Source organism: Lacerta agilis, chromosome 5 (genome assembly GCF_009819535.1).
Source record: "Lacerta agilis isolate rLacAgi1 chromosome 5, rLacAgi1.pri, whole genome shotgun sequence".
Classification (NCBI taxonomy): domain Eukaryota; kingdom Metazoa; phylum Chordata; class Lepidosauria; order Squamata; family Lacertidae; genus Lacerta; species Lacerta agilis.
In genome coordinates this window covers 90,292,769-90,404,450 of record NC_046316.1, presented here as the reverse complement: position 1 = coordinate 90,404,450, position 111,682 = coordinate 90,292,769, and the positions used below count along the sequence as shown (strand labels likewise).

At 44.3% G+C, this 111,682-nt stretch overlaps 3 protein-coding genes and 1 non-coding gene across 4 annotated transcripts; 1 reads left to right on the top strand and 3 right to left on the bottom strand.

The window, feature by feature from the left end:
• Positions 1–6,553: 6,553 nt before the first annotated feature.
• LOC117047674 lies at positions 6,554–6,672 on the bottom strand. The gene has a single exon (XR_004426739.1). It is a non-coding gene; the product is annotated as a 5S ribosomal RNA (ribosomal RNA).
• A 15,934-nt stretch (positions 6,673–22,606) lies between these two features.
• On the top strand, positions 22,607–60,436 carry LOC117047552 (cytochrome P450 2J2-like). The gene is made up of 16 exons (XM_033150828.1): positions 22,607–22,804; positions 24,233–24,393; positions 25,525–25,701; positions 27,511–27,652; positions 28,041–28,228; positions 29,924–30,065; positions 31,221–31,377; positions 39,496–39,598; positions 48,531–48,693; positions 51,900–52,049; positions 52,218–52,378; positions 53,248–53,424; positions 55,287–55,428; positions 57,969–58,156; positions 59,417–59,558; positions 60,175–60,436. The coding sequence occupies exons 1-16, from the start codon at positions 22,645–22,647 to the stop codon at positions 60,360–60,362; spliced, it is 2,541 nt and encodes an 846-aa protein (XP_033006719.1). The 5' UTR covers positions 22,607–22,644; the 3' UTR covers positions 60,363–60,436.
• Positions 60,437–65,909: 5,473 nt separating this feature from the next.
• LOC117047555 (cytochrome P450 2C39-like) lies at positions 65,910–82,686 on the bottom strand. The gene is made up of 9 exons (XM_033150831.1): positions 82,489–82,686; positions 79,404–79,566; positions 77,403–77,552; positions 76,770–76,930; positions 74,071–74,247; positions 70,537–70,678; positions 68,649–68,836; positions 67,560–67,701; positions 65,910–66,606 (listed from the first exon to the last, which is right to left on the bottom strand). Exons 1-9 carry the CDS (start codon positions 82,654–82,656, stop codon positions 66,416–66,418), a joined length of 1,482 nt encoding a protein of 493 aa, XP_033006722.1. The 5' UTR covers positions 82,657–82,686; the 3' UTR covers positions 65,910–66,415.
• Positions 82,687–89,299: 6,613 nt separating this feature from the next.
• On the bottom strand, positions 89,300–90,863 carry LOC117047543 (zinc finger protein 470-like; the record flags this gene model as incomplete). Its single annotated transcript, XM_033150819.1, has 1 exon — positions 89,300–90,863. A coding segment is annotated over one exon (1,383 nt), but the record flags the coding sequence as incomplete, so codon positions are not given.
• Positions 90,864–111,682: the final 20,819 nt, after the last annotated feature.

The following is a 111,682-nucleotide window of genomic DNA, read 5'->3' as shown; positions in this document are numbered from 1 at the left end:
CACACCTGTATTGCTTGAGGACAATTGTTGTTTACCTCCAGTCCTTGAGAAACAGGCAGCTCAGGTCCCCATTTGCATAGGAATTTATACCCTTTGGGAAGTTTCTCAGTTCCTAGAGAAATTACACTGGCTTTTTCAGCTGGCAGATGAAGACTTACGGTATTTGTTCTTACAGGATCTGGGAACTGACTGTTTCTTAAAGGAATGGGCTGATGTGGTGATGTTTTTATTGTAATGTTTTAATAAAGCACATACACACACTTCTATTAACGTTCAACTGTTTTTTAATGATCGATTTCCCCCTGTGTTTTAGCTGTTTCTAGTTTATCAGCAAGCTTCATTGAATCCGTATGGGGGAGGGGAAATGGGGTATGAATAAATATAATGATAATAATCTCAACATTTTCTAGTAGGTCGGAGGGAATTTCCCACCCACATTTTATCTTCTTTTTTAAATTTTAAAATATTTCCTCCCATTATTTATTTTTTAAAAAAATATTTCAGCATACAACACTATAAAGATAAATAGTGATGTTATCCCACTCAATAAACGAACTCATCTGATAGTGTGTGAGGTATAAATATGAAAATATATTCTTCTTTCTATAAGGATTTGCCTCATGTTGTTGGTTGACTAATGTTTCCTAGAGATCGTTCACGGCGCAACACCTGACAGATTAAATTGCTTCAAGGTATGATGAAGTTATATTGAATACAATAGTTACCGGAATGCCAAACATAGCAGCCTTTGTGCGATGCAATTGTAATCTGAAGCAAACAGAAACTTCTCAAGTAATCCCCATGCTAAAAAGAGCTCAGTGCCCAAAGTACAGTATATTCTGGCGTATAAGACTACTTTTTAATCAAGGAAAATCTTCTCAAAAGTCGGGGGTCGTCTTATACGCCGGGTGGAAAATCTGTGGTCAAGTATATCTCAAACTCTATATTTTAACTGGAAAAGTTGGGGGTCGTCTTATACGCCCAGTCGTCTTATACGCCAGAATATACGGTATCTAGCTTGCTTCCAACAATTGCTCGGCATCCTGTGCTAGTTTTTTAAGTCTCTTTAGACTATAGTAATTTATTTTTACTTTGTTATTAATTTTATTATGAAACAATAAGTACCACAAACTAACAGGTAAGATAAACATATAACAAATACCGGAAAGCACATTTTGCAAAGAATTTGGGGGAAATGACAACTTTGCAAATAATATTCATTTTTGGTGGATATTTTGCTCTTCTAACATTCCCAACCAGGTATGTGGTTCTGCATGTTCCTACGTTTTGCTGTTGTTGGCGTCCATCTGTCTTGGGAGACAATGGAGGGGTGAAGTCAAACTGTTGGAGAGTTACAGCACCTGCTGTGGCTGCAGAGACTGATACGGGACAGACATGTTTTGTTGCAGCTGGGGCAGAGGACGGTGTCTGGTTGTGCTGATGCAGGTGCACGGTGCCATTTCTTCTCTCTGCGATTCCTCCCAGCGGTCATTCCTCCTCTGGTCACTGCTGTGGATACACTACCTAACTGATTGTCTTCAGTGTGGTGTAGTGGTTAAGAGCGGTAGACTCATAATCTGGTGAACCGGGTTCACGTCTCCTCTCCTCCGCATGCAGCTGCTGGGTGACCTTGGGCTAGTCACACTTCTTGAAGTCTCTCAGCCTCAATCACCTCGCAGAGTGTTTGTTGTGGGGGAGGAAGGGAAAGGAGATTGTTAGCTGCTTTGAGACTCCTTTGGGTAGTGATAAAGCGGGATATCAAAAAACTCCTCCTCCTCCTCCTCCTCCTCCTCCTCCTCCTCCTCCTCCTCCTCTTCTTCTTCTTCTTCTTCTTCTTCTTCTTCTTCTTCTTCTTCTTCTTCTTCTTCTTCTTCTTCTTCTTCATTTGCAGGGGATTGCCACACAGTGGGGTTAATGTTGCCAACCTTTATGTCATGTTTGCAGACATCTCTGTAACACAAAATTGGTCTGCCAGTGGGCCTTGCGCCTGAAGCCAGTTCCCCGCAGAGCCCGTCCTTGGGGATCTTCCGTTCTGTGGCCATGACCAAGCCAGCGTAGACATTGCTGAGACAGGAGTGCAAACATCCTGGGAATGTGGGCTTGGGAGAGCGCATCTTCGTTTGAGACTCTGTCCTAATGCAGTAAAAATAAAATATACAAAGCAATCTACAAAACAAAATGCAAAGTGTGGGTCAATACAATACAAATGAAATCAAGGCAATAAATCGATCAGAACTCAAACACAAGAGAAGAGATAAATCTCAAAACAGTATACAGCAAAAACAACCCCCTAATACAGTACAAAAGAGTAATGATCAAATAAATACTTTTAAAAATAGCATGCTATTAAATCTGTAGCACTTGAAGAACATACTAATAAATTTGCAACACTTGAATATCCTAACCAATCACTTTGTAAAACAAAAGATTGTTGAGCAGATTACTACAATTCCAAGACTGTGTGAGTAGTTACAATAAACCTATGACATATTCAACCCCTTCAAAAATGATATATTGTATTGCATTGTATAAATTGTTTAGTGAGTTTATTATTATTTATATGCAACTGTGTTTTGGACATAATTATAGCGATTGTAATGTTTGTTAATGCTGTTCTTCTTGTGAGCTGCTTTGAGTTCCAACACTGTCGCTGGAAAAGTGAAATACAAATATTCAAGTAAATCTCAGTCGAATCTGATCACATCAAATTCCCCTCTCATGCTTGGGACAGCTCTGTGCCAATAAGACTCAGTCTGAACGACAACGAGCAACATTATTATTAAGTAGTGGGTGGACATAGCAGACGACACAGTGATTCTCCAAGCAGCTCTCTTTATTCTCAGGCTGGAATAGAACTGGACTGAAGGGTTCAGGCCGCCCAGAGTGGCTGGGGAGACCCGGCCAGATGGGCGGGGTATAAATAATAAATTATTATTATTATTATTATATAGTACTCAGTAAATCAAATAGAAAGGTTGCAAGGACTCAGGCCAGGACGAAAATAAACAATGGTTTCCTCTATTTTTGTTGTTTAAAGTATGAAACAAATTCCAGTTGCAATGATTTTTAACTCCGGGACAAGGCCCTGTTTCATTTATCCTTCACCAGCTGTCATTTCTTAGTTTTATGGTCATAGAAGACATTCAGACGTGCATTGTCCACAGGTGGAATGAAAGTGGAGCGAAAGTGTAATTGTTTTTATATGAGCTGGGGTATTGCCAAAAAAGCATCGCAGTTTGATGAGTCAAATTAGTTTGAAGAGGTCCACACTAGTCTGGAATGAATTATATTTTGGAGTTGGAACAAAATTGAGGCCTCAATTTAATACTCTTTCTTCTTCGATGCTCAGTAATCGATTGGATAAATTTACGACTAGGGACATTTCCGGAATCGAGGATGCGAAGGAAAATCCTGAGGTTGGGACCGCGTAGAAGTACCTGTGTTTCTCCTAAAATAAGACACCGTCTTATATTTTTTCCCTCAACAAAACACAGCATGGCTTATTTTCAGGGGATGTCTTATTTTAACCGTGTCACATCGGTACGCTGCATAGCCACACCTCTCCAGGCTGTTTTAATGGGAGGTGCCGCATCACTATGGCTTATTTTCGGGGAATGGCTTATATTTCGCAAATGCATAGAAATCCTGCTATGGCTTATTTTATGGCTATGCCTTATTTTAGGAGAAACACGGTATATGATCTTAAGGAGTATTGTCGGGGTTGTGGCCACATTGCAGAAGTAGTCTGTGAATCACTATAATCAGAGAAATCAGTACTACTGGATGATGTTTCACGGGGAGGTTTGGTGCGGCGTATAAATGTTTTGGAAGAACTAGTCCATGGATATACCGCATTTTTCGGACCATAAGTCGCACCGGACCATAAGACGCACCTATTTTTTAAAGGGGAGAAAATATTCTTTCTGGTTTTCCTTCTCTAAAAGGCTGGGAGGGGGCGCTGAAGGGGGAGCGGAGGGGGCAGGCTACCGGGCTTCCCCTGCCTCCCCCACCCTGCCAACACCGGCAAAAGTGGGGCGGAGAAAGGGGAAGCCCGGTAGTGCCGCACGCCCCTTCAGAGCGGCTCATCCTTTCTTGCTTTAAAGGGACCTGGGGATGAGGGGAGAATGCTCCGTTTCTCCCCTCCTCCCCAGCCCCCTTTAAAGCAAGCGGGGGTGAGCAGCTAGCACTGCACACAGCGTCTCCGCCACCGCCTCTCGCCGCGTTCAGCGGGGGTCAGCGGCGGGCAGCAGAGATGCTGCTCCTTCCTCCCCACCGCTTCCTGCTCGCAAAAGCCTGCTTTTGGGAGCGGGGCGGCAGGGAGGAACGAAGAGCAGGCTTTTGGGATCTGCGGGCGGTCCGGAGGATCCAGCAACATCTCCGCTGCCACCTCCCGCCTCTGGACCTCTTTCGGAAGAGGCACATGAAGAAGAGTCTCAGGTGATGGTCGCAGGTCCTGGGTTGGTTCATATGGGGAGGGCGGTCCTTGAGGTATTGTGGTCCTGACTTCCATCTCATTGTGTGGACATGTGCGCCATCTCCCTTCCCTTCTGCATAGGTTCTTCAGATGCTTTGGTTGCGCACCATGTGCAAATGTATACCATGCACTCTTAATTATGGAGAATGAGTGGTGCAGGTATGTGATACTTATTACCTCCTGTTTATTACTTCTGCAGGAAGCCGTGCATGCTTGGGGAAGCACACGGCACAGGTGGAACTCTTTGTTTTGTTTACCAGCCTCATGAGAGCATTTACTTTCCGGCTGCCAGAGGCAGTGAAGGAAGTGAACACTGAACCTGTAATAGCTGCTGTGGTGCATCCCTGCCAATTTAAGCTCTGTGCTGTTCCTCATTAGGCTGCAGCCCACAGAAGACCAAGGCTAGAGAATTTAGAGTGGCTTATTGCTAACTGGGGCGGTTTTCAGCTCCTACTGCAAAGCTTTATCCTTTACTTCTCCATAGCCTGGTTGCTCTGCTCATTTCTAGAGCAAGAGATTCTTAATCTCAAGGCCGTGGGTTTGAGCCCCATGTTGGACAAAAAGATTCATTCATTGCAGGGAGTTGGACGAGACGACCCTCGTGGTCCCTCCCAACTCTATAATCCTGTGATTCTGTAATACATGCATTGTTTCGGGAGAGAATTCAGGTAGAAATAAATGCCAGAACTGGATGAAAGGACCTGAGGACAGTGGCAATGAGTGATCTTAACAGATGCCATCTTCCTAACACCCACATTCAGATTAGCCTGTTGAGTAGTAAAAGCACTGAGAAAAATGAAATCAATTTGCACCTGAGTGCAAACGGTCGCATGCTGAACCCGGAAGTACCGGAATGGGTTACTTCCAGATTTCGGTGCTCGCGCATGCGCAGATGTGCTAAAATCATGACCCGCACATGCACAGACATGGCGCTGCAGGTTGCGGTCGCTACGGGTTGTGAACGCGCCTCCTGCACGGATTGCGTTCGCAACCCAAGCGTCCACTGTACTCTGGTTCATGATACCCAGGGAAAAATGCACGCGCTTCTCATCAAATGTGAAAAATTGCACATGTTTAAAATTTAGCACGTGGCCCTGTAAAATAAAGTGTCTTTTTACAAAAGCATTTAGTTGTGGCTACATTGGTACATGCTCCCCGTCTTTTCATTCACCCATCCATTCCAATTTGTCCTCAGATTTTTGCATGATAAATTAGACCGGGGCTGATGTTGGAGTAGCGGCCCTGCGCTGCCTTGATCACCTTTGGCGTGGCGGGAGAAGCATGTGAGATAGGTTGAGTGGCGTGGGGTGTGGCTCTGCAGCTTGGTGAGCCGGTGATTCTGGTGCAGGCTGGTTGCATTGGGGAGAACGTTGCAAGGAGCAGGCAGGTGCAAGTGTGTGCTTGTGACGAAAGAGAGAGAAGGGCTAACAGCCGTGGATACGACTAGTTGTGGCCATCGCTGGAAGATTTGTTTTGCAGGAGGAGGAGGAGGGGGACACCTGATCTCTTCTGATCTTGGAAGCTAAGCAGGGTAAGGCCTGGTTAGTACCTGGATGGGAGACCTCCTGAGAATACCAGGTGCCGTAGGTTTTGCCAGTCAGCGGCTCCACTTGGAATTCTTCCCCTCCACTTGCCGCCCATTTCATGCCAGGCGCTGCTGCCTGCTCTTTCCATCTTTCTTCCAATTTGCTTTTTAAAGGTTAGAAAGGAAAGGCAGGTTTCCACATGCAGCCTTCACGTTGCGTAGCTCCTGTCCCTTCGTGGCTGCCTTTGTACTTTATACTGAACGGCTTGCGGGTGCTTTCCACTTGGAGCTCTCATGTGGTGCATTTCATGCCCAGCAGTTGGCGCTCCCGAGCGATGCAAGCACATTTGTCGGCGGCCAGCCTTTGGCCTAGCAATTCTTGGCGTAGCTCCGAAGGGGCCCTGGATGCTTTGCACATGCAAGCAGCTTCGAAAGGTGCGAGTCAGAAAGAACGCAAATGAAAAGAAAGATGGAAGGAGCAGGCAGCTGCGCCTGACCTGAAATGGGCGGCAAGTGCAGGGGCAGAGTTCAAAAGGGGGCCGCTGACCGGCAAAAGCCTACAGCACCCGGTATTCCCAGGCGGTCTCCCATCCAAGTACTAACCAGGCCTGACCCTGCTTAGCTTCCGAGATCAGACGAGATCGGGCGTGTTCAGGGTAGTATGGCCGTAGACGATGAACCGCTCTCCCAACCCAGCCTTTAAGCAAGCGCGCAGGGAAAGTTCCCCCCCCCTGCTCTGCAGAACAAATCCTCAGGCAACGCCCACAACTTGTCGCATCCAATGGCATCACAAGCACCCAGTGCCTTAGCAGTGTTTTTCAACCACTGTTCCGCGGCACACTAGTGTGCCGCGAGATGTTGCCTGGTGTGCCGTGGGAAAAATTGAAAAATTCAAGATAATTACTTTATATATAGTCAATATAGGCACAGAGTTAATTTTTTAAACATTTTCTAATGGTGGTGTGCCTCGTGATTTTTTTCATGAAACAAGTGTGCCTTTGCCCAAAAAAGGTTGAAAAACACTGCCTTAAAGCAGGAGCCTAGAGCTCAAGCACCCATCCCCCTGGACCACAAACTCTGAAGAGGCATACCCGTCCCATTGCTACCCAGCCAGATGGGCAGGATATTAATAATAATAATAATAATAATAATAATAATAATAATAATAATAATAATTTATTACATCCTACGTGGGGCCTCCTTTCTGTTTCTTCAAGAGCAGGGGTCTTTGTCTCCCAGACCCTCAGTGTACTCTCACGAAGATGCCCAAGCCTCATGCAGAGGCAGCTGGTGTCCTCGAGCACCCAAGACACATCTAAAGTGACCCCCCCCCTTCCAGCCCTGAGGGGGAGGAGGTGGGGGCCGCAGCGTTTGGGGGTGGCTTGGAAAGGAAGGCATTGTGAAACTATGTTTGAACCTTCACTAATTGGATTGGGATAACGTGGCCACTTTGTGGTCCTTTTTGTAAACTTGAGACTAGATTACTGCAATGTGCTTTCTGTGGGGCTGCCCTTGGCCTTGGGGCAGAAACTCCAGCTGGCACAGGATGCACCAGCAAGACGGCTGATGGGTCAGATGGCCAACAGCATGTGGCAGCCTTGCTAAAACATCTGCAGTGGCTGCCTTTATGCTACCAGGACAGGTCCAATGCTATTTAAAATATAAACAAAGCCCTAAACCATCTGAGATACCTGAAGGACCACATGAGGCCTTATAGTCCAGTGCGATTGCTGAGATCATCTGGAAGAGCGCTGTTGGTGTTACAGATCCAGCAGAGATTTGGCAGGCATCCTCACTTGGGACTTTCAGGCATTTCTTGATCACCTTCTGTGCAGCTGTACAGTGGTGTTGGGGGGGGGGCAGGTGACAGGGGCAGTTGTCCCCAGTGCAAAATTGTTAGAGGGCACAAAATGTCAACACCTGGCACTGCTTCAATACAGTTGCGCACTTCCATCACTGGGCTCTGTGGAAACGGCTTCTCCATGAGAACCAGGAAGTGACCTCCTGGACAACAGAATGACCCATCTTTTCTTATCTCTGCGGCTATGATCTCCTGGGTGACATGGATGCTGTTAGGCAGCTGAATGTACATGCGTACTCTGTCTGTTTCCCTCCCACCCACCACCTGCCTCCGCGTGGCCCCAGGCACTGGCAACCCACGCTATGCCACTGCAGCTGTATGAAGCTTGCTTGCTTGGCTAGTCATTTTAGCGGTTTGTACTGTTTTTAATGGTGTGTCTTTTCTGCTTCACTCTGATATCGCAGTATATAAATGGCAGTGCATTTTATAGATTAAAAAAAACCCATGCATACATAATGTGAAAAATCAATGGTGCAGGCTGTCTCAGAAAGATGTGCTGAATACATCAAAAACAATGTTTTACTTCATTCCTCTGGGTGGCGTTTGCAGCCTCTATGGGGCAGGCTGCTGAGAAACAGAACTATGGAGGCCTTTTCCTAGCCCCTATTTTATTTGTATATTGCTTATCTGTCAATAAAACCTCTAAGCAGTTCACAAAACCTGAGCTGAACACAAGACCTGAGACTTTTTGTCCTGCAGAATAAACTTTGGCCGGGCTGTGAGGTGGAGGTTTGGAGTGTGCAAGAGCTACAGTCAGCCCTGGGCTGGGGAGGAGTAAGTGGCCAGTTGGAATAATGGACCTAGATTTGAGAGACGGCGGATTATTTTAATTTATGAATTAGCCTTATGGGCAGTTTTGTCTCCTGGTGCAGTTGCTACGCCCAGCTCAGGGTGCCAGTGAGAGAAGAAATAGAAAGGAGGTCTGTAGTGTGTGGATAATATAATTATATAGTTTAGCCACAAGGTGGCACTGGACTTAGTTATAACTGGGTGACGTTTCCTGTTGCTCTTCTGTTCTTGTGTGAGACATACAACGAACATTTCTGTCTGCCATTTCTACTGCTGTGTCCTGCGAGCCTTTTGTGACACAGTACGCAGTACAGAATGTGGCCGTAGGTTAGGGAAGAGTGTGTGGAGGGGTAGAATAGTGTAGATATGGGTGGAGGTGGCTTAGTGTAGAGCCAGTGTGGTGTAGTGGTTAAGAGTGGTAGACTTGTAATCTGGGGAACCGGGTTCGCGTCTCCGCTCCTCCACATGCAGCTGCTGGTTGACCTTGGGCTAGTCACATTTCTCTGAAGTCTCTCAGCCCCACTCACCTCACAGAGTGTTTGTTGTGCGGGAGGAAGGGAAAGGAGAATGTTAGCTGCTTTGAGACTCCTTAGAGTAGTGATAAAGCGGGATATCAAATCCAAACTCCTCCTCCTCCTCCTCCTCTTCTTCTTCTTCTTCTTCTTCTTCTTCTTCTTCTTCTTCTTCTTCTTCTAATTTACAGGCCAACCCTAGAGGGCAGTTTCCTTGCCCATTCATTTCTCAGTAGGGCAGCTGGCCCAACCCAGCTGGCGTTGGTTTATAGGAAGAAGGGCTGTGTGTGTGCGAAGGAGAGGAGGTGCTGGCTTTGTTGCAAATTGTGTTGGACAGGACGTTTGGTGAGATTTCTGAGACCAAAAAGACTTTCCCCAGTAGCCTTAGTTGTTCAGTGCAACATTTGCACCAACTATCTGGGATAAAGTCTTTTTGGGCTCAAAAATCTAAAGTGGTAGTATGTGAAAGACATACAGGGGAGGGGGAGAGCATAGCTAGCAAAGACGATGATAGTTTTTGTTTTTGTCTCAGGCAGATCATCACTAGCTTGTGTTAGGGGTGAGCCAGAAGGAAACCACACCAAACAAGTTGGAGTTAACTCTTTATTACTAAAAACAGGCTCTGCACAGCAGAGTAGACAACTATTCTCCAGCAGGCCATACCCCCAGGAAGGGAGACTGAAGTTCCCCAACTTCCCCCAGGTGCCTAATTTGCACCTGTCCTCTCCAGGGTTTCCCCCAAGCAATCTGAGACTGCACCTGCACGAAGCTAACTTCTCCACCCTCTTCATGTCTCCCCTGCTTCTGGGAGAAAAGGGTGGGGGAGCTTGTCACAGCAGGAGAGGGAGACAGCTGTGCCTCTTTACCAGCTAGACCCATCTCTGTCTCTTAGCCTCCCTCCACTTCTGCTTCAGCTTCTGCCTCTGAGTCTGGACTGTTCTCTGCCACAAACTGCCCCCTGTTCTCTAAGCCCTGTTACCTCTTCAGCTTCTGAAACATCCTACTCGCAGTTTTCTCCTTCTTTTCCAACTGACCTCTCATTGGTGTCCCACCACCAATCCCCTGCCTCTGAACCTTCTCAGTTCCCCAGCTGGCTCCTCGGGCCATTCCTCTGCGTCCAACCAGTCTGTTAGTCTGTTTGTTAGTCTGTTGTTGTTGTTGTTCAGTCGTTCAGTCGTGTCTGACTCTTCGTGACCCCTCAGTATCTTCTATAGTGAGTGGCAGCTGCTCTCAAAAGTTTCAGGCAGGGGTCTCTTCCAACCCTAACTAGAGATGCCAGGGATTGGACCTAAATTTCATAGAATCATAGAATCATAGAGTTGGAAGAGACCACAAGGGCCATCCAGTCCAACCCCCTGCCAAGCAGGAAACACCATCAAAGCATTCCTGACAGATGGCTGTCAAGCCTCCGCTTAAAGACCTCCAAAGAAGGAGACTCCACCACACTCCTTGGCAGCAAATTCCACTTAATTAATTAATTCCACTTAATTGAATTAAGTTGAGCCCAAAGCTTCACATAATTGTGCCAAGTTATGCCAAAGTTGGTTATGCTTATGAAATACACTTTTCAGTTTGCTTTGTGTTAATCTAACCTAGAAACAGGTAGGTAGCCGTGCTGGTCTGCCATAGTCAAAACAAAACAAATAATAATAATAATAATAAAAATCCTTCCAGTAGCACCTTATAGACCAACTAAGTTTGTTCTTGGTATGAGTTTTCGTGCTTCCAGTATCACCTTAGAGACCAACTAAGTTAGTTCTTGGTATGAGCTTTCGTGCTCATACCAAGAACAAACTTAGTTGGTCTCTAAGGTGCTACTGGAAGGAATTTTTTATTTTTTATTTTGTTCTAACCTAGAAGTTACTCAGAGCAAACTGTCTACACAGCGAAGGAGCCTTCTTCTAAGGAGCTACCTGTTGTTGCACAAAGGTCTATGAAATTGTGCCTCAAGTCTCTTTTACTAAAACATTCTCTTTTTATGTTTGGATGAATAATTGGAGAGTGAGCTGGAATCTCCCCGATATTTATCAATACTGTACATATGTTAAAATGTCAGCATGCAATGGAGGCATTGTCCTTTTGCCTGCTCATCTGTGATTGCTGTACAGCTCAAATGATTTTCTTACGGATTCCTTGTGCAATGGGCCTGGAAAAGTGGAGCACCTCCTGCAGAAGATCTTGCACATTGATTACAATGCTTGAAAAGGAAGTATGCCATTCCTTTATGTTATGCCAGTGTCTCTGGATTCGATGCTAATTGTACCTAATTGTTATGCAGCAGAACACCCAAGTAGTTTTATGATGTTAAGGATGACTCTAAGAACATGACATCTTCCAGGAGGAATCTAAAACTGACTCAAGGGGCCTCAGAATCTGCTTTGTCACTACCCAGGGACCTAGTCATATGCTAATTGCTAGCTTCAGAAAGGACTGCTGGCTTAATTTGCAAATGTGTAGGCTTGCAACAATTGTTTACAGAGACTACCTGGATGTAATGGGAACCTATACACTGCCAAGCAATTTATTCTTAAATGGAAAAATGTGGATGTTGCACGGCACATCTTTGCATATTGCTTTAAAAGTGTATTTTTCTACATATGAGCTGTGGACTTGACCTTGCTGTGTAAGAGAATGTTGGTGCATTTTGAAATACACCTCCACATAAGCCCGCATTTCCATTTGACATTTGAAGTAGGCTAAAAGGGGGCAGGTGGCGCTGTGGATTAAACCACAGAGCCTAGGGCTTGCCGATCAGAAGGTTGGCGGTTCGAATCCCCGCGACGGGGTGAGCTCCCGTTGTTCAGAAGGTCAGTGGTTCAAATCCCCGCGATGGGGTGAGCTCCCATTGCTCGGTTCCTGCTCCTGCCAACCTAGCAGTTCGAAACCATGAAGTGCAAGTAGATAAATAGGTACCGCTCCGGCAGGAAGGTAAACGCCGTTTCTGTGGTTTCTGCTCTGGTTCGCCAGAAGCGGCTTAGTCATGCTGGCCACATGACCCGGAAGCTGTACGCTGGCTCCCTCGGCCAGTAAAGCGAGATGAGCGCCACAACCCCAGAGTCATCCGCAACGCACCTAATGGTCAGGGGTCCCTTTACCTTTACCTTTTAGTAGGCTAAAAAACTTGTCCAGAAATCTGATGCAAGTAGAGTTGCCCACCTTTGGTTGGGCAAAATACAGGAGAAGTTCAGCCCATGGATCTAAGTTAGCAATGCACATTAATTGCAATGACTCACATCCTCCCCACCTGATGAATTTCTGCCTATCAGGAGAATGGTAAATGTAGAAATCCGGACAAAGAAAGAAAGAGCTGGAGATAGCAACAAATTATGTTTCTCTCCCTAACAGAGCTTTGCCTCCAATATCCCTTTCCATATAGCTGCTAATGCTAATTCATTCACACACACACACGCATCATAGTCAGACAAGTTCATCCAACTAGGGTTACATCTTTTCTTGTCACAGATTTGAGGCGTTGTTGTTTTTAAAAAATCATTTGTTATCTATAGCATTCATAGAATCACATAATTATAGAGCTGGAAAGGACCCTGGGGGGGGGTCATCTAGTTCAACCCCCTGCAATGCAGGAATCTTAACTAAAGCATCATTTAAAGCACTTTTCGCTCCATAGGACGCTCTGGACCATAGGGCGCACCTCGTTTTTAGAGGAGGAAACCAGGAAAAAATATTTTTCTGGTTTTCCTCCTCTAAAACCCATGGTTGTTTTTTTTTTTTGAGAATCAGCTCAAAGTTTTGCAGCTTTCTTTTGCAAAGGGAAAAGCCCTGCTTTTTGAGGATCAGTTCAGATTTGTGCAGCTTTTGTAAAGGGGGAAAAGCATTGCTTACAAACCAGTAAGCACCAGTACAAACCAGTACAGACCAGTAAGCACCAGCAGGTAATAGGAAGCAAGAGGAAAGCAAACCAGTACAAACCAGTAAGCACCAGTACAGACCAGCAAGCACCAGTACAAACCAGTACGCACCAGCAAGTAATAGGAAGCAAGAGGAAAGCAAACCAGTACAAACCAGTAAGCACCAGTACAAACCAGTACAGACCAGTAAGCACCAGTACAGACCAGTAAGCACCAGCAGGTAATAGGAAGCAAGAGGAAAGCGAACCAGTACAAACCAGTAAGCACCAGTACAAACCAGTACAGACCAGTAAGCACCAGTACAAACCAGTACGCACCAGCAAGTAATAGGAAGCAAGAGGAAAGCGAACCAGTACAAACCAGTAAGCACCAGTACAAACCAGTACGCACCAGTATGCACCAGTACAGACCAGTAAGCACCAGCAGGTAATAGGAAGCAAGAGGAAAGCAAACCAGTACAAACCAGTAAGCACCAGTACAAGCCAGTACAGACCAGTAAGCACCAGCAGGTAAATATTTTTCTGGTTTTCCTCCTCTAAAACCCATGGTTGTTTTTTTTTTTTTGAGAATCAGCTCAAAGTTTTGCAGCTTTCTTTTGCAAAGGGAAAAGCCCTGCTTTTTGAGGATCAGTTCAGATTTGTGCAGCTTTTGTAAAGGGGGAAAAGCATTGCTTACAAACCAGTAAGCACCAGTACAAACCAGTACAGACCAGTAAGCACCAGCAGGTAATAGGAAGCAAGAGGAAAGCAAACCAGTACAAACCAGTAAGCACCAGTACAGACCAGCAAGCACCAGTACAAACCAGTACGCACCAGCAAGTAATAGGAAGCAAGAGGAAAGCAAACCAGTACAAACCAGTAAGCACCAGTACAAACCAGTACAGACCAGTAAGCACCGGTACAGACCAGTAAGCACCAGCAGGTAATAGGAAGCAAGAGGAAAGCGAACCAGTACAAACCAGTAAGCACCAGTACAAACCAGTACAGACCAGTAAGCACCAGTACAAACCAGTACGCACCAGCAAGTAATAGGAAGCAAGAGGAAAGCGAACCAGTACAAACCAGTAAGCACCAGTACAAACCAGTACGCACCAGTATGCACCAGTACAGACCAGTAAGCACCAGCAGGTAATAGGAAGCAAGAGGAAAGCAAACCAGTACAAACCAGTAAGCACCAGTACAAGCCAGTACAGACCAGTAAGCACCAGCAGGTAATAGGAAGCAAGAGGAAAGCAAACCAGTACAAACCAGTACAGACCAGTAAGCACCAGTAGAAACCAGTGCGCACCAGCAAGTAATAGGAAACTAGAGGAAAGCAAACCAGTACAAACCACTACGCACCAGTACGCACCAGTACAGACCAGTAAGCACCAGCAGGTAATAGGAAGCAAGAGGAAAGCAAACCAGTACAAACCAGTAAGCACCAGTACAAGCCAGTACGCACCAGTACAGACCAGTAAGCACCAGCAGGTAATAGGAAGCAAGAGGAAAGCAAACCAGTACAAACCAGTAAGCACCAGTACAAACCAGTACAGACCAGTAAGCACCAGTACAAACCAGTACGCACCAGCAAGTAATAGGAAGCAAGAGGAAAGTGAACCAGTACAAACCAGTAAGCACCAGTACAAACCAGTACAGACCAGTAAGCACCAGTACAAACCAGTACGCACCAGCAAGTAATAGGAAGCAAGAGGAAAGTGAACCAGTACAAACCAGTAAGCACCAGTACAAACCAGTACAGACCAGTAAGCACCAGCAAGTAATAGGAAGCAAGAGGAAAGCGAACCAGTACAAACCAGTAAGCACCAGTACAAACCATTACAGACCAGTAAGCACCAGCAAGTAATAGGAAGCAAAAGGAAAGCAAACCAGTAAGCACCAGTAGGTAATAGGAAGCAAGAAGAAAGCAAACCAGTAAGCACCAGCAAGTAATAGAAAGCAAGAGGAAAAGTAACAGAAAGCCCCAAATGGCTGAAAAACTCAATTTCCCAGGATCCTCAATTTCCCAGGATCCTACTGTGCAAGGGGCCTGGGCGGGGCAGGAAGGGAGCTAGCTCTCTTATCTCCCTCCCCATCTCCTGCAATTAGCTGTTGAGCGGGTTCCTTTCAACACTCTCTTTCCCTCTTGTTAGCCTTTAGCTCTTTCTAAAACAGGAAAAGCAGGATCTGCCTTTCCCCCCTGGGCAATTTGGCTCCAGGGACCATGCATTCGCTCCATAAGACGCACAGACATTTCTCCTTGCTTTTTAGGAGGAAAAAAGTGCGTCTTATGGAGCAAAAAATACGGTATATCACTGCGGACAACAGTCATGGAGTCCCCCAAAGAATCCAAGTTTGTTTGGAGACCCCCTAGTCTTCTCCTAGAGATAGAATCCCCAGATTCTTGGGCCAAGCCAGTCCTGCCTCTTTAAACAGACTAGAATGACTTCCCAGAGCATGTCACCATTTGCAGTTTCAGCATTTGCCTAGAAGAAAGTCACTAAGTCCTAGCGATTCTGCCAGTCTCTGCTTCCTCCCCCTGCATTTGTAATATAAGAGGTAACAAGGTTGGTCTGCAATAAGAATAAGAACTGCTGGAAAAAATACTGACTTTTTAAAATAAAAAACACAAACAGTTCTAACAACTGTAGGTGGCATGTGCCATCATAAAATATGCATTTAGTTCTGTGTGTGACAAGGGTTGGGGGGGAGGGGGATTAATAGAGGCAGGATTAATAGAGGATACCTGATCAGTGATCCACTTGCCTTCAAAGGCACCAGAGCTGCTGCTTCTGGGACAAAATATAAGTTCGCCTGGTGCCTTCATTATACACCTTTAGGTGCCAAGCAAAAATGTTCCTTTTTAACCAGGCCTTTGGTTGATTTGATTGACATCCTATGTCCTTTTAAAATGGGGTTTTCTTTTTGGGGGCGGGCGGGGTTATTGGGTTGTTTTTTTTAATTTTGATTATATATTTTGTAGTCTTTGACTTTGTTCTATGAACTGCCTTTAGACCTCCGGGTATAGGGTGGTATATAAATTAATTAATTAAGTAAGTAAGTAAGTAAGTAAAAAAATAAAAGGAAAACAAAACAAAGAAAGCCCCCTTCCCCAAAGAAGAAGAAGAAGAAGAAGAGTTTGGATTTGATATCCCGCTTTTCACTACCCGAAGGAGTCTCAAAGCGGCTCACATTCTCCTCTCCCTTCCTCCCCCATAACAAACACTCTGTGAGGTAAGTGGGGCTGAGAGACTTCAGAGAAGTGTGACTAGTCCAAGGTCACCCAGCAGCTGCATGTGGAGGAGCGGAGACGCGAACCCGGTTCCCCAGATTACGAGTCTACCGCTCTTAACCACTACACCACATGTGTTTCATCTTACAAACAAAACAAAACAAAACAAAACAAAACAAAACAAAACAAAACAAAACAAAACAAAACAAAACAAAACAAAACAAAACAAAACAAAACAAAACAAAACAAAACAAAACAAAACAAAACCACTCATTACTCAAACTCAGTGGTGGGACCCTGCTCTTTCTCTCTCTGCCCTTTGAAAAGGCTGCTGCTCCACTATTGGCTATCCTGGAGCGTCAATCTGCCGGCTATGGAGGGGAGGGTGGTCTCAACTTCCTAAGTACCTACCATGTTTAACTGTGCACGAGGCAAGCAAGTTGGCGTGAGCGCCCAAATGCCCACTTGGCCAACCCCTAGGTACGGTCCTGCCAGCAGGGCTCTTATGGCCCCATTAAAAAGTTTTGGAAATAGGAAGGTAGCAGGCAAAATGAAATAACAACACAGCACTTAAAGGATCATGACATGCTGCTGAACCCCTGTTTCATATTGCTCAGCAGTGGATGGAAACAGGTGCGACAGTTTAGCTATAAAGATAATATCATTAGTCTGTTACTTGCAGCCAAACTGTAGGTGGCTCAGAGGTGGAAGAAAACTCAGGCAAATACTTGAGTCGTAACTCAGTGGCTGAGTAAAGTGTCTGGATATATACCAGCAATTCCAAAATGAGCAAATGCTGCATGTGACCCCAGGCACTTCCAAAACAGGAAATTCGTAGGGCTCCTTTCCTTGGTTAATCAAATGGCAAAACTGGATACATGTTAAACAATATATATGTTGCAATAAGGGATGAGGACGTTTCAGAAAGATGCATATGCTGGGGTGAAGCAGGCATAAGCATGCATATATCTGTCAAAGTAACATACAGCGTGGGAAAAACTGCATGTAAAAAATATGCATATTAGGCAAAATTTTTCAAAGATGTGGTATATTGGGAGAAATTTGCAGGAAAGTGCTGGCGAATTTTCACGAGGATTTAATTTATTTCAAGAAAGAACAGAGGCAGAAATTTGGGGGACTGAACTGAAGAATGGAAAAATGAGAAAATGAAATGGATAATTTGCCCATCTTTGTGACGGCATGTTTATGCCGGGATAAACTTTCCTGAGCCATAGAAGTATTGGAGACAGGGAAGTGGACAGGAGGAGAAAACCCCCAGGAATTGTTTTGGTTCTTTATTTTGAAGTTAATCTAATAAAGTATGTCACAACAACAACAACAACAAAATGCGAGACCTAGGTTTAATATGGGCCAAGCAGCTCACCCTACTTAAAGGTTAGTTAAATACAACCCTGATATCCCAGTTTTCTGTTTACAAGAAAAGAAGCAAAAAACAAAATTCATATAAAATGAACAAATACCTGTACTATAAAAATAACTATTGCCGCAACAGAATCCGTAACAGAACAGTAGAGGAAAGGAGGCTAGCAAGAATCATTACAAAACAAACCCAGGACCCAAAGGCTGTCGCAGGACAGAAACATTTTGATTCACTGCAATGGAAACCCAGACTATAGTATAATGGGGATAAAACAATTAGCCATCTTGATAACAGTTACAGTCATGAGGGTGTGCTATAAATAGATAATTATGATAAATGCTAGTTAGTTAGAGAGTCAGATGAGTCCACTTTGTCTTTAAAAAGTAGAGTACATAAATAGGTGCTAGCCGGGAAAACGAGAGAGGTGGCGATGTCTCTGATGAACGCAAAATGCCTTCGGAGAAAGGGCATTCCTCTCACCCGGCTCTGCCTGGAAGAAAAGAAGACCGGACCATGGTGCGAGCATCGGCATCTCTGATTACTCTGGTTCCGCGTAAGATTCTGCGCTTGATGAAACTGCCCTGGTCCCGCAAGCGCTACCCTCCTGGGCCCTTTCGACTTCCCATCATTGGAGGCATGTGGCGTTTTGGGGTCGCGCTCTCCCTGGATACTTTAATGAAGGTACTTCTTTCAAAATACTCCGTCAGCTGAGAAACAGGAAGAGCAAAAAGGCATTGCAAATTATTTCCTTTATTTTGAGAACTGTGGATAATGATTCACCTGCAGTGAAATCCAGGGCTTGAGCGTCTTGGCAGATTTTTCTGCCTGCTGTGGCAATTGCAATGCGCTGTGTTAGATGTTGCATTGTTTAAACTGTCCCCCCCCCCCCCCGGTTGCTTCTTCTATTTCTTACCTATTGAATTTTAATGTATTACAATTTTAATTCCGTAAGATTAAAACCGTAACGCAATAAAATGCCCATTGTAAGAAATGAAAGAAGGAATACAAATACGATAAGAAATCAAAATGAATATTCAAATCCACAGACATGCTGTGGAGCACATCAATGCAGCTTGTGGACTCATGGTGGTCCATGGACCATATCTGGGAACGCTTGATCTATGGGTCTTTTAAGAATTTATGTGCAGAAGAAATCCTTGAAACAATATATTTTTGGTCATCTCTCCAACAAAACTACTGATCATATTTAAGTTTAGTGTATGCCCTATCAGAAATTTAGTTACGTGGTTCCCAATCCAATTCGTTTTTCAGGGTTTTTTCCCCAGTAATTCCAGCCAATTAGCCAAGAATTCTTTTATGCTTGGTTACATTGCCAACGAAAATTACCTGAAATAGAAGTCAGTGTATCTGAAGAAGTGTGCATGCACACGAAAGCTCATACCAAGAACAAACTTAGTTGGTCTCTAAGGTGCTACTGGAAGGAATTTTTTATTTTTTATTTTGTTTTCACTATGGCAGACCAACACGGCTACCCACCTGTAACTGAAAATTATCTGTCATATATATATATATATATATATATATATATATATATATATATATATATATACCAATTGTGAAATAACTGTTTGCGTGAATGGCCATATCCATTATTTCACATAAAAGTTTCTGATATTCTACATATTGATGGATGTGGAAACTGTAAATAAAGAGACCTCAGTGGAACAAATACCAGATCACCAGCCTTTTGCCTTTGAGAGAGAGACCTGGCTCTTTGGGAGTAGGTGAGATACTTGTGGTTGAAGGGAAGCCTGTCTGAGCAGGTGCAAAAAAGTTATTTAAGGCCATGTGCTAACTGCAGAAATACCTTTTATCATCTTAATTTGATATGTCACTTTCTTAGAAAGCTACTGTCTCAAGGCAGAGATCTATAGTGTTCTGTCCTCAAGGAGTGACAAACACAATGTGTTTTACGTTCAACTGCCCCTGTGCTTTCTCCACTGCTTTTCTTTCTATACACAAATGACTGTACCTCAACTGATCCATCGGTTAAGATCTTGAAATTTGCCGATGACACAACAGTTATTGGGCTTATCTGGGAGGACGATGATTCTGTGTATAGGCGAGAAGTAGACCATCTTGTTTTGTGGTGCACCAGAAATAATTTGGTGCTAAATTCCCAAAAGACAGTGGAAATGGTAATTGATTTTAGAAGGCACTCTTCCGTCCTCCGCCACTTTCCATCCTTGGCAACATGGTTGTAGTAGTAGAGTCCTTTAAGTTCCTGGGCTCTATAATTTCTCAAAACTTAAATTGGTCAGGCAACATCAATAGTATTATTAAAAAGGTCCACTAGAGGTTTCTTTTCCTGCATCAACTAAGGAAATTTAAATTGTCCCAGGAAGTGTCGATCCAATTTTACAGAGGCATCATTGAAACTGTTCTCTGTAATTCTATTACTGCTTGGTACGGCACAGCCTCCAAGATGGACAAGGAAAGGCTCCAACGAGCAGTAAGAATTGCAGAAAGGGTAATTGGTGCTAGCTTGCCTTCAATAGAGACACTCTATGCTACCCGAGTTAGGAAGAGAGCAGAGGGAATTGTCGCAGATCCTTTGCATCCCGGTCATCATCTGTTTGATTTACTTCCATCTGGACGTCACTACAGGACTTTATACACAAAAACGGCCAGGCACAGGAACAGTTTTCCCCCCTTGTGCCATTAAATTGTTAAATTTGTAGTTGTGTAGCGGAAGAGGAGGCCAGTTATGGGTGGGGTTTCTTTGCTGTGTCATTGTATTGTGAGTGGAACAGTGTTTGTATAAGGTATGCTTACATTGCAATGTAGCCGAAGCAAAATTCCAAGTATGTTGGAAAATGTACTTGGCCAATAAATTATTCCTATTCCTATTCCTACTCCTAACTGCCCTTGAAAATGCTTCAAAAGCTTCAGCTAACACTGCAGCACATTTCCCCCAAGTAACACTGCAGCACATTTCTTATATATCCAAAAATGGCACCACCCGTGAACCAGACATTAGTTCTGCAGGCTCAAGAAAATCCTAGGGTTTGCAGAAGTGCACAAAAAACCCTTTAGAAAATTCATTAGGCTGTGTGGGGGACACCCCCCCCCCAAATATCACATTGAGGGCTGAGAAGTTTTTTTGCGGGGGCAGCCTGCTGGTGGGAGGAGGTGGAAAACCAGTTAGGGAATGTTATGAAGCACCCCGATAGTGGCCCTGGCTGACTGGCTAGAGCCCTGAATTGCGAGTGACACTTGTCCAGACAGCTTACACTGCAAAACGGAAACCACAAAAGATTCAAAAGAAACACAACCTGCAGCCGGCATAATAGATAATGTTCTATCCATTCCCAGTAACATCCAGCTGGGTGGCCTTACACTGTAAGTTCATTAAGACTTCCCTGGGCTGCAGCATTCATCTCTCTCACACATTTTACTGCTCCGGCATTTCCTCAAGGATGATTCAAATCAAAATGCACAGGGCCCCTACGAGCCTGTACTTGAAGCTTCAAAAATAACCTGAATATAACTAATCTCTTTTCTCTCTTTTATTTTTAATCTGAATGGCAGTTGGCAAAGCAATATGGGAACATTTGCACTGTATGGATTGGGCCTATACCTGCAGTCATACTGTCCGGCTACAATGCAGTCAAGGAAGGCCTAATCAACCAATCAGATGATTTTGCTGACCGCCCAGAAACTCCGTTCCTTAAAAGTGCGGCGAAAAATAGGGGTAAGTTCTTGGTTTGAGTAGGAGGTTTTACGAGCCTTTTCTCCAGTGAGAGAAACAAAGGACCCTTCCATATGGGACTTCCTTTCTCCCCACGGGTGTCTTATTCTGCAACATGTCATTGATGCAAGAACAGTGGTGCATTTATACTGGATCATCCACACCACTTTCTTAGTTGTTCTGCTTTCCCAATGTTACTGTATTATTCAACCAAAGCTGGACAACCATCCACCCGGGACATTTGTGGAATGGAAAGTTACAGGATTTCAGCAGGAAGTAACAGGACATGCACTAATAGGAAGGGGAGCAGCATGGGCCCCTCTAAACATCATTTCTTTGTGCATTCATGATGGTTTGCGCTCTTGATGCTTTGCAGGGTGGCCACAAAGAAGCTCTTCTTTCAGTGTTGTTTGTACCTGCAAAATTTTGGGGCAGTGACTCACTCCCAGTCTGTGTGTATCGATTAAAGAGCTACAGTTCCATAATGAAACTGGTAAAGGTAAAGGGACCCCTGACCATTAGGTCCAGTCGTGGATGACTCTGGGGTTGCGGCGCTCATCTCGCTTTACTGGCCGAGGGAGCCGGTGTACAGCTTCCGGGTTATGTTGCCAGCATGACAAAGCCGCTTCTGGCGAACCAGAGCAGCGCATGGAAACGCCGTTTACCTTCCCGCCGGAGCGGTACCTATTTATCTACTTGCACTTTGACGTGCTTTTGAACTGCTAGGTGAGCAGGAGCTGGGACCGAACAATGGGAGCTGACCCTGTTGCGGGGATTTGAACCGCCCACCTTCTGATCGGCAAGCCCTAGGCCACAGAAACTGGTAGTGTAAAAAAAGAAGAAGCTAGAAATGCAGTAAAACTTATGCACTAAAGCAACAAACCCCACTTCTGAATGCAGCCTTAGTATTTCCTATGTAAAGAATTCCTTTAACAGTAGTTTTCGCATGCGCTAAATTTCTCTGATTCTTGATGGCCCCAGGTATTCTGCAAACCTTAGGACCCCACTGAGCATGCTGATACCTCCCTGCTGTTGGCCTCATTTTGGCTCCAATCCTGTTGGCACTCACCACTTGAGTCTGGTAATGGAGTGATGATGAAAGTCTTGTTTCTCATATGCATTTTCTGAAACATTCACTGGTGTCCCACATCAGAGATATAACACTCTACAAGGAAAAAATTGATTCTGTACCAGTCTTCCTGTTCTTGGGTTATTTAATGCATAGGCATGAACCGTACTAGTGTTTTCTAGGCTGCTGATGTAGTAGCTTTTATACGAATTTTGTAAGCAATAATTTCTCACTGGTCTGTGATGGTTTTAGGTATTGTACTTTCAAATGGTCACACCTGGAAGCAGCAGAGACGGTTCAGCGTGGTTACTATGCGGAAGCTGGGGCTGGGGAAGAAAGGCATGGAGCACCAAATAGAAGAGGAGGCCATTGAGCTTGTGGAGATCTTTGCACGTGCAAAGGGTATGTGATAGTAGAAAATGAGGCTAACTCAGGTTGGTTTGTTATCCACCTCTGCCTGAGACAATCTGTGGGTTGGGGCAACTTCCTGGGACTCACAGCAGAAGAGTGGTTCAGTTTTGGAAGCTGAGATATAAGAGTCCGCTGGCATCCTGTAAACTGGGTAGGGATTGCTTGGGAATACAAATATTTAGCAGCCGCAGTGCAAAGAGTCAGTGCCTAGTTTGCATGCTACTGGTGTAAAAGGACTTGCTGTTGTTTGAGACCATTACATTGTCTGTGAATCGTGCAATTGTCTCACCCTGATTTTATTAAGCAGGCAAAGTGTGTTAAACTGTTTTTTAAACTAAGGAACTTTCTTAATGGTTTATAATGACAATGGCCAGGGAAGGCTGCAATTAGCACAGTAAATTCAAAATGTTTAATTGAGTGTTAATTTAGTTTACAATGAAAGGAAGCTGAAATTAATTAACAGGGTTGGGCTTGGGTCACTATGCAATATATTCTCAGGCTCTGGCAATAATTTGCAGTTGACAGCAACTAATTAGAGTGATGCATACAGTGAACTTTTGGCTGGATCCGATGGTATGAGCAGAAAGGCGCTTGTACTTGAGCTTGGTGCTTGATTCTCCCTGCTGCTGCAACCTGGCCATGCTCCATCACTCACCATTAAGTAGAGTTCCCTGATTGTTGAGAAAGCAAGAAATGCACTGGTGTGTGTGTGTGTGTGTGTGTGTGTGTGTGTGTGTGGAGTGAACTGGCAGTAAACCACACAGTGCAAGTTGGAGTTAGCTCTTTATTAGCAAAAACATGATCTGCATGGACTTGACGGAGTGTTAGGTTTAATGAGCACAGCCACCCACCCCCGACAGGTCTTGTCCCCATGGAGCAGTTCCTGAGACTGAAGGTCCCTGCATCCCCACAGCTGCCTAAGTCCCCTCCTGTCCAGGGTTCCCCCCCCCAACCAATTGGAGACTGTGCCTACATGCAGTCAATCTCTCCTCTGCCCTTTTCATGCCTCTTCTGGTTCTGGGAGAGCAGGGGGGAGGGGCAGACACCAGTGACTCTTCACCAGCCAGACTCATCTCTGCCTCTTGGCCTCTTTCTTCCCACCCTCCTGCTTCAGCTTCTGCCTCTGATTCTGGACTTCTCTGTGCCACAGACCCTACCAGCTCACTAAGCCCAGTTATCTCCTCATTCTTCTGCCCCATTCTTCTGTAAAATGGATGCCTATTCCAGTTTGGAAACGAATGAACAAACAAACAAACAAATGAAAAAGAACACACATTGGAATAACAATGGAGATAAGGAGCAAGAAAGACTGATTTTGAAAAGCTGTTAACCAATCACAATTTCTCCTTTTGCACAGCAAAAGAATAAGTGTTTGTGTGTGTGTATGAGCATTGGATCTCATTAGGATTTCATCTTCAGGGCAGCCATTTGACCCGTCCTTACACATCATCAATTCAGTCTGCAACGTGATATGCGCCGTGTCCTTTGGATACCGATTTTCTGTTGAAGATAAAGAATTCCTGAGGCTGATGGAAGCCATTCGGATTAGCTTACAGTTCGGAGGCAGCTTCTTTCATGGCGTGAGTAGGTTGAAACTTAGGCTTGGTGGTGGGCGAGTGGAAGAGGGCATGAGATGGGAGGCCCATGAATTGTGGTTGCCTACAGTAGGCATCAGTTCAAACTGGGATAGCCAGCAATGTCAACTCCAGATGCTGTGGACTACCACTCCCATCAGCCCCAGCCAGTATGGCCAATGAGAGCTGTAGGCCAAATCATCTGGACAACACCACAGGGGTCTGCAGCAAGGGATATGTCAGTATATACTCTCTCTCTCTTTCTCTCTCTTAAAAAAGATGTGTTTGCTGAGTTTTCAAAAACAAGACAAACAGTGTGGGAGCAAAGGACAAGAACTGTGTGGAGCACATTATTGCAGTCAGAATAAAATAAATAGGAGGCTCAGTAGACTCTTGCAAATGCCACAATAAAGTGTAGATTCCATGAAGGGACATTTTGGAAGAAAGTGGCACATACTGATAAGGAAGCCTCACCATACAGACACGGTCAGAGGCAGTAAATGCTTCTGAAGACCAGTTGCTAGAAGCCACAAGAGGGGAGGGTGCTCTTGTGCTCAAATTGGTTGGCCACTGTGAGAACAGGATGCTGGACTAGATGCGACCTGATCATGGAATCTTAGAACTGTAGAGCTGGAAGGGATCGTGGTGGTCATCTAGTCCAACCTCCTGAAACGCAGGAATCTTTTGCCCAATGTGGGGCTCGAATCCCGTGACCCTGAGATTGAGAGTGTCATGCTCTACCAACTGAGCTATCCCAAAGGCAGCAGGTTCTTCTTCTGTTCCAATATACACATCTTTGCAAAGCAAATGTTACACTAATATATACACTTATTATGTGTCTTTTACCCTAGTATATGAATTTTTACACATTGCTTGCCTGGAGAACTGCACTATAAAGATAAGAGGAGTGTGGATTTCCAAGTGTGGCTCTGTTCCTGTTCCTGTATTGTTCCGGAAAGTTCAGGCCAGGGAGGTTCACCTTATAAATGTGAACAATACTGAATTTCTCCTCCATCTCACCTTCCAGACACTCAGGGTGAAATTTCTAGCCCTCAAGAACAAGCCGAGGCACGAGGTTGGAGCTGACTCATGGGTTGTGTGTTGCTGATAGGGTGTGTGCCTTTTCTTTCCTCGTAGCTCTATGAAATTCTCCCGTTTGTCATGAAATTTCTCCCGGGGCCTCACAAGACCGCATTGTCCTCCATGGAGATGGTCTTTGCATTTGCGAAGAACGAGATAGAGAAGCACAAGGAAGACCAGACCGTGCATGAGCCACAAGACTTCATTGATTTCTATCTATCTCAGATGGAGAGGGTAAGGAAGTGCTTTGTGGGCAAATGCTTCTTTTTCAGTGGATTGTTGCATTCTCTGTTACGACCGAACAATAACATCTGCAGGACGGCTGGGAATTCCCCCTCCCCCCCCTTATTAGTCAGCCGCCGTGATGTGAAATGGTTGGGGAAAGTAGATCTTTTCATATCCTTGACAGTATAGGAACATAATTAGAGCTGCTGGATCAGACCAATGGCCCGTCTAGTCCAACATCCTCTTCTCACAGCGGCCAACCGGATGCCTGTGGGGAACTAGCAAGCAGGATCCAAGCACAAGAGAAACTCTCCCCTCCTGCGGTTTCCAGCAAATGGGATTCAGAAGCATTGCTGCCTTCAACCGTGGAGGCAAAGCATGGACATCCTGGCTGGTAGCTGTTCATAGCGCTCTCCTCCCTGAATTTGTCTAACCCTCTTTTAAAGCCATCTAGGCTGGTGGGCAATTCCTGCCTCCCGTGAGTGGGAGTTCCATAGCTTACCTACAGGTATGTGCAGAGGTTGGAAGGCCACCTGCCATGCATGATCTAGTTGAGATTCCTGCACTGCAGGAGGTTGGACTACTCATCCTACTCACTGCAGGGGGTTCCTCTACTCATCCTTGGTCTTCCTTGTGGACTAGATCAGGTGTCCCGAAACTCGGCCCTTCAGCTGTTTTGGGACAACAATTCCCATCATCCCTGACCACTGGTCCTGTTAGCTAGGGATGGTGGGAGTTGTAGTCCCAAAACAGCTGGAGGGCCGAGTTTGGGGATGCCTGGACTGTCGTTTAGTCGTTTAGTCGTGTCTGACTCTTCGTGACCCCATGGACCAGAGCACGCCAGGCACTCCTGTCTTCCACTGCCTCCCGCAGTTTGGCCAAACTCATGCCAGTCGCTTCGATAACACTGTCCAACCATCTCGTCCTCTGTCGTCCCCTTCTCCTTGTGCCCTCAGTCTTTCCCAACAGCAGGGTCTTTTCCAGGGAGTCTTCTCTTCTCACGAGGTGGCCAAAGTTTTGGAGCCTCAGCTTCAGGATCTGCCTGGATTAGATTCTCACAATAAGAATGGGGTTTTCCTTCCAGACTGTCATTGTTGTTGTTTTTTGGATGGGATTCAATCGCATACAAGCAAATTTAGGGTGCACGATTATAGAAGATTGTTGGAGGTTTTGAACAATGATCTATACTTCCCCCCCAAAGATACGGAAAGTGACAGGGAATTGCACTTGGAAGTGCGGGGTAACAATCGCTTGGATGCAACAGCATCTAACCTCCTCACAAACAAATCAGGATGAATACTCAAGGAGCAATTCATCTGAAAACACCCTCACATTCAGGTCTAGTATCAAGAAGAGAAATAATATGGTGTTCCGATAGTGGCAGGATTACTCAGGTGGCAATTCCTCTACTCATCCTTGGTCTTCCTTGTGGCAGTCACTGTTTGACCTCTGCTCACTAGGCAGCTGGAACTTCCTCAGTTCCTGATGGAGGTAAGTCTTAGTTGATTAACTGTATGCACTATGTTGATTAATCAATAAAATGTACGTACATAATGTAAAAAACAATAGTTTTGAAGCAAAAAGTATACTTTTCTGATTTAGCACATCTGTGTCACAGCAGGTATAATCTCAGGAAAGGCACCCCCTCATTTAAAGAGGCACTTCACTGCCTGCAATTTTTATTAATACTTGTATATTGTATGGAATGCCCATTTCCCAGGGCTTACACCGGTGTAAGATCCGCTGGTCTTAGCTTAGCCGGCTGGGGCCTGTGAGTCACTGTGAACTGAACCTAACCTCCGCTATGGCTTACAACAGAGCAAGGATGACCCCTACTCTACCTACAATGAAGACAACCTGGCTCAGTGTATTTTTGACCTCTTTATTGCTGGAACAGAGACAACTGCTACTTCTCTGCAATGGGCGCTGCTTCTCATGGCGACACATCCAGATATCCAAGGTGAGAGGGAACTGTGCAATGGCAGCAAGAGGCCATTTTGACCTCTTGATCTTGGACCTGAATTCCTCTCAGATTGGCCCCCATCCAGCCCATTATTACTTCCGAGCAAACACATTCAAAGCCTCTCTTGATTCAGATGGAATGGAATGACAGAGCTGTGTGTCACCAGCATACTGATGGCACCATGCTCCAGATCCCTGGAAGATCCTTGCAGATCTTGCTGCAAGAGGCTACCCCTCTGAAAATCATTATTCAGGTCCGTCCGTCCCCCAGCAGGTCCAGGTGGAATACTTTCCTGTGGAACAAATACCCCTTAATCATTGCTCAACTTGTTTAACTTGAGATGCTTCATCCGAAACAAAACTTAATTCTCCACCATTTTCCTCAGAGAAAGTCTACCAGGAGATGGAAGAAGTTTTCGGTTCGTCTCACTCAATCCGCTATCAAGATCGGAAGAAGCTGCCCTACACCAATGCTGTGATTCACGAGATCCAGCGTGCAAGATATATCTTATTATTTGGGGTTCCAAGGCAAACCGTGAAGGACGTGAACTTGCATGGTTTTCACATTCCAAAGGTATAGACGATTGTAAGAGTTGCATTTCTATAACCCAGGGGGGAGGTGGAACATTTCAGACGCAGATTCCCATGTAGTGCAAACTCTGAAGAAAGAAACTAGAGCTCTTTCCATTTCCAAAAAAAAGCAGGGGAGTTCATGCAGGGGTATCTTGCGCTGTGTCCTCCAGATGTGGTGGACCACAACTCACATTATCCGTGACCCCTGCCATTGATCTATGTTGGCAGGGGCTGTTGGGAGTCGTAATCCTCAGCAGGAGCGGTTGGTGAGGAGAGGTGCAGTTGCACACCTAGCCTCCCAGCAGCAGAGTTGCTTCTGTTTCCTGGGAGGAAGAGGGATGAGATGACAAGGGAGATAGCATCTGTGCAGGCACATTGGTGGGAATGCCAGACTGGCTCCATTGATGCGCCCACTCAGCACCCACCTCCGCTCCTCCTCTCGGTAAGCGATAGCAACCCCACTGCCAGGAGGTCAGGTGTACAGCACCTCTCCTCCTCATGTTGCCCACTCCTGGTTCAATGTATCACCCCAGCTTGTGGCTTGCACCATCTATATTGCATGCCTTCAGGTGTTTGCATGTATTGAATTGGCAACAAATAGCACCTTCAGGTGTGCGCACGGGGGACTTTGGTGGGACTGTGAGAGGAAGGGTTAAGTTCCCTTTCCCAGCCTTCAGTGCTGCCCAGGTTGTGACTACAATTCAATTCATTTTAAATGCATGTTAATTGCACCCACCCAGTTAGGTCTACTTTGGTGCTCAGTCTACCCTGGCCAAGATAAAGGCCCTGTCTGAACATTACCTTTAAAGCAGCATTTAAGTTTAAACTGTCATGGCTCCCCTGAATGAATTAGGGAGACTGAGAGAATTCCAGCTGCTGAGAGTTAGGAAGCCCCTATTCCCACCATGGAGCTACAATTCTCGGAGTTCCTTGGGATGAAGGATTGATTGCTAAATCTCTCTATGTATCGCAGCTCTGAGGGGACCAGGAATTTCCTACCAACTTTCAGCACCCTTAACAAACTACAGCTCCCAGGATCCTTTGCAGGGAGCCATGGTTGCTGGTATCATACTGATATCGTGCAGATGGGACCTAACTGCCCCAGAAATGCACAGGGTCGCTTCTGCGGAGCTTCTTCACAATTTGCCTACTTCCATCAGCACTCAAGACTTTTAAATTCATGAAGGTGCAAATCTGAAAATTCATCATTTATTAAAGAAAGAAAATGCGATTCTTCAGTTCCAGGAGAATGAAGCTTGTATGTAAAGATTAGTAGATGTGATAATAATAATAATAATAATAATAATAATAATAATAATAATAATAATAATAATAATTTATAACCTGCCCATCTGGCTGGGTTTCCCCAGCCACTTTGGGTGGCTCCCAACAGATTAAAAACAGAACAAAACTTTGAACATTAAAAACTTCCCTAAACAGGGTTGTCTTCTAAATGTCAGATAGTTGTTTATTTCCTTGACATCTGATGGGAGGGCGTTCCACAGGGCGGGTGCCACCACCGAGAATGCCCTCTGCCTGGTTCCCTGTAACCTCACTTCTTGCAGTGAGGGAACCACCAGAAGGCCCTCGGAGGTGGACCTCAGTGAGCGATGGGGATGGAAAACGGAGGAACTGAAGGACAAAAGTGCAATGTTCTGTTTAGATGCATCCTGAGACAAGTCTTCCTTCCCTGCAGGGGGCTGTGATTGCACCAGATCTTCGCTCTGTTCTTCTTGATCCTAAGGAATGGGCAACACCTAAAAAGTTCAACCCAAATCATTTTTTGGACGAGGACGGGCAGTTTGTGGACAGAGAAGCATTTCTGCCATTTGGTGCAGGTATGTGCAAGAAGCCCCAGCTGCCGCATTCAGACAACACTTTATTCCATTTTCCTGACGTTTTCTTACCAGGTGATTTTCACATTCTGTGTGATCTACCACACAGCATACCGGTAAATGCCACTTCTGGAGATGTAGCAGAATCTAGTGGAAGTTTAGTGCTCGTTTCAATTTGTTTCCAGAAAACAACCTGTTCTCAGCTCTGTTAGCATGGTAATCCTGAGAGTTTTAGGTTACTAATATTGTAAGAATGCATAAATATATAATATGAAAATCAATAAAAACAATTGCAAAAAGGAAAGAAAAGAAAAGAAAATAGAGCCACAAAATTTGGGGTGCCAATTCCAACATACAGTTCTCTCCCACAATTTTCATTGGTGCATCATGGCAGAACAGAAGCGCACATGCGCACTAAGGGCTAGCATTGGATACAACCCAATAAAAATAGTTATAATAAGTATTATTATTAATAATAACTAGTATCATTCGTAAAAACAATGGTAAGTGTTAAATACTACAATTAGTACTACTAGCTAGTGACAGAGATTTTAGCATACAGCTTTAACATGTAATTTTAGTACATATAATTCTTTTTAAATTACTGGTTTGATTCTTTATATTGCCTTCATTATGAACCTTGTTTTCCCTGTTTGCTTTTACTGGTATTTTTTAATGAACACTTTAGATTGTCTTCTGTAAGCCGCTTAGAGGTCTTTAGTTTGAGGAAGCAACTAAAGCAACTTTTACTAGGCTCAGGAATTTGGGGAGATCTGGCCTCCCGCAAACCCGTAACAATGCTTGAAAGGGATAATTTAAATAAACAAATTACTGAAATAAAATAAGTAACCAGTCCTGATCTCATGCTGAGCCAGATCTCTTGGCGGCCCCTGGAATAAAGCCCACTCTCTCAGTGACATCCCCCCACCCCAAAGTTAAAAGGGAGGCATGCGGGGTGGGGTGGGGGGTCAGGAGTCGTAGAAAGAGGTGTTGCTGCAGGATGCATTCATAGGTGGAATGAGGCCTTGTCCCAGAGACCCAGATTCTTTTCTCAGAGTCAAAGCAAATTGGTGACCCGGGTAAATACTCTGGAGTATAGGTGGAATAGCAAATAATTCAGTTCCTGCTTTCCTCTTTTTTATTTTTTTTCCCCTGCAGGTGCTCGGGTGTGTCCAGGGGAGCAACTGGCAAAGATTGAGCTCTTCATCTTTTTCACCAGCCTGCTGAGAGCATTCAGGTTCCAGCTGCCAAAAGGAGTGAGAGGAGTCCATAGGAACCCTATAATAGGGCTGACGGTCCGCCCTCGCCCCTTCAAACTCTGCGCTGTTCCCCGCTGCAGCCACATAAACAATTAGGGGGGCTGATCAACTACTGCAATCTCCTCCTTAGATCATTTCCCACCCTCCTCACATTCTTTCTTGGCTTGCTCAATTGAACTTCTCCAATCTGTGATGCCACTGGTTGATTAATGAGTTACCACCAGCCTAGCAAATATTCATTGTTCCTCGTTCATTGCTTGTGCACAAGTATCCAGGACTGATTTCTTGCAGTTCTCCTGTGTGTTTCAGAGACGGCAAGGGGTTAGCTGAATAAACTATTTGGTCAGATCTATGTTCTGAGCTGGGAGTGTATTATTTGATAAAGGACGAACTGTTGCATGCCACCCCCAATCTCTGTGAGCGCCACGAGATTCCAAGGGTTGCAGGCACACTTATCAGAGTCTGTGCTCCCTTTCGGGACAACGAGGCACAATAGAAACTGTGGTGTCTTTATGATAGATGGCTTATTTTCACGTATGTACAACCTGAGCCAACGGTGGATAGGTTCCCAGCATTACACACTCCAAGAGGACATCTTGCTTCTCTAATAGGTGGTGCAACAGCCAATCTGTTGCTTCCCTATTGGCTGGCAGGTTGGATCCAAAGTTGGTAGCACCCATTGGTAGCTTTGGCCCTCACCCTCTGGCTTGCCAAACTGTTTGCAACAGGCAACTATTGTCATTCAGTTTATATCTCTGCCCACTGCCCACTGGGGACTTCCCCTTCCCTTGCTTGTAGCCGCAAACAGACTCAGAGGGGTTTTCTTCTTGCAAACATCAGGCCAACACCATTCCTGAAACTTAACTCTGCTAACCACCCCCTGAGTAACCTTGGAATCTCTCACCACCCAGAGACTCCAATGACCTTCTTCCAAAGGGAACTAAACTTGGGTAAGTGCTGTGCCCTTGGATCTGGTAGTATTGCGATAATCACCCCATTTCTCAAAGGACCAGATCCATTTTCTGATTCACTTCATGTTCTTCTCTGGAAGATCTCCAGAACTCATCTCTATTGGGGCCACCTAGCAGCCTGATGTGCAATTAGAGCTACACCACCTGTTCTAATCATTTATGTCCCTATATAACTGTAGGAGGAGCAAACTCATAGCCACTGTGGTTTTAAACTCGTTCATTTCCTGTTTATGGAAAAGCTGTTGATGTTACGGATAACCTGACCTGCTCCTATGGATCAGATAAATAACCGATCAAGCTGGCCGTAATGAGGTCACCACAGCTGTCCTGTACTAGCCTACACATAAAATCTTCTTCACAGTTTTCTATTTCCTTCTGGAAATAGTACTTTTGAAAATAGCAGGAGTAGCAAGAAGGAGCAAATAATTTACTCGATGGATATTGAAAAAGGCAAGCTGCCACCTGATGTATACAAAGTACAAAACTGGGTTTACTAACCACAAAAATGGGTTCAGTTACAGGTGGGTAGCCGTGTTGGTCTGCCATAGTCGAAACAAAATAGAAAATTCTTTCCAGTAGCACCTTAGAGACCAGCTGAGTTTGTTCTTGGTATGAGCTTTCGTGTGCATGCACACTATCTAAAGAAGTGTGCATGCACATGAAAGCTCATACCAAGAACAAACTCAGTTGGTCTCTAAGGTGCTACTGGAAAGAATTTTCTATTTTGTTTCACAAAAATGGGTTGTTCCACTGCCCTCAGAAGCTTGGGGTGGTGGCAGCCCAGGAAAGACATTATTTGTAGTGGCCTCTAAGTTGTAGAACTCCCTCCCACCTCCTTACCCTGGCTTTTGACATGTGAGATGCATATATATAGATCAAGGGAAGTAATAGTACCACTCTATTCCGCTCTGGTCAGACCTCACCTGGAATACTGTGCCCAGTTCTGGGCACTACAGTTCAAGAAGGATACTGACAAGCTGGAACATGTCCAGAGGAGGGCAACCAAAATGGTCAAAGGCCTGGAAACAATGCCTTATGAGGAATGGCTTAGGGAGCTGGGTATGTTTAGCCTGGAGAAGAGAAGCTTAAGGGGTGATATGATAGCCATGTTCAAATATATAAAAGGATGTCATCTAGAGGAGGGAGAAAGGTTGTTTTCTGCTGCTCCGGAGAAGTGGACACGGAGCAATGGATTCAAACTACAAGAAAGAAGATTCCACCTAAACATTAGGAAGAACTTCCTGACAGTGAGAGCTGTTGGACAGTGGAATTTGCTGCCAAGGAGTGTGGTGGAGTCTCCTTCTTTGGAGGTCTTTAAGCGGAGGCTTGACAGCCATCTGTCAGGAATGCTTTGATGGTGTTTCCTACTTGGCAGGGGGTTGGACTGGATGGCCCTTGTGGTCTCTTCCAACTCTAGGATTCTATGATTCTATTTTTAGAACCCACTTTATTTTTATAACGTAAAGTTGTTTTTCTGGGGAAACCCAGCCAGATGGGTGAGGTATAAATAATAATAATAATAAACATTGTGTAATATTGCATTTTAACATTAATATTGAGTTTTAATTGTTGTAACCCAACCTTGGAATTCAGGGTGAAGGGCAGGTAAAAGATTGTAATAAATAACAGCGACAACTTGAATGCTGCAATTCAGAACTTTCCTCCGCACAGAACTCTCATCTAGTTGTATGCTATAGCACTTGGACTCACATGCATCAACCTCTGCTGCCCCCCCTTTACTGAAGAACATAATTACAGTGGTACCTTGGTTCTCGAACTTAATCTGTTCCGAGAGTCTGTTCCACTCCCAAAACCAAGGCGCGGCTTCCGATTGGCTGCAGGAGATTCTTGCAGTCAAGCGGAAGTTGTGTTGGACGTTTGGCTTCCAAAAAATGTTCACAAACCAGAACACTTACTTCCGTGTTTGCGGCGTTCAGGAGCCAAAACATACGAGTACCAAGGCGTTTGAGAACCAAGGTACGACTGTAAAATTGTCTCACAGGGGATTTGTTCAGGTGGAATAAATTATCTCCAGTTTAATTGGTGGATCTATGAGAGAATGGGTTGCTATCAACTTCTGCCTGCTGACAAGTTTCAACAGAGTGTGTGTCTCCTTTTGTTTCTTCAGGGTGAAACATTACATTGTATTTTGTTTTTCAATCACATAATGACAAGTATGATGGAGGTCTGTCAGTGATTGCTTACCACCCACATGGATGGAGGCTGGGCTTCTGCCTCAGTGGAGTCCATGTCAAGGCCAGCAAAGAGGGGCAGTGCTGCATCTCTTACACACACACACACACACACACACACACACACACACACACCCCACCCCACCCCATGCCCCATTATTAACATGAGTAGCAATGGGGAAAACTGTCCATCTTGGACAGGACCAGTGCTAGGGTTTTTTGTGCCCTAGGCAGATCACCTTCTGCCCCCTCCCGGCCAATCATATTTCAAACACAGATGACTCTCAAGAAGCCCATGCTCAGTTTGCTCTGCTGGGAAGGGCAGGGGGGTGAAGGGGGTGTGTGCCCTGCAGGGGAGGGGAGGCTGCGTGGCAGGCAGAAAGGCAACTGGTTGAGCTGGCCAGCGCCCCCTCCATTTTGGCGCCCTAGGCAATTGCCTTAATGGACGCGGCGGCCCTGATCTTGCATTATGGTTAGGGTGGTGCTGTTAGTTACTATATGCTCTTTAACCACCTGCAAACTGTTTTAAAGGGAATTCTACAGGCTAGGTTGCTTCTGCCATCTAGGGTTGAAACTCGGTTACTTAACTGAGCCCCAGTGCTAAACACAATTCCTAACAGGGTGAAGGTTTAATACCATGTAAACTCACTTGGAGACCAGCCGCATTAAGGATGCGCTTCTAATTTGTAATTGCCATCCTCACCACCCTCATACGTGCTTATGTGCCACCACTGCATAAGGTTATGTGGGCACATAAGCACTGCATGTTCTTACACATGTCTACTTATAATCATAGTATTGTAGCATTGGACGGGCCCCAATAAGTAGGTTCACTTCCTGATAAGTCTAGATACAGGTAGGTAGCTATGTTGGTCAGTCGTAGTCGTAAAAAAGTACAAAAAAATCCTTCCAGTAGCACCTTAAAGGGTAAAGGGAGGGACCCCTGACCATTAGGTCCAGTCGTGGACGACTCTGGGGTTGCAGCGCTCATCTCGCTTTACTGGCCAAGGGAGCCGGCGTACAGCTTCCGGGTCATGTGGCCAGCATGACAAAGCCGCTTCTGGCAAACCAGAGCAGTGCATGGAAACGCCGTGTACCTTCCCCCTGGTTGTTGTTGTTCAGTCGTTCAGTCGTGTCCGACTCTTCGTGACCCCATGGACCAGAGCACGCCAGGCACGCCTATCCTTCACTGCCTCTCGCAGTTTGGCCAAACTCATGTTAGTAGCTTCGAGAACACTGTCCAACCATCTCATCCTCTGTCGTCCCCTTCTCCTTGTGCCCTCCATCTTTCCCAACATCAGGGTCTTTTCTAGGGAGTCTTCTCTTCTCATGAGGTGGCCAAAGTACTGGAGCCTCAACTTCAGGAACTGTCCTTCTAGTGAGCACTCAGGTCTGATTTCTTTGAGAATGGATAGGTTTGATCTTCTTGCAGTCCATGGGGCCCTCAAGAGTCTCCTCCAGCACCAAAATTCAAAAGCATCAATTCTTCGGCGATCAGCCTTCTTTATGGTCCAGCTCTCACTTCCGTACATTACTACTGGGAAAACCATAGCTTTAACTATACGGACCTTTGTCGGCAAGGTGATGTCTTTGCTTTTAAGATGCTGTCTAGGTTTGTCATTGCTTTTTTCCCCCTTCCCGCTGGAGCGGTATCTATTTATCTACTTGCACTTTTTGGGGTGCTTTTGAACTGCTAGGTTGGCAGGAGCAGGGTCCGAGCAACGGGAGCTCACCCTGTCGCGAGGATTCGAACCACTGACCTTCTGATCGTCTTCTTGGTAGTGGCGCCCACCCGGTGGAATGCCCTGCCTTCAGATGTCAAGGAGATGAGTAACTATTATAACCTTTAGAAGTCCCTAAGATGGTTGGATGGCTCTGGCAACTCCTGCAGCCAAGCTGGTGCCAAATGTATGGTTCTGCTTTCCTTTGGACCACATCAGTGAGGCTGTCATCTGGGCAGCCCAGGACCCCCATACACAATGCCCAGGCTTGCGCCCCGGGGAGGTCACTTCTGTGCTGCTGCCTCAGAGTTTGCCTATAGTGAAATTTGATTTCAAATTTCTCTCAATTATTTGAGTGACACATATCAGGATTAACCATGTTGACTGATGTATAGCAATCCATGCCTGGAGGATCACATTTCTGGGCTACTTGAATAAAGTGTCAGAAGGCATCTCTAAAGATAAAATGGTGTTAGCAGGAAAACCAGCAGGTGGCAGGTGGCAGCTTCTTTGAAGAAAGCAAAACAGCATTAGGCAGAGAACATTCTGCTTACATTCAATAAATATTCTGAGGGAAAGAAAGAGAAGGCCGGAGGAATGTTGTGGAAAATGGGATCTTTGATTACTCTGATTCTGCGCTTTCAGAAATGGCGCTTTTAACATTAATTTTACCCTCCTGGGCCTCCCCAGCTTCCTATCATTGGAGGCATATGGCGGTTGGGGTGTGTGTGTGTGTCACGCTTCCAGAATATGCTTTCATGAAGGTACATCTTTTTTAAACTGTTTATCGTCTCAATAAACTGTCGTCAAAACCAATTTCTTTTACTTATTTCTAAAAAAAATATATTTATATATCATTCGTCAGTTTAAAACAAAATGAAAAACCAGAGCAGTTTACAAAGATTATATATAAAATCATTCAATAAAAAAGTTTTTAAAATGTTTAAAATAGAAATCAGGGAACTATTGTGGAAAGATGTGTTGTTAATTCTCTGCATAAGCCTTTTCAGCAGGTGTTTAAACAGTGTTGCACAGTTGATGTTCTTTACATGGCCATCTCTCCAGTCATCAATCAATCAATCAACCAATCAATCAATCAATCAATCAATTATTAATATTAATTTATAAATATTATCAATTAATTAATAAATTGTATTAATTAATTAATCAATAGTAATTAATTAATTAATAATCTTGATTCTGCTGGGTCTACTCTGGGTAAGCGTTCGTGGAACACAGCTTGAGGGTTCTGCATTTGAGCTGAGTGCACTGTGGAAACATTTTAGAGTGTCCTTTCCCAACCTGGAGCCCTTGGTGCCCCCTGAACTAAGGAGGCTGTACAAAAGCCAACTCAGGATGCCTGAAGAGCAAAAGGCTTACAAAGAATTTCTGTAAAAATACGTAGAATCCCATTTCTAAATGAACTAAAATGAGCCCTCAGAGACACACAAATGCATTCGTATTTCGTAAACCTGCTAGTTCCAGAAGTCAAGTCCCTTGTGATTTCTTGAGGAAACTGTACTTTCCACGTACAAATCGTAACGGAATCCTAAACTGGAAAATGAAAATGAGGCTACAATCCTAAGGGTGTTAAGCTAAATTCCACAAGATCAAGAGGAGAACATATGTTTACAGTGTTAAAATACAGCTTTTAAATCCCTTAACCCTGCCTCCAAATTGCTTTGGGCTGGGTGGCTCCCAGGGTGGCATACTGGCACAGGGTGATTCTGCCCAATTCTGGGACAACAGATCAGGGCCACAGGGTGGATTGGTTGCGTCTGTACACAGCCCTAAAAATTACTCCACCCAAGATACCATACCATACAATATGTACCAACTAAACAAATGGTAGGTGGAAGGCACCAGGTTGGCAAAAGCTTATCTAAAATCAGTAGGTGACAGGGGAAGTTGTTTGACAGCTGGAGCAATCTGGTTAAACAGGATTGTCTGGACCACCAAATAGGCCACCAGAATGCAATTGCCCATTTGCTGAACAAGCAGGTAGGACCATCAAGACTTTTGCTGGAGTGGCACCTAAATGTTTATAGTTGCAAGAGATGGAAGGCAAGCTGCTTCTCTTGGAATAGCTGTAAGGGATGTGGCAGTCAGATCTGTCCTAACCTGTAATATCATATAACAAGGTAAGAAATTACCTGTTATAGGACATTACAGGTTAGGACAGAGTGCTCCTTGGCAGATCTGACTGCCACATCCCTTGCAGAAATTACAACAACAACAATCACCACCACCATCCTCCCCTTAATGAGAATTCATAGAATCTTAGAGTTGGAAGGCTCATGTAGCCCAACCCCTAGCAATGCAGGAATCTCAACTAAAGCAACCGTAGAAACTACAGCAAAAATTGAGAGGATACCTCAAGTATGAATTTAGTTAATGGTACTTAGAACTTTAGTTTTTAAAGCAGTATTACTTCACAAATAATTCTTAAGTAAAAATTGTTGAAAGGTGCCCCCCTCTCCCCTACTAATGCTGCACTCAACAGAAAATGTGTTGTCTCCAATGTTTGTTCTACTCAGAGTAGACCCATTAAAATTCGTGGAAATGGCTGATTTAGGTCTGTTAATTTCAATGGGTCTTCTCTGAGCACAACTTAGTTGGCTACAACCTCACGTCTCTAGCAAGTGAGCCCTAGTAAAATGTAAAATGGCTAAAATGTTTTACAATGTTTTTAATGGTTCTAATTTTGGTTCCTCTGCTTTGTTTTTGTCAGGTTGGTGTTGGTTAAATTTTTAGTTGGGGCTGGTGGTTGGTTTAATTTGGGGATAACTGTAAACTGTTGATTGTTATTATTGTTGTTATTGTTGTTATTGGTTTCTATTGATTTATTGTTTTGTTGCTTGCATAGGATATTCTGGGTTTTTTTAAGTGATCATTTTGATTTCATCAGTGTATGATACGCAATTTTTTTCCAAATGCCTCTCACTCAAAATCATTATTGCAGTAGATTTTAAATGCACTTCGTCTCATTTAATTGAGTTCCGCATATAATAATGATTACAGTGTATGACTGTAGAGCATGCCTTGACAGTTGTACAATTACATAAGGTGCCAGAAAACCTGTTTGTCTTTTACAACAGTATATATAAGTAGGAAAAAGAGAGAGAGGTGCTGTTGTCTCTGAGGAAGGCAAAAAGCCTTTAGAGAGAGTTGAACCCAATCAGGCATCGTAGGAAGAAACAAGGTGAAAGAGAAGGCAAGAGAAGCATGGAGATACGGGCATTCTTGATTGCTCTGCTGGTGGTTCTTTTGATTGTGCACTACCTGAAATTGCTCTGGTCACGCAGGCATTACCCTCCAGGACCTCTCCAGCTTCTTCTTTTTGGAGGTGCATGGCGGATTGGGCTGAAGTTTCGTGAAGATACTTTCATAATGGTACTTATTTCTTACTATAACATTGTCTAATGTGAACAATTATTTCATTTATTTTCCCCAACCATTTTGATATTTAAGCTTAAACAGTAGCATCAGTTTCAGATATGTTAAAATGGTAAATGCAATGGCCACAAAAAACCCAAAAGTTTTTATTCGAACTAGAAACTGCTTCAAAGAACAACTCAAAAGACTAGAATATAACAAATTATTCTAAACAGTACTATTTTTCCAGGGGGTGGGGGTGGGAATTGTGCTGGAACTCACCATGAATGCCTCCGTTGTTCGCTTATAATGGCAAGGGTGCACACCTGAGCAGTGCCAGGACTGAGTTCTGGCAAGTTTTGACTGAAAAAAACCCACCCCTAATTCTAAATGCATCTCTGCCATCAATACCATTCTCTAGTAGGCTTGCTATATTTTAAAGAGCAAAACAGAGGAAGCACTTCTACTTTCTTGCATTGCTCTAAGTTTGGGGTGGTGCGCAATAATATAAATTCTGTACCACAGAAAATATTATGCATTCATTTCATTAAAACATATGTTTACATGTTGTTACTAAAGCAGGTTGTTAGTATGCATAACAATTACTTGATTTTATTAGCCCTATTCTTGGCTGTTTAAATCACTGATCATTCATTTTAATTGCCTTGGTTTAAACCCATCCTGAGAGATGCAGATATTTCAGTTAGATACTGCAGCAACCAATTCTGGTACGGAATGAACAGGTTCTTCTTCTTTCTTCTTTTTGGTGATCACTCGTAGCCAGTAAGATTGACTTCCATGAAACACGATCTTAACAGTGAGTCTGTAAGTGACTGTGGAGGCTAAGTCTGGATCCACATGTCCTTTCACAGTGGGAGCATAGGTTTCCGGGCAGGAGTTGATCACCGTGAGGGTTTGCCAAATGTGCCTTCCTCTTAGCTCATTTCTCATTTTCGTCCTGAGTTCGAGCGTCTTCAAAGCCCATGACACCTTTGGTAAAGGCTGTTCTCCATTTGGAGCGCTCACAGGCCAGTGTTTCCCAGTTGTCAGTGTTTATACTACTTTTTAAAGATTTGCCACGAGAGAGTCTTTAAACCTCTTTTGTTGATTGTTAGCATTACACTTTCAATTTTTAAATTGGAAATACAGTTGTTGCTTTGGAAGACGATAATCAGGCATCTACACAACATGACCAGTCCAGCGAAGTTGATGTTGAAGAATCATTGCTTTGACACTGGTGATCTTTACTTCATCCAGTACACTGGCATTAGTTTGCCTGTCTTTCCAAGTGATGTGTAAAAAATGTCAGAGACACCATTGATGGAATCTTTCAAGGAGTTGGAGAAGGCGTTTAGAAGTGGTCCATGTTTCACAAGCATACAGTAAGGTTGGTAGTGCAATAGCTTTGTAAACAAGCATTTTGGTTTCCCTGCGAATGCCCCAGTCCTCAAACACTCTGCACTTCAATCAGGAGAAAGCTGCACTCACAGAGCTCAGGCGATATTGGATTTTGGCATCAATGTCGGCTCTTGTGGAAAGGTAATGGCCCAGGTAGGAGAAGTGATCAACACTTTCCATTATCACACCATTCAGTTGGATTTGTGGCACTGCAGAGGGGTTGTTTTGTGCTTGTTGGTGCAGCACTTTGGTTTTTTTTATGTTGAACGATAGGCTAAGCTTTTCGTAAGCTTCTGCAAAGATATTTAGGATGGTTTGGAGGTCAGTACATTGTCATCAGCATACTAAAGCTCTATGATGGAAGTTATGGTAACCTTACTCTTTGCTTTCAGCCTACTCAGATTAAAGAGCTTTCCATCTGTTTGATGTATAATTTCTACTCCAGTGGGGTGCTTTCCTTTGACAAAGTATAGTATCATAGCAATGAAAATAATAAATAGAGTTGGGGCGATAACAGAACCATGCTTAATACCTGATTCCCACTGTGAATGGTTCACTTTGAGAGCCATTGTTATTTGTGATTGTTGCTGTCATATTATCATGGAGGAGCCGAAGGATGTTCATAAATTTATCTGGGCAGCCAGTTTTCAGAAGGACATTCCACAGGGCATTATGATTTACAATGTTAAAGGCCTTAGTCAGGTCAATGAACACCATATACAGGGGTTGGTTTTACTCTCTGCATTTTTCTTGAAGCTGTCGAGCGATGAAAATCATGTCCACTTTCCTCCTAGAAGGTCAAAAACCATTTTGGGATTCAGGAAGGGTAGCCTAGGATATTGTTAGAAGATGGTTTGTTAAGTTCCCTGCAATAATTTTGCTGGCCGCAGCTAATAAACAGATGCCTTGATAGTTTTCACAATGCGTTCTATCACCTTCTTTTAAAGAGACTGATAATTTTGGCATCCCTAAAGTCTGCTGTGATGTCTTCTCTCTCCCAGATTTTTTCGATGAGCTTGTGAAATTGTTGTGTAAGTTCAATTACATGCACTTTGAAGACTTTGGCAGGTATCACATCAGATCCTCTGGCTTTGTTCTTTTTAATTTGGTTAATAGCTGTACACAGCAATCCCAGATTGGGACATACTGCAAGCTCAACTCTAATTTGTTTTTACGGAATTTGTGAGTTTCTTGGCATCAGGCACCTAACTCTTTATGAAATCCTCAATGGCAATGTTAAATGTATCCTGGTGGCACTGCAATGATAACAGAATCTTCATAAAGTTTTCTTTTAGTGTGTAGCACGCTGTAAATTTTAAATTTTTGATCCATAATTGTTCCCAGGAATCCATTTGTATGGTATGCCAAAAACCTTCTCCCCATTTAATCATAACTTCTTTCACTTCTTCATCTTTTACTTCCCAATCAAGTAATAGTCTATACATTTTAGATAACACTTTGCTTCTGCTTTGTATTTTTTCCCCAGCCTCAAAATTTCTGTTGCAAACCCATTTTTCTTGTCTAATTTAAAGGTTTCATTTAATTGATAATATTGCAGGCAGTCTGTAACATAATGCATGATTTCTTCACATTTCTTCAGCTTCAGTTGATTTGCCTCCTCTTCCAACAATTATTTATAAGTTACCCAATTATTTTCCATTTTTTTTCTTTACTTAAATGGCTTTAAACGGTGATAGCCACCAGGGGGTTTTCTGTTCCAATAAAATTTTATTTATCCCATACTGTGTATAATGCTTTTTGTTATTATATGATTCAGAAAACCCCTGTGAGCTTTTACCTTTCCATAACATAAATAGGCATGCCACCCAAATCTATTGTCCCATCCTTCCCAATCCAATAATTCTGTATTTTGAAAAGTTAAGCATTCTTTTAACCAGCATAAGCAGGACGCCTCATAATAAATCTTCAAGTCTGGCAGCGCAAAACCCCCTCTTTCTTTAAGTAGCTTATGTTTTATTCTGAGCTGTTTACCCTGCCATATGTAATTTGATAAATCTCTCTTCCATTCTTTGAAGCATTCCACCCCATCTATCACTCGAATCGCCTAAAATAGAAACAACATTTTGGGAAGCACATTCATTTTAATTGTTGAAATTCTCCCCCAGAACAAGAGATTCAATCTATTCCAAATTAACAATTCTCTTTTGATGTCTTTCCATGTCCTAATGTAATTGTCATTAAATAGATTTTTGTTTTTTGCAATGATCCAAATTCATGGATATTTAACTTTTTTTGTAATTGATAAACCAGACATCACCTGCAATTGTATTTTGTCTTGCTCCTGCATATTCTTGACCAACAGTTTAGTTTTACATTCAATTTGAATCCTATTACCTGACCAAATTCATGAATTTTTTCCAGAATTTTTGGTAAACTTTGAAATGGATTTTCTGTAGTTATTACTAGATCATCTGCATAAGCTTTTAATTTAAAGGATTTCTTTCCCACCATTATTCCTTTTATCTCTGAATCTTCTCTAATTGCCATTGCCAATATTTCCAGAACCATAATAATAAATGGGGAGAGTGGGCAACCTTGCCTGGTTCCCTTCCTTATGTTGAAACTCTCAGATATTTCATTATTTATCATCAATTTTGCTTTTTGATTCTGATAAGTTGCCTCTATACTTCTGCCAAAAGTTTACCCTAAGCACATTATCTTTATGGTCTTTTTCATAAATTTCCATGCTACATTATTACTTTGGTTTTCTGGTAGTCTACGGCCAGCTGTTCTCTCCGGCAATACGCTGAGAATTCTCCTATCATTTTTTTTGCCTATTTTTGTTTGGGATAAGAGAACAGCGTCATCAGCATATAAAAGCACAGAGATTGGTTTTGCGGCCAGTTTGGGGGCATGGAACTCTGGAGATGTTAGACACTGGACCATGTCATTTATGTATAAGTTGAAGAGAGCCGGAGCTAAAATGCATCCTTGCTCGACTCCCTTTGTGGCAGAAACTTTTTTCACTTGCGACCTCCTTATCTCCTTCTCTCATGCCATTTTCTTAAAATCCCAATTGCATGCTGTTCTCTTTACATACATTCTTTATATGCCTTTCTTCTTTTTCGTTGAACAGCAAGGTTGTTTATTTTCAGTCCTAATTCCAGAGAGGTTTATCATTCATTAGCTCAGGGCTTGATTAGCTCAGGGCTTGAGGTGTTGCACAGCCGAGAAGACAATGTACCCAGTGCTGAGGTTCTCCCTTCCTCTGTCACTTTGCACAGTGCTGGAGCATTCGGGAAACCCCTTTTTGCTCCGCTTGGATCAGCTGCTTAAGTCAGCCAGTGCTTAAGACCCCCTCTTAAGCCTTTTAAGGGGTTTGCATCACTCTCGCTTGCCCCTTATTCCCTTTTCTGCGTTGGGATTTGCTCCACTGAGCGAACACGCCCTCCAGTGCTAAGCATGATAAACCGGAAGTCCATTGTGTAAGTTCAGTTCCACCCACTTTGAAGACTTTGGCAGGTATCACATCAGGTTCTCTGGCTTTGTTGTTTTTAATTTGGTTAATGGCTGTTCACAGCTCTCCCAGATTTGGAGATACTGCAAGTTCATCTCTAATTTGTTTTTGTGGTATTTGTGAGAGGACCTCAGCATGTACAGGGGAGCTGCAGTTAAGGAGATGCTGGTAATGTTCTTTCCAGTGCAGTGTGGTACTGTCTGTTCAGTGTAGGGGTCATATGCCATGATTTAGCGACTTTAAAGAAACTCTGTGCATCATGAGTGTCAGTTAAGTGCTGGATCTCTTGAGCTTTTTTTATCCATGAGGTGCACTTTAGTTATCTGGTTCTTAGCGTTGGCATAGGTTGTTTTTCTTAGTGGCACAGTTTTCTTAGTGGCACACTTTGCCACAGTTTCTATCTCTCTGAAAGGCCTTCCTTTTCTTGCCAATAATGTGTTCAATCTCACTGTCATTCTCATCAAACCAGTCTTGGTGTTCCTTGGTTTGATACCCAACAGTTTGTTCACAGGCTGCAATAATTGATGTTTTTAGCTTGGTCCAGTGTTCTTTGATGCTATTAGGGAACTCTGAATGCAGATGGTCCTTCAGAGTTGTTTGGAAGCAATCCCACTTAATAGGATCTTGAAGGGTTTGAGTATTCATCTAGCACAGTGTTTTTCAACCTTTTTTGGGCAAAGGCACACTTGTTTCATGAAAAAAATCACGAGGCACACCACCATTAGAAAATGTTAAAAAAATTAACTCTGTGCCTATATTGACTATATATAAAGTAATTTTCCCACGGCACACCAGGCAACATCTCGCGGCACACTAGTGTGCCGCGGAACAGTGGTTGAAAAACACTGATCTAGCACCTTGGTTTCCTTCCTTGAAGCCTGTGTGTTGAGGTATAATCTTTATAGCCATCGTGGAATGTATTAATCAGTGCTCTGTCAAGCAGTTGTTGGCACTCGCCATAGCTCTGGTAAGGAGCACATTACAGCAATCTTCAGCTCGGCCAATTACATAGTCTAAGAGATGCCAGTGGTTCGACTGAGGGTGCCTCCATGATGTTTTATATTTATTTTGTTGTTGAAAGAATGTGTTGGTAATAACAAGGTTGTGCACTGCACCTATAGTCAAAAGTAACATTCTGTTCTGGTTGTTGTTGCCAGTTCCTTCTTTCCCAATAGTCCCAGGCCACAGATAGAAATCTTGCCCTACTCTTGCATTAAAATTCCCCAGGAGGATAATTTTATCCTCCTTAGGCATCTCTGATAGGATGGTATCCAGCTGAGAGTAAAAATTTCTTTAATGCCATCATTGGCATCCAGTGTTGGTGCATAAGTGCTTAGAATAGTAGTCTGTTGGTTTTGGGCGAGTTTTATTTGAAGGGTTGAAAGTCATTCATTAATGCCGGTAGGGAATTCTGAAAAGAGCTTCACAATATTGTTTTTGATAACAAAGCCTACTCCATGTATTTAACATACTTGTTCAGGTAAACCTTTCCAGAAGAATCTGTAGCCTCCTTTTTCTTCCTTCAGTTGTCCCTCGTCTGCTCTTCAAGTTTCTTGAAGCGCTGCAGTATTGATGCAATGATGACAATTCTGTGTTCGGGATGCTCATTATCTGTGTTATCCAACAAAGTCTGTATATTCCATGTTCCAATGTTCAATTATCTTTTATGACCACAGTAATCCAGTCAGGGAAAAAGGGAGGTGGACTTTGTTTAGAGAACCTTTTTTTGGGGTGAGCAAATGGATCCTAAATAGGGCTGCCCAGTCATGGATACAGCTGCTGAGTTGCTCAACAGCCTCACTCCTTGAGTCAGAACGAATGAATCTGTATCCACCGCCCATGTGCCAGTTCATGACTAGGGGCTTCCAGATTTCACGGTCCTGCCTCCTTTACTGTTTGCTGATCACCATGGGATTTTTTTGGATTTGGGATGGATTTTTGGAAGATGCCTGTGCATGAATTTGTTTTATGTGTGTAGATTGGTGCACTCTGACCAACGCACAGCGAGTGAGGCAACAAACAAGTAGAAGTTGGACGGCTTGGCATTACCTGCCTAACCCAGCTTTGACAAAACAAAACAAAATAAAAAATTCCTTCCAGTAGCACCTTAGAGACCAACTAAGTTTGTTCTTGGTATGAACGTTCGTGTGCATGCACACGAAAGCTCATACCTGAAGAAGTGTGCATGCACACAAAAGCTCATACCAAGAACAAACTTAGTTGGTCTCTAAGGTGCTACTGGAAGGAATTTTTTATTTTATTTTGTTTTGACTATGGCAGACCAACACGGCTACCTACCTGTAACCAGCTTTGACAAGCACCCATCTAATACCATGTCCTCACCTTATTCTGACCTCTTCCACTGCTTTGATCTAGCAATTGCTCTCTGAAAAGAGTGATCCTTGGAACCTCCAGCTATGGATTCTGTACGCCCCCCCCCCACATGCGAAAGGCATACTACACATGCTTGGAGGCACTCTATTCCTGGTCCTAGGCAGCTTTCAGGTCACTTCAGAACCAGTTCCACAGCTGAGCTTTGCCATGCAATTCCGCTCCAGGGTGAGGAGCTGTCAGGATGCCCAGGAAAATATAAAGACAAGGAAAAGCTCTGGAATTTGTTTCCCTTCTGTTCTAGGGTATTCTGCAACATGGCTTGGAATGCTGTGCATCAATCCCCTCTCAAAGGATTTATGGACACTCAAGTTCTCTTGACAGTGAAGCAGGAGCTCTTCCTGGTTGACAGGAAAGCCAAGGGAGTTTGCAGCTTATGTGTAACTAGAGTAGACAAAAAACAAACAGAATAGGCACTTTTCCATCACAAGAAGTCACTCTGTCGTCCCATATTTATCTGTTTATTTAATATATTTACAAACAACTTTTCCAGAGAACACTAATCAAAAAGTGCAAAATTAACCAGCCATGTCATAGTAACATATAAAAAACTTTTAAAATATCCCAAATTAACAATAATCTTAAAAGCCGGAACAAAGTGTGAAACAGTTCAGTATAAAATTAAGTGCACATTTTTATAGCCCAATTCAAATCACTCATGATAAACACACACACACACACACACACACACACACACTATTTTCCTTGTTTGTTTTTCAGTTTCTAAAAATACATATAACTATCAAACCCTATATATCCTGCAAGAAACATACTATACATATATCTGAAGAAGTGTGCATGCACACGAAAGCTCTTACCAAGAACTAACTTACCGTAGTTGGTCTCTAAGGTGCTACTGGAAGGAATTTTTAATTTAATTTTGTTTTGACTATGGCAGACCAACACGGCTACCTACCTGTAACTGATACTATACATATGTAGTGCAAATAATACAAACATGAAGTTTGTAAGTAGTCTAGAACTGATTACCAGTTAAGTGTCTTCTGCTCTCTTTTCTTAACAGATTGCCCCAATATGAGCCATGGGGAGCTGGTGGTGAGCATGCAATATCATCTTTCCAGTGGACTGAATAAACATCTAAATAAAGTTTCTTCGTTATTTGTGTTCCTGAGCACCCCAAGTTGCTTTGTTAGTTTTCCATAAGGGCCATATTCCATATATTATCCCACCATACCTCTAGGGTTAAGTTAGTAGCTGTTTTCCAGGTCTGCACTATTATATTTCTATCTCTACTTTATCTCTTACCATATGTTTATATGATGGTAGTACTGAGTTCCAGTGATCTAATTTAGCATATGCTAAGCTGTTGCTACAACTGCCGCCCACCCCAAAGTGAATGACCAATGGCCAGGGATTATGGGAGCTGCAGTCCAACAACATCTGGTGGACTACGGTTTGCACATCTCTGGACTTGGGTTATGGATGGACGAGGGAAGGAAGGGTATGATATTAAGAAAATGAAGTGAAAATGAGATGAGAGTAAGCAGCAATCTGGAAAGGAAAGGAAAGATGGGGTGGGGTGGGGGGAGAAGAATGAGCAGAGAGGAGATGCACACGTGGGCAGAAACTGCAGAGGTGAGAAAGGCTGAAGTTCATGTTGAAATAATCATCTGCTTACTTTGAGCCTAATATCTCTCTCCTCCCTTATGACCCAACCGGTAGGTGGCAAAGCAATATGGAAACATTTACACCTTATGGGGAGGACCACTAGCCTTTGTAGTAATGTCTGGATACGAAGTAGTGAAAGAAGCACTCGTTGACCGCTCTGAAGAATTCTCTGAGAGACTAGAGACGGCTTTCCTTAATGATGCAGTAAAAGGAAGGGGTAAGTAGTCAAGATTTCCCCCAGGTAAAACACTTAAAGGGGGTATCTGGAAAAAGAAGAAATGATCTCTCTTAATGTTGCAGTCAACAGAAAGTGGGTTGTATCCAATGTTAGCTCTACTCACAGTAGACCCATTACACTTAATGGATACAGCTAACTTAGGTCTGTTAATTTCAATGGGTCTACTCTGAGTACAGCTTAGTAGGCTCAAGTGAGCTCTAGTAGTAACAAGTGTTGTTGTTTTTGTTTACCGTAGTTGTTTAGTCATGTCCGACTCTTCGTGATCCCATGGACCAGAGCACTGTACTTAACAGCTGGAAGGAGCAGTAGATGGACATTAACAGAAGCATCTGCAGTTGAATACTTGTTAGCATTTATTGAAAGATAGACAGACTATGTGCAAATGCAGAATCCTTTCGCTTTGTTCTTCCCACCACCTTGCTGTTCTCTTCTCACTGCCTGATTGCAAACTTGTCCTGCAGTCTGCTGGACCCCAAACGGACAGATGCCTAAAAGTCTCACATTGGAGTGAAAATTCAACTCCCTGCTTCAAATAGAGAGCAAATTGTACTTATTGTAAACCAGAACCAATGACTTTGAGACATAGACATAACAATAGGTGCATTGGCCCTACTTTAATTAGCTGTTGCTGAATGCGCAAATTACTGATGGGAACTTCCATTTGTGCTGTGCTTTGTAGGATCATGGCCACTGGTCCCATTACCTCCTGGCAAATAGAAGGGGAAGAAATGGAGGCAGTGAGAGATTTTACTTTCTTGGGTTCCATGATCACTGCAGATGGTGATAGCAGTCACGAAATTAAAAGACACCTGCTTCTTGGGAGAAAAACAATGACAAACCTAGACAGCATCTTAAAAAGCAGAGACATCACATTGCCGACAAAGGTCCATATAGTTAAAGCTATGGTTTTCCCAGTAGTGATGTATGAAAGTGAGAGCTGGACCATAAAGAAGGCTGATCGCCGAAGAATTGATGCTTTTGAATTATGATGCTGGAGGAGACCTTGAGAGTCCCATGGACTGCAAGAAGATCAAACCTATCCATTCTGAAGGAAATCAGCCCTGAATGCTCACTGGAAGGACAGATCCTGAAGCTGAGGCTCCAATACTTTGGCCACCTCATGAGAAGAGAAGACTCCCTGGAAAAGACCGTGATATTGGGAAAGATGGAGGGCACAAGGAGAAGGGGACGACAGAGGACGAGATGGTTGGACAGTGTTCTCGAAGCTACCAACATGAGTCTGACTAAACTGCGGGAGGCAGTGGAAGACAGGAGTGCCTGGTGTATTCTGGTCCATGGGGTCATGAAGAGTCGGAAATGACTAAACAAATAAACAACAACAACAAATTGTAGGCACAGTTTCATGATTTGTTGAGATGCTATTCCAGGCTATATCAACAGATGTATAATGTCTAGATCAAGGGAAATAATAGTACCACTATTCTGCCGTGGTCAGACCTCATCTAGAATACAGTGTCCAGTTCTGGGCACCACAATTTAAGAAGGATGTTGAGAAGCTGGAATGTGTGCAGAGGAGGGCAACTAGGATGATCAACGGTCTAGATACCAAGCCTTATGAGGAATGGTTGAAGGGGCTGGGTATGTTTAGCCTGGAAAAGAAGAGACTAAGAGAAGATATCTAAAGGATTGTCACTTGGAAGATGGAGCAAGTTTGTTTTCTCCTGCTCTGGAAGGTAGAATTTGAAGCAATGGCTTTAAGTTACAAGAACGGAGATTCTGACTAAACCTATGGAAAAACTTTCTGACAATAACAGCTGTTTGACTGTGGAACAGTCTGCCTCAGGGGATTTTTAAGCAGAGGTTGGATGGCCCTCTCTTGGATGCTTTAGCTGAGATTCCTGCATTGCAGGTGGTTGGACTAGATGACCCTTGGGTCCTTTCCTACTCTAAGATTATATCATTCTATGATTCTATGTTCAATCAGCAGAATTGACACTACTACAGGTGCCACATAATACTGTAATTGTTCCGTATTTGTAAGAACTCGGAGGTTTAGTGCATCAGGGCCCACACTTTGGAACTCCCTGCCTATTGAGATCAGGCAGGCCCTTTACTCTTTTTGGTGTCTAAAAACATCCTTGTTTAGACATGCCTACCCAGATGCTTAGAAAGCTGAGGCAAATTTAATCTGTTTTAGTATTTTAGCTTTTGTATACAGTGGTACCTCGACTTACGAGCGACTCGAATTCCACATTTTTCGACTTCCGAATGACCTCCGGAAGCGAAAAAGTGGCCGCCGCTTCCAAAATTTCCTAGGGTCTGAGAGGGCTTCTGCCTCACAAATAAAATAATAGAGGGGGCTGCCCCCCAAGGTGATGGGTATTGCCATTCAAATGGTGTGTGTGCACCATGTCATGTGATCGATTATGTGGGATAGGGCTTACCTGGGCCCCCACAATATTTTGTTCAAGTTGGCACTGCTGGATCAAACAAGCGACATGTTCCTTACACCTGACTATGTTGAACAAAACACAAGTGTGGTGGACCCAACAGAAATAAGTTGCAGTTTAAGTTTTGCTGCAGAAAGTATCACTGTATTAAATACCAATTCCCTACTCCCCAGCCAAAAATCATAATTTGTAGAACTGCCCAAAGATGACCCAGAAGCTGTTTGTGGACAAACGCCGGCTCCCTCGGCCAGTAAAGCGAGATGAGCGCACAACCCCCGAGTCGTCCGCGACTGGACCTAATGGTCCGGGGGTACCTTTACCTTTACCTTTACCTTTACCTTTACCTTTACGGTAAATTGCAGGAACCCCTGGAACCATCTGATTTGTGTTCTGTAGTTGAAAGAAGTTTTGATTTTGTTTTGACTATGGCAGACCAACACGGCTACCCACCTGTAACTGGAACATTTGGGCGAATCACTTGTGAGTGTCTGAGTGCTCAAACAGGTTCTCTCAGGCACTGTATTCATTTTATTTTCATTCCATAAAATTTATATACAGCTTGGCCGAAGAAAAAACCCACAAAGCGGTTGTACAAAGCATGCAGTGCCGGCCTATACTGTAGAGATGTCCATGTAATAGGCAGATGTCACTTTTCCTTCAGAGAGACAGAGTACCAGTAGCTCTTGAGTGCTAAACACTGTTTCTTCTGGTTTAGCTGTTTAATTTTCAACATCAGTTTATGTAAGTAATAATTTCTCACTGATTTTTCCATAGGTATTATATTATCAAATGGTCACACCTGGAGGCAACAGAGACGCTTTGGTGTAGTTACTATGCGGAAGCTGGGGCTGGGGAAGAAAGGCATGGAGCACCAAATAACAGAGGAGGCTTGTCAGCTCGTGGAGGTTTTTGCACGTTCAAAGGGTATGTGATGCTAGGCGATGGTGCTGAGCTGGCATATATTCCAGCCTGAAGAAATCTTTGTGTACTATCGCTGTAAATTTTGGAAAGGAATGTGGTAGTTTTGCTTAAATATGATCTCAGTATTAACAGGAGCTGCTGAACTAACATTAGTATAATTTTATTTTGCAGGACAACCACTTGACCCCACCTTGCATATCACTAATTCAGTCTCCAATGTGATATGTGCTGTGGCTTTTGGGTACCGATTTGCTCTTGAAGATGAACAGTTTCAGAAACTAATAGAAGCCATTAATTATTTCCTAAAATTTCTGGGTACCCCCACTCATATTGTGAGTAGTCATTTTCATTTCTACTGATCCAGAAAGGTCTCCCAGAGACTATAAGTCTCCCTATCAGCATTCTGGAATCCATTATGATAGAGGTTAGCGTGTTGGCCTTAGACAGCTGAGACCAGGGTTTAAAACTAGTCCCAGTCATAGGCCATTTACTAGATCGCAGCTTAATCTATTTCTCAAGATTATTGTGCAGATTAAGGTAAAATAAAATTTCTTTATTGTCATTGTACAAGTACAAGTACAACAATGTACAAGTGCAACAAAACTGAATGCCATCCCATAAAAACAAGACCAAAAAACAACAACACATTTTCAGCCACACATGCACATACATACACACCCATCACAACTCTCCAAGGTCATATTATCTGGTTACAGCATTTAAGATAGTTATAGCTCTGGGCATCTTAAAAAGCAGAGACATCACCTTGCCGACAAAGGTCCGTAGAGTTAAAGCTATGGTATTCCCAGTAGTAATGTATGGAAGTGAGAGCTGGACCATAAAGAAGACTGATCGCCGAAGAATTGATGCTTTTGAATTATGGTACTGGAGGAGACTCTTGAGAGTCCCATGGACTGCAAGAAGATCAAACCTATCCATTCTGAAGGAAATCAGCCCTGAGTGCTCACTGGAAGGACAGATCCTGAAGTTGAGGCTCCAGTACTTTGGCCACCTCATGAGAAGAGAAGACTCCCTAGAAAAGACCCTGATGTTGGGAAAGATGGAGGGCACAAGGAGAGTACAAACTAATATACTATCCGCAAGGAATAACACAGATCACTAGCCTACAGGAGTTGATTCATGAACAGTGTGACCAAGCTTCTTCATGGTAATGGCAACGTTTTTGCTATCTTTACTTTAGCTGTATGAAATATTCCCATGGATTATGAGATATCTCCCAGGGCCCCACAAGCAGGCAATTTCCAGCCTGGAGATGGTGATTTCATTTGCAAAGGATGAGATAGAGAAGCATAAGGAGAATTCGTCTCTGCATGAGCCACAGGATTTCATTGATTTCTATCTACTTCAGATGGAGAAAGTAAGTACTGAATACCAGGACTATAAAACAGGAGGGTTTCATTAATCAATGCAGTGTTCAGAGTACATGTGGGGCACACTTTATCAAAGTATATCACACCATGCACCCCATAGTTAAATGGTAATGCAATCCTGAAATTACTTACCAGTAGCCACAAATGCTGTAGGCTGAGAGTTAAATGCTCTGTGTGTTTCTGTACACATTGCTTGGCTAGATAGCATTTTCACTACTGGTATTGCTTCGAAAGGTAAACAACTCTGTATATGGTTTGCAAAAATTCCTTAACAATACATAACATGCTTATGAGAATATCCTTATAAGATTATAAGCATGTTATGTATGATTTACAGTGTCAGGGCTGGCCGTTATCCTCTTCAGATCACCACGCAGACGCTGCTTATTCTTTTATAACTTTTTATTGCGCATTAACAAACAATCTTATAAACAGTTCTTATCTTTAACTATTACTCCTCAGAGTCACTTATTTCAGATACCTTCTGAGCTCTGCTTCTCCATGACCAGCAACTCTCAAAATGGGGAACATGCCGTTCCTTTCGCTTTCCCACTCTTTTTTCTAACCTCCTAGCTAGAGCTGGCTTATATCTCCCCTCCTCCAAATCTGAGCTATAACTTAACCCTTGCATTTCCTGTGAACACCTGGGCCCTCCCTGTTGTTCCTGTTGCTCTCTTCTATTAGTTTCCCCTTGGGGAAAGTTTCCTTCCTCTGTGAAACTGGAGACTTCTAACTCTAACTCTTCCCTGACATACAGCTCCTAAACAGAGATTGAAATCCTGGGTATCCCGTTGTTGGAGTTTCATCGGGATTGCACCAGCACAATTATACACATAGAGAGTCGTTCTCATGCACTTATTTCAGGAATATTTGGACGCTTTGGCTTTGAGATACTGAGTTGCATATGTCATTATTATTTTGGCACTGTAGATATTATTTAAGATTCCATGTATTAGTAGGTTTTGAAATGTTGTACATTATTGTTAAGGAATTTTTGCAAACCATATACAGAGTTGTTTAGTTTGTGATTTATCTCTCTGTATTCATTGGGCATGGTGTTGTTTCAAAAAGTACAAATTAAGCAATAATAATTTTAATAATAACTTTATTATTTATGCCCCGCCCATCTGGCTGGGTTTTCCCAGCCACACCGCCTTTAAATGTGACCTGAATCATATCTATCCCACATTCCTAAATGGTACACAGTTGCGTTCCAAAGACAAGTAATGCACATTTTGAGAGCCTTGTGAAAATAATCTACAACAGAGCTTCTTAAACTTTTCACTTTTTAGATATGCATCATTTTACGACAGAGTAATTCAGTTTTACTAGCAAACCGGAGGTTAAACGAACCCCTTTTCAGCCCTGGAAGGAACTCAGGGAGCATTCACACAACACAACTACACACTGTAGTTGACACACTAATCAGAGCCAGTGTGGTGTAGTGGTTAAGAGCTGTGGACTCGTAATCTGGGGAACCGGGTTCGCGTCTCCGCTCCTCCACATGCAGCTGCTGGGTGACCTTGGGCCAGTCGCACTTCTCTGAAGTCTCTCAGCCCCACTCACCTCACAGAGTGTTTGTTGTGGGGGAGGAAGGGAAAGGAGAATGTTAGCCGCTTTGAGACTCCTTCGGGTAGTGAAAAGCGGGATATCAAATCCAAACTCTTCTTCTTCTTCTAATGTGTCGTGACACACAGTTTGGAAAGCGCTGATCTACTCAATGAAAGAGACTCAAATATAGTCAAATGCTCACAGGGCAAGAAGTTGGCAAAAGAAGCTAAAGTAAGTGATGGAGAACAGACTGTAACGCATATAAATGACATGTCACCTTTCTTATTTTCAACAGCAGAACAGGAATGATCCAGAGTCTACGTTTAATGAGGAGAACCTGGCCCAATGCATTTTTGACCTCTTTGCAGCAGGGACAGAAACAACTGCCACTTCTCTGAAATGGGCACTTCTCCTCCTGGCAAATCATCCAGATATCCAAGGTGAGAGAGGGAGAGGTGCGCAATGGGAGCCAAAAGACAAGAGCATATTGAAATAAGCTAAATGTTTTTGACTTACATCTCATGGAAGATCATTCTTCTTCACAAATGTTTCCTTATACAGATTCTGGAACTTATAATCAAACACAACAGGGTGGTAGAAGTAAAAAACTAAATTGCCCTGAACACCCCATGCCCACAGATAACTTCCAGTCTATGATTTCTGGGACAATAAGCAAGGAAGGGTCTCAATTTATAATTAAATTCATAGGAGAGGGTCAGGGACGAGGATGTGCCTTTGTTGTGAGACTAAAGTGAATTAATCAAAGATTTTCTGAGGGAGAGAAGAGTGGCTTTGCAAATAAAGGGAAGACAATTTAAAGACTGGGATGGTCAAAGGAAAGGAGAGAAAGAGATGAATGTTTTTGCCAGTGATGTCATGGTGAATCCAGAAGTCCAGGTGCTCTTCATGACAACCCCCAAGCCATGCCCCTTCGAAAACTCTGCAACCAAAATGTAATGTTGACTAATGCACAGATTATGACTTAATGAAGTCATGTTTTTTCTTACTCCCCGCCCTTCCGCTTTGCTTAACATCCAGCTTGGAAGAATTCTGGTATTATTATTATTATTATTATTATTATCATCATCATCATTAATACCCTGCCCATCTGGCTGGGTTTCCCCCAGCCAGTGTAGGCGGCTTCCAACAGAACATTAAAATGCAATAATGTATTAAACATTAAAAGCCTCCCTAAACAGGGCTGCCTTCAAATGTCTTCTAAAAGTCTGGTAGTTGTTTTTCTCTTTGACATCTGGTGGGAGGGCGTTCCACAGGGCGGGCGCCACTACCCTACCGAGAAGGCCTTCTGCCTGGTTCCCTGTAACTTGGCTTCTCGTAGTGAGGAAACCACCAGAAGGCCCTCGGCACTGGACCTCAGTGTCCGGGCAGAACGATGGGGTGGAGACGCTCCTTCAGGTATACTGGACCGAGGCCGTTTAGGGCTTCAAAGGTCAGCATCAACACATTGAATTGTGCTTGGAAACGTACTGGGAGCCAATGTAGGTCTTTCAAGACTGGTGTTATGTGGTCTCGGCGGCAGCTCCCAGTCATCAGTCTATCTGCCGCATTCTGGATTAGTTGCAGTTTCCGGGTCACCTTCAAAGGTAGCCCCACATATAGCGCATTGCAGTAATCCAAATGAGAGATAACTAGAGCACGCACCACTCTGACGAGACAGTCCTCAGGCAGATAGGGTCTCAGCCTGCATACCAGATGGAGCTGGTAAACAGCTGCCCTGGACACAGAACTGACCTGCACCTCCATGGACAGCTGAGAGTCAAAAATGACTCCCAGGCTGTGCACCTGGTCCTTCAGGGGCACAGTTACCCCATTCAGGACCAGGGAGTCCTCCACACCTGCCCGCCTCCTGTCCCCCCCAAACAGTACTTTGGTTTTGTCCGGATTCAACCTCAATCTGTTAGCCGTCATCCATCCTCCAATCGCCTCCAGACACTCACATAGGACCTTCACCGCTTTCACTGGTTCTGATTTGAAAGAGAGATAGAGCTGGGTATCATCCGCATACTGATGAACACCCAGCCCCAACCCCCTGATGATCTCTCCCAGCTGCTGCATGTAGATGTTGAAAAGCTTGGGGGAGAGGACAGAACCCTGAGGTACCCCACAAGTGAGAGCCGAGGGGTCTGAACACTCACCCCCTCACCACTTTCTGAACATGTCCCAGGAGGAAGGTGTGGAACCACTGTATAACAGTGCCCCCAGCTCCCAACCCCTCTAGACGGTCCAGAAGGATGTTATGGTCGATGGTGTCAAAAGCCGCTGAGAGATCCAGCAGAACTAGGAAACAGCTCTCACCTTTTCCCCTAGCCTGCCGGAGATCATTGGCCAGTGCAACCAAGGCAGTTTCAGTCCCATGATGAGGTCTGAATCCCGACTGGAAGGGTTCCAAATGGTCCGCTTCTTTCAGGCGTGGTAGACCTGCTCACTCCCTTGTGACATTTTGGTTGGCCATGATATCTTTCCAATATAAGTAGCAGCTGAGATGAGAGAATCTTTCAACTTTTCAGACCTAGGAACTCACCTTTACCTGAAAAATGTTTTTGGAGAAGCACTCCTTAAATTTTTACCAGTGCTGGTGTTGCAACCCACTTTAGGTCAGGAAAAATTCCTGGTAGTGCAACCACCTTGACCCATCAGTGGAAGTAGCAGTTAGAATGTCAAACTAGAATTGAGAAAACCCAGGTTCAAATTCTGATACAGCTATGAAACCCTCTGGGTGGCCTTAGACTAGTCCGTATTTTTCAGACTAGCCTATTCTCCCAGGTTACTAATGAAGTTTAAAATGAGCGGAAGAACCATATACATTGCATTGAAGTCCATGGAGGAAAATATGGGCTATAAATGCAATAAATTGGGATTCATTCCTATGTCTTTTTAGAATAATTTCATGGCAAATAAAATATCATGGGGAAAAATGTTCTTGTAAAAATAAACAATACATTTCCATCATTTTCTTCAGATAAAGTCCACAAGGAAATAGAAGATGTCATAGGTTCTGCTCACTCAATCTGCTATCAAGATAAGAACAAACTGCCCTACACCAATGCTGTGATTCATGAAATGCAGCGCTTTAAATATATCTTAATAGGTGGAGTTCCCAGGCAAACTACAAAGGATGTGAAGATACATGGTTTTCTTATTCCCAAGGTATCAGATGCATTCTTGTATATCAAGAGCATATAGTGCTGGATCATAAGTGGCGTAAATCTCACTTATGAGCTGCTGAAGCACATGTCCTGGCTCCTAATAGGGCCTACAATGTGGTGACAAGGGCAGTGGTTTTATCCATTACATCCTCGGGGAACCATTGAGCAGAGTTATTCTGTGTCATCCAGAGGTTGGTAACTTCTGACCGGTGGGGTGGATCTCCTGAACACATGGTGACTTGCTGTAACCGGATAGCTAAACATTTCAAGGATAAAGTTGCTTGGCTCTGCAGAAATTAAGATGCTGCTATTGAGACTGTGCCAGCTGAGGTGTCCTACAAATTGTTGGGCCCAGTATTGTTGGAATCAATTCCAATTAATAATCTCAGGGTTGTGGGTTTGAGTCCCATGTTGGGCAAAAAAATCCTGCATTGCAGGGGACTGGACTAGATGACCCTTATTGTCCCGTTCAACTCTACAACTCTATGATTATTATTCTATTACAGTGGTACCTTGGTTTAAGAACAGCTTAGTTTATGAACAACTTGGATTAAGAGTGCTGCAAACCCGGTAGTAGGTGTTTTGGTTTGTGAACTTTGCCTTGGAAACAGAACATGTTCCACTTCCTGTTGAGTGTGTTCCATTTGTAAATTGAGTCCCCCGCTGCTATGGGAAAGCATGCCTTGGTTTAAGAACGCTTTGGTTTAAGAACGGACTTCTGGAATGGATTAAGTTCGTAAACCAAGGTACCACTGTATTATTATTATGTTTAATGCATCCTGAGGATGTGGACATGACACTTGAAGTGATGTGCCCAACCACCTGCTCATTCTATCCATAGCCATCCTGCCTTCTTAAAGCTAACTGGGGTGGGGTGACTGGATCGATCAGAGGTAAATGCATCTTTGTGTGATGGAGTAGTGCCTGTTGCCCTCAAAGAGGTGGCGGTGTTCCACTTCTCAAAAAGCCTACTCTAGACCCAATGGAGTGTAATAACTATAGACGGGCTGCCAACACACCCTTCTTAGTAAAGGTTACAGGTAGGTAGCCATGTTGGTCTGCCATAGTCGAAACAAAATAAAAAATAAACAAATTCCTTCCAGTAGCGCCTTTGAGACCAACTACGTTTGTTCTTGGTATGAGCTTTCGTGTGCATGAATCTGGCCACTGGTAAATGACTTCCCTCCCTTGGCATATTGAGGGACATTTCAGAAATGTGTTGATCTCAGTGTATTCAATGACAACAGTTTCTTCTTTACAGACGACCGGTATCCTTCCTGATCTGCGCTCTGTTCTTCTTGATCCCACACGATGGGAGACACCTGCAGAGTTCAACCCAAATCATTTTTTGGACAAGGATGGGCAATTTGTGGACAGAGAAGAACATCTGGTGTTTGGTGCAGGTAAATGCAGCAGTCCAAGCTATGTTTTGATGTGTAGACATGCATACTAAAAGGAAATGACATCATCATCAACACATGCAAGAGAAAGTAGATAGCACTATTCCAGGAGCAGTGGCCCTGCCACTCACCAGAACAGGAATGGGGAAAAAGTGGCAACTGTGGGGAAGCTCTGGATTGGTGGAGGTGACTCTGCAGGTGCACATACACTTTCAGGGTCTTCACCACCACCAACCTGAAGCATCAGACTTTGCCACCACCCTGCCCCATCCCTCCTTTGAGCTCTAAAGGAGACAGGGGTCCCGATTATTTCCTTGACCCAACTCCTTCCAACTCTACGATTCTATGAATCTACGACTAGTAGTTGGGCTTGGTTTTTCAAAATATTATGTGGAGTATTTCAAAGTTATAAAATAATGATATCTGGAGACAGTGCAAATTTTCTAGAAAAAGAGGTGCTAGAACTCACTGTGAACACCTCCCTCGTTCTCTTAGAATGGCAGTGCTGCCCACCTGAGAGATGCTGAAACTGAGATCCAGTGAGTTCCGGCTTAGAAACCCCCCTGACTGGAAAGTAAGTTATTATTAACCTGCTGCCTTTCATTTGTCCCATCCTCAGGGTCTCGCATGTGTTTGGGAATGCAGCTGGCAAAGATCGAAATATTCATCTTCCTGACAAGCCTGCTGAGGACATTCAGCTTCCAGCTGCCAGAAGGAGTGAAAGAACTTAATCAAGACCCTATAACAGGGGTTACAATGAAGCCTCATCCTTATAAAGTCTGTGCTATTCCCCACTGCAGGACATAATAAAACATGCAAATAATTTCAGTGACTGGCACATTTCTCTCTCCTTCCTTTCCACTGAATATGATGTTCTGCCTTGACTTAGATTCATAGAATCCTAGAGTTGGAAAAGACCACAAGGGCCATCCAGTCCAACCCCCTGCCAAGCAGGAAACACCATCAAAGCATTCCTGACAGATGGCTGTCAAGCCTCTGCTTAAAGACCTCCAAAGAAGGAGACTCCACCACACTCCTTGGCAGCAAATTCCACTGTCGAACAGCTCTTACTGTCAGGAAGTTCTTCCTAATGTTTAGGTGGAATCTTCTTTCTTGTAGTTTGAATCCATTGCCCCGTGTCCGCTTCTCTGGAGCAGCAGAAAACAACCTTTCTCCCTCCTCTATATGACATCCTTTGATATATTTGAACATGGCTATCATATCACCCCTTAACCTTCTCTTCTCCAGGCTAAACATACCCAGCTCCCTAAGCCGTTCCTCATAAGGCATATTTTCCAGCCCTTTGACCATTTTGGTTGCCCTCCTCTGGACACCTTCCAGCTTGTCAGACATCTGAAGGCAGCCCTTTTTTGGGAAGTTTTTATTGTTTGATGTTTAATTGTGTTTTTATTGTGTTGGGAGCCACCCTGAGTGGCTAGGGAAACCTACCCAGCCAGATGGGTGGGTGGGGTATGTATAATTAATAATAAACAATATAGGGTTTAGAGGACACCAGCTGCTTGCACAATCCTTTAATATTTGCAGCTTCTTAATAAGAGCATGATAGGAGTCCTGCTGGATCAGGCAAGAAAGGGTCCATCTAGCCCACCATTCTCCTCTTCTCACAGTGGCCAACCAGATGCCTTTGGGAGGTCTGCAAACGGGTCCCGAATACAACAGTGAATGAATGAATGAGCCCTCATCATCTGCTGAATGGAGTGGATTAACAATGTGATTTGATGTTGTTCATTATAGCCACAGTAGATGGCGACAAAGGTCCGTATAGTTAAAGCTATGGTTTTCCCAGTAGTAATGTATGGAAGTGAGAGCTGGACCATAAAGAAGACTGAGCGCCGAAGAATTGATGCTTTTGAATTATGGTGCTGGAGGAGACTCTTGAGAGTCCCATGGACTGCAAGAAGATCAAACCTATCTATTCTGAAGGAAATCAGCCCTGAGTGTTCACTGGAAGGACAGATCCTGAAGCTGAGGCTCCAAGACTTTGGCCACCTCATGAGAAGAGAAGACTCCCTGGAAAAGACCCTGATGTTGGGAAAGATGGAGGGCACAAGGAGAAGGGAACGACAGAGGACGAGATGGTTGGACAGTGTTCTCGAAGTGACTAGCATGAGTTTGGCCAAACTGCGGGAGGCAGTGAAAGATAGGCGTGCCTGGCGTGCTCTGGTCCATGGGGTCACGAAGAGTCGGACACGACTGAACGACTGAACAACGGATGGGGATGTGTAGCTGTCAAAGCTCCTTTACCAGTTGTAGAAGGAAAAACCCGTTCGTTACCTTTTGCTAGATGTAACTTTATATCCGTTATTATACCTAGTTTCATTCGGCTTAAGATAATTTCTTATAACAGGTGAGAGCTGAGTGCAGGGTGGGGGCCAAAGGTGGGCAACCTTACCTCATAGGGACATGCTCCCCACCAGAGTTAGTACACCTCCCCTCCCCTAACACACCATACATTCCTAAAATGAGATCTCTTAAATCATGTCCTCTCTACCCATACAAGCCGATTATTGTCCATACTTTGGTTGGTTTCTGTCCACCTGTATTTTTTATTTTTTTATTAATTTTTATTATTTTGAATTAATTCACATTACATGCTAATTGCCATACACCTTCATCATTGTACATATAGCATGAATATATTATTTCTGCAAATTCCCCACATCTAGTCCTGCAACCATCTCCCCTTATACCCAAATGCCCGTGTGACTTCCCTCACGCACATGCGTGACATCCAACTTATTTCTTAATAAAAACCTCTAACATTGTGTTCATTTTTATTCATTACGATAGTCATTCATCTATTAAAAAAAGAAAAAGAGAGAGAGAGGAAAACATAACTTTTTAACTTAATGGGTTCAGTCTATACTTATCCAGAGATTTCTAATAGAATGATTTTGTACAATATATTCTTCAGCACATTTCCATTCCTTTCTTAATTTTTATTTTGATTGCAATCTGATGCTGTCATCTTGGCTAGTTCAATATATTCGCAAAATTTTATTTGCCACTCTGAGATTGAAGGAGTCTCCTCACTCTTCCATTTTTTGGCCACTAGTATTCTAGCGGCCGCTGTAGCATACCAAAAAACCCGAACCTTATCCTTGGGAAATGTATTCTGAGACTAGTCCAAGAAGAAATGCCTCAGGTCTTTTTTGGAAGGTTATTTTAAAGACCCCCCCCCCCAATTCATCGTAATACACCACCTGTATTTTTTTTGGAAGCCACTCAGAGTGGCTGGGGCAATCCTGCCAGATGGGCAGGGTATAAAAATATATATCATTCTTACATCATATTATAGAAGCCAGGATTTTTTTTGTGGGGCATGTGTGACCTACTTCAGGCCAAAATTGTGCTTTTCTTGTTCATTTGGCATGCATCTTCTGATATTCAACTTCTTTGGATGGTCTCAGGTTCTAGTATTAGGAGAGAGGGAGCAAAACCTATCCAGTTTTCCTATACCATGCATAATTTTATGCACCTCTATCGTGCCTCCTCCCTGCCTTTAAAGCAAAATACCTCATATGTGGCCTTTCCCCAGAGGGTGCTGCTCCATTCTGTTCGCAAATCAATTAGCCATGAAGCTCACTGGATGGTCTTGGGTCATTCACAGTCTCTTAGCTTAATCTACCTCACAGGTGGTAGTGACGGTAAATGTAATGAAATTGCTGCTGTTGTCGCCAGTAGGCTTTGAATAAGAACAGCAGCACAGTGGCAGAGGCAGGCTCTCTGGCATCTGGTGCAGGGCGTCCCGCTCATAGGGGTGGGGCGAACCACCCAAAGGGGCATGGCAAACTGCCTGGCGGCGCAAGCGCAGCACCGATACAGATGGCACTTGAACAGCGCCTATACGGACAGTGCACGTGCGGCACTCGAGCAGCGCCGATATGGACAGCGTTCGAGCAGCATCCACACCGATGGCGCATCCGTGCTCTTGGCCACCCTACAGCTGGGGGGGGGGGAGGCAGTGGGTGGACAGCGCGGAGCCTGCGGGCGCCTGAGACATGTGGTTCAGGTGCGCTGCAGGCCTGGCGGTTAGTGCCGCCTGCCATTTTGTGACCCCCCTCAGGGTGACACTGCTAGATTGTGAAATGGAGTGTTCCACAATCTGTAGCGTTTACCAGGGTCCGGCACATTTGCATTGCGTTGTTTTGCTTTCTGTGCCTGGCAACTCCTGGCTATTAGCAGAGTTCAAAGCCACAGCGGAAACTTGTGTGTAACTGCCAAGGCAGCACAGCAATAATTCACAGAAGCGTTGTCTTCTTAACGAGCTGAGTTTATTTACAAAAACAATAAATCTTCTCCCGGAGTGCTCAGTTCCATGACAGCTCCGGTCGGTGAAAACGAAACCAAGAAGAACAGCACACACAAAGACAAAAGCCCGTATGTGAACTGCCCACACAGTGACCAGTGTGTCACAGCAGAGCACTTAACTCTTCAGGCTCTGATACTCTCCACAGGCACCCGGGGCAGTCCGCACCCACAACAGCCCCCTTCCTAAGCCCCTGCAGCAGCATAATACCACCCTGTCAGGGAAAGAGGGACTACAGTGGTGCCTCGCTAGACGAAAATAATTCGTTCTGCGAGTGCTGTCGTATAGCGAATTTTTCGTCTTGCGAAGCACCAACGAGAGAATAGCGGTTTGACAAAAAAAAAAAAAATCGGAAATTTTTTCGTCTTGCGAGGTAAGCCCATTGAAAAATTCGTCTTGCGAGACAGCCTTCCGCTAGCGAATGCCTTTCGTCTAGCGAGTTTTTCGTCTAGCGAGGCATTCGTCTAGCGGGGTACCACTGTACTCGGGAGGAGCAGGGAGAGAGAGAGAGAGAGGAGCAAGCTAGAGCTGGGAGAGAAGATAGCGATTCATCCAGGAAGGGGGGGGGGTCGCTGGGTTATAGAGAACAGCCACCCATAATCTCTACAGATTCATCCTCCTCCTCCAGCCCCCGTCAGGGAATGTCTCTGGAAGAGAGCGAGATGCCAGGCTTGGGAATGACAGAACAGAGGCCCAGCACCGTCAGTCACCGTCAGGAAGATGAGCCGGGGGGGGGGGGGAGACGCAGATGTCATTTTAGAGTGCCGAGCCGTTGTTTGTGTTGGCGGGCGAGAGAAAGCCCGCCACTCCGAGGAACTGAAACTGACTGAGCAGTCATGGCTGCAGAGACTCTGTAATTCCATTATGGACAATAAATAGTTTTAGCTTACCTAAAGGCTTGTCGTTACTCATGAGCAACATCCAAGGGAAGGAGCAATCCCTGACACATCCGATAATATTGTGGTGGAGATAAGGTGCAGTGGTACCTTGGTTCTCAAACGCCGTGGTACTCAAATAACTTGGAACCCAAACACTGCAAACCTGGAAGTAAGTGTTTAGGTTTGCGAACTTTTTTCAGAAGCCAAACGTGCTCTTTTTGAGTGTTACGCTTCTGATTTGAGTGCCACACTTCTGTTCTGAGTGTTACACTGAGGTTTGTCTGTTTTTGCTATTTATTTTGTGTTTTTGTGGCTCTTTTTGTGTATGACTGTGGAACTCAGTTCAGCTACTGATTGATTGATTGTGTGACTGCAGTACATTGTATATTGCTTTCATTTTATGGATCAATGGTATTGTTAGATAGTAAAATTAATGTTAAATTGCTGTTTTAGGAGTTGTTTTTAAAAGTCTGGCACGGATTAATCCATTTTGCATTACTTTCTATGGGAAAGCGTGCCTTGGTTTTGGAACGCTTTGGTTTTGGAACGGATTAAGTTTGAGAACCAAGGTACCACTGTATTATGAAACAATATTTGAAAATTTGGGGAAACCATGGGGGGGGGAGTCCTTTGCTAACTGATGGTTAATTAGAAAATGTTGTACTAATTTGTTTCTTTTGAATTTTTTTTAAAAAAGTAAATTGTTCTTGTTTGTTGTTGTTATCCCCTCCCATTATTCCTGACCATTGGCTATGCTGGCTGGAGCTGGGAGATGGACGCCAACAAAATATGGACAACACTAGTTTGCAACCCCTGTATTGAACCATTGTGTCAGAGCTTGGCCAGGGCCTTGTCACCATAGCAACCATTTACCTGCCTCTCCCCCCCCCCCACAATGACCAAGGGTGTCGAGAGTGAGATAAATCTTTGCTATCAAGAAAAATAGCCATGTCTGTGTGGCGGATTAGTGTCTTCCATTTCTTAGCAGCCTCATGGGAGAGTGATAAAGGATATGAAGCCATCAAATATTCCACAGTGCCTCCACGCAACGTATTTCACTCCTGATCCCATGTGTCCCCCCCCCCCCCAAATGAAGTTCCAGATTCAATGTAGTGATTTGGAAGAGATATTTTATTAAAAAGCAGATGGCTATAAATCTACAGGACCCATAAACAGAACTTAACCTTCTCCAGCTGGGCAAGTTGACAGCCTTGCTGTTGGGATTCTACTCATCTTAAAGATACAATCACATATATTGGCATGGGTGTGTGTGTGTGTGTGCTGAACGGGGGCTGTGCATTATGTAGGTGTTGAGGAAAAGGGGGGAAGGGGAGAAAGTAGCGAGGGTAAGAATGGGGATGCAAAGCAGTTGAAATGAAATGAGGGAGTAGGAGGCATGGATAGGATGGAAGATGAAAACAGGGGCATGAAAGAGCTTGAAGAATAGGAGGAGATGGGGTGACGGTGAAAATGGGCGCAAAGCAGAGCTGCAGAAAAGAAGAGAGAAGAAGCCTCAGAAATGGAGCTGGGAATGTGAAGAGAGACCACAGTAGCTGCATGAGATGGGAAGGGGAAACTCTATGTGTCAGGAGTGACAAAGGGGTTGGTAAGCAGAGGAAGAGGGGTGCAGTCCCATGTACTTTCATGTTTTATTATGCCTTGCAGCGGGGAATAGCACAGATTTTATAAGGATGGGGATGTGCTGTAGCCCCCAGTACAGGCTCGTCTTTATTGAGTTCTTTTACTCCTTCTGGCAGCTGGAAGTGAAATGCCCTCAGCAGGCTTGTCAGGAAGATGAAAATTTCAGTATTTGCCAGCAGCATACCCAAACACATGCGAGACCCTGAGGATAAGACAAGGGGAAGGCAGCCAGTGAATAATAGCTTACTTTCCAGGGTTCATTACTTTGTAGCTATAAAACACTCTACATAATATGACATAATAGGGGCAGGAAATTACAAGAAGGAAGCAAGTGGAGAGAAAGGGCTCATGGTTTTGGTTATCTCTATACTAACACATGATCACTGCAGATGGTCACGAAATTAGAAGACGCCTGCTTCTTGGGAGAAAAGCAATGACAAACCTAGACAGCATCTTCAAAAGCAGAGACATCACCTTGCCGACAAAGGTCCGTAGAGTTAAAGCTATGGTTTTCCCAGTAGTGATGTACGGAAGTGAGAGCTGGACCATAAAGAAGGCTGATCGCCGAAGAATTGATGCTTTTGAATTATGGTGCTGGAGGAGACTCTTGAGAGTCCCACGGACTGCAAGATGATAAAACTTATCCATCCTTAAAGAAATCAGCCCTGAGTGCTCACTGGAAGGAGATATCCTGAAGCTGAGGCTCCAGTACTTTGGCCACCTCATGAGAAGAGAATACTCCCTAGAAAAGACCCTGATGTTGGGAAAGATGGAGGGCACAAGGAGAAGGGGATGACAGAGGATGAGATGGTTAGACAGTGTTCTTGAAGCGACTAGCATGAGTTTGGCCAAACTGCGGGAGGCAGTGGAAGACAGGAGTGCCTGGCGTGCTTTGGTCCATGGGGTCACGAAGAGGCGGACACTACTAAACGACTAAACAACAATACTAACACACAGAACATGGAAAAGGAACAAGACAAATTTGAACCATTAATATGGCAAATATGACCTAATAGTCACTACTGAAACCTAGTGGAATCAGACTCATGACTGGTATGTAGAAGACTGCTCTGCCCGTCATGCGACTGTTTTTTCTGGAAGCAGACCAATAAGCATGCCTACAGATCACAACATAGCCTGGACTTTTGGATTTACCTGCACCAAACGCCAGAAACTCTTCTCTAGCCACATATTGTCCATCCTTGTCCAAGAAATGGTTTGGGTTGAACACTGTAGGTGTCTCCCATCTTGTGGGATCAAGAAGAACAGAGCGGAAATCAGGAATAATATAGGTTCCCTGCAAAGAAGAAACAAATGATTTGCACTCAGATCAATACATTTCTGGATTGTTCCTCACTGTTCTGCAACTAATCTTATAATAATAATAATAATAATAATAATAATAATAATAATAATAATAATAATAATAATAATAATAATAATAATAATTTATTTGTACCCCGCTCATCTGGCTGGGTCTCCCCAGCCATTCTGGGCGGCTTCCATCAAATATTAAAATACATTTAAAATATCACAGATTAAAAATTTCCCTAAACAGGGCTGCCTTCAGGTATTTTCTGAACGTCAAGTAGTTGCTTATCTCTTTGACCTCTGATGGGAGGGCGTTCCAAAGGGCGGGCCCCACTACCGAGAAGGCCCTCTGCCTGGTTCCCTGTAGCTTTGCTTCTTGTAGTGAGGGATCCGCCAGAAGGCCCTCGGCGCTGGATCTGAGTGTCCAGACTGAACGATGGGGGTGGAGACGCTCCTTCAGGTATACGGGACTGAGCCCGTTTAGGGCTTTAAAGGTCAGCACCAACACTTTGAATTGTGCTCAGAAACGTAGAATTCAAACTGAAATCAAACTGAGTAGGTTTTTTTGGGGCTGGGGATGCATTTACCAAAGGCCAGTTTCATTCCCAATTCCCCCCCCCCATTAATAAGCTACTTGTACAGGCAGAAACACAGGATGACCTCCTCCTCCCTATCCCTCTTTTAAAAGGAACCCAGAACATGACCTCTAGCCACTGCGTGTTCCTCCCCTGCCTCACATTCCCAATAGAACCGCACTAGCCAGAGGTGAAACATGTCTACAGACAGAGCTCCTGCTCTTGCATCCTTCATCCTTTTCCTGCCCTTCAAGTTTTTGACTACACAGGAAGTTCCTCTATGGCTTTATGCCTCTCTCAATATGTTACTCTAGGATTCTCTTGAGATACAGGAGCGCAGTTTGCCACTCTTCTTTACCTTGGGAATGAGAAAACCACACAGCTTCACATCCTTTGTACATTTCCTGGCGATCCCGAAAAATACGGCATATTTAAAGCGCTGCATTTCATGAATCACAGCATTGGTGTAGGGCAGTTTCTTCTTATCCTGATAGCAGATTGAGTGAGAGGAACCTAAAGCATCTTCTATCTCCTTGTGGATCTTATCTGAAGAAAATGATGGAAACAGAAGGTTTATTTTGAATACTGCATTTTATTTCAGATGAACATTTATTTTCCAAAAGGGGCTGCGAACGAGCCTCAGTTTCTTATATTTATAGTCCATCTTTTCCTCCAAGGAGCTCAAGTCAACGTACATGGTTCTTCCCCGCTCTAGATAGCAGGTGTGAAAAGGTTGAAAGTGAACCTCATCTCAGCTGTTTCTGGTTACCAGAGCTGGCTGGATTTGCTGAAGGTCTGTGATCCATGGCTGTCTGTTTTACACTTAAAAAAAAAAAAATCCTCCACCCCTCAGCCCTCAATATTTCCTACTCTGTTTCACCAATCCTTCTTTTCCAGCTTGATCTTTGGCTAACATCAGTCATGTACTGGAGCAAGGAGAGGCAGGGATGAAGCTCAGGCACTTACAGTATTTCACAGCAGGGGCAATGATAGCACCCCCGGGGACCTCTTGGCCATCCCTCTGCATGCTGAATAAGTAAGAATTTATCAAAGAGAAAAATCACCCACTAAGCCAAGCAGAGGTGGCTTACATTAATTGCGTGTTAAGCTACCATTTATATCTGGAAAGATTCCTTTATCACAGCCAAAGCTAATGTCAGGAGCGAATTTGCCCACCAGAACTCTTCTAGACTGAATTTTGAGCAGGGTGTAATGTATGTGTGCAAAAGTGGGGCAATAATGCAGGAGCGGGTGGCGCTGTGGTTTAAACCACTGTGCCGCTTGGGCTCGCTGATCGGAAGGCCGGCGGTTTGAATCCCAGCGACGGGGTGAGCTCCCATTCTTCGGTCCCTGCTCCTGCCAACCTAGCAGTTCAAAAGCACGCAGTGCAAGTAAATTGCACGCAGTGCAAGCATTGCTGTGCTTTCGCCCTGTCAAACCAACCCCAGCCTCTTGGTTCTCAAGTGCTTCCTTTTTACTTGCTCATTTAAGAAATTTTGAGCTTTATCCAATGCACTTGTTCCATTAGTACAAGGATTTTTGTTTGCCCATTGGAACAGCCACTCTCCTCTCCCTGTGTTGTACACTTGTGCCTGTTGGCATTTCACTCCTCTGTTGCTGGCTGTGCGATTGTTACGTCTGTGAACGGAAGTCAGTCTTATCTCTTCCGCTGTACTGTACGTTTGTACTCTCACTCTCTCTCTCTTGGAGTAGAAGGGAGAGGACACCATGATTGCTTTGTCCTGTATATATTGTTTAATAAATCACTTAGAATGCTACACTCACGCTCCACGATTGTTTCTGCTATACTCTGCTGAGAGAGTGTGCACATGTCTTTAGATATGTGTCGCTGGTGTGCGCTGGGACTGATTTGTGAATGCCCCAGGCTGCGCTTCATCAGGAAGATGCCCGGAGAGATCTGTCTCATTCCAGGGGCTGTGTGTGCCCCCCAGGCGTGTTCCAACAGTGCCTTCCCTGAATCTGCTCAAAAGGATATTGGGGGGGGGGGGCATGGGAAGCATGCAGGGATAGGAGAGGGAGGGAATTGTAGGTCAAAAGCATCCAGCTTATTTCAACAACCCTTTGTCTCCCCAAACTTCCATCATAAGCTCACTTACTTTTAACTCTTTCTGATGTTTTAAGTTCTTTGTTTTAGCATCTCATTAGATGTGAATGAAAGCTTTAAATAATTATGGTCCACTCTAGAGATCAAGAGAAGCCCAGGCTCCCATTGCTCCCCCTCTCACCTTGGATATCTGGATGACTTGCCAGGAGGAGAAGCGCCCATTTCAGAGAACAGGTGATTGTGTCTGACCCTGCTACAAAGAGGTCAAAAATACACCAAGCCATGTTTTCTTCATCATAGGTGGACTCTGGATCATTTCTGCTCTGATGTTGAAAATGAGGAAGGTGACAAGTCATTTACATGCATTACAATCTGTCCTTCAGCACTTACTTTATCTACTTTCCCCCACTTATTACCATACCACCATCACATGTTTGTTGTGGGGCAGGGCATCCCATTACACTGCTTGCTGCAAAATGGGAAGATGCCACCACCATCACCCTGCTGCCACCACTGCCCCCCTTACCTGAATGGCGCAACATTGCCCACAAATTCGGCTGGATAGAAAGATGCCGCTTCTTGCCATTTCACCACCCAAGGCAGCTGCCTCAGCCTGCCTAATGGGCTGGCCGGCCCTGTGCTTCATAGTTGGTTGTGGCAAGAGATCTATGCACACCTTCCTGTGACCACAGTTGTAGCTGCTGGTGCTGCATTTGAGGAACTGTGGGTTGGGGTAATAATCCAGCACTGGCAGGAGGAGAGGGATCCAATGGAATCTCTCTGGCAGCACATCTTCAAAATGTGCATTATATAACACTAAATTTAATTATTTATTCTTTTGTCACCATAATGATTGCTCAAAGAAGGAAAGGTGAAATTATATTTTTAACCTTCTAGTATATGAATATAGATGAGTCTTTTGGAATTTTCCATTCCACCTTTAGTTACAGACTGTGTCTGTATACATTCCAGCAGTGTTTGCTGGCGCAAGCGGAACTCCCGTTGTGTTGTTGTTGCTTTTGCTTCTTACTCTCTCTCTCGGAAGAGGCGGAAGGAGAGAGACGACATGTTTCTTTGTTTCTGATTTATGATAATAAATCCGTAGGTTGCTAGTATGTCTTCACAAGCCTCAAGCCTCTTTTTGTTGCACAGTTTGCTCTGCTAAGTAGGGTGTGCCCATGTCTGTAGACTTTGGTCACTGATTTATGTCGCACCAGAGGTCGAGGGATCTTCGCAGTGTGACGGCTGGAAGGAGTTGATCCAGCTGGGGCTAGCTAGCTGGCCGTTCGACCCCCGGATGCTGACAGAGTCAGGGGTTTGGATCCCCCCCCCCCGCGTGCGGCGTGTAATAAGACATCTGCCACTATCCACTTGGATTGTGCCCAGATTGAGGTTTCATATTCTTCACCCTCACAGCAGTCATGTAGGGTGGGACATTTGCTGTTCCTGTTTTCCTGTGGGGAATAGAGACTGATCCTGTTCAGCCCTTGGTAATGTGGGGACTTGAACTGCGGCTACTCCTAAGCCTAAACGGATTTTAATAGCACCTGGGTGGGTAACATTGAGGATTATATTGATATCCTCACAGTTTTTTTTAGATCTCTCAAGAATACCCACTTGATTACTACCTCTTGAGAACCAAGTTTGAACAGGAAGGCGTTTAAAATAGTATTTCCAGCCACTGCCTTAACTTCTGTGGGGATTCCCTTCCCCATGCGGTATGCTCAAACCTGAGCCACTTTGGGTTGTATTGTGCCATCTTTAACACTATTATAGATTTAAGGGGGACCCCTCCCTAAACCCTACAAATTAATAGATACTAGGGTTTTGGTTATTTGGGATATGAAGGGAGAATGCAAGCTGCAGAGGAATTCCTGTGGCTGAGCTATGTCCATCAAAGAACAATAGATGGCAATTGAAGGACATTGATCATACAAGAGAACTCCTTCACCCTGCCCAGAGGTGTGAACTAGGGAATCAGAAGGTTGCTGGGTTGACTGCCTGGTAGCAAGAAGGAGGAAGAAGTGCTGAGATCCATCTTGCGCAGGCTGGCTGAAGGCTGCCTGTGCTGCTGTGGGGTACAAACTCCTCTTGAAGGGACCATGCTGTAAGATCTGGACTCCCTCCATGCAGACTGAAGGTGTAAATAAGTTAATGAACCATATTTCTTAAAGCCACAAGAGTCTCCACCACGTCTTCAATTCTCCAGAGAAACACAGATCCTGCTCCTGCTGCCGCTCAGCAGAGAAAGAGGGGAAGGGACTCAACATTTGTAATGATACTTAAGACATTTCAAGTGGCCCAAGGTGCTTTTGAGTTGGCTTTTGGTGACCATGGCTAAGCTCTGAATTTGCGGTAGAGATGAGGTTTTAATATGTGGCTTATTTGCCTGCTTTTCAACTAGTTTTAATCTGTCCTGAACGTGAGGGGTGTAAAAGGGTTAGCAATTCAAATAAAGTCTTATTTCATGCTAATGGATCTGCGCAGTGGTGGAGGAAGGGGGGCAGTGGGGGTGGTGCGCCCAGGGTGCCATCTCTAGGGGGGTGTGTGACAAGAAGGCAGGGGGCTTGCCCTGCCACTCCTGGGCCTGGTGGCATGAGCCAGCGGCATCTTGCTGCCGCCTCGTGTGGAGGATCCCTCCACCGTCCGTATGGTGCACACATGGCGCCACTGTATGTAGTGGTGCCGCGCATGTGCCATACGTAGCGGCGCTGCACATGCTCTGCCCCGCCCCTGTGGGTGGTTTGCCCTGCCCCTTGACACCACACACTGGGTGCTGGCGAGCCTTCCTCTGCCTCTGGATCTGCCCCTGGATTTGATCGCTGTTAACTGGAGGTGCCTGGGGTGGCATACAGAAAATTGGCCACAGATTGTGTCCACAGGGTAGATTGGTGGCATTATGTACAGTCCTGCAAAAGACAGCATGAGTTAGAACTATGTACCAACAAATCCTTCACTGAAGAAAAGTGGGATGAAAATGAAATCACTGAACCAATCAGCGCTGCTTTTCTGTATTCTCAGCCCATGTCTGAATCCAAAATAATTTATGTACAGAAACAATGCTCCATAGGGAAGACCCCTCAACACACATGAATTCCCACTCATTCCCACTCATATTTGGGGTTATGAAAATATCTGCCTTTCCCTAGCCATTTCAACAGATGCTTCAATATATGGATGTCCATCCACTTTAGCAACTAAAAAACTCTGAAGGAAATTTGGGGAAAGCTCAAGGTGGTTTCCAGCTGAGATTCAGAAAAAAAATGTTGGTTTCCTGGCAACAGATTAGTATTCACATGTAACGAGGAATATATTGACTCCTAGGATGAGCAGTAAAGGTAAAGGGACCCCTGACCATTAGGTCCAGTCGTGGCCGACTCTGGGGTTGTGGTGCTCATCTTGCGTTAATGGCCGAGGGAGCTGGCGTACTGCTTCTGGGTCATGTGGCCAACATGACTAAGCCACTTCTGGTGAACCAGAGCAGCGCACGGAAACGCTGTTTACCTTCCCCCTGGAGCGGTACCTATTTATCTACTTGCACTTTGACATGCTTTTGAACTGCTAGGTGGGCAGGAGCTGGGACCGAACAACGGGATCTCACCCCGTTGTGGGAATTCGAACCGCTGACCTTCTGATCAGCAAGCCCTAGGCTCTGTGGTTTAACCCACAGCGCCTTCCGGGATGAGCAGTATTCAATTTCAAAACAGATACTTACTTTCTCCATATGAAGTAGATAGAAATCTATCAAATCCTGTGGCTCATGCAGAGACTGATTCTCCTTATGCTTCTCTATCTCCTCCTTTGCAAATGAAAGCACCATCTCTGCACAGGACAAGGCCTTCTTGTGAGGCCCTGGGAGATGTTTCATAAGCCATGGGAACATTTCATACAGCTAAAGGTAAGACAGAGAAAATTTGGTCACATGGTTCATGCTTTGGATTAGCGATGTTTAAGGGGTGTCTCCGCTCTCAGTATTTCTACTGCAGAGGGAAGCACACAGAGAAAATCATGTTGACTGTTGACCTCTGAGCTCTAAAGCCACATTGCAATTGGGGATAGACCCTGTCAGTGAGTCACTGTACTTTGTTGCGAACCACAGAGTGATTCCATGATAGCTCCATGATAAACAGTTCACACTTGTCTTGTGGCATGGATTCTTTCTTCCAACACTGCAAGACAAAGCCATGAAAGTGCATCATGGCAGCTAACACATTGAGGTTGAATCCTGACAAGACAGAAGTACTGTTCTTGAGGGACAGGGGGCGGGCAGGTGTGGAGGACTCCCTGGTACTGAATGGGGTAACTGTGCCCCTGAAGGACCAGGTGCGCAGCCTGGGAGTCATTTTGGACTCACAGCTGTCCATGGAGGAGCAGGTCAATTCTGTGTCCAGGGCGGCGGTCTACCAGCTCCATCTGGTACGCAGGGTGAGACCCTACCTGCCCATGGACTGTCCTACTTTTAAAAGACATCTGAAGGCAGCCCTGTTTAGGGAAGTTTTTAATCTATAATGCTGTAATGTGTATTTAATATTTGATTGGGAGCCGCCCAGAATGGCTGGGGAAACCCAGCCAGATGGGCAGGGTATAAATAATAAATTATTATTATTATCATGTGGGAGGAATTGAGACCAGCTTTCTGCACTTCTGTTGGGATTCCATCCTGTCCTGGGGTTGTACCACATGCCTGAGAATTGAAGGCATTATTCAGCTTGTCAAGGGAGAGAGTTTGGATTTGATATCACGCTTTTCACTACCCGAAGGAGTCTCTGTAGAGGTTTGGAGCTTTTAGAGTTAACAAGCTCAACCAGGTTGCCCCGCCCACAGGAGGAAGAGCGTCACCGGAAGACGCTGTGTACTGTGTAATGTGATACTTGTTTTTTCTGTGTCCGGAGAACGGAGAAGGGAGAGGACGAAAATGTCTTGCGTCTCTCCAGGAATGTAGATTTATGCCTTGTAAATAAAAGCTTCTAGATTAGAAAGAAGCCGGACTCTGTTGTCTGTAATTTGCTGGCATGCGCACACACACCGCTGTGTGAGATAAGAAGATAACTCTGCTGAATAGCACAGGGGAAGCAAGCAAGGAGAATGTACAGCAGGTACGAGCGCAGAAGGAAGCTTGCTGGACACCATTTATGTGCCTTGTTGGTTTGAAGCCTTTCCAACAATAAAAAACGCTTCAGTCTCAAAGCGGCTAACATTCTCCTTTCCCTTCCTCCCCCACAACAAACACTCTGTGAGGTGAGTGGGGCTGAGAGACTTCAAAGAAGTGTGACTAGCCCAAGGTCACCCGGCAGCTGCATGTGGAGGAGTGGAGACGCGAACCCGGTTCCCCAGATTACGAGTCTACCACTCTTAACCACTACACCACACTGGCTCTCTTTGGGGAAATCAATGCACCTCTGTTGGGTTTAGAGCTGAATTCTTCAACAGTTATTGTAGCACTATTTAAACATGGGCATTTATGGCTCTCCTGAAACTTACTAGTGATGTTCCCACAATTTAGAGATGCGTAAATATTTACGGCACAAAGGTTCAAATACTCCCATTGTAATCCAGGCAGAAGAAGACAACCTTCACACCCCCAGCAAAACGTAGCCATGTGGAGTTTAGGGATCTAGACAGCCAGCCAGCCATGCTGTCTTCCAAGATATCCCATTCCATGCTCCCTCTATCCTTGCATTTCCAAATTATATCACCAAAAGGCCCTGGTCTGTGGCCACTGAGTATTCTCAGTACTCATTTGGTTGTTTGGCAAGTCAATGTGCCTTAGTAGGTCCCTGCCTCCAATAATATTTTGAAGGAAGGGAAAGGAGAATGTTAGCCTCTTTGAGACTCCTTCAGGTAGTGATAAAGCAGGATATCAAATCCAAACTCCTCCTCCACCACTACTTTCCTTCTTCTTGGTCTTCCTTAAAACTTGAAGATAGCTGGGGATCTTAAATTGGTCCAAAATATGGCTGCCAAGACATATACTCATGCTCAGCAATCAAGTCCTATAAGCCTTGATATACAGTGGGCAAAGAATAGACACATTTATTTTTCCACAATGACAACAAAATTGTAGAATTCTCTTCTTGAGAAGATTATTTTGTTCACTGCTGTTCACTTAAGGTGGGCTCTAGACAACTTCTTCTGAAAGGTTATTGTTCCACTTCTATCCCATTTTTTTTCTCCAAAGAGTCCCTTGCGGTTGGACATAGTCTCCTTATTCTTTCTTTCAATTTTTATAATAATCTTGAGAAATCATTTATGCTATGAGATCGTAAATGACCCTAATCTCAGATTAGATTTAAACCTGAACTCACTTTTCCAACACTCTAACCTCTATCATAATGGATTCCAGAATGCTGATTGGGGGATTTAAGGCCCATGGGAGACTTGTTTGGCTTAGTAGGAATGAAAATGACAACTCACAAAATGAACAAAGCTACATAGATATTTTAGGAGAAAATTCATGGCTTCCATCAGTTTCTGGAACCTTTCATCTTCAAGAGCAAACCGGTGCCCAAAAGCCACAGCACATATCACGTTGGAGACTGAATTAGTGATGGGCATGGAGGGATCAAGTGGTTGTCCTGCAAAATAAAGTTATACTAACGTTAGTTCAGCTGCTCCTGTTCATACGGAGAGTGGGATTTCATGGTGGACAAGAGAAACTGCTGGGATCTCCAGCAATTTGTTTATTAACATCAATTAATTAATTGGTTGGTTGGTTTATATTCACCACAAGATTCTAGGGTGTTTCAAAGAGTAAAAATACAAGATAAAAACCCAAGTAAATAGTTAAAACAAAAATAAAAAACTGTCCCCCCATTCCATAAACACATTTAAAAGGTTGTAGAATATTAATAAGCCAAACACATGTTTGAAGAGGAACATTTTTTTCTTGGCACCTAAAGATATATAATGATAAGCATTCCACTTAAGGCTTATTAGGAATCAACAAAACATATCACATTCCTTTCCAAAATGTACAGAGGTTATACACAAAGATTTCTTCAGACAGGAACATATGCCAACCCAGCACCATCACCCATCATTACATACCCTTTGAACGTGCAAAGACTTCCACGAGCTGATGGGCTTCCTCTTCTATTTGGTGCTCCATGCCTTTCTTCCCCAGCCCCAGCTTCCGCATAGTAACTACACCAAAGCGTCTCTGTTGCCTCCAGGTGTGACCATTTGATAATATAATACCTATGAAAAATCAGTGGGGAAAATTTGCTCTCAGAAATTAATGTTGGAAATTAAGTTCCTAGCCCAGAACTGAAGTTCATGCCCTTGCATGTAAGATCTGCTTAGTCACTGTAATGCCGGCTTCCCCAAACTAAGGCCCGCAGGCTGGATATGGCCTGCGGGACTCAGTTTTCTGGCCCGCAGGGACCCCTGCCGCCCGCTGCCGCAACCTGCTCTTACTCATTTCTGGAGCACTTTCGGGTCATGGAGCGCCAGAAATAGCTTGTGCACATGTGCACAAGCATAATTTCCAGCACACTTTCGGGTCATGGAGTGCCAGAAATAGCTTGTGCGCATGCACACGGCCTCCACAGACCCAAAAGTGCACCGAAAATAGTGTGCGCGTCCGTGCTCCCCCACTCTCCAGCTCGCCGCACGATCGGCACTGAAGGAAGCAGCCCGAGGCCGGGTAAGTTTGGCGACCCCTGCTGTAATGCAAATAATTACTTGAGTTTTCATAGAATGTTAAACACCAGCAGTAAACTTCAGTCAAAAACCCATTTCAGCTAGGTTTTCCACACTGTTATTAAGGATATAATTTCACTGGTGTGTGATGGCAACAAGTTATTTTTCTATTGGCCCCACCAGACTGGTGTTTTATTGAAGGTGTATTCTGCAACATATTCTAGACACAACAAAGCCAGTTGGGCAGTTTCCTCATCCTGGGAAAGGAACTGAGAGTGAATTGGATGCCAATTTGGCACCAACACTGCCTACATCTCCAAGGGCACAGAGATGCCAGGTATGAGCTAACTTTGCAAGTTCAACATGCTCAAAGGTTTGCTCCCCAACCTTGGAACTCTGCTCACTTACTGCAATAAGAGCTGTGTGGGATGTTAGAGCAACATCTTAGCTAGCACTTAGCCATGTGTCTTTATCTCTTATATTCCTGCTGCTACACATTGTAACCTGTGCCTTGGCAATACATCACTCTGATGTAGGCATAGAATCATAGAATCCTAGAGTTGGAAGAGATCACAACAGCCATCCAGTCCAACCCCTGCCAAGCAGTAAACACCATCAAAGCATTCCTGACAGATGGCTGTCAAGCCTCTGCTTAAAGACCTCCAAAGAAGGAGACTCCACCACACTCCTTGGCAGCAAATTCCACTGTCCAACAGCTCTTACTGTCAGGCAGTTCTTCCTAAAGTTTAGGTGGAATCTTCTTTCTTGTAGTTTGAATCCATTGCCCCGTGTCCGCTTCTCTGGAGCAGCAGAAAACAACCTTTCTCCCTCCTCTACATGACATCATTTGATATATTTGAACATGGCTATCATATCAACCCTTAACCTTCTCTTCTCCAGGCTAAACATACCCAGCTCTCTAAGCCGTTCCTCATAAGGCATCGTTTCCAGGCCTTTGACCATTTTGGTTGCCCTCCTCTGGACAGCTTCCAGCTTGTCAGTATCCTTCTTGAACTGTGGTGCATCAAAGCCTTGGGCAGAAAGAGCTAGGAATTCAAGTTCTTCATCCAGCACTGAGGGCCAGGCCAGTAAATGCATTATAATGGAAACAGGCAACAAACTTCTGCCTGCAGCTGACTCTTAACCACAGTGCACTACAATTGCAACTTCCAGAGAGCACTTGCTAGAAGCATTGGGTTTTATCCCACTGAAATTAATAAACCTACAATAGTTATGCCAATTAATTTCAGTTGGTCTACTTTGAATAGAACTAGTATTGTATACTACCCATTTCCTGTTGAGTGCAACATTAATAGAGAAGCTCTGTTGTTCTGTTTTTCCAGACAGCCCTTTAAATGTTTTCCCTGGGGAAAATACCAGTGGAAATTTTCACATTTCACTACTTACCCTTTCCTTTTCCTACAGTCATAAGGAAAGAAGTCTGTGGTCGGTCTTCAAATTCTTCAGAGTGGTCAATGAGTGCTTCTTCCACTACTTGGAATCCAGACAGCACTACAAAGGGCATATGTCCTGCCCAAATGGTGTAAATGCTTCCATATTGCTTTGCCATCTACCATTTGGGTCAAAAGAGAAGAGAAGATTATTATAGTCAAAGAAAGAAGATACTAATTTGAACTTAAAACGTGAGCTTCATCCTTCCTCCATGGGTGTAGCCAGGATTTTTGTTAGGGGGACAGGCCATTTGTTAGGGGAGGCAGAACCTTAGTTAGCTATGTATTTTTTATTGATTTTTATTGATTCAGGGGGTCAGTATGAGCTGTTTGATAGTGGAACAAACTCAGTTGGGAGGTTGTGGACTCTACTGCCTTGGAGGTTTTTAAGCAGAGGTTGGGAGGCCATCTGTCATGGATGATCTAGTTGAGATTCCTGCATTGCAGGGGGGTCGAAATTGATGACGCTTGGGATCCAGTCCAACTCTACAGTTCTATGATTCTATGATCTGCCTCTCTCTAATGGATCTGGACTGATAACTTGGAGCTACCATAAATGGTACCTTTGGGGATACTAGAGCTGGGCCCAGGGACCACTTATTGCACAGAAAGAAAGTCAAGACTGCCCTCCTGAACATTGCATTTGAATACGCTAATTCATTTCTTAATGTATGCACATTTAAAATTGACCCTTAACTTCTGATAATGGAGAAGTGGGAAAAGGAAAACGTCTGAAGAGGAACAGGCATAGGCTGGGCTAGAGCACTGGGTCAGTTTTCTGACCCACAGTGGGTCACAGCAGGAGCATTACCACCATACAAATATATGGTAAGAAATTAAGATAAGATCCCCCAAATGCATGTTTGGGTTAGAAATTATTGGCAATTTCAGATGTTTTAAAAGTTAATACATTCATATTTGATGATGTAGTAATTTTGTATTTTTTTGAAGAGTTTCCTTCTAGAAAAATGACTTATAAATGTATTAAATAAACAATAAAATAAAGTATGGATTGACAAAGAGTGAATTCTTCTGGAGGAGACAATGGAAAAGTGCCTGTTCTGTTTGTCTCTTGTCTACATGTGAGCTGTAGCTCCCCTTGCCTTTCCTAAAATGTGTTTATGAGCTTTTGTTTCACTGCCAAGAGAATTTGATGCCCATTAATCAGTCACAAGGGGAGTGCTACACAGTGTTCTAGGTCATGTTGCAACATACACTAGAGGAGAAGGAACACAAGTTCCAGAGCAGGCTTCCTCAACCTTGGCCCTCCATATATTTTTGGCCTATAATTCCCATGATCCCTCGCTAGCAGGACCAGTGGTCAGGGATGATGGGAATTGTAGTCTCAAAACATCTGGAGGGCCAAGGTCGAGGAAGCCTGTTCCAGAGCTTCTTGTAATAAACTGTTTTATTAGCTCAGCTTCCTGTTTTGATTGGTTCAGAGAGATGCCTTCTTCGTCCAGTAGCTATAAGCAACACACACAATAATAATAATAATATTGTCACCAATTTGGGGTAACAGACTTTGTGGGCACAAGGGCTCTCATAACTTCTAGAGTTAGCGATTGTTCCTCTCATCTTTTTAAACCACACACAGCTAACTGTTCTTTTAATCACACATTTTATTCCATACAGCAATCCAACCTCATTTTGTATCTTTAAAATTTTGTGTCTGGAGAGGGTTGCTGAATCATTAATAAAGAAACTCAAAATAAACAAGAAACCAGACACTCCACCCTCCATCGCCCACACTGAATACTGTGAAACCTTTCCTCGGTTCCAAACCTCAGATCAATGCAGCTGGGTAATTCCACAATTCTGGTGACAACATCTTCTCTTGGAGCATACCTGACTTTAAAGCCAATTAAAAGTCCAATTAACAGGAGAACACCTGCTTCTTTTCACCAGGTGGAGTGCTTTTACACTCATCACCTCCCTGCTCCCTGCATTCCTTTGCCAGAATAAGAGCCAGGTACCGAGACAGACTACAAGTGAAGCCCATTTCTCCCTTCCCTGGGAGGCATGTCCAAGAATGATTTATCCTCATCATTCTTGTTTTTCTTCATGTTCGATCCCCACAATGTCATGGGGGCTGCCTCCATTAAGGCAGATATGAACCGGAAACGAGCATGAAACCATTATAAACAATATAAAGCCATGAACAAGTTGGGAGCAGTTAAGTGCTTTTAGTTCATCCTTGGAAATTCTGCTTGTGGAAAAAGCCCTAGAGAATAAGTGTGCCTGAAGTCAAAATTGAGGGAGGACTTGCAACATCCATGGAGCAGTTCGGGTTGATGCACCAGCAGTGAAGCAATCAATGGCCGAAGTGGTTTCTGCAAATGGACCACTGGCAGATACAGAGGTTGAATAGAGCAGACCAATGCGGATGCGATGGGCCAGAGGGTCCTGCAGAAAGTTAATTACATGCACCTGTGTACGGCCTGTGTAACACATGGGGAAGTGCCTAGAGTGAACTAATTCATATTGACAAATTCACAGAATTAATTAAAAAACCTCTGAATTGTTTATTTTATCCTACTTTTTCTTGCTCATATTACATCTGAAAGTAGTTTGTAAAAATTCTGGGTGACCTGAGCATGAATAATGGAACATTGGGTGATTTTAATTAAATTCAGTTTTAATTCTAATTCAATACCGGTAATTCATAAATGTAGGGGTTTTATTGCATTTAATTATGCACTTGATTGTAGCTACTGCATTTACCGGTACCTTTCTAACCTATGCTATGGTTTAACATTAAAGATAATTGAATCATAGAATTCTATAGTTAGAAGGGATCCCAAGGACCATCTGGTTCAAGCCCCTTGATGCAGGAATCTCAACTGAACATCCATGGCAGATGGACATCTACCCTCTTCTTAAAAACCCCAAAGGCAGGAGAGTCCACCACCTTCCCAGGGAGTCCATTCCACTGTCTAAGAGCTCTTACCACTGGAAAATTCTAAACCATCATAATGGCTGGGGAAAACAAACGAAACAACTGTTAACATTACATTAAGTTATTGCTAAGAAATATGTACCTTGCTGAAAGTATCTTCACAAAACTTTAGCCCAGTCCTCCACATGCCACCAATGAGAGGAAGCTGGAGAGGTCCTGGAGGATAGTGTCTATTTGACCAGAGCTGTTTCAGGAAGTCCAGAATCAGAAGAGCCACCAGGAGAGCAATAAAAAATGCCCATATCTCCATCCTTCTCTTGCTATCTCTTTCTCCTTAATTCTTCCAAGGATGTCTGATGAGGTTCACTTCTCTTTCTCTAAGGGCCTCTTCCTTTCTGCCAGGACCTCAGCACTTCTCTTTGATAAAGTGCACTGGAGAACATTTATAACTGATTGGTTGGGAAGCTGTTAGCTTGTTTGGTTTTGTGGGGGAGGGTTAGGGTGAAGAGTCACGCTGGTTCTGCTTGTGCAAGACTTTGGGCTTGTCCACTCTGAAGTATAATGGGAACTTGAAGTTGTCTGTGCTGACATCCACTGCAAAGAACTGTGATCTTGTATATTTCCCCCAATGAATTTGAATTTCCCTGACCTGGGGATAATCCAATCTCTTATAATGGCAATGACACCCACCTGAGAGGTGCTGGAACTGAGTTCTGGTGAGTTCCGGTTGAAAAAAAAAAAGCCCTGATTTGACTCTCTTTCAGCTTCCTTCTGACCAACCTCCTCATTTTTGGGAAGTTTCCTCTTTGGAAGTTAAATGTACTGAGTTGAATTTTCTTGACAATTGCTCACTCACATCTGTATATTCTTAATTTGACTGCACTATGGTCACTGTTTCCAATCCGTTGAACAACACTTACAGTATATCCCACACCAGATGCTGAATGCTACTCAACATTAAATGCAGGCTAAACATACCCAACTCCCTCAACTATTCCTCTAGGTGAAAGATTATGAAATGTGGGGCTTTTTAGTTTAGAAAGAAGTAAGGGGGGAAATGATATAAGTTTACAAACTTATGTGTGTTGTGGAGAAAGTGGATAGAGAATTTGTCTTTTTCACAGCTGCAGCACAATGGGTCAACACCTTCACTGAGATACCTGCTGAGCTACCCCAAGATCTTGTTCCTGTTCAGTCAACCCCAGAGTGTATGTGTGAAATTAAGATTGTTTTGCCCCAACATGCATCACTTTTACACAGTGCTATTTTTCTAGAAAAGGACATGCCGGAACTCACCATGAACACCTCCTTCATTCTCTTGGAATAGCAATGGTGAGGTGCTGGAACTAAGAGGTGCTAGAACTGAGTTCCTGTGAGTTCCCCTGAAAAAAGTCCTGCTTTTGTATTTCATAGACTCATGGGAGTCGACAATTACCTAAAGGTATGGAATGAAATCAAAAGAAATATGGAAGTGTGGGGGAGGATGAACTTGTCATTGTGGGGAAGAATTTCTGTGATAAAAATGAATGTATTGCCAAGAATGTTGTTTTTCTTCCAATCAATATCTGTAGTCAGAGGAGTAGTTCACATCAAACAATGGCAGAAGGATATTTCAAAATTTATCTGGCAAGGGAAACCCCTCCAGAATTAAATATAAATTATTAACAGATGTAAAACAAAGAGGTGGAGTCTCTTTGCCAGACATGAAATTATACTATGAGGTGTCCTATCTGCTGGCTACAGGAATGGATATTATTAAATAATACAGAAGCAATAGATTTGGAAGGACATGATAATAGATATGGCTGGCATGCTTATTTAAGGTATGACAAGGTTAAGGTACACAAGGGATTCCATAACCGCATCATAAGAAAATCAATTTAAGTCAAAGACCTGGGTGCAGTCAGCATACTAAAGCCACCACTTCCTAGATACTCTAGATGACTATGTCCAATGGCTTCAGGTAGATATGAATTAGCATGGCAGGTAGCCCTGTTCCTTCTTGAACAGTCCTATATCATCATCATCATCATCATCATCATCAAAGCCTCTTTTCAAACACAGAATAAAAGCTCTTCTGATCCTGCACTTCCTGAAACAGCTATGGTCAAATAGGCAGTACCCTCCAGGACCACTTCAGCTTCCTCTCATTGGAGGCATGCGGCAGACTGGGTTGAAGGTTCATGAAAATACTTTAATTAAGGGACTTATTTCTCAGCCTAATGTCAACAATTGTTTTATCTATTTTCCACAACAATTATTATGTTTAAGCTTAAACAGTAGCATGGGTTAAAATGGTAAATCAACAAAATCAACTCTGATATAACTCATAGATTTAAAAATGTGGTTGAAGAAGTACATTTTTGTCTGGTGCCAAGATGTATATAATAAAGGCACTAACCAAGCCACCCTATGGAGAGCATTTCACATTCTCGTTTTGCCACCTCCACAAGGAATCTGGAAGATGGCACCTTCCAGATTACTTGTGGAGGAGGCACGTTAAGAAGGGCCTCAGAGGATGATCTGACTTTAGATACTTGCATATGGAGACAGGTGGTCCTTGAGACATTGCCTTCTGTTCTAGGGTTTGCAACATGGCCTTGAATGCTGTATACCTCTTCCCTCCCAACAGATTTAGGGGCACCAAGTTCTCTTGGCAGTGAAGATGGAGATCATAATATCTTCCCAGGACAAGGGAGGAGAGCTTCCACCTTACTTACAGCCAGAGAAAACAAAAGGCAAACAGTCCTTGGCAAAAAATAAAAATAAAATCACTCTTTGTTGGTTTATATTTTCTTATACTTGTTTGTTTCTTTAATGCATTTATAAGCCTTTTTCTCCCAGAGAAAATTCTTCAAAGAATGACCTCCAGACTACAGTGCCCATCTGCCCCAACCAGCATGGCCAATGGTCAGGGATGATGGGAGTTGCAGTCCAACAGCATCAGGTGGGCTAGTTTCCACATCCCTGCACAAAATGTTTTTTATGGTGATGATGAAGAAGCCTCTGGCAATGACTGGCTCATCTACTTGCCTGTCACCAGATGGCTGCTCTGATCCCACGAAGGGAAAACACAGGCAGGAGGGAGTAAAACAAATGGGTTGGAATGAAGGAACGAATGAAAGAAAAGGAGATGCTGGCCAAAGAAGTGAACATAGTGAGAAGCTGCAGAGGTGAAGGCTGCAACTCACATTTTAAGTTGAAATAACCACCTGCTTTCTTTGAACATAAAATCCGTCTCCTCTCTTTTGACCCAAATGGAAGATGGCAAAGCAATATGGAAATATTTACACCCTTTGGATAGGACATCTACCCTTTGTAGTACTGTCTGGATTCCAAGCAGTGAAAGAAGCACCCATTGACCAGCCTGAAGAATTTGACGAGAGATTCCTTTCCTTATGACTGCAGCAAACAGAAAGGGTAAGTAGTGAAGAAGAATTTATACTGGTAGGCTATTTTCCCAAGAGAAAACATTTAAAAGTCTGTCTGGTAAAACAGAACAAAGGTTCTGTATTAATGTTGCACTCAACCAGAAATGGGATCTATCCAATGACAGGCCTTCTCAGAGTAGACCCATTGAAATAAAAATGCATTTTACTTGTGCTTTGCTGCTTTGGATATAGCAATTGTAGTGGTTAGATTCAACTGCAGGCAGAAGTTTGTTGCCTGTTGCCATTGTAATGCATTTTCTGGCCTGGCCCTCAGTGCTGGATGTGCTGGATGAAGAACTTGATTCCTAGCTCTTTCTACACAAGACTGATGCCTACATCAGACCGATGTATTGCCAAGGTGTAGCAGATATATAAGAGGTAAAGACACATGGCCAAACACTAGCTAAAATGTTGATCCAACTAGCAGTAAGTGCCCCACACAGCTCGTAGTGCAAGAAGTGAGCATAGTCCCAAGAATGTGAAGCAAGCTAGCACTCCTTTGAGCATGTTGAACTTGCAAAGTTAGCTCATACCTGGCATCTCTGTGCCCTTGGAGATGTAGGCAGTGTTGGTGCCAGATTGGCATCCAATTCACTCTCAGTTCCTTTCCCAGGATGAGGGAACTGCCCAACTGGCTTTGTTGTGTCTAGAATATGTTGCAGAATACACCTTCAATAAAACACCAGTCTGGTGGGGCCAATAGAAAAATAACTTGTTGCCATCACACACCAGTGAAATTATATCCTTAAAAACAGTGTGGAGAACCTAGCTGAAGTGGGTTTTTGACTGAAGTTTACTGCTGGTGTTTAACATTCTATGAAAGCTCAAGCGATACCTTCAAGTTCAGTGTTCATTGCAGAAATTTGTTGCTTAGCTCTTCCTGTGGGTGGGCTGCTGTTGCTTCCTCTCTCACTCGGTTGCCATCCCTGGGCAGTGAGAATAGAGTGCACATGGCTGGGCGGCTGTTGGGGGAATTCTCACTGGCCTCCTGAGCAGCTGGCTCAAGTTCCCACCAGCTGCTGCACTTCAGATTGGCCAGTGAGTGGCCTCTTTTGGGGGGTGCGCCTCGCTGGCAGAAATGGCATTGGCTGTGACCTCACAGCCAGCGAGGCAGAAAAGCTGGCAGTGCCATCCTTCCTCAGCGCAGTCAGAGAAGGAGCAAAACTCTTTCCCCCCACCCTTGCCGTTAACCTTTCTTATTTTCCAGGTCAATTTTGGGGTTTAAAATGTTTTCTGCTTTTCAGGTTGCTGCTTTAACAATATTCTATTCCCTTCATTCACAGTTTAACCTTATTTTGCTTCCCATATATCTCCTGACCTTACTACAGTTGCAAATGCCATATTAAGGGCTGGGAAGGAATTTCCCTGTAAACAAATTGGCTGGTGTAGAGGTTTTGCCTTCCCCATAGCAACAGTTAAGGTATTGGGTCGAATCGTGGTCTTTAAGTGTGGGGTGCATCACCCAGCAGTGATCCTGCACCGTTTTCAGGGTACCCTGTTAAAGTGGTCTTGGTGGATGTCTCTGTCCTGAAGCCAAGCTTGGGGCAGATGAGCCATAGGGCTTCCAGTGGTGGCCTTATGATGATCAACGTCTTGGAGAGGCCATAATCCTGGCATGACCCAGCAGCAGTCATTCCACTTACATCTATAATCAAAAAAGTTGTGGGCATTTTTAATCCAGATCGTTGTTTGTCTGAGTTATTAAATCATATATTACATGTCAATATTGGCTCAGAAGTGGGTGGCACTCTGGCTGGGCCCACAATTGGGCCCACAATTACCAGTGTATCAGATACCAGTTTTCCTACAAAAGCCAAATTTTGAAGTGCTTTCCAGAGATCTCACTTTTTGCTGACACATGAGTGCAGGAACCTCTGAGACAATCAGATTTCTGTTTGATTATAACATCCAGCTCCTTTTTTAGCCATGCTAGGAATAATAGGTGAATCAAATCAAATTTATCTCATTGGGAGATGCTGCTCACTGGCAATTCCATTTTGCACATTGGTACTGATCTTCTCTCCAGGGTCAGTTTTATAGAATAGCACTGTGTGATTGTTTTTCAACCCCTTGGCCATTATGCTCTGGTGTCTCGCAGGGTAACGTCTGTCTCTAATGCTATTTAACTTCTATATGAAGCAGCAGTGAATACCAGATTTGGGGCGAGGTGTTGCCAGCACCCTGATGATGTTCAGCTCTTTGACACCTGGATTGGAGAGCCCATGGAAGCCCTAAACTGGTGCATGGATGGGCTGGATGTGGGCCAAGAAAGTGACTTTGAATCCTGGCAAGACGGAGCCACAGTTGGTGGATGGTTCTTGAGTCTACATAATTGGTCAACTGCTACAGATGGGATTGTACTCCCCCTAAAATAACAGGTTCATAGCCGGGGGCTGTATAAAGGCCTATACAGTTTGGGATCTGGATACATGAAATATAATCTCATGCAGGCTGGATCTAGACACATCAAACAAGCATTTCAGTTTAAAGAATTGTAAATTTAATTCTCCAATTGATATAATACCAAATATTATAATACAAATAATAAAATCATGTTCTGGCTGGCCAGGAGAATTTTTTGTTTGTTTGTTTGTTTCTTGTTGCTGCCTTTCTCTCTCTGATTTATTCCCTATATCATACCATATCATAATCTTTTTTATATATATAAAGTTTTTTTATTAAAGAAAAAAATACAAAATTTATACAAATTATCAGCAGTACAGTCAATTACATTTCCCTCCCTCTGAAGAAGTGTGCATGCACACAAAAGCTCATACCGATAAGAAACTTAGTTGGTCTCTAATATATTGTGTGAGAATGGGAACTATTCATATATCTCCTCCCTCTCCCCTCTGGTGCTTGCATCTGGCTTTTGCTGAAGGATACGGGTGCATGAGTCAGCTCCTCACTCTGTTGACTTATTAGTTTCTTTTGTAAATAAATCTTGATGCTGCGTTCCAACTACAGTCTGCTTCTGCTGTACTCTGCTATTACGGGCTAAGGTCATCACCATTCAGACAAGTGAGGGAGGGCATTGTCCCAACAGTAGCAAGTATAAAAAAGGATGTGACGCTCACCTCACATATTCTGTAGCAAAGTCCGAATTCAAATCTTTGTTGAAAAACAGGTATGCTCCCACTCATGGCATCGGCACTGGAGTTTCCAAATCGTGCAATGTTAAACACCCAGAGCCCCTACCCCTGCATTCCATTGTAGCAAACAGCAGATATCGGATGACCCGCGGGTGAAGGCACGTCCGCCCCATCCCCGCGGGGTTCAACAGCAATAATTACCCCCCCCCCCCCGATTCACCTTGTTCAATTGCACAACTGGGGTCCAGTGTCCTGGGAAAGCAGCCAAATGCCATAGGCCATCACACTGGAAGTCTTCTCCAAAGTCTTATATTTTCTCTCCGATAGTAAGAGCTGACAGTGAAAAGGAACTCTCAGAAGGGGGTGGACCTTCATTGGGGGTTTTAAAGAACAAGATGGATGGCAATCTGTCATGGATGCTTGAAATGAGATATCTGGAGGGGATTGGACTAGATTCTGAATCTATTATTCTATCATTCACCCTGCTGTGAGATCTTAAATTGACTTTTTAACAAGTGTAATTTTATACACATTCCATGTGCTGATATACTTTCAACCCTGTATGAATTATTTGGTGGGCCATGACTGAATCTTTTCCCACATTCCAAACACTAAGACGTTTTTTCTCTTGTATGAATTCTTTGATGAAAAGTGAGATGGGTGCTTTGACGGAAGCTTTCCCCACATTCGAAGCACTGATAGGGTTTCTCCCCTGTATGAATTCTTTGATGGGAAATGAGACTATCCTTCCGACTGAAGCCCTTTCCACAGTCCAAGCACTGATAGGGTTTCTCCCCTGTATGAATTCTTTGATGGGAAGTGAGACTATCCTTCCGACTGAAGCCCTTTCCACAGTCCAAGCACTGATAGGGTTTCTCCCCTGTATGAATTCTTTGATGAAAAGTGAGATGGGTGCTTTGACGGAAGCTTTCCCCACATTCGAAGCACTGATAGGGTTTCTCCCCTGTATGAATTTTTTGATGGGAAGAGAGATGGTTGCCGTGACTGAAGCTTTTTCCACATTCCAAGCACTGATAGGGTTTCTCCCCTGTATGAATTCTTTGATGGGAAATGAGACTGCACCTTAGACTGAAGCTCTTCCCACATTCGAAGCAGTGATAGGGTTTCTCCCCTGTATGAATTCTTTGATGGGAAAAGAGATGGTTGCTACGACTGAAGCTCTTTCCACATTCTCTGCACTGATAGGGTTTCTCCCCTGTATGAATTCTTTGATGGGAAGTGAGCTTGGAGTTCTCCCGGAAGCTTTTCCCACATTCGAAGCACTGATAGGGTTTCTTCCCTGTATGAATTCTTTGATGCAAAGTGAGACTCTGCCTCTGACTGAAACTCTTTCCACATTCCAAGCACTGATAGGGTTTCTCCCCTGTATGAATTCTTTGGTGGGAAGTAAGACTTTCCTTCATACTGAAGCTCTTTCCACATTCCAAGCAGTGATAGGGTTTCTCCCCTCTATGAATTCTTTGATGAGAAGTGAGATTCCCACTGTGACTGAAGCTCTTTCCACATTCCAAGCAGTGATAGGGTTTCTCCCCTGTATGAATTCTTTGATGGGAAGTGAGATCACCACTCAGACGAAAGCTCTTTCTACATTCCAAGCAGTGAAAGGGTTTCTCTCCTGTATGAATTCTTTGATGAGAAGTGAGATTCACCCACTGACTGAAGCTCTTCCCACATTCTGAGCACTGATAGGCTTTCTCCCCTGTATGAATTCTGTGATGGGAAGTGAGGTGATCCTTCCGATTGAAGCTCTTTCCACATTCCAAGCACTGATAGGGTTTCTCCCCTGTATGAATTCTTTGATGGGAAGTGAGATTCGCCCTCTGACTGAAGCTCTTTCCACATTCCAAGCACTGATAGTGTTTCTCCCCTGTATGAACTCTTTGGTGGGAAGTGAGATTCCCACTGTCACTGAAGCTCTTTCCACATTCCAAGCACTGATAGGGTTTCTCCCCTGTATGAATTCTTTGGTGGGAAGTGAGATTCCCACTGTGACTGAAGCTCTTTCCACATTCCAAGCACTGATAGGGTTTCTCCCCTGTATGAATTCTTTGATGGGAAGTGAGATCACCACTCAGACGAAAGCTCTTTCCACATTCCAAGCAGTGAAAGGGTTTCTCCCCTGTATGAATTCTTTGATGGGAAGTGAGAACATCCTTCCGACTGAAGCACTTACTACATTCTCTGCACTGATACAATTTCTCCATCCTCTGTGTTCTTTCACGTGAAGTGAGATTATTCCTCCTAATGAATCTCTTTCTTTGATGGGATGTGGACTGGGAGCTCTGACGGATGTTTTCTCTACACTCTGAATATTTATTTGACTTCTCTGATATGTGGATTCTGTTATGGTGCCCCTTGTTCTTCCCTTCCAATTCATCATCATCTGCAATGAAGAGAGAAGCTAATTAGAGTCTCAGGAAGAAGTGCAGCTCCAGATTATTGAACAATGTTAATGAATGCTTGTGATAGAGGAAGAACTGAAGAGAATTAGATGTGAGGCAGTCCTATAGTTTTCACAGTTTTTGTTTGCTGTATTAACTGACATATTGTTTGGCTTTTATCTGGTTTGGATATTTTTCTCGTTGAGTCCTGGAATCCACTCCATCTCCAATCAAACTTATATTGTATCTCATCAAATGCCAACAGTGCACTTCAGCTCTCTATATTGGACAAACAGGCCAAACCCTACGCCAAAGGATAAATGGACATAAATCCGACATCAGCAATCACAAGACAAAGAAACCAGTAGGAGAACACTTCAGCCTCTCAGGACATTCTATACAAGATCTCAAAGTGGCTGTCTTATTACAAAGGAATTTCAGAAACAGACTGGAAAGAGAAGTTGCTGAATTGCAACTCATTACCAAACTTAAAACCATGGAGAAACCTGGTCTGAATAGAGACATTGGATTCTTATCTCATTATACATGACAAAGCTATCTTTAGCCATCTCACCCCTTGCCTTTTCCTGTAAGACCAATTGCAGTCGTTAACAGTCGTCAACATGTTTTCCACACCTATCAGCCAATCCCCCATTCCCACCACCCTTCTGAGTAATACCCCTCCCCACCCTCTCACGATATAAGGGTCTGGTGACTTCTGTTTCAGTGTATCTAATGGTCAAGGGTACCTTTACCTTTTTACTGTTTGGGCACCACAAACAACATTTCAGTGTATCTGAAGAAGTGTGCATGCACACGAAAGTTCATACCAAGAACAAACTTAGTTGGTCTCTAAGGTGCTACTGGAAGGAATTTTTTAAATTTTTGTTTTGTTATGATCCTACAGAGAGCCTTACCGAGAGAGTCCACAATCCCACGATTCTCCTCCTTGACTTCTTTATGCTGACCTCTCTGGTCAGGATCCAGCAACGCCCATGTCTCGTCTGTGAAACAAACAGCAACATCTTCACCTGAACACTCCCCATCAGAAGTTATCTCAATCTGGTAGGTCTAAATTTAAATTTATACGTAAATCCTTTTCTTCACTTTGACCCCCCTCCTATTTTCATGAGACCAACTCTGTATTGTTTCATTGGTAACAGAAGAGGAAAAATGACTATTGTTGTTGTTCAGTCGTGTCCGACTCTTCGTGACCCCATGGACCAGAGCACGCCAGGCACGCCTATCCTTCACTGCCTCTCGCAGTTTGGCCAAACTCATGTTAGTAGCTTCGAGAACACTGTCCAACCATCTCATCCTCTGTCGTCCCCTTCTCCTTGTGCCCTCCATCTTTCCCAACATCATGGTCTTTTCTAGGGAGTCTTCTCTTCTCATGAGGTGGCCAAAGTACTGGAGCCTCAACTTCAGGATCTGTCCTTCTAGTGAGCATTCAGGGCTGATTTCTTTGAGAATGGATAGGTTTGATCTTCTTGCAGTCCATGGGACTCTCAAGAGTCTCCTCCAGCACCATAATTCAAAAGCATCAATTCTTCGGCGATCAGCCTTCTTGATGGTCCAGCTCTCACTTCCGTACATTACTACTGGGAAGACCATAGCTTTAACTATACGGACCTTTGTCGGCAAGGTGATGTCTTTGCTTTTTAAGATGCTGTCTAGGTTTGTCATTGCTTTTCTCCCAAGAAGCAGGCGTCTTCTAATTTCGTGACTGCTGTCACCATCTGCAGTGATCATGGACCCCAAGAAAGTGAAATCTCTCACTGCCTCCATTTCTTCCCCTTCTATTTGCCAGGAGGTAATGGGACCAGTGGCCATGATCTTAGTTTTTTTAATGTTGAGCTTCAGACCATATCTTGCACTTTCCTCTTTCACCCTCATTAAAAGGTTCTTTAATTCCTCCTCACTTTCTGCCATCAAGGTAGTATCATCAGCATATCTGAGGTTGTTGATATTTTTTCCAGCAATCTTAATTCCGGTTTGGGATTCATCCAGTCCAGCCTTTCGCATGATGAATTCTGCATATAAGTTAAATAAGCAGGGAGACAATATACAGCCTTGTCGTACTCCTTTCCCAATTTTGAACCAATCAGTTGTTCCATATCCAGTTCTAACTGTAGCTTCTTGTCCCACATAGAGATTTCTCAGGAGACAAATGAGGTGATCCGGCACTCCCATTTCTTTAAGAACTTGCCATAGTTTGCTGTGGTCGACACAGTCAAATGCTTTTGCGTAGTCAATGAAGCAGAAGTAGATGTTTTTCTGGAACTCTCTAGCTTTCTCCATAATCCAGCGCATGTTTGCAATTTGGTCTCTGGTTCCTCTGCCCCTTTGAAATCCAGCTTGCACTTCTGGGAGTTCTCGGTCCACATACTGCTTAAGCCTGCCTTGTAGAATTTTAAGCATAACCTTGCTAGCGTGTGAAATGAGTGCAATTGTGCGGTAGTTGGAGCATTCTTTGGCACTGCCCTTCTTTGGGATTGGGATGTAGACTGATCTTCTCCAATCCTCTGGCCACTGCTGAGTTTTCCAAACTTGCTGGCATATTGAGTGTAGCACCTTAACAGCATCATCTTTTAAAATTTTAAATAGTTCAGCTGGTATATCATCACTTCCACTGGCCTTGTTGTTAGCGAGGCTTTCTAAGGCCCATTTGACTTCACTCTCCAGGATGTCTGGCTCAAGGTCAGCAACCACATTACCTGGGGTGTATGACTATTACTGATACTTAATCTAAGCACAATGGCCACAATAGCTTCTGCGTAGGCATTTGGCTATGCGATGTTGAATGTTCTGTTCTCTGATGTTTCCCCTTTTTTGTTTCAGTTGAAAGCAATTCATGAACCCAGAACTCATACACAGAACACTAATGATGAACCATATGTTGCAAATTTATTCTGCTATTTTTGAGATATACAAATGTCATGAAAAGAATCTACGTATTTGTATCATTTATTGGTCCTATGATCCTTGTTTTTAAAAGCAAATAAAAAGTTATTCCAAAAAGAAAAGAAAAATGCAACACACAGAAGCCCCATCTGTGTTCAATTTGCAAAGTTAAAGAATCGTGGCTTCTAGTGCTGCGTGATGGACCTTTTGAGCTGCCAATACATCGCAGTCGCCGGGGAGCTGTGATTTATTCCTAGCTCAAATTCCCTGGAGATGACAAAGGGAAAGGCAGGAAGGCAGGTGGAGGAGCCTGAAAAGGTGCTCCCCTTCTCCATCCGTCTACCTGCCTGCCTCCACCCCCAAGCTGAGCAAGCCCCAATACCGCTCCAGCTCCATCCCTCCATGTCCCCATCTCCACTCCCCTGGAACTCACCAGATCTCTCGGAGGTCCCTGGGAAGGAATGCTCAGAGGTTGTGGGGAGGGATGCAGGAGACAACCTGACTAGGTCAACTGTCCATCTTCCCCCTTCCATCTTTGCTAGCTTTACAGGATCCGTCTATTTCATCCTTCCTGAGGAGTCGAGAATCCAAAACAAGCTGCAGGGTCCTGGGAGAGAGGAAGAAGCAAAGGGAGCCTCAGAGGCCCTGCAGGGATTCTCCTGCCCTAGATATTCTAGAGGAACCAGAGACCAAATTGCGAACATGCGCTGGATTATGGAGAAAGCTAGAGAGTTCCAGAAAAACATCTACTTCTGCTTCATTGACTACCCAAAAGCATTTGACTGTGTCGACCACTGCAAACTATGGCAAGTTCTTAAAGAAATGGGAGTGCCGGATCACCTCATCTGTCTCCTGAGAAATCTCTATGTGGGACAAGAAGCTAGAGTTAGAACTGGATATGGAACAACTGATTGGGGAGGTTGAGGGAAGTCACTTATCATAGAATCATAGTTGGAAGAGACCACAAGGGCCACCCAGTCCAGCCCCCTACAAAGCAGGAAACACCATCAAAGCATTCCTGACAGATGGCTGTCAAGCCTCTGCTTAAAAACCTCCAAAGAAGGAGACTCCACCACACTCCTTGGCAGCAAATTCCACTGTCGAACAGCTCTTACTGTCAGGAAGTTCTTCCTAATATTTAGGTGGAATCTTCTTTCTTGTAGTTTGAATCCATTGCTCCATGTCCGCTTCTCTGGAGCAGCAGAAAACAACCTTTCTCCCTCCTCTATATGACATCCTTTTATATATTTGAACATGGCTATCCTATCACCCCTTAACCTTCTCTTCTCCAGGCTAAACATACCCAGCTCCCTAAGCCGTTCCTCATAAGGCATTGTTTCCACGCCTTTGACCATTTTGGTTGCCCTCTTCTGGACACGTTCCAGCTTGTCAGTATCCTTCTTGAACTGTGGTGCCCAGAACTGGACACAGTATTCCAGGTGAGGTCTGACCAGAGCAGAATATAGTGGTACTATTGCTTCCCTTGATCTAGACGCTATACTCCTATAGTCACACTCCTTCAGGTATGAGCTTTCGTGTGCATGCACACAAAAGCTCATACCTAGAACAAACTTAGTTGGTCTCTAAGGTGCTACTGGAAGGAATTTTTTATTTTATTTTGTTTTGACTATGGCAGACCAACACGGCTACCTACCTGGAACTCATTCTTTTCAGTTCCAGTGGCATTTAGGACCCAGGGAAGTAAAGCTTAAGGGGAGGGGTGAGTGAGCCCACTATAATCCCGAGATGTACAGGCCCTTCCGAAGGAGACCAGTGATTTCCTGCCCCAAGAGTGGCAGACAGATAAGCATCTCAATCACAACGCCTACCCACCCCATAGTGGGACGAAGCCCAGACAAGACCAAAGGTGTGTGTTTGACTTGACTCAGGGACCTGGGAATTGTCAATGCTTTCCTTTGCACTGTGATGGAGTGTGTGTGAAAGATGTATTAGATTGAGGGGCCATGCCTGGATCTCAGGTTCTACTTGACACCACACCTTTTCTGTGACAGATCTATGATGTCTTGATGATGCTTCTGGAAATGTGTTATGGTAAACCCTCTTCCGAATATCCCAGAGGGGACCAGCAAGGAAGTATTGGAGCCAGAGAGGGGGGTGAAGGGGAGGGGGTCAATGGGGGCCCAGACTCTGAGAGGGAGAGAGCGGAGGCTGCATCTCCTGTCTTGCAGGAGAATCAGCATGAGAACGGAGTCTGGTCTGCTCTGTCTGGCAGAAGCTTCTCTCCAGAGGGATTCTGGCAGGGGAGCTAGGAAGTACCCCATGGCTCTGCTTGCCTGCACAGCACCCACACCCACCCCTTTCCTTGGTCCCTGGAGACAGGGCACACCTCCAGGGTTCAGAGAGAAAGGTTTGCAGACCTGCCACCCAGAGCCCCCTCCTTCTCCTCCCTGCATTGCCTCATACTTAAAGTGCCTTTCCATCCTCTCCTCTCCAGGAAGGCAGCTCAGCTCCTTTGAACCCTGGCAAGCCAGTGCAGCCAGCTCAGCCCTCTCGCTCTCTCCTTTTCTCCACGGAGAGCCCTTGCACCTTCCCTTGAGGCTCTGGGCTGCAGACCTGAGCTGAACTGGAGGAGGATCTGGCAGGAGCAAAGGACGGCCTGGCAAGGGCTCCTCCATCGGAAGGGGGGATTCTGGGCATGCCCTCCCCCCCGAAGCAGCGCCTGGGTGCAAAGGAAGAACAGAGCTGCAGACCTCCTGGAAACTCGCCCCCTCCCTGGCTTGGCAGGGAGGAATGGGGGGCAGGACCCTCTGCTCCCAGACTTGGGGGTCTCCCCCTGCAATTCTGAAGCAGAACACCCCCCTGCAGCCCTGGAACCTCCTTCTCCCACAGGCACCCCAAGGGGGAAGAGAGAGGAGACTCACCGGATTCTTCCCAGGAGGGAAACCGAGGCAGCACGTGGAGAGACAAAAGATGCCGGAAGGGGTTGGGCACGGAGAGAGGGGGTTCTGCTCTGGAGGACCTGCCCCCTGCTGTCTCTACTTCCTGTCCTCTCTAGGACTTCCGCTCTGCTCGATTCAACCCTTCGCAAGCTGAGCACAGCCTGATGGCTCAGAGTTCTCTTTAATTTGGGCTCAGAGACCATCAAAAAAGCAGCCCGGCTAGGTGGGCCCTTTTCTTGAACAACAACACTAAATCATTACAAGAGTTAACATTTCCAATTCCATATATACTTATCTATTGTCAAAGTGATATTATTCTCCAAAAACATATATGTTGATTTTTTACCTACTATATCTGGTATAAATGCCTTCCAACTCTACAACTCTCTATGATAATATAATGAACCTGTGCCGGATCCCACCTCAAGCCTCCAATTAATAAAGTCACATTATGTCCCTGCTAACTGCCCCCAATTAAATATAGTGGATTCACCTCATGGCTCGCCCATTAAATGTATTTCCCCCATTGACCACAGCCTCTCTTGTGTGAGGGAAAACTTGGTGATTCAGAATCCTGGGCAGAAGCTGAACAAAGAAGAAAAGTCCTAGTTTCCAAGAAAAAGGTGGTGTCGGGAGACGGGTTCTTTCAGGTAGAAGTCAACTTAATACTTTAACTTTGAGGATGAGTTGTGACAGGTGTCACTCACCATTCAATGCTCTGGACGCAGCCCCACTTCCCTGGCGGATTCAGACTTGGGGGTTTCCTGAGTGAGGGGCCCTTGCCCTCTGTCCCCCCCCTCTCTCAGCCAATCAGCCCCACAGACCCAGGGGGTTCCCTCAGCCCTTGGGGGGGGGTCTTCTTTTCTCTCCCCCCAGACTGGAAGGAGAGCCCGCTTCCGCCTGCCTCCCCACAACTTCTCCCCTTGAACTCCCGCCTGCCTCCTCTCCCAGCGGAGAGGCTTCTTCCTCTGGCCAGAGAGATTCTCCTGCCCACCTTCCCCTCCAAGGCCCCCCCTCAGACCATCCCTCTCCCGACCCGCCCCCCTTTCTCCCTCCCTCAGAAAGGGCTCCTTTCATCATTTTCCCTCCAAAAGTGCTGGCTCTGCCTCCTGCTGGCTTGGGAGCCAATCAGAGCGAGGCTCTAGCCCCCTGGGGGAATTTCTGAGGGACTAAATCCGCTGATTGGCCTGGCTCTGCTGTCCATCACAGGCCCAAACAAGGGGGGCATTCGGCAGCTTCCCTTTATCTATACCTATATCATCTACGTCTATCAATTATCCATCTATCTATTTTAAATTGTTGGGGTTTGAAATCCTTGAGAATAACTGTGCCGGGTGCCAGAGCCCCACGGAGCCGAATTTTAATGAATAGTATTAATAAATGGTTGGAGGAAAAGTCTGGGAAGGGGCGAGAGGCCCCTCTCTGCCCCCCTCAAGGCTCCTCTGAGGCTAATCAATGGTCAAAAGCCTCGTCCGTTTTTTGGCAGGCAGGAACTGCCTGCGGGAAAGGGGATGACATGCAAGCGGCCAACCTGGCAGGGTTGTTGTTGAAGGAGGAGCTCCTGGGAGGAAAGGAGGATGGATGTAGATGTGTAATTAGATAGATAGGTATGTATGTATAACAGACAGGCACAAAATTGCCCTCATTCAAGATGGCCGTGAGCTCTTCCTCCCGCTCCAAACATAGAAGGACCGGTTGCCCTGAGCCAACATGGCCTCTCCCCTTTCTCACAGCGCCTCCTGGGCCTCCGTTGCGGCTTCACTTCTGGGACGGCTCCCCTCGCACGGCGATTGGAGGGCAGCGGGGCGCTCTCTGCGTGGCGATTGGGCGATGGGGAGAGAGCACCCGGAAGTAGGCGGATTGAGCTAGCTGCCTGGCCTCCCACATGGGTTTGGGAGAGAGAGGAGAGCAGCAGCCATGGAGGGAGGCCGGAGACCCTTGCAAGGGGTGTGGTTGGATGTCCTTTGGGGAGCCCCTTCCGCCTCTACCCTTCTGGGTCTCCATGACTGGGGTTGTTGTTGTTCAGTCGTTCAGTCGTGTCCGACTCATCGTGACCCCATGGACCAGAGCACGCCAGGCATGCCTATCCTTCACTGCCTCCCGCAGTTTGGCCAAACTCATGTTAGTAGCTTCGAGAACACTGTCCAACCATCTCATCCTCTGTCGTCCCCTTCTCCTTGTGCCCTCCATCTTTCCCAACATCAGGGTCTTTCCCAGGGAGTCTTCTCTTCTCATGAGGTGGCCAAAGTACTGGAGCCTCAACTTTAGGATCTGTCCTTCCAGTGAGCACTCAGGGCCAATTTCCTTGAGAATGGATAGGTTTGATCTTCTTGCAGTCCATGGGACTCTCAAGAGTCTCCTCCAGCACCATAATTCAAAAGCATCAATTCTTCGGCGATCAGCCTTCTTGATGGTCCAGCTCTCACTTCCGTACATTACTACTGGGAAAACCATAGCTTTAACTATACGGACCTTTGTCGGCAAGGTGATGTCTTTGCTTTTTAAGATGCTGTCTAGGTTTGTCATTGCTTTTCTCCCAAGAAGCAGGAGTCTTCTAATTTCGTGACTGCTGTCACCATCTGCAGTGATCGTGGAACCCAAGAAAGTGAAATCTCTCACTGCCTCCATTTCTTCCCCTTCTATTTGCCAGGAGGTGATGGGACCAGTGGCCATGATCTTAGTTTTTTTGATGTTGAGCTTCAGACCATATTTTGCGCTCTCCTATTTCACCCTCATTAAAAGGTTCTTTAATTCCTCCTCACTTTCTGCATCAAGGTTGTGTCATCAGCATATCTGAAGTTGTTGATATTTTTCCTGGCAATCTTAATTCCGGTTTGGGATTCATCCAGCCAAGCCTTTCGCATGATGAATTCTGCGTATAAGTTAAATAAGCAGGGAGACAATATACAGCCTTGTCGTACTCCTTTCCCAATTTTGAACCAATCAGTTGTTCCATATCCAGTTCTAACTGTAGCTTCTTGTCCCACATAGAGATTTCTCAGGAGACAAATGAGATGATCCGGCACTCCCATTTCTTTAAGAACTTGCCATAGTTTGCTGTGGTCGACACAGTCAAATGCCTTTGCGTAGTCAATGAAGCAGAAGTAGATGTTTTTCTGGAACTCTCTAGCTTTCTCCATAATCCAGCGCATGTTTGCAATTTGGTCTCTGGTTCCTCTGCCCCTTCGAAATCCAGCTTGCACTTCTGGGAGTTCTCGGTCCACATACTGCTTAAGCCTGCCCTGTAGAATTTTAAGCATAACCTTGCTAGCGTGTGAAATGAGGGCAATTGTGCGGTAATTGGAGCATTCTTTGGCACTGCCCTTCTTTGGGATTGGGATGTAGACTGATCTTCTCCAATCCTCTGGCCACTGCCAAACTTGCTGGCATATTGAGTGTAGCACCTTAACAGCATCATCTTTTAAAATTTTAAATAGTTCAGTCACTTCCACTGGCCTTGTTGTTAGCAAGGCTTTCTAAGGCCGATTTGACTTCACTCTCCAGGATGTCTGGCTCAAGGTCAGCAACCACATTACCTGGGGTGTATGAGACCTCCATATCTTTCTGGTATAATTCCTCTGTGTATTCTTGCCCCCTCTTCTTGATGTCTTCTGCTTCCGTTAGGTCCTTTCCACTTTTGTCCTTAATTGTGGTAATCTTTGTACGAAATGTTCCTTTCATATCTCCAATTTTCTTGAACAGATCTCTGGTTTTTCCCATTCTGTTATTTTCCTCTATTTCTTTGCATTGTTCGTTTAGAAAGGCCCTCTTGTCTCTCCTTGCTATTCTTTGGAAATCTGCATTCAATTTCCCGTATCTTTCGCTATCTCACTTTCATTTTGCTTGTCTTCTCTCCCCCGCTATTTGTAAGGCCTCATTGGACAGCCACTTTGCTTTCTTGCATTTTTTCCCCCATTGGGATGGTTTTCGTTGCTGTCTCCTGTATAATGTTACGAGCCTCCATCCACAGTTCTTCAGGCACTCTATCCACCAAATCTAAATCCTTAAACCTGTTCTTCACTTCAACTGTGTATTCATAAGGAATTTGATTTAGATTGTATCTTACTGGCCCCGTGGTTTTTCTTACTTTCTTCAGTTTAAGCTGGAATTTTGCTATAAGAAGCTGATGATCTGAGCCACAGTCAGCTCCAGGTCTTGTTTTTTGCTGAGTGTATAGAGCTTCTCCATCTTTGGCTGCAGAGAATATAATCAATCTGATTTCGATGTTGCCCATCTGGTGATGTCCATGTGTAGAGTCGTCTCTTGTGTTGTTGGAAAAGAGTGTTTGTGATGACCAGCTTGTTCTCTTGACAGAACTCTATTAGCCTTTGCCCTGCTTCATTTTGAATCCAAGGCCAAACTTGCCAGTTGTTCCTTTTATCTCTTGACTCCCTACTTTAGCATTCCAATCCCCTATAATGAGAAGAACATCCTTCTTTGGTGTCATTTCTATAAGGTGTTGTAAGTCTTCATAGAATTGGTCAATTTCAGTTTCTTCAGCACTGGTAGTTGGTGCATAAACTTGGATTACTGTGATGTTAAAAGGTCTGCCTTGGATTCGTATCGAGATCATTCTATCATTTTTGAAATTGCATCCCAGTACAGCTTTCGCCACTCTTTTGTTGACTATGAGGGCCACTCCATTTCTTTTACGGGATTCCTGCCCACAGTAGTAGATATGATAGTCATCCGAACTGAATTCGCCCATTCCCGTCCATTTTAGTTCACTGATGCCTAGGATGTCAATGTTTATTCTTGCCATCTCATTTTTGACCACATCCAGCTTACCCAGGTTCATGGTTCTTACATTCCAGGTTCCTATGCAATACTTTTCTTTACAGCATTGGACTTTCCTTTCGCTTCCAGGCATATCCGCAACTGAGCGACCCTTCGGCTTTGGCCCAGCCGCTTCATCAGCTCTGAATCTACTTGTACTTGTCTTCCGCTCTTCCCCAGTAGCATGTTGGACGCCTTCCAACCTGAGGGGCTCATCTTCCAGCGTCATATCTTTTATATGCCTGTTGTTTTTGTCCATGAAGTTTTCTTGGCAGGGGTAATGGAGTGGCTTGCCAGTTCCTCCTCCAGGTGGATCACGTTTGGTCCAAACTCTCCACTATGACCTGTCCATCTTGACCTGTCCATAGTTTCCCTGAGTAATTCAAGCCCCTTCGCCATGACAAGGCAGTGATCCATGAAGGGGCATGACTGGGGACCTTGGTGCTTTTCACTGCCAGGTCGAGAGGGACTCCAGGCCCTCTTCCAATCGCCCCCCCATCCATTGATTCTGGCTACCTAATCTCCCCCCCCACAAGGCTTCCATTTGGAGCCCGTCCTCTCCTCCGCCCCACAAAAAGGATTCTGGGACATGTAGTTTATCCTCTTCAGCCAGGCCCTTGGCTGGCTAACATCCTGCATGTGCTTTTTTGGAAGGGAGGGGGATGATAATGGGTTTGTTTCTTCTTGTCCTTAATACAGTACATAAAAACAATCCTGCATCGACCTGCAGTTACCAGCACCCTTAAACTACAGTTCCCAGGGGTCAGGTGTGGTGTGGGGTGTGTGCTTTCAATGCATTTAGGATTCTTCTGCAATGTTGTGGAAGACAGAAGTGCCTGGCGTGCTCTGGTCCATGGGGTCACGAAGAGTCGGACACGACTGAACGACTAAACAACAAGGTTCCATCAGGCCAGCTCCGGGGTTTTCAAAACTTGCTGGTTGGCATTTTGCTAGTTTCCTTGATTGTCTGACCCCACACATACAGACCTCCCTCTCCCCCCCCCCTCAAAAAAATAAGAAGGAAGTGCTCTGGAGTTACTGGGAGAGCTAAGTCCCCCAAGCCGACACAGAACAGACTGGCGCTCGGAATCCCAATAAGCCGCAGCAGAATGAGCCCCCACCCCCAGAAAGCTGATTGGTCCAGGCAGGAAGAAGTGGATATCATGGGTATGGAGGGAAGTGCAGGTGTGAGGGTGTAGGTCTGCACTACAGGGGGGCTAGATGGCCTTTGGGGGTCCCTTCCAATTCAGCCAGTCGGAAGTCTGGGGAAGGGGAAGGGGCGGAATTTGATTATTATTTTTTTGGGTTGGGACAACATGCCTCCAATCTCCCCAATTCCATGGCTGCCTGGTTCGCTCTTGGGCATTTGTTGCAATCCCAGCCTTGCAGGGGGTTGGACTAGATGGCCCCTGGGGGAACCCTTCTGACTCTGTGATTCTGTGATTTCTTCCAGAAGGTGGACCCGTTTCCTGGCCCAGACTCCATCAGCTGCGAACAAGTGCACATGTTCCAGTGTCAAAAAAGGAGTTAGGCAGTTTCCTCTACTTAGTGTCCAATTTCCATATTCTGTCATAATCTAATGAAACCGCCCCATTTAGACCTCCCATTAACATTCTACTCCCTATATAATAATATTTATAGAGCTCAGATATCATCTCATTGGGAGCATATATTCCCACAGAATATACCGGTATCCCTTCCCCACAATTATCCATCATTCTCTGCTAATTTGACCTCCACCCCTATGATTCTTTGATGGGAAGTGAGATGATGATTGTGACTGAAGCTCTTCCCATATTCTAAGCACTGATAATGTTTCTCCCCGGTATGAATTCTTTCATGTGAAGTGAGGCTATCCCTCTGAATGAAGCTCTTTCTTTGATGGGAGGTGGACAGTGTGGTTGTTGTTTTTTTTTTGCTGGTGTTTAAAGTTGTGAGAAAACTCATGTGATGCCTGCAAGTTCAGTCTTTGCTGCAGAACTTTCCAGTGTATCAGATATCAGTTTTCCCAACACAAGTCAAAGTTCATAGACTGGTTTTGAGCAAGAGCAGAGACTAGAGAAATGCAGCAATGGAGGAACGGTGAGCAATTACCGGTAAACAAAAACAAAAATGGTTTTAACAAGGAGAAACAGCAGAGATGGTATAGTACCAACAAGGAGACGCTAGGTGGTGCTCCTGTTTTTAATTTAGCTTTCATTTACAAGTTATGTGCCTTTGTTCTGTACATAAATCTTTTGAATAAGTGCTTTGGTTGATGTAGTTGTCAGTCACATGGCCCAGATGCAGAGAAGCTTGACCTTGCCGTGGGTAATCAGGTTGGCGTTGTTGTGTATTAAGTAAGATATTCTGGCAGCCGGGTGGAGTAATGTCATTGGTCAATTTAATAAGTACAAGCACAATCCACACCCTGATTGGCTCCCGCCGGAAAGTTTGTATATTATTGGTTCCCGCCTAAATGTATCTTTCCTCTCTGTACCAGTGTGTCTATAAATAGAGATTCCCCTGCCCCCCTTTCCCCAGTCTTGTCCTATCCTTACAATAAAGAGCTGTTCACTAAGAAGTGTTGCTGGACTTATTGCTCCCAGAACCCACGACATAACAGGCGTCATCTTCAAAGCATAAACTTTGGTTCATGCTGAGAACAGGATTTATCACAGCATGTTTTAGTACAACTAAGCAATGGAAGAGGGAGAAGTTTAAAACAGCCATTTCCACCCACACTTCCACTATCCTTTTCTTCAATGGCAGACGTTTGAGTAAAATGGAGTTAGAGGGGCAGGGAGACAACTGTGGTTTTAAGCAAGAGCAGAGGCTAGAGTAAAGCAGGGATGCAAGAATGCAGAGCAATATTTTTGAAGACAACCCCCTCCCCCATGAAAAAACCCAGTTTTGGCAAGGAGAAACTATAGAGATGGGTAAAGGTACCCCTGACCATTAGGTCCTGTTGTGGACAATTCTGGGGTTGTGGCGCTCATCTCGCTCTATAGGCCGAGGGAGCCGGCGTTTGTCTGCAGACAGCTTCCGGGTCATGTGGCCAGCATGACTAAGCCGCTTCTGGAGAACCAGAACAGTGCACAGAAACGCCATTTACCTTCCCACCAGAGCGGTACCTATTTATCTACTTGCACTTGACGTGCTTTCGAACTGCTAGGTTGGCAGGAGCAGGGACCGAACAACGGGAGCTCACCCCATTGTGGGGATTTGAACCACCAACCTTCTGATCAGCAAGCCCTAGGCTCTGTGGTTTAGACCACAGCGCCACCCGCGTCCCCTACAGAGATGGGTACAAACACCAAAAAGCCAGCACAGCCAGAGCCTTTCAAACTCCCTTCTCACTGTATTCAAACTTTGTTTTAAACTGCCACTCCCCCTGCTACACACAATTGTCAGCCCCTGTTCACTTTGCTCAAGCCTCTCCCATGGTTGAAAACAGCCACTTTACTCAATTTACTCAAAATTCTGTCCTGGAAACCGGAATACATGGAGGGGGAACAGAAGCAGAAACTGGCAGTGATATGTAGCGAGGAGAACATCACTGAAGGATTCACTGAAAGGGAAGGCCTCTTGTTTAAGGGTGAGTCACTCCACGTGCCAGAAGGGGACTTGCGGGCACGAGTCATGCAGCAGTATTACGACAACATGACGGCAGGCCACTTTGGGCAGTACAAGACAGTAGATCAACTAAGGATATGGTTTTGGTGGCCCAGGATGAGAAAAGAGGCCCAGGAGTATGTCAGGGCCAACGACAAAAACACCTAGAGCAGCACCGGCAGGACTTCTGCAACCGCTTCTGACTACGCAAGGAGCTTGGGAGGTGATCGCGATGGACTTTATCATGGATTTGCTGGCGTCTTGAAAGCAGACAGTGATCTGAGTCGTGGTGGACTTGTTCATGAAAATGCCCAAAGCTGCCGTCGGCACAGGAAGTGGCACATATGTTTGTAGATCACGTGTTCAAAATGCACGGGCTGCCGTTGCGAATGATTTCAGATAGAGGAACACAATTTACCTCGCAGTTTTGGAGGAAGCTGATGCAGCTTTTGGAAGTAAAGGGTGTCTTGACATGCACATTTTCAAGCCGCTTTCAGACTTTCCTGTCCCACATGTGGTTCAGATGATAAGGAGTCAAAGAACTGGGTGTTGTTGGCTTACCAAAGGGATCACTTCCCAAATCCTCCAGATGACTATGTCCCATGGCTTCAGATAGATATGAATTAGCATAGCAGGCAACTCTGATCATTCTTGAACAATCCTATATGGCAGGATCAATGGTCTTCCAATACCAAGTTATGGAGCCCACCTATAAGACAGAAAGGAATTCAGCTCATTCACTCACACAGGGTATAATGGTTGATAATACTGAAGACCACTTGGAGGCCTACGGGTGGCAAAAGGGCATCATTGCTCTTGTCGTCCTGCTGCTAGTCAGAAGCACTCAGTCCACAACCCATCCCAAGACCAGATTTACAAGGTTTAAGAGGACCTGTGCCATCCCAGAAGGTCTGTAGCTGACAAAATATGCCAAATTAGAATCTTATTGACAATAGGGAAGGCCAAACAGATGAGGTGTAATAATAACAATCAAAGGCTTTTTCAAATGCAGAAGGAAAACTCCACCCCAGAACGAATCAGTAATCATAGTGTCAGCTTCGTTCCGGGAATGAGGACAGACAAAGAGAGATAAGGGTGCTGGAATGTGAGAGGGATGAGGAACAGCCCAGATGCCTGACTTCAGAGAACAGAGAGCAGGCAGCAGATGACAATGGTAACCTGATCCCTGAGCATAGTGGGCAAGGAAAGAGGGGCCGAGCAGGGATACACAGACTGGCAGTTTGAGCTCAGACACAGAGGAAAGGAAGCAAGGAATAGCCTCCCCCAAAACTTGCAAGCACCGAAGGGTAAGTGAGAGGCAGGAAAAAGAACGAAAGTGAAAGGGCTCCCCCCCCATTGGAGGAAGAGGAAGGGGTGTGTTTGAGCAATAAACCTGAGATAATTACTGCCGGGTGTCTCGCTTCTGTGGGAGAGCCAAGCCATTACACATAGTCACAAGCAGAATTATGAACTTAAGGAACTTAAGGAACTTGTTCCAACTCCTCGCTTGAACATAATGAACTAGAAATGACACATATGTTATGGGTACAAATTCCTATGCCAAGGATCAATGAGGGTTTTGATGGCATAGCTAGGTATGTCAGCCAGGCACTCATGAGTACAGTGGTACCTTGGTTCTCAAACTTAATCTGTTCTGGAAGTCCATTCCAAAACCAAAGCGTTCCAAAACCAAGGCACGCTTTCCCATAGAAAGTAAAGCAAAATGGATTAATCTGTTCCAGACTTTTATAAACAACCCCTAAAACAGAAGTTTAACATGAATTTTACTATCTAACAAGACTATTGATCCATAAAACAAAAGCAATAATCAATGTACTGTACCATAAAATAAATAAGACAGTATTGTAGTATTCCCATGGACTGCAAGAAGATCAAACCTATCCATTCTCAAGGAAATCGGCCCTGAGTGCTCACTGGAAGGACAGATCCTGAGGCTGAGGCTCCAGTACTTTGGCCACCTCATGAGAAGAGAAGACTCCCTGGAAAAGACCCTGATGTTGGGAAAGATGGAGGGAACGAGGAGAAGGGGACGACAGAGGATGAGATGGTTGGACAGTGTTCTCGAAGCTACTAACATGAGTTTGGCCAAACTGCGGGAGGCAGTGAATGATAGGCGTGCCTGGCGTGCTCTGGTCCATGGGGTCACGAAGAGTCGGACACGACTGAACGACTGAACAACAACAATTGTAGATGATAAAAATTAAAATTAATTTTTTTTCTTACCTGCACTGATGATAGTCATTGTTTGGATGGGGGGCTTTTATCCACTTCTGCAGTCACACAATCAATCATTCAGTAGCTGAACTGGGTTCTGCACGGTCACAAAAACAAATTAACCGAAAAAGCCTAAAAAATAAATAGCAAAATAAATAGCAAAAACAAAAGCGCCAAATTCAATCCATTCTGGAAGTCCGTTTTGACTTCTGAAATGTTCGAAAACCAAGACGCAGCTTCTGATTGGTGCAGGTGCCCTGGAAACAATAGCTGACAGCTGCACCAGACGTTCGGCTTCTGAAAAACTTTCGAAAACTGGAACACTTACTTCTGGGTTTTCGGCATTTGAGAACCAAGGCGTTTGAGTACCAAGGCTATTGAGAACCAAGGTACCACTGTACAGGCCTTGGAAAGGCTACTTATACCCACATAAACCAACTTGGGCCTGAAGATGGCCTTAGAACCTCCAAAGCTTAGATGTTCTACTCTCTGATCTACACCACTGAGGTCATCTAGGCTGATGAGTACCAGTGACAAATAACATTTGACATTTGACAACTGAACACTGAACCACTTTCTTGCCACCCTTAAGCAGTCCCTAAAACTGTTTTATCTCAGTGAGCTTTTATCACTTTCATTCCCTTTATGTGATGTTATTTGATGCTGCTCTTATGATGCTTGTTCACTTGTTTTATGTCCAACATTATTATGGTCTTGTGATGGCTTAGCAGCTGTCCCACAATCAAGGTTACTGAGTGCAAGTGTTGGGTTAGGTCCTTTTTGGAATATTTTTTTGGGGGTGTGTGTGTGAAGAGATGGAGAAGATCGACTTATTGTATGACTCAATGTTTGATTAATGGAAGCCACAGTGATCATAATTCCTTGGCTGAAGAACTGAATTTAAGGAAAAAAAACATGCTGGCTAAGCATCTTTGAATACACGGATCATTCCACACATACCCCCAAACAAACATTGAAATAAGAACAATGGGACCTCTATCTTCTTTTGAAGATGGGACACCTGACTTGAGAGCAGTACATGTGAAAAGGATCTAGGAGTCTTGGTAGACCATAAACTTGACATGAGTCAACAGTGTGATGCAGCAGCTAAAAAAGCCAATGCAATTCTGGGCTGCATCAATAGGAGTATAGCATCTAGATCAAGGGAAGTAATAGTACCACTGTATTCCGCTCTGGTCAGACCTCACCTGGAATACTGTGTCCAGTTCTGGGCACCACAGTTCAAGAAGGATACTGACAAGCTGGAAGGTGTCCAGAGGAGGGCAACCAAAATGGTCAAAGGCCTGGAAACAAAGGATGTCATCTAGAGGAGGAAGAAAGGTTGTTTTCTGCTGCTTCAGAGAAGCGGACACGGGGCAATGGATTCAAACTACAAGAAAGAAGATTCCACCTAAACATTAGGAAGAACTTCCTGACAGTAAGAGCTGTTGGACAGTGGAATTTGCTGCCAAGGAGTGTGGAGGAGTCTCCTTCTTTGGAGGTCTTTAAGCAGAGGCTTGACAGCCATCTGTCAGGAATGCTTTGATGGTGTTTCCTGCTTGGCAGGGGGTTGGACTGGATGGCCCTTGTGGTCTCTTCCAACTCTAGGATTCTATGATTCTATGGGTATCTGGATGGTGTATAGTTCTCTGATGGAGCATGATACTCATCGAGTCCAGCATCATCCAACATGCAGCTTCCTTTGCTGTCCACAAATTCTAGTGCTATGAGAGAAGGAGAAAAACTCCCTTATCTATTCACGGCCTCCACATTATGCATAAGCTTATAAACTTCTATCATGTCACCACTTACTCGTCGTTTCTCTAAACTAAAAAGTCCCAAGTGCTGCAGTTGTTCCACAAAGAGGAGTCACTCAATCTCCTTGATTCTCTTGGTTATTTTATCTTTAACAATGCTTCCCACCAACTTTGCATTCATATCACATGTTTGCTACATAAGAAGATTGTTTTTATATTAACCAACGTTGTCTTCCCTGATTAGAGATAGAAACCTTCATTTTGGACAATTAGTTTGAGAAAGAGGGGTTCAATCTCATGGAGCCAGAAACCAAATGTTGTCCAGATGTTTTTCTTGGCTTTGGCAGAATTGATGAATTGGTTTTGACATCAGAAGCGGAAGGATTTGGGGACCATTAAAGGAAGAAGAATAAAGAAGATTGAGAATCTTGGTGTAAGTCATGAACAAAAAGAGAAGTAATTTTTATAAGGAATAAAATTATTTGGGGGTGTTTCCAGAGAAAACCAATAAGTATGATTGCAGACTCCAAATTAGCAGGATTTTTCTATTAGTGAAACACACAGAGAAGTAGGAATTATTTGGCATTACCTTTTCTCTTTGCTCTGTAGAGATTAATCCTGAAAACAATTTGGCATGTTTATCGCTGAATTCAAATTTCCTTTATCTCAAATTTGTTAAAATTTCTTAAATTTACGGTTATTTATCAACTCTAACTCTAGACCTTCAGGAACAGGCAGCAGGTATTGGACAATTTGTGGGTGAAGCTGCCCCCCCGGCCCTGGGTTGTTGTTTTTTTTTGGGGGGGAGGATAATTACTCCCATATTATCCTCAAAACTCGCACGAAAGGCTCTGCTATTATGGACACAACTGTTCACCATGGCAGCCAGACAGGAAGTCCTGTATCATACCACTTTCAACAGTCATGGCTTCCCCCAAAGCACCCTAGGAAGTGTAGTTTGTTAAGGATGTTGAGAGTTGTTAGGGGTCCCCTATTCCTCTCACAGAGTTACAATTCCCAGAGTGGTTTAACCATCTATCCTTTTCCCCAGGGAACTCTGGGAACTGTAGGTCTCTTAGGGCAGCAGGGCCCCCCGTGCCCCTTTCCATCCTCAAGTGCAAGTAACCTAATGTGGAATCAGAGGTACTTGCACTGTGCCATCTAAGAAGACCTGTAGTTGGTCCATGATATGTATATATTTGGCAACCTTAAGAAAAGAGAGCAAATCATAGCCTGATCTATCATATTCAAGGCCAGGTGGATGTGGTGTGATAACACAATCAAAGGCTGTTTCAAAAGGGCAAGAAAACCCACTCCACAAGGAAGGAGTAATCATAGTCCTAAATCAGAATAATCGCTTCTCTGCATTTGAACTTTATGAACCAGCAAAGGCATGAGGGTTTTGATGAGATAGCTAGATATTGGTATGTCAGCCAGGCGAACATGAGAACAGACATTTGGGCACAAGTTTGTGTCCTTCATAGAGATATTGTGTGTGTGTGTGTGTGCGCGCGCACACACACACACACATTTGAGGACCTCTGAGAAATGACACTCATTCAATCATTCCTTTGGTTTTGGTATATTTTTCAACACATAAAACAGAGAATAAATAACAAAAACAAAAACCACCCAACGTTTTCTCCAGGCATCAAAAAATGTATAATGAAGGTCCCAGCAGGAGCTTCCTGGGGAGATCATTGCATATATACATTTTTATTTCATGAACTTTATTATTATTTATGATAAATATTATTTTGCTCCATAAAATGCATTCTAAATGTTGTACACCACCCTGGGATCTTTTGTTAAAGGGTCGTATGTAAATTGAATAAACAATAAATAATAAAAATAATACCTTGTGGTACACATATTTCCAAAGTCCATCTTACCATAAACTTCCCTGGATTCTTGTTGCAATTCATATTAAACACACCTCCTCTCATTTGAGTGACAGACATAAGAATTATTATAGTGTTTAGCTTTGGGGTCACATTCTGAGTCTAATTAGATATGGTGTCAGAACACTTGTTGCTTATTTTAATAATAATAATAATAATAATAATAATAATAATAATAATAATAATAATAATAATAAAGTATATAAAAAGACAGAGAAATGCTGATGCCTCTGAGGAAAGCAAAAAGCCATTAGAGAAAGAGGATTGAACCTAAGAAGGCATCCTAGAAAGAAACAAGGAAAAAGGGAAGGCAAAGAAAGATGGAGATACAGGCATTTTTAATT

Excerpts from the sequence above, each read along its gene's own strand:
- LOC117047552 (XM_033150828.1), top strand. The coding sequence starts at position 22,645 with ATGGTTTTAGGTATTGTACTTTCAAATGGTCACACCTGGAAGCAGCAG. Across the intron at positions 22,805-24,232 it reads GATCTTTGCACGTGCAAAGG|GGCAGCCATTTGACCCGTCC; the intron begins GTATGTGATAGT and ends TTTCATCTTCAG. Across the intron at positions 58,157-59,416 it reads ATGGTTTTCTTATTCCCAAG|ACGACCGGTATCCTTCCTGA; the intron begins GTATCAGATGCA and ends TCTTCTTTACAG.
- LOC117047555 (XM_033150831.1), bottom strand. The coding sequence starts at position 82,656 with ATGGAGATATGGGCATTTTTTATTGCTCTCCTGGTGGCTCTTCTGATT. Across the intron at positions 79,567-82,488 it reads GTGAAGATACTTTCAGCAAG|ATGGCAAAGCAATATGGAAG; the intron begins GTACATATTTCT and ends CCCAAATGGTAG. Across the intron at positions 74,248-76,769 it reads TATGTAGCTTTGTTCATTTT|CTGTATGAAATGTTCCCATG; the intron begins GTGAGTTGTCAT and ends TCTTACCTTTAG.